This window comes from Rhodamnia argentea, chromosome 8, assembly GCF_020921035.1.
Source record: "Rhodamnia argentea isolate NSW1041297 chromosome 8, ASM2092103v1, whole genome shotgun sequence".
In the NCBI taxonomy this organism is placed as follows: Eukaryota; Viridiplantae; Streptophyta; class Magnoliopsida; order Myrtales; family Myrtaceae; genus Rhodamnia; species Rhodamnia argentea.
Genome location: NC_063157.1, coordinates 9,369,094 through 9,508,907, shown reverse-complemented (window position 1 = coordinate 9,508,907; position 139,814 = coordinate 9,369,094). Strand labels below are relative to the sequence as shown.

Sequence of the window (139,814 nt, the reverse complement as noted above, 5' to 3'; positions counted from 1 at the left end):
AAGCGACTATCGCCGGGGGTTGTGCAACTCGGGTGGCCTAGACCGACGGCTGCCGACGTTAGATCTGGCTCGCCAAAGGCCTAATCCCTTCTTCAAGATTTTGATTTTTTTTTGGAATATATATATATACAGCCAAAAAGCCTCTTGTAATTTTTTTTTTTTCAAACATTACTTAACTCAAAGTTACAAATACTGTTTACCAAACATCATTTACATTTTCCCAAATTCACTAAGTTAAAGATATTTACATTTACTCAAAGCTCATTTTTAAAACTGGACCAAATGCCCCCTAAATCCAAAACCTCAAGATCACGATCGAACCCAATCGAAACGAGCAAGGCCTCACGAATAAAGCTTAATTCGTCTCCGACCTCGGCCTGGCTCGAGATCTCCGGTCGGTGCCGGGCTGCCCAACAATCACCTCTAAGCAAAAATGTTAGGGTCAACAAATCAAATATTACAATGTCAACCGTTGGGGTTTCCTGGGGGCCACAATTTTTGCTCGAGAAAGGAGAGACGGGGTTGAAGGTGAAGACGGGTAAGTTAAGCTGATATTCATCGCCCTTCTTGGCGTCTCCTTTCAGCTGATCACTGAATAATTAACGCAAGAAACTCAGGAAGACACACTTCGTAGTATATCATTATGCTCCCCAAACTGAACTGGAACACAATTTACAGAGACTTAGAAGAACATCAGACCCGAGAAAGCATGGCTAAATACACTCGCGTAACTGGTCTCTCCTCGCTAATTACGCTCATAATACACGAAGGCGATCGGAAATGATACTCCAACTCGACTCATAATCACCTAGACAAGAGAGGGAACCAGCGCTCTTGCAGCGAGGACTGGTACGACACCATGAAGATCAGGAACACCAGCACCGCCGCGATGCCCCACGGCGAACCCCCGGCGCGGTGGAGCGAGTCCCGCTCCGGCATGGCCAGGAAGAAGGGCACCCGGTTCCGGTCCTCCTCGTTGGAGAGGAAGTGGACGAGGAGGAGCAGGACCACGGGGCAGAGCATGAGGAAGAGCTTGACCTGGGTCATCATGTCCTCGACCACCGACTCGTAGTTGATGTACCACGAGAAGCCCAGCACGAGGAAGAGGATGGCGACGAAGAAGCAGAGGTGCAAGGGCGGGAGGGAGAGGTGGTCCGCGTAGAAGCGGTAGCTGCTGCTGCCGTAGTACCGCGCCATTGGAGAGGGGGTCTGAGAAGCTCCGAACTGCAGAGAGAAACAGAGAGAGACAGAGAGGAAGAGATGGTGTTCGAGATTGAGAACTTCTTCTCGGCAATTAGCGAGAAGATTCAAGAAGAAGGCGCGTCTATTTATGGAGAGAGAGAGAGAGAGAGAGAGAGAGAGAGAGAGAGAGATTATTAAAGTTGAAATCTTTACTTAGCAAGTTTGAAAGGTGGGGGTCAAGAGAGCTTTACTTAGCTCATGGGGATTCACTTTCATGGCGATCTGCGATCAGGGACGGTGCGATTTCCTTTCCACGGGCTCAAGATTCGCTGCTGACAGTGAGCCCATGACCACTGTCGCAGCGCCACGTCGCGCCGACCATACCCGTCTCGTTTGAAGCGAAAGCAATATTGTATTAGTCATATCATATTACTTTCTTTAGGAAATACAAATGTAATATGAGAGGCAAATCTAAAATTCAAGGTCTGGTCAAGTCAACACAAATAAACCTGGAATGGATAAGAATTGACTTAGTTTGTGGTTAAAAATATATATTTTTTAGATTTAATTCGCATGGGAGCATTTTAATTGACAAAGATAAGTTGACAAGATCGAATCATTCCGGACACAAAAAGAAAAAAATCGAAAAGGTAAAAAAAACTCACTATCCATGAAAATTGAACTGTGTACATGAAATTTTTACACCGATGCCAAACTAATCAAAACACTTTTATCATTAAAGTAGCGGTCAAATGTTAATGAGGCTGCATTGTATTCTCCGTAATCATGAGTTCGTGCCGTGTCATAAGTGAATAACCGGTCAATTCACATCTTAATGATTTGCTATCCCGTGTAAAATATTTCATGTCGACAAATTGATCGACGACCGAATTTTTCGCTTTTAGATTAATCGTGTCTTTTTGGCTCGGGTGTTACATTTGTAAGGAACATGAGACCTTATGATAACAATCGGAGGTGATGATAAGACTTCGACGTCAATCTCTGCCCTTTTACCCACTCTTGGGAAAATTCCAGCTAATACGACAAAAGCTTGGGGGTCATGGGGAATTTTGGACAAGTTTTTTCTTTTCTTTTTTTTTTTTTTTTTTTTTTTGGGTCGAAGGAATTTTGGGAAAGGTTGAAAAAGGGAGACGTGTGGGTTTTTTATATGAATGCGATGAGAAGGTTGTATTATTGGGGAAGTGGCTCGACTATTGGCGAATCCACAGGACCACAGCACGTGGCCAGGCGTATATCACTTTGCGGGTACGCTTTTATCTTCTTTATCCCAAAGACAACGCCTACATTAACCAGAAAACTTTCCTAGATTAGTAGTTTATAAATAATGTGAGCGAGCATAACCAATCAGGGGATATAAAAAAATCATAAACTCATTGGGTCAGTACCAAATCAGTCATAAGCTTTTCAATAGAACGGATTTAGTCTTAAACGTTTTTACGTTTCACCAATTCAGTCCATTCGACTAATTTAGGTCGAAAATTATTGACATAGACTCCGGCCGGCCGGCACTAACGTTGACATTGTCTTATAAATTAGTAATAATAAGTTTGATTTTTTAAAAAAAATTTCTTTCTTTCTTTTTTTCTTTTTATTGGTGGCCAATTGCCGACCACTAGCGACAGTCCATGGATGGCGAGGGTCGGCCTTACCGAGCCCGGATGAGGATGAGCGTCGATGAGGGCTCCCCTCGCCAAATTTGGCGAGGCTAACCCACGTTCAAGCCAAGGTGGCCTCACCTGTTGTGACCCGGGCGAGGGCTAGGCCTGCCGACCCTCACCATGGCCCGGGCGAGGGTATGGCGAGGGTGGCCTTCGTCGGCTACCGCCATGGCCTAGGCGAGGGCCGACCTCAACAAATCTAGCAAGGAGAGCTCTTGTCAACACAAGCCCTCGCCAACCATGGCCTGTGGCCGGTGACCGACCACCGGCACGAAGAGAAGGGAAAGGAAAACAATACTTAAAAAATATCCAGATCAGTGATGGACGTGCCACGTTAGTAATATCTAGCCTAAATTGGCTAGACACAATAGGCAAAACATGAAAATATTTATGATTAAATTGGTTTAATTGAAATGTTTAGAATTAAATTGGCACTTATGCAATAGGTTAGGTTTATGACTTTTTTTGTACTTTTACCCTTATTCCACTAGAATATTTATAAGATGCAAGCGAAAACAAATAACGATAAACATGAAGTCCTTGTTTATTTTTATTTTTTTCCATCGACTTTTGTTTTGATGCTTCCTAATTACCAAATTAGCCGTGTCTTTGTTAAAAAAAAAATTTCAACATAAATTGAGCATAAAGCTAACTTTGCTTAATCGGCGGAGCATGATTGAGACCCTATTTTCAAATAGTTCTGGTGAGGATTCACGAGGGACGCACTAAGTTTTTGAAAAGGTCTACTGATTAATCATTATTGCTTTGATTGGATGCGTAGTTTAAGGAATGTTAGCTGCCAATGGATTCGACTGTGGGACATGTTCGAACCATATGAGTCGCAATATATTTGGCACCGTCGGTCCGTGACTCATCCTATTCCTCAACGTCATGGGATTGTTGTTACATTACTTGGTCTCAAATGGAGATCAGTGAACAATGTGTGGTTCATCTCAATGACTCTATCTAGAGCAAGATGTATCGGTCATGAATTTCCATTGAATACTGAAGGTCTGCTTGTTTTTAAAAAAATTGTTTCCTAGAAGTTGTTTTCTAACTTTCCGGTGTTTAAATGACCAAAAACTAATCGATCAACAGAAAATGCTTTTCATTGCTAGAACAAAAAAACAAGTTTAAATTAGGAGAAAATGATTTTTCTTTTTTGTGCATTTAATCGTAACCCTTTTGCATTTATGCCAACTTAGTAATTTTGACTAACTTTGGTTGGCCGGAGCTGACATAAACGTCGATCAATTTTTAATATTTTTTTCTTTTTTTTTCTTTCTTCTTTTTTTCCCCTCCCTTCTTCTTCCTCCACCGGTCGCCAAGATCTCGGAGATCGGCCGAGGGGGAGGGCCGACAAGGCTGACCTCGCCGACCTCGAGCGAAGCTCGCCCCCGCCAGCCATTAACGAGGCGAGTCTCGCCGTCTCGGAGTGAGGCTCGACCTCGCCTAGAGTGGAGTACTTGATTAGGAGTAGCTTGCGAGGTTTGGAGGAGAGACAGATTGCCATGGAGTCCATTAACACCCCGTCGAGGTCCTTGTCCTCGATGGAGTAAGGAGCGACTTGCAAGGTCATTACGGAGATGCAACGGAGGCAAAGAAGAAAAAGAAAACGAGATGATGAAGTGAGGTTAGGATTTCGAAAAGAAATTATTGGTGTTTGGCATCGATCGCGTGCGCAAGGCTCGACCTCACCTTTGTTGGGTGAGTTCAGCCTCGCCTGCACATAGCGAGGCCCAACCTCACCCGGCGAGGGCAAGGCTCGCCCTCACAAATGGCGATGAGGTCAACCCTCTAGCCGGTCGCTAAAGTCCAAAAATTGACTGGAACAAGAAGAAGGAAGAGAAATAAAAGGAAAAAAAAGGAAAAAGAAGTTAGAAAATTAGAAAGATATTAAGATATTATTAAAATCGGCCTTATAAGCACGAACGTCCACATCAGCATCAACCGGCTAAAGTTAGCTGAAGGACTAAATTATCACAAATGTAAAAAGTCTACGATTGAATTGGCAAAAAAAAAAATTAGAATTAAATTGACATAATTATAACAGGTTTAAAATTTTTTTTGCTAATTTTTCTATTTTTTTTTCCGGTACAAAGAAAATCACCATCCCTAAACTATCAAATAATTGGAAATCGATCATTTTTATTGAAAATTATTTAGATGGATTTTTTTTTTTTTTTTTGTCATCATGAACGTCGGTAACAACTATGACCCCCAATCAATTCGTGAAACGCACCTGACCCATGAAAGGCAGGTGGAAGCTTTTGATTCGTATCCTACGTCATTGACGTGGGGATTGATGTGGATAACCATTCGCTGAGCTCAGATTTATATGGTGGCCTATTTTCATGGGCAGACATAACTCATCGATTACTATATCTTGTGAATATTATTGACTGACCATGTAGGGCCCACAAGGTGCAAGACCTAGATCGCGTGGCCTCGGTCGGCCAAGCTTGGCCATCAACACCAACCCCCCGGAAGGTTGTTTTTTAGTGTAGATGTTGTGCATCAAAAGTCATAAACCATGCCATGATAGACAGTGCAATTAAATTTTAAAATTTTTAAAAATTATAATTAAATCTTAAAATTTATTAAATTAATTCAATCAAACCCTTTTATTAATTTCGTTCAATTTGATTAACGATAAATATTATGACGGCTTTTTTTTGAATACTTTCTTGACATAGGTGCTGATGTGGAATTTTGCATTTTTTTTTTAAGAGAGAGGGTTGACGTGGCATCATTTTCTTTCTTGCTCCAACTTCTTCTTCTTCTTCCTTCCGGCTCGAGCTCTTCCAAGGCCGCGGGTTGCGAGCGAAGCGATTAAGGAGGAGCTACCGTCCTTCTCTCACTTGAGGTAAGCATGGTTTCAAGATAAAATCTAGAATCTGAAATCGGATCCATTGAGCTTCCATTTTGGACGATATTTATGATTGAGACTTTTACTTTATCGATATTTCATATTTACTCGTGTGACTAAATATAAATTGTAATCAGTAAATTGTAACATCAAATGATAGTCATTAAAGGTAATGACTCACTTCAATCATTCGATTAAAAATACATGTGCGACCTAAATAGAACGTGGCCCTTGAATCCGTGATAAGATAGATTTCAAGTTTAAAAGTATAAAGGGTACGTTTCAGATTTCAAAAAATGATGAATTTTGTTTCGATTGATAAGTTTCAATTTCCTAGTAAAATGTGCACGAAACGTGGAATCGTTCACCCCCATCTCTCAATTCTTTCTTCGCATTCAACTCCACTCCTTCCACCTACCAAAATCAGCACCGAAAATGGAATTATCACTTCATCAAGATCCTCCTGAAAATTCTCGACTTTGGCTTCTATTCTTCACTACAAGATGACCAAGAAGAAGGGATGCGAAGTCGCTCGCTCTTCTTCTTGTTCTTGCGCTTGATTTGGCCAATGTTCGAGCTCGAAGCTTGCAGCAGCCGCGGCCATTGGGTGATGTATCCATCGCTCTCTCTTAATCCTCTTCTACTTCTTCTTCATGTTGAATGTGCTTTCCTTCAATCAAGAATTCTAAAGCGCAAGAGAAAGCCACGAGCGCTCAACTTTTCGACGACGTGATCATCAATTTTGGTGCGGTCGTCGAGAGATAGAAATGAAGAGATGATCCCCATGAAGATTGCGGTCGCCACACGGCTCCGTTTGTTTCGCACAAAATAAACTATTTCAAAATTATTTTTGTAAAAACGATAGCTTGTATTGCTTATAAAATTGAATGGACGAAAAATATTTTCATCGTTCACGAAAATATTTAGACATGAATTATTGTTGATAGTAAAAATATTTTTTATTGGCTAGTTATTTTAAGCGAAATAAGTAATCGTTTTTAGAAAAATATTTTATAAATTATTTATTTTTCGCGAAACAAATAGAGCCTACATTCGATCTCCTAGCAACTCTACACATTAAGAATTCTAGGGGAGAACTTACTCGAGATGCTCATCCTGGTGCAAAAACTCTCTCTCATGCTCATTCTAAGACCTTTATATTGGATCTTGACAAGCTCGCGACCATATGGCCGTTGGCCGTCCAAGCTAGAGCTCGAAGCTTATGGCTGCCGCGGGCACTCAAGCTCGCCTAAGGTTCATGGCTATGGAAGAGCTCGAGTTCAAAGGAAGAAGAAGATGCCACATAGCTTCTCTCTTAAAAAGAAAATAATAATGCATGTCACGTTAATGCCACGTCTTAAGAAAGTGATAAAAAAAAGCCACGTGACCATTTTCATTAGTCAGATTGGACGGAATTTGTGGAGACACTTAATTGCGTCGATTTGACAGGTTTTAGAATTTAAGTATACTTTTTTAGTAAGTTCTGAAATTTCCGGTGCACTTATTCCGATATTAATTCAACTAGAGATGCGAAAAAAATCGAACCATTTAAAACTTTTACCGTACCTAACATTTGCATTGCCACATGAATCTTCAAGAAAGGTCTAACAAACAAAGCATATACGTAACATCATATACCAAACAAACTAAACAAAGGATACACTTAACATCATTACCTAACTTTGGATTTTATGTGGCTCCAATCTAGATTTGAGCTCCCAATATCGAGCCATGTCTATTCTATGGCCGACCGGGAAGCGATGAGCCTCACCCGCCCCTCCACTTTTTTATCTTCTTTTCATTAAATGAAACGACAATCCGTCCCTTGACAACATAGCATCCTATAAAATTGTGGAAGTTCCCCCATAAGCTACATGTTTTTCTGTTCTAGATAACGTTTTTCGATTTTCGTTTTCTTATGCGAAAATTACTAGGGTAGGAAAGTAGAGCACATTGTCAGCGTAAATCTTCTATCTTTCTCGGGAAAATGGCCACATTGATCGTATTTTTAATGAAAGTTATGTTATATTTAAGATAATAGACTTAAAAATCTTTGGTCCGATTAGGTCGTGATTCTCGGGTGAACCTCACCCCGTCGTCAAGTCTCCTTTGGCAATACCGGAATGGAACAATGAGAGCAAAATAATGAAAAGGGGGAAATGCTAATATTCAAATTACAATATGATAACATTTTGGAATTAGAATATAATCTATTTATGATCAAAATATCATGGTTTTACAACATTGTATCTCTAGATTTTTTAGGAAATCTAGTACTTTCGATACTAACACTCTTAATCATGCTGATGTAACTATCGAACCTGTCATTTTTGTATATTTTCTAGAAATAACAAGAAAAATGAAGTGAAAAAAATAAAGAAAGAGTCAAAGAAGAGATTATTTAGGTTTAGAATTGCATAAGGCAAGACTACTGTTTCTGGCCACCCGCCTGTGATTCGTTCTTTGCGCGCCACCACCAAAACCACCACCATACGAGCCAATCATCTTAGCTCCACCGTGCCTCTCCACAATCAACCACCCTCCGCGGCGGTTGCACTAGTCAGCCACTTCCATCGCTATGGTCGCTTCTTTGTGGCTCAGCTACAATCATCGTGACTTGATCTCCATAACCCTCTCCATTACGCGTCACAGCACTCACTTTGGGACATGCGAGAGGCGATGTTAAGGCCACTCCTCGACCAGCCGGTTTACGCAGTCGTCCATTCTTCCAAGGCAAAAACTTCGAGAAAAAAAACTATGAAAATGAATCCGGATCGGGTACGAGTCACAGGATTTTTATTTCATATAGTTGATTTAATTTGGGTAGGATCATTTTCGATCTGACCAAATCCACCCTTTTCTGCCTGGTGTACGCCCCTGACACGCAAGTTAGAATATATGTGTTTGACGGGCTACGATCAAGTGTGGAATCTAAAAATCCTAGCATGTTCACGAGAAGAAAATGTTGAGTATACTGTATCAGATGAATTCGGTCTAGATGGAGATTGATGTAGGGCTGGTTCAGGTGGATGGTTAGTGCCCAAAGAGGGAATTGCTGGCCCAAACTCGCCCCATTTTGCCCTCGAGATCAACTTGGGTTGGTTCGGCGGGCAGTCTGCTTGACGGTCGGTCTAATTCAATAGATTGCACGATTGGCTTTACATGCATTACGACGATGGAACGCCAGTGTGAATATACTTCAATGCTCATTTTAACCGGCATGAGCATGGACGCCATTTCTATGGTTAGAGAGGCCCAACCTCGCTCAACGAGCCCTCAGCCCATTCAAAGAGAGACTTCAATACCAATCGTCGTACATAATTGTGCACTGTACGAGAACACAACTTAATCTCCACATGAAAGGACTGCATTTAGATTCATGTTTAGTTGTATTTCTGTCAAAACATATTCATTTCGCACTTAATTTGACTTCTACCTGACGCGCTTGCACTGTAAATTTCTTCGCATAAAATTAACCGAGTGTGTTATGTGATAATTGTGTCGGCTTAATAATCGTACCAACTACTCCTATTGATGTCGGATCCATTAATCGTATTCAGGGGAAAAGCATGACTCCTGGAGAATTGCCCATTGTTTCGGGTAAAAGATGCCATGGGTGCCAATCCCATCATTCCTACCTAAACCTTCTCCCATGGGCAGCAAGGAGGAATTAATGTTGATCGATTCAAAATTTGACGAACAACTTACAGGCGTCCGGAGTTGGACAACCAAAGGAACAATAGGGACGTTCCCTATCAGACGATTTCAAATAGTTGACATTTCAGCCAAATGTATAGACACAGCCTGTTTAGGCGGCCAGCTCTTTTTGATATGTTAACTATCGTTTGAAGCAAGTGATTTTTTTTTTTTTCAAATATTGCATCTATTTGGAAAACTTTTACTCAATATGCTCAATGTTTACTCACTCATCTTACCGAGGAAGGTAAAAAGTAGGGAATCTTTTACGGTATGTCGTTAAAAAGGGGCCAAACGTTTGCGGACGGAAACGACACAAATATGGAGTCGTTACAAATTTATTATTTTGCCCGTCCCGTATGGTTTATGGAAAAGTTATTCATTTCTTCGTCTAAAAAAGAACCGACTGAAACAATTATATTCATCGCTGTTATGTAACTAGTCTCACAAGAAAAGGAAAAGAAAAGGACGTCACGCCCTTCCTTTCTCCATGGCCCCGTTGGCCCATTGCACCTTCTACATGCTTAACAATTGGAAAAAAAAAAAAAAACCTACAATTATTGATATCAATTTACAAAATCAAATTACCGATTGATGCGACAAATTGCGATCCACACCCAAATACGGTCTTATTCACCACTCACAATCTGTCCGAATGAGCTTAATAAATCACTTTCGCCTACCAATCATAATATTGCATAAGGAAATACTATCTAAACCTAAGACGCATTTATTTCGTGAAAAATGAATAATTTTAAAAAAAAATCTCCTAAAAATAATTGCTTGAATCACTTATAAAAATGAATGGCCAAAATATATTTTCATCGTCTGCTCTAATTAATTATTTCAAGCGATTTGAGTAATTATTTTTGTCGAACCAGTTAAATTTTGCGAAAATAAATGTAGCCTTAAATGGTTGGAATTGTAGGTGGTAAATTTTGCATGTTTTTTATGAATTAATCTTGGGATCACTCGTAGCCCGTGGAGAGGATGTCATGATTTATTTGCATTATTATCAAACCACGAAAGATGGAAATGGAGAAAAGCTGGTAACCACCCAAAAGAGAAAAGCAAAAAGTAAACAATCACATCATGTCAATAGTGCAACACGTAGACGTTGTACTCCACGACGGCGTTGCCGGTCTTCGGGTCGAACGTGTGGGTGGTCACCCGGGCGTACCCGCGGGCAAACCGGAGCACCCCGCAGCCGCCGATCACCGGCATCTCCCGCACCTTGTGGAACACCGGGTTCCGCCCCAGCACGGTGATGCCGCTGCCGTTGTACTTCCCGGACACGAAGGCGAAGTTCATGATCATCAGCAGCGCCACCTCCTCCTGGGACGCCGACGAGTACAGGCCCTGGGCGCGGCCGACGAGCTCGGACCCCGGGTCGGGGAGGAGGGTCAGGGCGTTGTCGATCACGTTGACGAGGCCGAAGCCGGTAGCGGAGGCGTTGGACGGAGAAGGCACGACGCGGACGGAGCTGGGCTTGGGGCCGCTCAGGACGTCGTGCCAGTAGAAGCGAAAGTGGCTGAGCTTCTCCTTCCCGAGGTCGAGGCCCATGAGGCCCGGGTCGAGGGCGGTCGCGAAGCCGGAGGCGGGCGTCGGGACGGCGGAGGAGAGGAGGAGGAGAGAGAAGATGGGGATGAGGGCGGCCATGGAGCGGAGGTGCAGCTAGCCAGTGAAGGGAACGGCGGAATGGGGTCGCCACATATAGAGTCTCTCGGTCTCGGGTTAAGTCGGAGCGGAAAGTTGACTGGCCACCTACTCCCCGTGGATGCAATCATGAAATTTGCGCGTGAAGTTTCCCATGTTTCTCCAACATGACATCGATATCCGACAATATGTTTTAACTTATATTTCGGTATTTTGATTAATAATAATACATGAACCTATTTAGAATTTTTGTTGGATATTGATAAAATAAACTTAATATCGAATATAATTAATTAAGGACATATTCTAACAAAACATGGAGAATGAAGAAATACCTTCGAATCACTAACATTGAGTTGAAACAAATCAACTTTTTGGAACATACTATGAATACTGTAACAAAACCTTGGATTAGCGTCAGCTAAGTGAGCCAGAAAAATGAGTTCGACGGATCCGAGGTGAGGAAGGGCAATGTGTGGTGGCGAGTGTGATGGCTTCAAGCTTCTATTGACAAAGGGACTTCAGTATGTTACTGAAAGATTGATGGGACCACAGCCAACTACTCTAAAAATTTAAATTAATAGAAGAATATGTGGTTTAATATTTGACCACAGCCAACTACTCTAAAAGCTTAAGTTAATAGAAGAATGCGTGATTTAATATTTATATATTTCAACAATCACGTGTCAACTAAACAAGCACGGGCAATATATCTAGTGCGACTTAGGCTTTGCTAAGCGAAAGTTCCTGTGCGAAGATGAGATACCTTCATGAAAAATATAAAAGATCGCATCACCGACGTCGTAATACAAATTGGTATACATTGTCTAGCGACGAGATGAATTTATTTTGTTATGGGGGTTGCCTCAAGAAATGGATTCTTATAGGCTTTATTGGATGACTGTAAAATAATAGGATAAATAATATTAACTATAATCAATTAAGCGTATGTTCTATCAAAGGAGATATATTCATAATTTTGAGAGATGTGCATAATCAAATAAATATCATAATATTGCTAACATAACTAATTTGTATTGATGATGCGATGGTAAAGCAATGAAAATGTTTCTCAACAAATTTACTAGTGCTATAACTTACATTGCATAAGCAACATAAATCAGCTCGAAACTTTAATTATCGCACCTGCTTCCGTCTTCTAAACATATGCATAACTACAATTAAATTCCATTTTTCATCATTACTGGCCATAACGCCTCATAAGATCTCATGAAGACTAGGTTCCGTTTGTTTCGAGAAAAATAACTTCCAGAAAAACATATTTTGGATTTTTTGGCGTTTGATTCGCAAAAAATAAGCTAGTCTAGGAAAACATTTTCCACCCACTGAAAAAAAACCTTTCAAAAGTGAGGAAAATATTTTCCTCTTTTGAGAAGAGGAAAACATTTTCCTCATCTTTCCTTCCTCCTCTCTTCTATATTTTCTTTATTTGTAATAATTTTTTTCTTTTTTCATTTTTATTTATTTGATAAAAATTTGAAAATTATGTATCTTTCTTTTTCTTTTTTAATTTTTATTTTCTCCTTCTTCCTTCTTCCTCCACCCACCACTCTTTCCTTCGCCGACCGCAGACCCCAACGATAGACGTGGCCGGTTCCGGTTCCTAAAAAAGGTAGAACCGCCGGTTCCGGACAGGTTCCGATTCCGGATCGGAATTGCCGGTTCCTAAGCCCAACGGCTCTTTTCCCCGGGACCTCCTTCCTCTTTTTTTTTTTTTTTTAAAAAAAAACGGGTCAGAACTGTGGCCCCGGTCAACGGGCCAGCTCCGGGCCCCGATTCCATTTTGGCCATGTCTACCCAGTGACAACCGGCGGTTCGGCAACGCCCATGACACGAGCCGGCGATCTCGAGCTCGCTAGATCCAGGCGAGGGGTGGCTATTTTCAATGTGTACGTCTCGTGCGTGGGCGTTACCTTCATAGCTCCAATAGATGACAATATTTTCCATGAAGTCATTTTTCAGGAAAATGACGGTATTTTCCGGTGTTTGGCTGAATCTTAAAAATGAACTGGAAGATATTTTTCGCCGTTTAGTAAAAAAAATCAATTTCCACCATACATGTCTTTTGATATTTATTTTCTATATTTTTTATTTTCAAAATTCTTTTGTTTGGTTTTTTTCTTCTTTCTTTTTTCTCTTTTAATTTTTTAATTGTTTTTCTTTCTTCTTCGGCTGGAGATTGGCCATGGCGACCGATTGGCGACGATCGAGCTCAGCAGATTTTGGCAATCAAGCCTTTGCTAGCCTCGAGCGAGGCCGAGGCTCACCTCAAGCTAGCCATCGACAAGGCCGCAAGGCTCACCTCGCTAGATCCAGCGACGACTGGCCTCATTTGAGGCTGGTTGATGATCGACTGAAGAAGAAAGGAACCCAAAAAAGGAAAATAAAAATTTAAAATTTAAAAATAAATTTTCAAATTTTTAAAAAATAAATAAATAAATGAAAAGAAATTAAAAAGAATTAAAAAGAAAGGACATGCAAAAGAGAGGAGAAAGGAAAGATGGGGAAAATGTTTTTCTATTCTCAAAAAGAGGAAAACATTTTCCCCAACTTTTTTTTTTTGGTTGAATGAGTTCTTTTCATAGGTGAAAAATATTTTCCTTGGCTAGCTTATTTTTCGCAAACCAAACACCGAAAAATTGAAAAAAATATTTTCTTAAAAATTATATTCCACAAAAAAAACGTAACATAATTGATAATGACATTTTTTTTCTTTTTCGTCTTGTAATGAATATTAATTTAATTTTAGTAGTTAACAATTTCTAGGAAATTCCTCGCGTTGATTTCCGACACATAGTTTAAGCTTCATAGTATGTGCACACAACAGTCAAGATGGGCCATCTAGAAGGTTCAGCTCCAGCTCATATTGAAATTTAAATGGCGACCTTGCTTGTTAGACTGCCTTCAATATTGAATTGCAGAGCGCCTCTCTATGTCATAAGATGTTGTCATTCTGAAGTCAAAACGCCTACCTACTTCATTGTCCTTCGCTTCCATTTTTCTGGTCGGCGAAAGAGAGAATGGAGATCGAGCTCTTTCGGACTTCTTATAAATTATTGTAGATCTACATGATCGCCACGGATTAAACCATCTGAACCATTGAATCTGGTGAGCCACGCTTACGACAGGCCATTACATTGGGCAATTTATGTCGCTCGGTCCATGGAAGTTTAGGTGAGACTTTGCTGATGCCGGCAATTACTCGATATAACTCGGATTATGACTAGATTACAGTAGAGCTGTCAAAATGGATCACAATCCCATATGCTAACCCACATTTACTTAAATTGCCAAACCTTATACTCAAAATGTGGGTCATAAATAGGATTTTCCAAAGTAAACACAAAAAATAGCGAGTCATTTAGTAGCCCACTTTCAACCAAATCAAATATGGAGCTGCCCATTCTTCTTTTATTTTATAGTCAAAAAATTGCCTATTCTTGAAAAACGACAATTTAAGGAGAAAAATTACTAACTACAGATCTCAAGTCGAGTCATATATGAGTCGGGTATGAATTGCTGAATTTGTTTATATATAAATAGGCCAAAATAGATTAAATGAGTTAATTTAGATAGGATCATTTTCGACCCGAATTTGAGTAAGATCATTGTCGACCAGAACCAAACCCGTCATATCCACCCGTTTAATGGGTCTAGATGTCAACCCTTTTCACAATTAAAGAGGTTACGTGGATAGCAATTCAATTTGAAGAACTTTCACTAAACCCATTTGCTCGGTGATTTCTAAGCAATAGATGAGAAGAGATATAAATGAGTTGCTGAGAGTACGGGTGTGCAAAAGAACCGAAAATCGGCCCAAAATTGGTGATTCCCATGAGAACCGGTCTGATGCTCGATTCCAATTATTGATATGGTGAATACCCTGGTTTCAGGTGTGGAACCGCCCACCTAAACCGGTCCCTAGTCAGGCTTCATAGTTCATACAGCTCTTGCACACCCCTATCCTCCACCTCCTCACGCACGCTCTACCCTAGCCCTCTAAACTCTCTCGTCTCATCTTTTTCTCGGTCCGTCGGTCGTCTGGCATCTCAATTTCGTGTTGGAAGAATTTATGGAGTCACATCCCCCTTCATCTCCAGGTAAATCGATGATTCGATTTCGGTAGTCATTTGACTTAGAAATACAAAGAGCATATATCATTATAGCTATGAACTTGTGTCATGTCTTTGATTTTAATGATTTTCGATACTTCTGGTGTTTAGATTTGTTGACACCTAAATTTTGATTTTTTTAGTCATTTATTCATAAAAAATGAGAATTAAGCTTCAGTTCTCGCCAAAAATAATTAATTTAAATTTTTCATGCATAACATATCTAATATAGTTTAACATGTAAATTTATCGGATCAGCGGCGGAAGGGCTTATTTCGAGATTTCAAACTTGTCGACAAATTAGACCGAAGCCCGTAGTTAGAGGCTAAGCCCATGATTATGATTTGGCCGATATTTGCAAGGTAAATGGCTGATTTAATGAAAACTTGGAAGACAATTCAGTTTTTTTTAATTATCATAATATCTCCTATTTCAAGATAGGAAATAATAGATTACGGAATTGCTGGCAGAAACCCTAAGCCTACTTTATAAATAGATCTTCATGTTCACTAGGGGAGGAAGGGGGGCCACAATTCTGAATACACGGCCAAAACAATTCTCACGACAGAATACTCAGAAAATAAGAGAGGAAGAGTGGAAGGCTCGGCTAAAAGAAGGAGAGGAAGGGCTTCTTGGCTTTTTATGAAAAGAAGAAGAAGAAAGGGTCAAGAACCTTGAAGAACCGTCCACAGAGATCCAGGCCTTTGGGTAATTTCCAGGTGAAGGTTTCTTGGCAAGTTCCTGCAACAAGTCTAGCGATCTCAACGAAAGTACTTCCATGGTGCTCCCGAACACACCGTAATCAGTGGCCAAATTCCAAACAAGATCCTTGCATTCAAATCTTCACCATTGTGATCCCATGAAACACTGCGGATTCATGCCTCTACTTTGAATTCTTTATTGTTTTCTCATGTTTGCTCACTAATCATGAAGAAAACTTGCTGGAAAGAAATGGAGTGCATATAAAAATACATGACAGAAAATCCACAGTGAAAAAAGAGCTAGCAAAAGAGAAGAGAACGGTTTCTTTCTTTTCTTTGCAGGTAAAACCCAAATCCCAGGCGATGTTCAAGATAGCTTCTGAATGGAAGTTTGATCTGAATTGAGGAACGTTCAACACAGACTCGAATAAGATTCCATCGGGAGGTATTCTTTTGGAGAGACAACCTCTTACATAAGTTGAGGTTCTCATTCGATCTCACCTAGTCGTCCTCAAGTAAAACCCATCAGAGACGTTCTAGTCCTTGTCGCATCGATGTTTACTTGCGTTCATTGGGAGCGAGGACAACACCTTCATCATGCCTAAGCGTTTGTCATCCACTTAATTGTTCATTTAATTCTCGGTGGAGTCCTCTGACTTGCGACCACATTCAAGGAGTCTACTAACTCGATTATTGGCTTTGGCTTAAGTCCGGTTTAAGCTATTAAATCTGCAGGTATTGTTGCACTTGCCAAAGTGTCCCATCGAAAGTCCTTCCGCCATGATCATCCGTGTGCATGTGAGCTCCGCCAGTCCAATCCATAAGCGATCTCAAGCAATTCGATCTAATTCGAATTAGTAAGGATATCCATAAGATAGGTAAAATTCTGATTTTAAATATTTTTATTGCCTATCTTGAATATATTTGCATATCTTACGTCTACATATTTGAGCATATCTTGCATAGCTTCAAAGTGGATATTTTTGCAAAATACAAGTTGATTAGGAAAATTTTCTTTCCTAGTCCGCAACTTGTCACACAATCGAGAACATCCATATTTAAGATTATTGATGGAATACTCGATTAGGCAAGGATTTGGGTTCAATAGTTAATCGTAGGATTGCGAATTAAATATTGACTCAAATATTCGCAAAATATTTCAAAACTTGATTGATATATCCACTTTCTTCAATGACATTAATTGTCATATTCATTTTCCTCATTTGATTTGAATTGTTTGATAGTCATATTTTTTAGAATATATATCTGCCGTATGATGTTATCTTGAAAATTCTAAAAAAATTGCATTCATTCACTTTGCATATCTAAAAATTGCATCTTTTAAAAAATAACATCATGTAGATATTGCATATCTAATTTTTTTATTTAGGTCAGATCGCATACTAGAGTAGAAATTGTATGTTTAAATAGAATCTTATGTTTAAAATAATATATCTTCAATATATTAGGGTTTAGGTCAATATAAACTCTAAAATATGCAAAATAAAAATTATTTTGGCATAGTTCTATTTTAGTAAATAAATTCGTCCGAAAATAAAAAATTCATCTTTGCCACGTCATCTTGCCATGTCATCTTGGCCACGTCATCCATGCCACGTCATTCATCTTTGCTATGTCATCTCATATCATGCCGTATAGGTTGCATCTTAGTTTGCATTGCATGTAGAATTGTATGCTTAGGTTAATTTAATTGATTCCAACATCACGTAATCAATTTAATTAAACTATAAGCATATCTTTATACATTAGTTTAAAATTGCATATTTAAAATTTTAATTCATATGTCACGAAGTTAATTTTCATTTGCATGTCATCTTTTGCACGTCATTTAGCTTAGTCTTGCATTTGCATCACGACATTGCATCACATATAGTATAGTCTTTCATGCATTCATATAAAAATCGAAAGTAAAAATAATAATAATTTTGTGTGGCGCATGCTCTCTTGATTATATTGACTTCTGGATGTTCATTAATTGATTGTGCATCCGCATAATAACCTTTGTTAGTGACTTATGTTAAAATCAATTAATGTTGCCTTCTAAAATGATTTTTTATGAAATAAAATGGTACCAAAAGGGCGTTAAAGTAATCCGGCGTAATCAAGTCCCCGAACTCTTAATCTCCGGTTCGTAGGAATAAAATAGTTCTCCCGCTATTTCATTTAGGTTTCTAATCGACCTACCATAAATGATTAGTGGCGGCTCCAAAATTAAAATACATTGTATGTTAATCAATTGAACCTTAAGTTGCGATTTGGTATGGATTTGGGAGAATCCGAGTTAGGTTAGTTAAATAATTAACCTGATAATCCATTAGCATAGAAATTTTCGAATTTTTAAGTCGCAACAAGATTTCTGGCTAAGCTTTATGTATTATGCAAATTTGACTGAAGTTTGTCATATTCTCTGTTCTCAACTATGTCTTAGCAGGTTTTTTGGGAAAAAAAGTGTCAAAAAATCTTAAACCTATTGCGTTGGTGCCAATTCAGTTTTAAATTTTTTTATCGATGCCAATTTAATCATAAGCCTTTTGCATTTGTGCCAATTGAGTATATCCGATCAATTTTGATCAAAAATCGATGACATGGACGCCGACGCTGACGTGGTATTTTAAAATAATTTTTGAACATTTTAAATAATTTTTATAATTTGTTTTTGTTTTCCTTTTTTTTTCCTTTCTTCTTCTTCCTTTGTCCTTTCCCTCTTCTGCAAATTTGCAGGTTGTGAACCACCGCCCAACCACAAGCCATGACCCGGACGGCTAGCCCCGCCTGGGGGAGAGCGAGTGCCGGCGAGGGCTCCCTCACCACGGCCGAGGCCGGGCGGCATTGCCTAGGCGAGGACGAGGCCCGGCGAGGTTATCCTTTCCTAGTCAAAGCCATCCTCGCTTGCCATCGTGCCTCTAGCTATCGTCAAACACTAACCCCCCGCTACTTGAGTCATTGTTGTGTCCCTTCATTCATTCCTCGCGACGGTCGTGGATCCGTATCGATGATGGTAATGAAGGTCCCATGGATCGGCGTCGCCAGATCTGTCCTAGGTGTCGCCTTCGCCCGAGCGACGTCGGCCGAGGCCACCCCGGTCCGAGCAAGGGTCAGCCTCGTCATGGTGAGGCTCGCCCTCTCCGGTGCTCACCTCGTGCAAGCACAACCCGGCGAGGCTAACCCTCCCGACGTGCGGCTTGCGGTATGGCGGTGGCTAGCCACGTGCAAATTTACAGAAGAGGGAAAGAACAAAGGAAGAAGAAGAAAGGAAGCAACGAAAATAATAAAATAAAAATTATTAAAAAAATTTAAAAATGTTCACGTCGGCGCCGGCTGTGCCACGTGGGACGGTCGGCGTCCACATCATCGATTTTCCACAAAAATTACATGGACTCAATTGGCATAAATGCAAAAAACTTATGATTAAATTGTCATTAATAAAAGATTTAAGACTGACTTGGCACCAATGTAATGGGTTTGATAATTTTTTGACACTTTTTTTGAATTTTTTTTCCCAATTCAGTTTTCCGTAGCTCTATCGTTTTCATGGGTGAAATTTCTTGTGGTGTTGAGCCGCTAATGCTCCGCATCCGGCCGCTCGAGTACGGTGTTGTAGGATTTTTATTTTTTTTTTCATCTCTTGCCCAATAGAGAGGATATTCGTGCGGGATTGTGGTGATTGTAGACCGATTCCATAGACACATCGGAGAACCAGCGGGACATTTCTGATTCTTATTTTGAGGAACCAGTAATTAGTTAGAAGTTTCCAATTCTAAAGGAGAAATTCCCTATCTTGAAACTGCGGTGGGAAATGTCCACCTTGAAATCGATCACCCTAGCTAAAAGTAGCGCGGGTCTATATCAGAGGTGGAGTGGTGTTGGTCCGTTGATGGACGATCAATCAATCTCCTTGATTCGACGGTTATTAGCTTGACAACAACTTGATCAAGACAACTATGATCTCATGCCACTGACGTCATTGCATGCTTAGGCCTACGAGTAACATGATACGACTGCGAGCTCATATTGTAGAATCTCTTCATTCTTTTTTATATATTTCAAAAAAAATTATCTTCCGTGACCGACTAGGCGGACGATTATACAGTATTCTTATAAAGTCTAATAATGTATCCATTATGGGATTTATCAGTGCCATCTTTGTAACTTAGCTTTATTTGCATCCCTTTCTTTTCGCTGGGGCTATGTTGGGTAGTCTGGGTTTCTAAACATAATATGACTAAATAGGATATAATATAAAATTTAAAAAAAAAATTATATCATATCCATTGTTTGGTGAATTACAGTAATAATGTCGAATATTTTCACATCTTATCATGTCCATTTTTTTGTATGAGCAGCATATCGGTATAAATAAACCTAAAAATTGCACAAATAGAGATGGTAAGAATTTGTCACGATACTCTTGCCTACTTCATTTTTATTTTCTTATCTTACTTTTTTTCCTTCTCTTTTTTTATTCTTTTATTTTTTATTGCTTTTTTCCCCTTCCATCATTCTCTAGTAAAATTTTGTCAAATAATAAACGATACTAATAAACGAAAATACTAAATACCTACAATATAATAAACCTAAAAAAATATTTATATATTGAATTTATACTATAAGATAGAAAGAAATTTGAATATATACATAAAAATAGGAATAAAAAAATAAATTTCTGTTATTTTTCTTTATTTTGAATTTGTTATATTACAATTCAAATATTATTTCAATATTATTAATCTAAGAAGTTTGTCATTCGAGAAAAATAAATTTTATATTATGGAAAATGGAAATTGTATCCATCTTTATGTCACCTCCTCCGTGAAATAATCTTGTCCGAGCTATATCCATCTTATATCAAACTTTATCTTGTCTTGAACAGATACCAAATATAGGATATGCTAAATGTTATCATGACTACCATATATAACCTTAAAGTTTCATGTGGGATTGGTAGGTCTATAATCTATAAGACTGATTATTGCAAATATTTCTCTTTAGAAGAGTAAATAAATAAATGAAGACATATGGTCGATTTTACGCTGGTGAAAAACAAAATTACAGAGATCCGATATTAGTTATTTTTACACAACTTCTTGGGAAAGCCTTTCATTATAACGATCGACAAGTAAGCATATTCCTACTCTTAAATGTATGTAAATAAATTTCATTGTCACGATATACCTCGATAATGTAATGGCTAATAGGAAAATACTTGACCAAGCTAGATAAGACCGAGCTGGAATTCGCATAAAGGACTCAAACCCGATATCGTTTATACTCGGTAGTATAAAGAATTGAACATGTGCCGGTTCATCTAAAATTGCAAAGAAAGGTCAACTCAATACCATTGTCAGGAGAATTACCAAAAATTCTTAGATCTATTGCAATTATGTCAATTCAATTATGAAGCATTTTCTTTGTCAATTGATTCATAAACCATTTGCTTTTGCCAATTTAGTCATTGGCCAGAACCAGCTAACGTGCATGTCGGGCTTCCAACGTGGTGCGATCGGTGCTGATGTGGATGATTTTTAACAAAATATAATATTTTTTAAATTTTTAAATTTTTATTTTTCCTTTTTCTTTCTTTTTTTCCCCTTCCCTTCTTCCTCTAGCCGGTTTTCATACCTCGATAACCGGTTAGAGGCGAGGGCCGGTGAGGCTCAACCTCGGCTAGCGACGACAAGGTCGACCTCACCGGCCCTTGTTTCCGGCCGGTCGCCAAGGTATAGTGACCAACTAGAGGAAGAAGTGAAGAAAAGGAAAGAAAGAATAATTAACTGAAAAAAAAATGAAAAATGAAAAAAAAAAAAAAAGGAAAATTTATTATAATTTTATTACAATTATGCATGTCACCGTCAAATGCACTACATATGACAATCGGCGTCCACGCTAGTGATTTCCAGCCAAAATTGACTGGAATGATTAAATTGTCATAAATGCAAAAGGCTTATGATTGAATTGGCATAATTACAATAGGTTTACGATTTTTTTTATAATTCTCCCAACTTCAATCGATTAACCGATCGTATGATTAGCGTGAAAGCTCAATTGGCATTGGAACTGAAGATGATGTGTTTTCATCTCTGGTGCAAGCTTTTTCAACATGTAGGAGGAGGACCGATGGGAACCACCGGATCATCGCTTCCCTTTCTGTTCTTCTCACTTTTAGGTCAAAATGATGTCGACTTTTCCTTGGTGGTAGGTAAAGTCCAGAGATGTGAAAAGAATCGTAGCTTCGGATTGCCTTTCTCACGCTGTGTTTGACCGTGTATCTGGAACCACCTCCCGTGATGGGCCACAAGGATTTCGCAGGAGGCCTGAGTGGACCGAGCTGCGTATCGGGCCTAAAAGCATTTACCGAGCCCGTTCGAGATTTTGATTGGGATCTGAGAGGGCCCACGCTGGCCTCTACGGACCGGTATGGGCCCACAAAGAAAATGTTTGCCCGTACCCGCCCGATTTGTGTTAGCAAGTTTATTGGGTCAGGGCAAGTGTGGATGAGCCACCAGACTCATGACCAGATCTAATTATGTCGTGAAAATTGTACCAACTAGATATTACTTTATACGTAGACAAATAACTCGTGTGAATGCCTGACTATGGATGGGCGTAAACTCGCAAGCTATCGAGGGTAGGCTGATAAGGAAACTCGAACAAGCATATCAGCCCCTGCTCATCTTTCTTTCAACTACATCATCCATTTATAGAAAGACGGAATGGTTCCCTAAGGCATGTCAAAAAGGCACTCGTAAATGAGTGACGATCTAGCAAATAAAGCTCGACGAAATCGATCAAGAAGGAGAGAAATAAGTCCTCCTGTCTCAAATTAACACTATACCTTAGGAATGAGACACGCCGTATGCCTTCGCCGAAGATGTATACTCCATGAAATGAAAAATCGAACCTTCGTCTTCGTACATTCCATGAAAATTCCCTTTGAAAGTATTGTTCGGTCATAAGTCATCATTTGCCTTGGTTGTATACCTCGGAGATCACGAAATTCATAGGAAAGTCCTCGAAAGAAACCTAGTGGGTTAGTTAGAAATAGAATGATCGGCAACTTGTGTTCTTACGTAAGAACTCTAATCTCTACGAGTGGCCTGTTTTTAGCGAAGTTCCTTTCTACCGAGAATTCGAAAAGTTCTTTTCCTGCGGCAATTAAATAGTCAAACGCTAGATTAAACGATCTTAATTCGATTGACGCGGATGCGATGCATCCATAAAGCTAAGAGACAAAGATGATGAAATTTGGTCACACACAAAGACCAAAGGCTTGTATTTGAACGCCCATTGGTATTCTAGAAAGCCCAGATGCTATCTCATACAATCCAATGCCTTGGGAGGTCAACGGTCAACCTGGCTGAATCTTATTCCCCAAGTAATAACAGGGCAATTTCAAGCCAGAGAAGCCTCTAGAGCCCCTCACTAACGTTTCCAAATTGACCTTCTATTCATTTTGAACCCTGCTTAAATTCCTTGGGCATCACTCTTGTGTTTCGCAACCAACCAACTCTTTTTCCTCCTAGAGACACAAGGAAAGCCAAAGAAGGGAAAATCACAGCCATTTTTTTTTAGGGGGGACTTTGGACACTCTCAAATGGGTACTTTGGTTGGTCATGTTGCTCCTGGCCTTGGCTTCTTGCTCATTGGCCTATGGCACCTCTTCAACCACATCAAGCTCCATGCCCTTCACCCAAGCTCCTACAAGTCCCCTCCATGGTTCCCCACCTCGAGATTGAGGTACTTGGAGCTCCTCGCGATCATGGCCGGTTGCTCGATGTCCGTGGCGATGGAGCTCTTCATCAGCCCTCGAGGTCACCAGCCCTTCGATCCGGACAGCACCATCCCGTCGAACCATCTCCACAACTTCGAGCATGCGGAGATCTCCCTCACCTTCTTCGTCTACGCGGGCTTCGCGATCCTCCTCGATCGGGCCCGGATCGGTCTCGAAGCTAGGCATGGCCTCACGCAGTTGCTGGCTGCAATGGCTTTTGGCCAGCAGCTTCTCCTTTTCCACCTCCACTCAGCTGACCACATGGGTGTGGAAGGCCAATACCACTTGCTCCTTCAAATTGTGATACTCGTTTCTCTTCTCACCACTCTAATAGGAATTGGTCTCCCGAATAGTTTCTTGGTGAGCTTTGTGAGGTCAACCAGCATTTTCTTCCAAGGTGCTTGGCTCATTGCCATGGGATTCATGCTCTGGACACCGAAGCTTATGCCTAAAGGTTGTTTTATGAACTTGGAAGAAGGTCACCGGGTGGTCCGGTGCCAAACTGAGGAGGCTCTTCACCGGGCTAAATCCCTTGTGAATATCGAGTTTAGCTGGTTCCTGATTTGGATATCGATCTTTGCGGTCTCTCTTTACTTGGTTATGGTGAGAATGTACGCCGGCGGCAGTGTCGATTACCGGTCGCTTATTGAGGCGGATGAACTCGACGAGGACAGTGACGATGTTGAGTCGCAGAGAAGAGGCGGACTTATCGATGAGCAAAATGGTTTCGTTCGTGTGGTGAAGTCCTATGAACCTATCAGCACGGGAAGGTAGAGCAAGGACTGGTAAACCATTGGTGGTTAATTGTTTGTACAAATTAGGTTGATAGGATCCCCCCAAAGACGCCTAAATTTGCCGCTTAGCGTTGCGTTGGCTTAATGAGGGCAATGACTTTGGGAACAAGTGTGTGCTGGTAGGGGGAAATGCTTACTTTAATTTATCCATTTGGCTGGAACCAATCACTTCACATTGAGTGAGGGCGAGCTTGTTTTCTGTGGTTGCACTCATTCCGATCTGCCGTGAGCTGTTATTTTATTCCAATTATAGAGAAATTGAATTGTTTCTAAAATTCCATGGTAAAACAAAGAAAGGGTGATGTTCAATCAAGGAGATGTGGATATTAAAAGAAGAAATCTTTTAACTGAATTGATTTAGAAAGTGATGCGGCAGAATTTCGTCAGAAGTTCCAATGAACCCATCAAATCAAACAGCCGTTCGAAGATTGTCCTATCGCTCCACTATATTAAACAGCTATTTACAATATATCACTTCTATCGATTGTACAGTGTATCAGTTATATTGTACTTAGGGCCCAGGAGTTGCTAGCGATTGACTTATTTCATCACTTGAGACCATCTCATCATTCTCCTTGAGGCTCAAAAACAATCGTTTCCTTAAAAGCTGTGCATGTCTGATCACAATGATCCATTCCAACTAAGCTGTTGCTTCCCTTCCTAACTTTTTCTCCTTTATTGAGAAAAGAAGCCTTTATAATCAAAGACACATCAATCCTCTTTGTTGCTCATACAAGGATCATTCTTGTACGAGCGAATCGCCTACCTGAACCTGCAAGTCCCTCATGAAAAGGTAACGATCCGTCATACCTTGCCTTGAAATCAAGGGCGGTGAATACTTGAAGCAACATCAAGAGTTGGACTAACTAGAGAATGATTTCAGCCTTAGAAAATCATGCGCTGAATCCTAGTTTAGCAAATCATAATGAAGGACTCCCAACAAGAACGTTAAACTGAGAAACAGTTTATGCTGCTTTTGAGTTGGACAATGACATGGGGATGATGCATTCTTCTAAAGTTGCTGCGGAGCGACAATTTGACACCTGTAATGTTGAGGGTAAATTGAACAATTTACAATTGGGGCCAGGCAAGTGCTATAAATCATTTCCTGCCTCAACCTGTCTTCTGTTTGCACTTTTCGTGCCTATCAACACAAAATCTCAAAATCTATTAACATCATGGTGAATGGCCCAGCTTCCGATTGAGGTTGAGCTTTACGGACTGACAAAGCAGTCATACATACTTTGTCTCAGCAAGTCCAAGGAATTGGCATAACCATGGCAATCATCAGATGGTTTGGTCACATCTTCACAAAGTGAACATCATTCTGGCCAAATGCAGTACCACATCCAGGACATTTTCGATGGCGAATTTCTAAATTTCTTTGTATACACTGATTGCAGAACAGGTGAAAGCATTTCACAATTACGACCTGTCAAAGTGAAAAGGCACAACCGGTTTTTACCAGTACCCCAAAAATATCGACAAAAATGAAGTGGAAACATGCCAAGACATTAGTGATCAAAGTTCACGATCTAATTGATAACCAAAGTACAGTGAGCTAATATGCCAACTGACCTCCTTTGGCCGGTCGAGACACACACTGCACTTAAGCATTGCCCTGCAATCCTTTATTTCGTCCTGGAGCCTCTTCACCGCGGCCTCTCCACTCTCAGCAGTCAATTCAGCAACCTTGTTGTTACACTCCACAATCTCTTCCTCCAGCTTCTTCCGCTCCTCTCTGCTTCAATAACATTTGGCTCAGAGGTGGGGATACGATATTTATGTGTAGTTATTTAATAGACACAGCAACCATCCATAATATCTATTAGATGACCTGCCTCAGACCACGAACAGGAAGTGCTTAAGCACACAAATTTGCCTACACTGTGTCTTATTCCTACCAAAGGAGATCATGTGAAAGTGCTTTCTAAACTCCTAAGGAAAACAGGTACCCTTTAGTATAAAGGCTGAGATACGATCATTTTAGGAGAAAGCCTCCCATAGGTTTTGCTGGCTAGGTCATCACCATATGTCTTCATGGACCAGACTCAATTTTGACAATTACCAGTGGACACCAGCATCGGCAGGACAGCAAATGGTAACCAAAGTTGATAGGAGGAAGGCATCCCCAACACCTTATAGACACACTAATTATTTTAGAACCGTATGTTCATTGATTGACCATGATCACCACAAAAATGCAATGTTTCATCACAATGCAATCATAATCCAATCTATGATGGTCATATAAGTGAGCCCTCTTCTGGTTTACAGATATCACCTTTCATTGTCTAGTTTCATCTGAATCTCATTCAGGTCCCATTGTATCTGGTCATATTCCTTCTCAGACGAAGCAAATGCAGATTTAAGCAACTTCAACTCCTTCTCAGCATCACCTAACTCTGACTTTGCACCTTCCAGGCTAATTGCAAAGTGCCTATCTTCTTGACTAGATTTTATAGCCTCCGACAGAAGAACCTTCATCTGCAATATGCATAGAAACATCAGTAAAAGATACTGGCAGCAGTATAGTGTCTAGAAACACTCACCTGCTCTTCACCATGAGAAATCTTCAACTTCAAAGATTCTACTGACGAGTTAACCTGTTCAAGTTCCTTAACTAATGCCTGTTTTTCTGAGAGTAAAGAGTTTTGAGCCTGCTTCGTCTTCACACTATCCGAAACCAGCTGCATTACAGATCATGTGACAGGTTTAAAGCTTGGCAAAATCCAAGCTGAAAAACTCAAAGCACTGTAATAAAACTGGAAAAGTACCCAAGACAAGCTGTCAAGAAGGCCCAAATACAAACCTTAATATTATAGTCATCCCTTTCGGTCACTTGTTGTAATAAATGCTGATTCTGTGTCTGCATATCTTCATATGCTTGACCTATGGTCTGTTGAGCAGATAATCTCATCTCATAATTTAGAAATGATAATAAAACACATGAAAGAAAGGAAGGAGTGAGCAAGCTAGGAGACAGCAAGAGGAGAGGCATCGAGGTATTAGCCAGAAAAGAAAAGACAGCCTCTACAAACGGAGAAAGATTACACTAAAACCACCTCAATCTCAGAGATATATGCCTCTGCCTCTGCATCTTTTATCTTAATCGCTTCAGCGAGCTCAGAAGCATCCCTGCAAGGAATTATATGACCACAAGGTTAAGTAATTCATCCCTCATGCATGCACAGGGATTTATATTTTCCCATTCCAAAAGTTAAAATAGGGAGAAGAGTCCTTGTCCCCCCTTTCCTCTTTTTGGGTGTGAGTTGAAAGGATCTGGGAGTAAAGAAGGAGAGGGAAGGGCGTTGTCCATTCATCAAGGGAAAACACATCCCAGATAACCAGGATGTAACTACAGTCATAACTCGAATGTTTTTGGTCAATCACCAAAGAAAAAATATAAATAATTTACAAGCAAGGTCCAGTCAGAGAAAAGGAGAAAAGACTGGAGAGATTGACAAAATTTGCAGGTAAAAAAGACATAAGAGCTAGCCTTGTCATCTTGCTCGGGTGCGCGCATGCAGAGAAGCAAAAGGCTAGAAAACTGGATACTTTAAGACTAGGGGGTTCTGTCATGTCATAAACACCTTTGTATATACCAAACAAATCTTGTCATCTTGCTCAGGTGCGCGCATGCAGAGAAGCAAAAGGCTAGAAAACTGGACACTTTAAGACTAGGGGGTTCTGTCATGTCATAAATGCCTTTGTATATACCAAACAAATCTAGGCCATCAATTTCCTATGCACATGCCTACAGAGCATCATCTATATTCATGGAAGGGCTCCAAGCAGTGGATTAGACAAATATTACTCCGGTGAGACCTTGTGAGCTGTCAAAGTATACAGGACCACAAAGATAACTTTCAGTTTTTTCTCATTTCAAAAAACGACACACCCATCCCTAGACTAGACAACAAGCTAGTTCTGTATAATTGGTGGATGAAAAACTGTAGACAATTTGCATTCGTTATGCAATACAAAGATGTTTCTTCAGTAAAGAAGCCTTCTCGTTTTGCTGAAATAATTCACCGAAGTTTTTCCCAGCAGAAGCAAACAGACAAAAAGGACTCTAAAGACTTGCTCCGTTCTGAGCATCTAGAAGTTTGGCTCTTGAAAGTTTAACTGCTCCAAATATTGGCCTCTAGGATTCAACAAAAGACGTGGTGGAAGGGCTGTCATATAAAGATCTACTACCCAACTACTAGTGTGTGTTTAATTAGCAGGTCCGAAATTAGATTAGACGGCCTGCCAAAAAAGCGAATTAGCGGTTGTGGAAAGGTCTGAACATACTTTCTATACAAACTCAAGAGATCTCTAGGTACTCGGTATCTAATAACAATTTGAGGATAAACAAGCAACAAAAAACAAAGACAAGTGGTACACACTTAAATAACACTTATAAAATGATCATTGAAAGAGCATAATCAAATTAGACATAAGAAATAAATGGCCATCAACCATCTATCTTTCTAGTCATTTGAGCCTAGTCATTTTGCCATTGTGAAAAATCACTAGAAGACAGTATGTCCAAGCTACACCCACCACTTAGCCCACTACAACAAAACAGAGTCCATCTAAAAATGCAGCAACGTCCAAGGAAAGGAAAAAGGTAAAAACAATTACTGAGCACAAGCATTGCAATGGAGACGGGGATAAGAAGTAACCTCTCAGATGCATCCAGTTTGGCCCTCAACTCTGCTATTTCAGCTTCAGCGGCAGAAAGCCTTTGTTGACAAGCAACTTCTGCTTCATTGGCAGCTTTAACTCTCAGCTCTAGACTATGCTCCTCTAAAGCATTTCTAAGGACTTCAGCTTGTAATAGAGCTCTGCGTTCTGATTCTCTGATATCTGCAACATCTCTGAATCAACAAAAATGTTTATGAGTCATAATTGTATAACACAACAATAACAGAAAAATGAGCTGCCAGAGCACAAAGACTCATTATTCTACTCCCATGTCATACAAATAAAGCAATCTCCAGTTCCTTTGCACAGTCATCAAGAAAAAGGCATGCTAACCAAAATCTTTCTCAACAAAGCTACTTCTTGAGATACTTTGATAAGAGAGCATTCACACAAGGACTCATTTAATCGCAGCGAGGACTCGGAGGAAACATTGGACACTCCAAAAAGTACATATGGCAAAAGATAGCAATTTTATAGGCATGGAATGTCTGTGTCGGGGATTTCTTTTGATGGCGTAAGAACAGATGTCCATTTCTAGTTAAATAACAAGCATGAACAACCATGAGCCCATGATTCCTTTATTCTACTCCCATGTCATGCAAATCAAGCAATTTCCAGTTCCTTTGTGCAGTCATCAAGAAAAAGGCATGCTCACCCAAATCTTTCTCAACAAAGCTACTTCTTGAGATACTTTGATAAGAGAGCATTCACACAAGGACTCATCTAATTGCGCTGAGGACTCTGAGGAAACATTGGACACTCCAAAAAGTACACACGGCAAAAGATAGCAATTTTATAGGCATGGAATGTCTGTCGGGGATTTCTTTCATTGGCGAAAGAATGGATGTCCATTTCTAGTTAAATAACAAGCATGAACAACCATGAGCCCATGATTCCTTTATTTTCAAGAAAAGAAGATTCAAGGTTCATGTAGTGTTAGTGTCGGGGCCGATCTCCACAACAAAATAACAGATTTCTCGTCATTTACTAAAAGAAAAGGAATAAGCAACAATAATCAGCCCACTACAGTTTTGTTATTTCTAGAAAATGAGATTGAATTATGCAAAACGAGGTGGTGCGTTACTATGTTCATTGGATCATTTGACAAACACGAGTCCACTAGTTTTAACAAAAAATTCAAATTTTAGGCTCCGTTTGTTTCGCAAAAAATGAGTTGTTTCTGGAAAATATTTTCCAGGAAGTCAATTTTCAAGAAAATGATATTTTCCGGTGTTTGGTTGAAATATGAAAAAGATCGGGAAAATATTTTTTGTTGTTTGGGATGGGAAATTGGATTTAATTTTCCTTCATGCACTTCATTTAATAATTTATTGTTTTTCCATTTTTTTTTCATTTTTTATTTTTGAAAATTTGAATTTTAATATTTTTAAGTATTTATCTTTTTTTCCTTTTTTCTCCTTCCTCTTTCCTTTTTTCCTTTTTAATGTTTCTCTTTTTTCAATTACATTTTTCTAGCGACCGCCGGCCTAGGCTCGCGCGAGGCCGGCGACGATTCACCTAGCCTCGCCAAACCGGGCGAGGCCCGGCCTTTATCGAGGCCGGTGGCGGCCGGCGAGGTCCGACCTCGATCAAGGCCGACGACAGCTCGCCTGGCCTCGGGCGAGGCCGACAGCGGCCGGCCTAGGCTCGCTCGAGGCCGGCAATGCCGGGCCGGGCCTCACTCGAGGCCGGCAACGCCAAGCCTCACACGGCCGGCCACCGGCCGCAACCGTGGCTAGTGACCGGCGAAAAAGGAATACTAAAAAAAATAAATAAAAAAAGACGAAAAAAGGAAAAAAAAAGTAATTAAAAAATAAATTTCATCCGAAAAATAAAAAATAAAATTTTCGAATTTTGAAAATATAAATAAAAACGAAAAGAAAGCAAAAAAATAATTAAAACGAAAAAATAGTTGAAAGATAGGAGGAATGAAAAGTGTGGAAAATGTTTTCCTCTTCTCAAAATGAGGAAATCATTTTTCTTAATTTTAGAAGGTTTTCTTGTTGATCGAAAAATATTTTCCGTTGACCGCTCATTTTTCGCCCCCCAAACACCAGAAATTGGGGAAAATATTTTCCGTGAAACAAATGGAGCCCGACTCTTTTAATGCTTGAACCAAAAAACAACCATTAGAAAACCATTGGTTTATTTTCACAACAGTTATATAAAGTAGGTTCACTATCTTGTGCACTGACCGACAGTATGAAAGAGATGAGAAAAAGCAAAACCCAAGGTAAGACTCATATGGATCCTATTGAAGTATTACCCCACATCACTTGACAACGGGCCCTAAATGCTCTTTGTATTCATGTGGTCTCCCTCCACCTATTAGTTTAAGTTTTTGGATTGAACTTTCTAATATGGTATCAGAGCCGTTGCTAACCCTTTCGCGAATGTGCGTGGTAAAATTCTACGCAAATGTGCGTAGTCTTCACGTGCTGCTAATAATTCGGCTTGCACGTGAAAGGGGGTGTTGAAGTATTATCCCACATTGCTTAACAACAGGCCCTTATTCATGTGGTCTCCCTCCACCTATTAGCTTAAGCTTTTGTATTAGATTTTCTAACAAATCCTTAACAAAAGATAGACTAATTCTTACAAAAGCTTCAGACGGCAACAATCATCTCAAATATGGTTGAGTGCATCATCTAGAAAACTGTGCATTGCAGCAGTAATAAATGAATTGCAATCTCAAACAAAAATTTACATTTTCCACAAGATTGCAGAAACAATCACATTATAACCATAGGCCAGTTTTCTCTGAGTAAACGCAATGAGTTTGCGAAGAAACTCACAATTTCAAACCTAATATCTCCCTTCAAGACAATAAAGGAAAACAAATCCAAAGAACCAAAATCAAACATGAAGTTATGGGCAAGTCAGTATTCAAGAGAACATGCTTGGTAGATTTTCAAGACAGACCGTTACTAGCAACTGTGCACTAGTTTACAAAGACAGGAACCTTTATGGAGGAATAATGACAATTAAGAAATTATCAAAGAGATTTATTTAAAATGCAAAAATCAATTGCAGTTTCCGAGAGGTTAAGGTTGAATCAAGTGCTTTTGTAATATGGCATCAGAGCACAACCAAATTCTAACACTCCCACTTACTATTAACTTAATATATGTTCTTTTTATAGTGCTTCTGCCTCCTGTTGTTTGTCTAATGTGCTTAAGTCCCCATCTCTCCTCAAACAACAGTCAAATCAGAAGATCTCTTAACCTGACTGCACAAAACGCCTTACAATATCACCTGTTTCAGTAAAATTACAGCGGAAAGTTCAATTTCTTATGGCCTTAATAACTTCTCGTCAAATCATATATAACGCATTAATGAGGACTTAAAAGCAAGGAAAAAGCCAGACTACATACTCCTTGGGGATTTTATCCTGATCAAAGCAATTTTAAAAGTCAAGTTCAATAATAGAAGGTTCAAGAAAGAATCTCAATAACAAGAACTAGAGAAACTATGAGCGCAGAGCCAAAGTTAAAAGAAGAAGCTACATGTGTAGACAAAATGGAGACTCATCAGAGAAATACCTAGCTATTTTATAAATTTAGCATCTGTTGAGGTGAGGCAATCACAGTAGCCAGTGTTCCATAAATGCAAGTAAATTTGACTGAGCAAATACAAGCCAAATGGAAGAAATAATGCATTTGAATATCATAAAGCAACCCGAAAGTATCAGAATACAGCAAGCTGCAACTGTATCTAAGAAAAGGGAACATCCATTCTCTATCAACCCCATGATCAGCTTTAAATCGGCTTACCTGTTGTCGTAACTCTCATTTCCATACAAATCCAGAAAGATCTGAAGTTCAAGTTTTTCCTTCTGTAGCTTCTCGATCTGCAATGGATCATAATGGTTCAAATAACCACTTCAGGCTCGCTAAAATAGCTTCACATTGTATTTATGTTTATTATAATAATGATGTCTTAGTAAAACTTAAAGAAGAAGAGGAAATAGATTACCAATTCTTTAATGGACTTGATTTTCTCCTCCTGTTTAGTACATCGGTCCGCTAACCTCTTTCGCTCATCAGACTACACCAAATGATAAACCAGTCAAAGACCCAATGAAAGCTACTCTAGAGACACAAGATGAAGGATTCTCAAATACTTATTCACTGAGACTCCCCCCCAGAGCCTGGCCCATCCCGTCCCTCCCTCCCTCTGACGTCTGCACATGAAACATGCAAAAATATTCCCATTCCCAGTTCTGTTTCACCAGAAATGGCTCCTTATATGGAATCTGAATGATTCGTAGAAAAAGCTTCTTCACAACCACCAAACATTTACAGTCATCTCCTCCACTTGGATTTAGCTGATACAGCTGATAAAAAATGTCTTCCCACACTCTCTCACATAAGTTACAATCAAGTCAAAAGATTTTTGAATAAAACATTATTAATTTGAGAAACTGAACCAGCAGCACAGAGAGACGTGAGGAGGATTGACAAACCAAAGGTGGTTGAATGTTATAAAAACAGTAAGCTATGAAACAAAAATGTGGCATGTCATTCAAGTTTTCTCACACAAAAACAGCAATCCTTGATTATAATCTGGGGGAAGAGAAAGGAAACGTCCGTTAAGTAGGGGCGTGATAGGACCACAAATGTTTAATCACGAATGACGAACCCATTTTTGTTCGGTCATGGGTTGGTCCAAAGAACGAGAGTCGGTGGGTCATTTGTCTGCCAAAAGGATATAGAAGTAAGATTTTGCAGTATCCTCTTGATGTTCAGAATTGTTCAAAAAAATCTGGCAGTTTAGCTCCGGCAGGGGTTCCAAACTCATAACACACACAAACACTTCCTCTGAAGCACACAAATCAACAGTAATGAAAGCATAATGCATCTCATTTTGAAGAATTTGTATGCATAACATGTACCTATAAATCATCAGCTAGAGATTTACACACATATGCCGATAATGAACTGTGCGACATGTGCACCTATAAATCATCAGCTAGAGATTTGCACACATATGCCGATAATGAACTGTGCGACATGTAAAGAGAGAATGACTACATATTTTATTGATAAAACTCTCTCTCTCTCTCTCTCTCTCTCTCTCTCTCTCTCTCTCTCTCTCTTATATATATATATATATATATATATATATATATATATATAACACGATAAACCCTAGAAAACCCAAAGACCATTCTACCCTTTTTATATCTCTAACACTCCCCCTCAAGCTGGAGCATAAATAGCAATCATGCCCGGCTTGTTACAAATATATCCTATTCTCCCATTACCCAGAGGTTCAATAAAAACATCTGCAAGTTTGTCACCAATCCTAATATAACTGGAAAGAATCATTCCACTATGGAGCTTCTCTCGAATAAAATGACAGTCAACCTTAATGTGTTTTGTTCTCTCATGAAACACAGGATTGGAAGCTATATATATTGCTGCCCTGTTATCACACCAGAGAAACATAGGAACCGAAGCCTTAAAGCTTAATTCAGTCAGCAGCTGCTGAATCCACATTAATTCACATGTCACTTGTGTCATAGCTCTATATTCTGACTCAGCACTAGAATGGGCAACAACACTCTGTTTCTTACTCTTCCATGTAAAGAGAGAATGTCTACATATTTTATTAATAAAACTCAATATATATACACATAACAAACCCTAGATAACCCAAAGACCATTCTACCCCTTTTATATCTCTAACATGGCACATACATGTGATCCTGATAAACTGTTCTAGACGTAAGTGAATATATTATAAGCCAAAACGCACCAGACAAGTTTTCTGTGAATTTCAGATTTGCAGTTCTAGGAAGCAAGTTACTCAAGGTTAGAGAAAAACTTGTTTCAACAAGCATCAACATGATATAAGGATTGAGGAAATTTATACAACTCTCTCCAACTAGTTGATGGGTGCTTGTGTGTGCAGTTTTAATGAATTAGGGGCATTTTGGTGAGGCGACCCTTCCCATCCCCTTCATTGTTTGGAAAATAGGGCAAAGTCTTCTCAGATGACGCTACATCACGAAATAACATGTTTAAATAAATATATAAATGAATAAAATGTCCAAAGCTCATCCTCAGGACAACTAATAAAAATGAATTAAGATCCATAGTGGGTCAAACAAGGATCAAGAGCGCGAAAATCAATGTATAAGTCGATATGGCAAACAACGCCAACATGAAAGCTTGCAATTCCATGTAAGAGTACCACTGTAGTTGGCAACAAGAGAGAAGTTTGTCAATAGAGTTTGGAGTGCGCAGTGTGGCAAGGCTCACATGAGAGAGAGAGAGAGAGAGAGAGAGAGCTGTGTCTTGTAAATGACATCCATCTTTCTGGTGAGCTCCTTCGTTTCATGGAGTCCCTTTTGCATAACACTTGGCAACCCTTTGCATTTGTTCCCACTTAGGAAATTTTTCTACTTGTCTAAAGAACGAGTCCAACAACAAATCATCCAAGAGCAGTATTACACAAACCAATGAAACAATTCATAAACTAAATTGAAGTGATTACTCTCAGTTCTAGAATACCTTCATAGTTATAGAAGCTTTTAGCGACTGGGTTTTTTCACGTAGCAGTAGTGCTTCATGAGCTGTATCTTTCCATCGGCTCAACTGTGCTTCCATCATTCCCATTTCCCTAGACAAAGCAGACACCATTACACGAAACTCTGATTTGATGTCTTTTCTCCCTTCAGAAAATGATAATAACTTAATTAGCCAGATGGCAGGCATAGCACCAAACCAGAAACAAAACCAAATGTCAATTATATGAACCTGAATCTTGAATAGCTTCTTCCGTTTTAATCTCAAGATCATTTTTCTCGCTAATGCACTTCTGCAATTGAAGCTCCAGATCTCCAAGCCTAGACTCAGTATCAATGGCATTTCTAGCAGCATCTGCTGACTCTAATTTAGCATTCAGTTCCTTCTCTCTTCTTATGACAAAGGACCTGTCAGCCTGAAACTACACTTTTCAGAGGCCTTTGAGAAGAAACTTAATAAAAGAAAGTAAAACTGAAAAAACTAAAGCAGTTTAACCTGCAGTGAATCAGTTAATGCATTGTAGCGCTCCACTTCAGCATTGAAATGCTGGAGCTGATCATTTACCAGAGAGAAAAATCGAGATGAAAGCACATATTTTTCATCTTTCAACTCACTCTGCAAGACCATAAAGCCAAGGAACAATTTGTCATTTTAAAATATAAGGAGTTTTGACATGCTACTAGTAGTAAAAGGATATCAACAACCCAGAAACAGTTTTCACTATACACAACTACACACCTGAACATCTTGCAATTGTTTTGCCAAAGTTGCATTGTACTCCCGTGCATCTTGAAGCTCAGAAAGTCGATCAGCTGCCAAAATCTTTGGAACAATGAACAAGTGAGAGAGAATATAAGGTGGTAGATGGAAGAAATCAAAATTTTAAAAATTTATGAGACCTTTTTTTCTTCAATGGAATCCTTTAATTCCCGCAAACAGAGCATCTTATCTCCCGGCTTTTCAGGTGATGAATTTCCATGGACAGAACCTGCAGCAGGGCTATGAGCTCCAGAGGCAACATCCATTTGCATTCTTAGATTGATAAGCTTCCTTCTACTTTCTTCTAGTTCTGCCATGCTTTCTTCCAGCTCACCTTTTCATGAACAAAACATGTAAACAGTAAAGAGTGACATATTGCTATTGCAACTAGCTGCATAACGGCAATGCAAACTCTCTCTTTTCGAGCATTCTTAATGATCAGTAGACAGAAAGTGATACTGATAACATTCACAAAAACAATCACGTTCCCGGCAAAAATCTCAAAAACCTTCAACGCGTTTAATCTCAGACGCATCTTCCGAATGACTTCTAACATAGATTTGAATGTCTTCAGCGTATTCTTTATGCTTGAGGTGGAGAACATCTATGGCTTCATGCAGACTTTTAGCCTCCTCTTTCATCATTTTATCGATCTCTGACAACAGTACTGTAGGACAACACCATGTAATACTGATTGTCAAGCAGGAGATAGACAAATCTGATGGTTTGTCCACAACTCTAAAAGGATATAATACTTGAGACAAAATTTCACGTGAGATTTACTCATAATTTGAAAACATATAGAGAGTTTCTCCAACCTTCTGCAGAAACCCTTGCCTGCAAATTTTGCAACATGGTCATAGTTTTCGATCTCTCAGCTCCAATAGTGTCTTCCAGGAGTTTCATCAATTCAGACGTCAACAACTTACGCAAAGCAAGAGCTTCTTCAACAAATTCAATAATTCCATCACCAGAAGTGCTTGCAATAGAATCTGTCTGTAGCAGTCTACACAAAAAAATGTCCTCAGGCGGAGATGACGGTATGGAACCTAAGAAAATCCCAAGTCAATCTACATCATGCGGTGTCGCAAGGTTTGGTTAACTCAATGCAGTATATGAACATGATTAACTATTAAATGCTGATTAAACATCACATTTTGAAAGTTCCATGCAAGCAAGGAACCTGCTTAGCATACCACGGCAATCCTCCACATCACTCAACATCTTCAAAGCATCTTGAGCTCCTCCTGCTCTCACTCCCAAAAGGACTAAATCATCAACCAACTACATATTGGTAAAAAGGAAAGAAGTCCTCCTTAATTCACCAGAAGAAAACAGATTCCAGGATAACAAATGATGACTTTGCACAATCCCACACATAAATGACATGAACTATTAAAACTGACCTGATTCCATTGTTGGTTCACTTTAATTAATGTGTCATCATAAGAAGTTTGCTTCTCCCTTAGCCCTTTAATTTTAGCTTCAAGATCATGCAACTCATGCTTTTGTATGTCCAATTGCTGCACAAGTTTTTGGTTCTCATAATGGAGAACAGAAGCGTCAACCTGTGGATCAAATTTTGCTCAAAGTATAAGAAAATGAGCCAACATTCTCATCACAGAAGGCGCAAAAAAAAAAAAGAACTCACATAATTGATAGCATTAAAAAGCATCAGAGTCATCCACTAAGATGACAATCAAGCATGTGAACAACCATAACCAATATAGAAGCCTAGATGAGAAGGGGAAGAACAACATGACTTAAAGAATAGAACCTTCTCTTGTTGCGACAATGTATTGTGTCTGTAATCACTGGTTTTACAATCTTATCATGCAGATTGGGATTCTAATCACAATGGCTGAGGACGAGCCGTGGGCTTGGTAAGGTGTATAGGCTTCCAAGGCAAGGAAGAAAGCTGTCTGATAAACTCAAAGTAATTGACGGGGCCCGCACAAGCGGTGGAGCATGTGGTTTAATTCGATGCAAAGCGAAAAACCTTGCCAGGGCTTGACATGCCGCAAATCCTCTTGAAAGAGAGGTGTGCCTTTGTCATCTAAATTCATAATAGAAAACAACAAAGAGGAACTTCTAGTACCCCTGCTACGAGAGATATCTTCATAATCTGGATTCTTTTATCAGAGAGGAATCAGAGTGCATAGACAGTAAGAAACGCACTTGAGTTAGAACTTTTTCTTCCTTTTGGTATAGTTCAAAGTACGACTTTGTTGTACATATTGTACAAGACATTTTGGCTTGTACAAGAGATCCAGGCTTCTTCATTATGAGTATTTCTAAGATATGTATGTACCACCTTGATGCTCTCAACCAGACCTTTCTATCTACGAAAAAAAAGGTAAAAGGCACTGAGAAATAGAGTTACCTAGCTGTAAATTATCCAAAAAATTCAGTTGCGATTGACCATGACTTGATCTACTTCTTGGTTATCATATTTCCAATTCTTTCCAAGTGAAGCAGGAGGCATTAATGCTAAATCAAAGGCCTAGTACCCAAAGAAGAGTTCAATTTTATTCTTGGCCAGGTCTATTCTATCGGGTGACTGTTGTCCATTCACATAAGTCCTGTTGAGTGGCAATGATGCAGGACATGAGAAAGCAACAAAATAGCTGGAATTGGGTTTTGCTGTGGGGGTGGGGTGCGTGTTGGAGGCTTAAATGCTCAAGTTCGATGGGGCAAAATTTCAATTGCTCATAATAATGCAATTCGACATTTTGTAACGATCTACCAAGGAAAGGTTGACCTGGTGTTCCACCAGGCGCCACACAAGCTTGTCCTCGACTAGAAAAATATAGGCCCATGACACTGTGCCTCTAGCTAGTAACTACATATGCTTCTATTAGTAGAAATCTCCAAACAAGGCAGCCTAAAGGCATCACCCTTTACTTTCACTCATTCCTGCATCTTTTAATCTGCAAGGGTCAAAATGGGGCTCTAGAAAGGTGACATTGCAACGATACAGTCATGTTGGAAAGAACTAAGGCTTCAAAATAGGTGTAGTCTACATTGATGCTAGTTTGTGACTCCAACAAAGCCATGTCTCCACATGGAAGGCAGAGAATCTAACAAGTAATTTAACACATGTTTTCCACAATTTCAAATCATATGCCTTGACATGTGTGAGTCATTACTACTTTCACAGTGCTGTTAAGCCTATTCTCTTCAATTTTATGTTCCCTCCACACCTCCCCCCACCCCCCCAACCCCAAACAACAACAAACGCCAAAATCTCTTATCCTGCTATATATGAACCTTCTTCCTTGTCAAGTAGCTAGCCTAAGAAGATTAGAAAGTGGTCACTAGTTGTATTTCATAAGCTCGATATGACCAGGGGTTAGTAATAGATCACGCCAATATTGCCCATTGAGGAGTCGACCTAGAATCATTAAGAGGAAGAATATGTTATTGTCACTCATCTCTCAGGGGCTAGCGGGTGAGTGCACCACTTTCCATATTACAAAACTACCATATTGAATGAGCTTCCAATGAAGAACACACAAAAGCTTCGCCGCTCCTAACAACAAAAAACAAGTACCACCAACCGAACTCGAACTTCACCTGTTAAACTCCTTTTGGTGTATAAGCAACCAGCAACAATGACCGATAAAAAACCGCACCAAGCCAAATGAACGGGGAATCAGAATTTGTTCAATGGAATTTCCTATCATAACTAAACAAAGAAAAAAAATCATATTTCCTCATCAAAGTGAGCTCAACTAGGCCAAAAGAGCTCTTTCTTTCCACCAACAACACCATACGGAGGAAGAAATCACCGATTACCGCCATTTTCTTCGCTCGCAAAATTTTTTAGGAATGAGGGGGAGAGACTTACGGTGCGGTTATCAGCAGGAGAAGTGTTCGACTGAGGATTCTTCCTCTCTGGCTCTTCAGCTTCTGAACTTTCCATTCGACTGAAGTTTCAGTCGAAAGGAACTTAGGGTGGCGAGAGAGCTCTAGTTCAAGCCCTAAATAAGGAGGACGAGGGCGATCCGACTTTGATACGGAAGAGCTCGAAGTCTGGAACCGTTGGAAAGGCGAGTGGCGGCGGTTGTCCGCCGCTGGCAAGTGACGTCCGCCGTCGGCAGTCCCTCGCTGGAGAGCAGCGGTGGAAGAAAGAGCGAGTGGCGGAAGCGCAGAGCACGGCCTTGCCGACGAGGACGAAACTCATTTCTAGGTTTTATTCAGTTATTTTTTTCGGAAAAAGGACTGGAGTGTCGATGTTTGTGTAATACTCCTCTTAGTATTTAATATTTTTTTATCACTTAATTATTAATTTTTTTTAATAATTATTTGAGTGTTAACTCCAACTATAACCGCCGAAAATTTCACGTTACTCGTACGAGGCTTATAATAAAAAAAGCCAAAATATTTTTTAAAAAATCTACATAATATTAAAAAAATTAAAATAAATTAAATAGCTTAAAAAAGATAAAAATAAGAAAAATGAAATCAAAGGTTCCCATCGACAGGGGTCGTCGGCCACCGGCTAGGGCTCGACGACTCCGTATGCCCATCCCCCACCCTCACCGATCATTATCAATAGTGGTGGCGTGGTGGCGGCGAGGGCTATGTAAGCCCTCGCCGTTGCAACCTCCGATGTTTTTTCCCTTAGTTTTTAGCTTAATTTTTAGTCATGAAGCTTATTTTTAATTTTTTTCATATTACGTAGAATTTTTTTAAAATTTTTGGCTTTCTCTTTTGCCACGTGTACAATCTTTCTTATAAAAAAAAATTACGAAATATTAAAAAATAGATAAAATGCCATGTAGATTGTTTGGCCGAAATTAGTACTCAAGTGATCCTTTTTCTCTTAATGGGGACTTAAGTGAACCAACTAAAAATATTGGTATCAAAGTAAGCGTCATATATAAATATTGGCACTCTAAGTATCTTTTTGCCGTTATTTTTCTTATGGAAAATTCCAAACGCGTGAAATGTTCTATTTTCTTTTGCCAAGAGATTAAAATAAATTTTATTTTAAATAAAAGTTTGAAGTGCTTTTATTTTTTAAAAACTTAATCAGAGGTATTTTTGTTATTTATCTTTTTATAATTTTTTCCTTTTTTTCTTTTTTTTTCCCTTCCTTCTCGCCGAAGGAAGGGGTAAAGAAGGAAAAAAATATTTAAAAAAAGAAAAAAAAACTAAATGAAAGGTAAATAACGAAAATATCCTTGGTTAGGCATTTCTTTGAGATAACGAGGGCACATCCGGCACTTATTTAAATAAAATCCACGCCATGCTTTTATTTGAAAAAATTATAGCACTTCGGGCCCTTATCGAAAATTCCCTTTCTCTTATTTACCCTCGAAGTTTTTGGGACATGCGCATTAGAATTCCTTTTGTCAACTAGGTAGATCTTTCTAATATTTTCTTTTTCCTACACAATAAGGACGTGGTTAAAACTGCGACGTTCCGGTCCAAATTTGGTTTTAGGGAAAATTTCTAATAAGGTTTTGAAATGCCGTTATTTTCTTAAATAAGGATTTGAAATAAATCTTATTTCAAATAAAAGCCTCAAGTACCATCGATGTTTCAAAGAAAGGTCTCATCGAGGACATTCTTGTCGTTTACTTATTTCATTTTTCCTTGTTTTCTTTTTTTCAATTTTTTTCTTTATTGCAACCGGTAGGGCCCAGCAACCCTTGTCAATCACTAATAAGGGTCGCAAGGGTCGCGGCTAAGGCTGAGCATAATGAACCAATCTACCAAATCGGTCGATTGGGCTCAATTCCAGAGGGCTTCGGTCTGATCCCCGACTCCTAAAAATGAAATCCATAATCAAGCAGTCAATTTTTCAGTTCTAGGAGAGAATCGGACCGATGGACTATCCAACTGAATTGACATCTTTTCATTTTTTTGTTTAAATCTTCATCGCATGCTAACTCGGTACACTCCCTTGTAATTTAGCGTGACAACGAGCACAAAGTACTGGACTATCAGACTCCTTGAACTTATACAATCTGCTGCGAGCACTAGCCTTTCGCAGCTCTTCAAATGACATGTCCAATACCAATTTGAACTTCGGAGTCAACATGTTCACCAGCATGCCATTGAATGGCTCGGTCGAGCCTCTGTCTTAAGCAAAGAAAGATCAAAAGTTCTTAGGTTCGACTAAGAGTCATTCTTTTCATAAAAATCCTTTCCTTTCTTTTATAGTAGAAGCGGAATCACAACTGTGCAACAACCCCTGCTTCCATTGAGTCCATAGGACGGCTAGCAGCCTCAATAGCTATTACCTCTCTACCACACCTCCCTTCTCTAGGAAAGAGATTCCAACGGATCTTCTATCGTCCGACGGGCAAGAACAAGAATTTATTCGCTATAAAATAAACCCCCGGTAATGGCCCGAGAACAAACGAAAGTGCATGCCTTTTTGCTTAAGCCTTAGTACAACTATGTCATGGCTTTCATTAAGCACCCATACCTAGACATGGCCACGAGCCGTGAATCACCGGTTCCCGTTCGTAGCCATGCTTGAACCGGAACCAGCCCTTGAAGGGGCGGTCCCCGCTCCAGGCCGGTTCAAGGGTCGGTTCCGATTCCGAATTTTAAATTTAATTTTAAATAATAAATAATAAATTATAATCAAATTGTACATTGTAATCAAATTTGAGGGGGAAAAAGGGAAAAGTGAATGGGCTTGAACTTAATGAATTATCATTAAGCGCTTACATATCTTTTTGGGGATAGAAGAATTAAAGCCTATGTAGTTTTTTTACCTTTGATAACCTCAACTTACCTCATCGTCAATCGTCTCTACCCGTTGTGATACTCGTAGCGGTGATATCTCCATTATCACCATTGAAGAATTCATCGTCTCGATCCAACTCTTATTGTCGAAATTCAACCTTTGTCCAATTATCGACACAAGTTTGAGCCTCCATAACATCCAAATTTAATTTTGAACGGCGATCGTCCAAAATTAATCATCCAACGCTAAATACTTGTTCAACTATAACTGTTGAAGAAGGGGTTGCTAACATCTGTCTTGCGATGAGAGCGATGGATGGGAATGAGTTGAATGAGTCTTCCACCACTCCAGAATTTTGAAATCCGTGCTATGTTCGGAATCACGTAACTCAAAAGCAATGGTTAAATAGTTTTCTAATTCAAAAATATTATATGTTGCTCCCTTTTATCTTTTTTGCTTACTAATGAGCAGATTGTACCATCTACTAAGTCCACCACTCGTCTCCCTTTGTGAGGCACTAGGTTGAGAAGATCCACTATCACCTAAATCATATCGACTACAAAATTCATTATATCACGCTACTATAGCATCTTTAACCTATCATTGTATAATTTTAATATCTACTGTTTCATTCGAATTTAAACAATCATAATAATAATCCTTCGGATAATCATACAAACCATCTAATTTAGTACATGGATCGAAAATAATAGCAACCAAATAAACAAGAGGAATACATGCATAATAATGCAACCATTTTGCTTTCATTGCTATAATAGTCGGAGGTAATTGAGCATCTTTTTCATATTCACAAAAAACATCAGCAACGTTAATAGACTCTATTAAAAAAAAGGCATAGTAGGATAATAAATACCAGATATAGTATAAGTTGCATCATTAAAAACTTTCAAAAAATTTAAAAAAAAATTGCAAACAACCCAATCTTGCGGGAATAGACTAATTTCGGAAACATTATTTGACATAAACGCACATAATAAATCTCTATAAGCAAAAGATTGATGAAGCAATTCGTAGGTAGAATTCCAACGAGTCGAAACATCTTTTGGAAATCTTTTTTATTTTTGTGCACATGCTTTACAAAATATGCCATATTCTTTCATAACTTGAAGACGACTCCATAAAAATTTAATTACACTCTTTATTGGGGTGAGAAAAGTCTCAAGAGTTCGTAAACCATCTTGTACACATAAATTTAAAACATGGCAATCACATCTAATATGAAAAATTGTCCGCCAAAAGAGGATTTACAAATATTTTCTAACTTGGGAATGGAAGCGATATTTGATGCGGTATTATCAAAATCAACTGAAAAAACTTTATTAATCAAATTATATTCTTCTAAAAATTGGCTAATTATTCTATAAATATTATCGGCCGTATGCCTTTCATCAAACACTAGAAATGCAAGTACTTTTTTTAATGTTCCAATCGTCACCTATCCAATGACATGTGATACCCATATAATAATGGATTTGTCAAGGATCACTTCAAATATCGCTATCTATATGCACACGTCCATTGAAATTCGCAAAAAAAAAATTTGCAAACCCTTTTTTTTTTGGTAACCTAGGGAACCCCCGCAGAACCGGCAGCCGGGTAAACCCCGGGAACAACACGTGCTAGCCATCACACACGTGCCACCGGTTAAGTCACCCCGCAATGCCCCCGGGATTCGAACACTCGACCTTTTGCGAGAGGAAAAGTGCGCGAACCAGTGTCGCCACCCAGGTGGGTGGTTTGCAAACCTTTTTTTTTTGTTTTTTATAAACCCTAAAAAGTCAACATTTAAGAGTAGTTCTCGGAACAAGTTTTACTTGCGGAGTGCATGCAGCATTTATCAAAAAATTCAAACCAAATTTTTCACCAGTAATAAATGGTAAATGTTCAATGGTAATATATTGAGTTAATGTTTCTTTATAAACTTTATTATCAGAACGAAATAAAAAAGAAGTGTTAGGATTGACATTGGTGGGAATGGTTAACAGGTCAGCGATTCTCACCGACCAGGGGCTAGCTTCCCTCACTAGCCATAGTCAAGGGCCACCACTAGTTCAACTTTTTTTTCAATTTTTCTTTTTTTTTTTTTAATTATTTTTTTTTGTTTAAATAAAATGTACATAAAAATCATATTTGGACCAAAATGATATGGTTTTGGCCTTATGTTTCACCATTTGGCCACACATCACCACGTAGAAGAGAGAAAATATTAAAAAACAAATCACAGCATTTTTCATCACTCAAGTTGGACGTAGCTAAGGACTTGATTATACTTTCTGCATGCTTTATGACTCAAATGTACGTTCGTGATAATTTTACGACTTACCAATGCACATATTTTTTTCCCTTATAATTGATTTTTAAAAAAAAATTGAATAGTTTCTGACAAAATTGTCCATTCAAATTTTCAATTATTTCGACAAAGACACGCATATATAGATGTATCGCCCCTGTCTTAGGCTTTTTTCACTTGCACGTGGTGGAACTCCGGTAGCAAGCTTACTCAATAGACGATCGATGTTTCGCCTAGACATCAGACCAAATAACGCGGCAATTAGTGAGATAGATTTTAACGCGCCCGAGACTTTTTAATCTCATGCGAAAATCGTAATAAATGCGTCATTTTCTTTTTCTAAAACCTCCTTATGGCAGAAAAGATTCGTGTCTTATATTATTTTGGGGAAGTTCGAAAAATCAACTGGCCTTAATCATGTGAATGAATTGTTTTATCCCTAGCGAAGACACCTTCTTGTTTTTAATATTTGTGAGTAAAGTAAGACTCTGAGCATCACAACATGGGAGATGATTTACTCTCCCTTGTAAGCTTTCCCTAGGTTATGACCGTTGATTAATGCCTCAAAATGAAATGTTAATTTACAAGTGGCGTTTAAAAATCACGTGAATAAAAAGAAATAATAATACCTCCAATTCTCATCGTGGGTCTTTTTATTGTTATCAGCATTAATAAACCTTATCCTTAACCCTTAATAATCACACTAAAGGACGGAGATACTTGTACTTTTCAGGATATTGAACTATGGGATTCTCACCGAAATATGAGATACATTAAGAGCATTTCCAACGATAAAAAGGCTTAAACTATGTTCACTTCGCACGATGATGAGTTCTTATTACATCTTAAATACGTGAAGTTATGCAGAACTACACTATTAAATTTTGTATTATTTACATTTCTCAAATTCTTTATTACGTCATGTGCGAAATGGAAACTTAGGAGCAATAACAAAGAATAAGACATCGCCCAGCACGATTAAATTGTCTAATCTTGCTTTAAAAATGTGCACGTACACGTTAAAATAAGCTAAATACTTACATCAAATTCACATAGTCCATACTTATAGATTTTAAGTAAATGCCTGCACTTATTTATAAACATTGTTGTCGGCGGCGCAAAGGAACTCTGTCCCATAGAATACCCCGAAAAACCTATGAAATATTTTTACGTCAAAGAGAGAAAGGAAAATAAACACACACAAAAAAAAAGGCTCAAATGAATACTGTTTTAAGGATATAGAGTATCACATGATCCCACCAAATGACTGCCTCAGAAAAGTGGGGGGAAAAGGGGGAGACCGAGAAAACTAGAAGAACTATATGATGCTCTCTATCAAATCTACCATCAACCTCTATTTTCTCCATTGAAGGGCACACTCCTTACCTATAACTAGTCATTCAAACCTTACTCTTGGCGAGCGATTATTCGGTGATTAGCAACCACCATGTCATTATCCTACGTGGCAGACGTGAGCTTAGTTGGCTCCATTTAAAGGATGACACGTGTCCCGTGACATGGACCATTCGAAAAGGGAAAAAAAAAACAATTTGTTTCTCTCTCCTCTAGTACTGAGCACAATAAATGCGCGCATTTCAAATCCTGCTTAAAATTCTCTCTCCTCTTCTCAACTTTCAAAGGCCTTTTTACCTTCTCACTCGGAGAAGAACAACGGAGTCACATCCTCTCTTTCTTTCTCCATCGCCTCTGCCTCTGCTTGTGACGCCCCAAAACATCACTTGTGACACGTGTTTTTTTTTAACTAATTAATTATTATGAGCATGCAGAAGCAATAGAACCATAATCACAGCATATAATAATATATATATGTGCATCGGTTATTTGTACCACTAGTTTACCAAATGTACATGATACGGTTTTTATATGACAACATAGCCAACAACATCATAGTATCATACCACACACAAAAGAACACAATCCTAAGAAGAGGGTTCGGTGCACCTATCTCCGTTTACTACACCCCCATCGATCCAAAAGTTTGCATGTACATCACTCGACCGTACTTATGGATCAATCACCTCTCCAGTCGAGGGCTCATCGGCAACATAATTTGGAGGACCGTTGAAGCCTCTATGCGGTCCCACCCAAATATAATCCGTAACAGTATACCAAGCTATATACCGATGGGGAGCCCACTCAGCAAGTCTCATGTCGACCCACACCGTAGTAGTACACTTAACATATATAAAAACTACATTGAGCAACACCACAACTTCATATGTATACTCTACATGCGCTGGGGCTCCAAATAACGGTGGCGGCAGAAGGGCCATCCTACATATCCGAAAAATAAATGAATGAGCCAAGGTCTAGTAAATGAAATCCCTAATTCTAAAGCGTAAGATCATCTTACCACTCCACCAACAACAACAACAACAACAACAACAACAACATGAGTTCGGGGACATAACAACTAATGATGAGTGCATGAGTAATATTTCATATCATGACATATCAATGAAAGATCAACAATTCTGCATAAGATCAATCATTCAAGTACAAACGGATAACGTCTTATATATTAAGACTATCACACAATATTGCATCAATCCACACAAATGAATTCATTTTCGTCACTGGCCAGGACCGTCTTGATTTACAAGGCATTGTTACTACCAACTCATGGGAAGCAGAATCACACATACCCATTTGACATGCCACTTTGCCTATTCATCACGGGTGTCCTCTACATTGGCGAGGATGAATGCACCACTATACATCCACGTGATTATGGCCATTTCTTAACATCATACCATGATTACACGACCCATGTCATACCATGACTATATGAGCCATGTCATCATGAAATTTAGAATCATCTCTATCTTGTAAAGAACCATAACATACAGTAGAACATCCGAGAGAATTAAAGTGGTCGAGATCGTGGACGGGGGTGATGCGAGATGACAAGCTCGCCCGAGGGACGCGACCGGACGGAGGCCCAAAAGTTGCCGAGGAGAGAGATGTGCAGCCACAATAGACATCGCTAAGGGTCTCCAAGAGACAAACGCGAGCAAAGACCTTGTGCTCGATCATTCGAGAGAGAGAAAGGGAGAGAGAGACAGAGAGGGAGGAATTGATGAACCGTAGCCGCCAATGAGGGGCTCCGGAGGCGGAGGGGGCTCGAGACCTAGCAGTTGCGACCAGCAGGGCTCTATGGCCCCACTACAGCTGCGTCCGGCGAGGGCTTTGGCAAAGGGGAAGGCAGAGGCAGAGGCAGAGGCAGAGGCGATGGAGAAAAAGAGAGAGAATGTGTCCCCCAAGAAGGTAAAAGGCCATTCAAAGTTGAAAAGAGGAGAGAGAATTTTAAGATGTCCGCATTTATTGTGCTCAATATTTTTTCAGTCGCCAGCTAGCTAGAGAAACAAATTGCTTTTTTTCTTTTTCGGATGGTGGATGTCCTGGGACACGCATCATCCTTTAAATGGAGCCAACTAAGCTCACGCTTGACACGTAGGACAATGACCTAGTGATTGCTAATCACCCCATAATTTCTCACTCTGGGCTGATCAGGGAGTACACTGAGGGAGATTCGAAACACCAGTAAGTACGGAAGTACAATACAAGATACCTGCATTTAAATTGTAAAGCGAAAAGGAGTACACTTAAAACACTTGTAATGATGATGCTACTCTGCTTTCACAATTAATGTCAGCGCTTCACTGAAAGAGCAACTCCTTCATTTTACTCCAACAGAGGCCATCAAGTCTTCATACTCGGGGTCATTCTCCTGTCTCTTTCCAATCGCTGGATTCCCTCCGTGCTGCTGAGGTGCATTAGGAGCCGAGGTCGGTGAGAACGGATCGTAAATTTGCCTCCCACCAGGGCCTAGGGCCGGTCTGCCAGGAAAGGCAGATGGACTGTGAATAAAGTGGTGTCTCGGCTGTTGATTCATTTGACCATGGAAGGTCCTCTGAGCTTCCATCGGATTGCCAGGCCTGGAGGGAAAACTGCCAGCAAGGTCCGGAAGTTGGGCTGCCAGATTCATGTTCCTTGGCCCCATCTGGGATACTGGTGTGGGGCCCAACACTGGAAACGAGGGAAATCTCGACAGGTCTCCTGGAAATGGAATTGGGGATGGGCCGCCTTGAGGTCGAGCTGTCTGCGCTCCCATTGATGGCCTTAGGAGGACAGGCGTTATAGGTTGAGAATCATGTATAGGTGGGCGGAAAGAGGTAGGCTGAGGTAAAGGAGTTTGTACTCCTGGCCCAGAGAAGGTAAGTGCGCCTTGCGGCTGCTGAGGCTGGAAAGTGAAATCCCCGAAATTTGGACGATGTGGACTTGGAGCAGCATTAGCTGGCGATCTAATGGGGGTAAAATTGTGCATATTCCCAGTGAAAGTACTTGGGGCTGACTGAAAAGACAGGGCAGGTGATCCTGACGGCACTGGTGAAGGGGTTGGCAGAGATCCTGGAAAAGGGTTCATTGTCAGACGAGGGACAAGTGCCCCTTGTGTGCTGTTTGCAGATTGAATTGGCATCGGTGGTGGCATAGAAGAGAACACAGGGACACCAGCAGGACGACTCCCTGACACAGCCATCGAGTATGGAGTTGATTGAGCAGATGGGTAGGTAGGACCTGCGATCAAGCTTGTGCTCCCAGCTGAAGCATTTGTAATTGGTGCCGAAGACGCAATGTTTGGTTGTAGGTTGATGGATGTGGGCACAGGGGGTGGACCCACCTGCATCATATTGCTAGGGCCCCCAGCTGGTACTAAGGGACGATCGAACTGTGGTCCTGCTGTAGCATTTGCTGGGAGTTGAGGAAATGAAGGAATTGCTAGCATTCTGGTTTGTGGCGATTGGCTCACAGAAAAGGGCATAGGAGCTGAATGAACTGGTGGAGCCGGTAATGAAGCCTGCGGAAATGAAGGAAAATTTCTTGGTGGAGGACCAACACCAGAAGGATGCATCATTACTGAATTTTGCATATATTGAGAGGATGGATTTTGTCTTGGCGGGAGCAGAGATGGACTCTGAGATAAGGAGTTAAATGCAGCTAGAGGAGCTGGTCGAGGACCAAAGAGAGAAGGCATTTGATGGCCAGGACTATTCAGACTAGGTGCTGAAGCATTTGGTGATGGAATGAAACCAGGAAATTGATTTGCTGGAGCATTGTGGGGGGTGTTGGCAAACCATGGATTTGAATATTGAAACTGAACCTGAGGAGGAGTCTGTGAGGAACCCATAAAATCTTCAAGGTGTCCCCGACTTGTTACTGGAACAGCGTCCACAGAAGATGAGTTTAAATAACTGGGGACATTCTTGCTCTCAGCTGGACTCGAAGCAGATGTTGTAGAAGCAGCAGCAGGATTACCCTACACATAAAGCTACAGAATCACCACAACACAACCAGACAAAAGAATGGCAGAGCACACATGATATGAAAAGGTAAAGCTTCACATACTGAACAACAAGGATTGTAACGAAATATAAAACAAATGAAACTCACAGATACAGATGTTACTAGCAATTCAATGACGGACATTGCTGCATCAACTTTCTCAAATGTATCAGCAGATATATGCACATTTATTTCTTCAAAAGAACCCTGGGAATCATTTCCATCAGCTGAAATCATTTCACCCTGCAGAAAAATGAAATAAGGCCATCAATGCAGCTCTGTCAAAACTAATGTTAAATCTTCAACTTCTAACCGCTGAGATAAATATCACGGTGCATATCTTAATGATGACGACAGATAGTAATTCCAAACAACTTACCTTATCCCTGGTCCCAGACTTGACAGCATACACCTGTATCTTAGCTCCAGTTTCCTACATAAAGATTCACATGCACTTAGTTCCATCGATTTTACAAATCCTGAGAGATCCACAAGTGTTCACATAGTGTAACATCAAATTCTCTTTTACCTTTTCTAGTCTCTTTCGATTATCACCTCCAGGCCCAAAGATCAAGCCAATGAAATTGTATCCAGGATACTCCTTTACCTGTCAAAACAAGATAACACTTGATATAGGAAATTGGCTTGACAAAGGGAACATTTTCTTAAATTTCTGTCAAATATTTGGGATTTGTACTGCTCCAATCAGCTATTTATAGGGGTGAGCACCAGTTCCCATCCAACCCAGAAACTGGACCAAACCGGCCAATTCTGGGTGGTTCTGGCCGGAACCGGTCCGGTTCCAATTTTTTGGAACCAGCGCTGTTCAACACCTTAAATTTGTCTTTTTTTATCTAAGAGCCCTGAGTACATTACAGTAATAAATAAACTATTAGGAACTCCCGCTAGTCGACATGGGATCTCACACTTGGGCTCTATTTTTTTTTTTTTAACTTTTAGTTATCTTATAAAGCAAAAAGGTAGCATGTCTGCTTCCTTATTGACGTGGGATCTCTATTTTGTCTTTTGTACTTTTATTCATCCTAAAAAGGTGTTCCATATCGATCTGAAAGGAAAAAGACACGATGCCGTTTTTACTCTTAAGACCATTTAGAGAACAAAAGGTGGATAAATGTGCTTACTCCCGTTTCCGAAGAACAGGACCGGAACAGTCCTTACTGGTCCAGTACATGGTTCCTAAATATTGGAACCGGGAGCCATACGGTTGGTTCCCAGTTCCAGGCCGAGGACTTAACCACCCAGAACCGATCAACCCTAGCTTTTAAAGCAGCAGTTTCATGTTTAGATGGACAGTCTAAGTAGCATATATTGCACCAGCACTTAATGAAAAATGAGTAATCATTCTTGAGAGGGGCCTTGGAACATCCACTTCTGGCCAATGTCTATATGTTCAAGCGCATGCACGCTCACACATACACTCCATATATAACAGAAGCTTGGTCGAATGTATCGAGAACGGGAATGGCTGGAAAAACGCGCACACCGCACAAACTTACAGGAATGAGCACTCTGTCCTCTTTCAACAGGGGTTTATAATCAGGTGGTGCCTTGAAACTTGCATTTAACTTGAGGATTTCGCCTGTTACAAATGAACAACATGATCAATCTGTATAGAAGCAGAAGATAGCATGCACCAAAAGGGATTCTCTTAACCAGACCTATAGCTTCCCGCTTTTCAAGCTCCAACAATTTTGTCGACTTCATACAAATGAAGAGAAGTGTTAGAGTGCAACTAACAAAGGGATTTTAAATCACCACATAAGCAAGTCGACACATACCTCTCTGTCAAGGACATGATTAAAAGATCTTTCACAAGGCTGTTCAGCTGCTGACAGTGATTCCAGATTCTCATCAATCTCCAAAATTCCCGACCCTAGTTGTTTTGTAATTTGGTCCACCCGAGTCTGCTCAAAATTGTGCCATCATACAGGCAGCAATATCACTTAGTGGCACCTGGAATAGGAAACTTTCATGTGTACTTCTCACGTGGATAATGCCAACACATCACCAACTAGAAAAGGAAATGCTCAATTTCCGCAGGAACAAGTCATCTTCTCTCACTTAGATGTGTTGGCTAGATTCCAACCCACTCTCAGTAATAGAATTAGAATCTTTAATAGCATGATGAGAGTTTTGGGGCTGCGAAGTGTAGAAGTTAAATGTGGACAAATGCACACTTCTGACAAAATATATGCAAGTATGTCAAATAAATCAGTTTAAGGAGATAAAACAAGCATGGCTTTTCTTCTTGTTTACTTTCTGAGATGTGATATGTAACTCCAACCCTACTTCCATAAATGCTATTGAAATCTTCAAAGATATCTCTTCCAAAGTGGGGTTTAGGAGAATGAGAAGCACTGAAGTTAAATGAGTACTCAAATACGCACTTCCTATACAAGTTATGCAAGTACTTCAGATTAATCAATTCGAGAAGATTACAACAATCATCAACACATATGTTCTGCAATACCTGATAGGCCAAGGCTCTTGCTCTCCTGACTGCAGCATCTTGGGTCAAGTCAGGTCCCCATTTTGTTTTCCTCTGCCCCTGTTTGCCACTTTCCTCACTAGCTGTATCACCACCACCCAGCTTCTTATTTCCTCTAAAGATGGGAACCATTGAACCTGATAACTTGTTTTTTGGAATGACAAAACCAGATTTCTTGAACATGGAGACCTTGGGGCTAGATGTTGATGCTGCTGAAGCCCCTCCCATCTTTAATCCAGCAGGTTCAATATCAGATGACTGGTCAACCTTCATGTTCATTCTGTCTCCTAAGGAAGAACTGGAGTCTATTGAAAAAAAAAAAAAAAAGCCATAAGATGGTAGCACTCAAAAGACTTCAACTTAATTCACCTTGCAAATTTTTTCATACAGTACCAAGATAGACAAATCACTTATACAGTCAAAGAAAAAGAACTGTAAAGCCAGTATTCCTACAGGTTCAAGACATTGGAAACGGAATTCCTCTATTCAGGACCCTTTCAAGGAAATGGATGGCTCATTCTCTCAAGCTAAAAAGAAATGCGAGTTGAGAAACTCTTGTTTTACATCTCAAAGAAGGTGCTAAAACTACCAAAATGAGCACTCATTTGATAGGACACTATTTTTTTTTCTTTTGTAGATATAATGTACAACTGACACATCTTAATCCAAATGAGGCTTGCAATCATGTGATGGGGGTGTTGTTTGTATTTGTACAGGCACCCACTTTTCCCCCCTTCAGGTGTACTGCTCACACAAATACATACGCATGTATACAAATATAAATATATCAGATTCAGAAAAACTTGCAACAACTTTTAAGTTTTCCTATCACCAAACCCGAACACTATTACTATACTATTATTCCTAGTTGGGCTCTGGACATACATCAGCGTTCCAATTACTAATCATGTGGTTACTTAGTAACAAGTGCTATTAGCGGAAGAGTCCTAGGTCAATCTGTGATTTCAGAAAATCCATAGTGTCCCAAAAATGATATTCTTGCCCTTAACCTACAGCAATGCTGTATTTCTTCCATCCACTTGTGATTGCCTCCCCCCCCCCCCCCCCCGAAAAAAAAAAACCCTCTTTTTTTTCCCTCTCTCCCCCCCCCCCATATTACAAACTGAAAAAGTAAAAGCACAACCAAATCCATCCAGACAAGCAAGGGGATTGGAAGGAATCTTTAGCTTATCGATGATTAACAATTGAAAAGAGTTGTGGACCAGGAGTTCTTTCCTAGGCCAGCAATTGTTTAAGAAACATCTAATTCTAGCTCAAGCATTTTTCATGTTGGAGGACACGTAGTAATCAATTGAAAGAGTGCCCCAGAAACATCCCTACTACTTCTCATCCGTTGGCCATAGGCAAAATCTACATATAGAAGTGGTGATTGCAAAAGTGACAATAATCGAGTCATACGTGAAGGTCAGCTACTCAAGTGTGCTTATTCTACCCTACGAACAATGAAGTCCTGCGAAAAAAGGAATAAAAGGTGGAGTTGCAAATTCACAATATATCACAAACACGCAAGACCCTAGCAAAGTTTTTTTTAAATTCATTCAAGCCAATCACAAAATATGTGCAAACAAGCAAAGCAAGCAATAATATCCACAGCTACTTTTTCTCAAATCATTCTCTACATCGAGTCATGCTCCCAGGTCCCAATCCACATCAGTACCTCTGACAACGCGTTGCCTCATAAAAAGATACAAACAGCTTAACCCACTAAGACTAGCCCATCGAAATTGATAACACAAATCAACAGAAAGTGCACCGCTCGGCCAGTTAAAACACGTTCATCAAGCCATGACTAATACCGCCACTCAAATTTCGACAAAGGGACTCCTAACCGATAAACAAGCCCCGAAATTTCACATTCCCAGTTCAGGGTAATTCCGAACACAGCCGGAGGGAACTAATTCAATGTCCTTACAGCCACTGCTCAAACCTGAAGACTGTCGGAACACTCCCGCACCACGTAAGACATCGGAGAAGCCTTCAGTGACAGAGGGTACAAAAAAAATCACTGGGAATCAATCGCGCGGCTGGAACTACAATGAAACGTACCTGACGAGATGCTCCTGATGGAGGAAGGGAGAGATGCCGATCCACGCCGAGCCCAGCATTCACAGCTTCGCAGAAGAGTCGCTGACGATTGAGGGAGTTTGGGTGCGTTGAAGTGGAGATGCTTCTCTCTACGAATAGAGGAAGAGGGTTTCTGGGTTATTCCTATCAATCCCGATATTCTTTCGTTTAGGGCATCATTCAGAGCGGGCCCTCCCAACTTTCTTGACTTTGGGCTTCTTCATAGCCCAAGACACCCTCTCTCTCTCTCTCTCTCTCTCTCTCTCTTCCCCACCCACGAGTCAAATGTGTCCGGCCAGCGAACGCGGCAGCTCGCCGAGCCGCGCAGTATTTCATCATGGGTTCGAACGCCTCGGTCGGTCCTCCACAGTTCATCCGCGGCGTAGGCTCCCGTATCTCAATATAGGATTATCCTAGCTCTGCTCGCACTAGCACATTGATGGAGCTCCGGCAGCAGGCTCGTTCAAAATGATCAGTAGTTATGGCTCAAATTGAACACTCCTTTTTGCGTGTAGTACTGATAATGATGTCCAAGGGGGGGGGTCGGTCAGCATCGATCATCCCTTCTTATCCTTTTTGATATATACTGATTGAGTGTGTCTTGCTCGATAAATTCGGGTGACGTGGAATCGACATGTTACACCCACATGACGGACCTTTAATAACATCATTTGACCGAACGTTAACAAGACACGTTATTTTTCTACAACATTACGGGCCTTTGACGGTATTAATGGACCGAACGTTAATGAGTGCCGGATTTTACAAAAAGTTTGCGCTTTTCTTACGATACTAAAAAAAAAAAAAATGATCTGACCAAAATTGAGACCCTATTTAAAGTTGGCACTTTTTAAGGAAATTAAGCCGAGAATTACTCCATATAGCTATAACGTTACCAAATCAGCTCAACACGATCTCCGTGTCTTAAAATAAATCCGTTTAGATCTTTGTCTAAAACACTAAAGAGTCGTAGAAAGAAGTGAAAGCTTAACATGAAAACCAACAAGATAGAGGAAGAGGAGGGGGGGATGGGAGACAAATTGATATGAATGATCAAAGAAAGCATTGAAAATGGGAGGTGTGAGGTATTTGGCATCTCTAAACCCTTTTAACATATAATTAGATAGGATATTATATCGCTATGAATAAAATATGTATTTAAATGTACATATGTTATCGTATTTTAATTAGTCGATTATCACTCGTACATGGAAAATATCTATTGTAAGATGCCAACTTCGCAGAGATAAATATAAAGGATAAGTACATTAAAAGTCATAAAACTCGCCGTAAAAGTGCAATTAAGTTTTAGAACTTAAAAAAAAAATGCAATTAAGTCTAGACAACCTCATAAATAATTAAATAGAGAACTCATTTGTACTTTCGCAATAAATTTTAGGAATTTCAATACGCTTATCTCAATATAAAATAATGATTTGTTTTCTCCTTAAAAAAATTGAATTGGTAATAAAACTTGAACCATTAGATGCGTAATGTCATGGGCCAGTGGTCAGAATCAAGACCATCCGGCAACTTAGGCTCTTTGGGATCGATGGATCGTTTAAGTCAACCCTTGCCCAAGGATCGATCGATTGATTGCTCATGCTCACTAACCCACTTGAATCGCGGGGAAAAATAGTAGGGAGAGCAATTCGTGGGAGAGAAATATTACTATTGCTCGCCTCCTTTCTTGTACAAGAATGGAGACGCCTGAGTTCCGTAGCCCTCGTCCTTTTCCCCTTATCTCATATGTCTTATCTTAGGCGTTTAGATTTGTAGGCTTTGTTTTTACATGGATTGTCTCTCGTTGGACTCTCCATCTCCCCCTATGGCTGAATCATTGCATGCCCCGCCCCGCCCCGCCGGGCGATTCTAGATTGTCCAGGAATATCGAGAGCGGCGCCTGGCCGTCTTCGATCATGTGTCCGGCCGTATCGGATCGCTCGTGGGCTGTTGTGCCTGGTCCATGGCCTGGGGGTCACGGTCCATGGCCGGCGTGGAATATTCGTGGACGGTGACACGTGCCGTCTGGTTTGTCTTCTTCGTCATCACACCACTTTGACTCGTCCCCATTAAAAACCTCACACGACAGCATCTCCTCGCCCCATAAATCCAGCGGACATGGTCAATTCATCGATCATTCCCACCAATCTCTCTCTCTCAATCCGTCCACCAAACAGTCCTCCAATGGCCGGTTCCTCTCTCTTTCTCTCTCTAACCCTCGTCTACCTCCTCGCCTTCCTCCCTGCCCCTTCCCTCTCGGACCCTAACCCTAATCCTAACCCTAGCCCTAGCCCCAGCCCCCCCACCGTCCACGAGCTCCTCCCCAAGTTCGGCCTCCCCAGCGGGTTGCTCCCCGACTCCGTCCGATCGTACAACCTCTCCAACGACGGCCAGTTCTCCGTCGTCCTTGACAAGCCCTGCTACGTCCAGTTCGACTACCTGGTCTACTACGACCGGCTGGTCACCGGGAAGCTCAGCTACGGCTCCATCACCGACCTGAAGGGGATCCAGGTGCAGAGGTTCCTCTTCTGGCTTGACGTCGACGAGATCAGGGTCGACCTCCCCCCCTCCGATTCCATCTACTTCCAGGTGGGGATCATCAACAAGAAGCTGGACGTGGATCAGTTCAAGACCGTCCGCTCCTGCCGGGACAAGGTCTCCGGTTCGTGCGGCGGGTCGTGGAAGCGAGGTTTCGAGGTAAATTTAGTTTGGCTTACCCGCTTGGATACATAAATGCGTGTGTCGCCGTTTGGAATTTTTTGCGGACTTGTTGCGATTGATCTGCTGTCATTTCTTTGGGGCTGATTTAGTGGTTCCTTCGTGGGTTTTGATTGATGTCTTCTCGAGTTCAGATGGGTCTTATGGCATTTGGAAGCTACATTGATTGTGTCGCTTTTGAGACTGGTAGTTGCTGTTGCTAGTTGTTTGCTTAGGAAAAAAAAACATCATCTTTTGGATATATTCGCTTTTGTTTACTTTTCCTCCTTGAAATTACCCGATAAAGGATGAATCTCTTTTCAAAGAATTGCTTCTGGTTTGAGGGAATACAAGAACTAATGATAGGAAGATGATAGTATTGTGCAGTTGCTTGTACTCCTGCGGACAGTGAACAGTACTTAGAGAATTGGTTGCTCGTTAAGTACAGAATTGTTGCTTGTCCCATGATCAATTTTTGATGTCTTGCAGCATGGTATTGAAGTGATTGAATTCCACCTATTTGCATGAGCCATCTGATGGGTTGTTCATGGCACAACGCGAGTTCAATCCTGAGGGAGATAGGGAAAATCACGTTTACCAGTTTCTATTTATTGCTTTTAGATAAGTTGGAAGTGGCGATACAGATTTTAGCACTGGGAAGGACCCCAATGATGCATCTCATTCATGCAGCTGCTCTTCTCTTATCAGCAGTTTGTACAACCAGTTAGTTGACTTGATTATGTCAATGGTCATGCAATAAGTAACTACACGACTAAGAGTTTGTCCAATTTCCCCTCCAGTGTTTCATTTAACTGACCAAGCAAGAGGAGGCCTACTTAAAGTTGGCCTCTTTGTTGCTTATAGATTTGACTTGTGCAAGTATCATTCCATTTCTTTTGGGAAATAAAGTTGCGTGAGGGTAACACTCAGCTTTCTCTCGACTCTTTAAGTTAGTGATTAGCAGGCGAGTCTTCCAGCTCCTCACGTAATATATCTTTTCAGAAGGATGGTTGAAAATAAATGCTCTGTATAAGTTAATACTAACCTCTCAATCTTGATGTTCTTGATATCCCGCCAATTTTCTATGATCATAAGTTGTGGTATTAATGCTGACAGTGCTATCACATTTTCCTTGGCAGCTTTCCACCCTGGTGGATGATGATGTTCAGATGCTAATCACAGAGTAGGCATCCCCAGATATTTTTGGGATACCTATGGTGGATCATGAATTCGAACTTTCCGGCTGTGAACCGCATCATTTTCAGGCCTCTACGACCAAGGGGCTTATACAGATAGAATATCAACAAAGTTGATTAGGTGTGTGTTACCGTGAGGATGGACTATGTATTAAGTAAAGTGTTCCCGTATCTCAATTTCGACTTCTCTAGCCGGGGATGAAGTGTTCTCCCGCGAGTGTCGAGATGAACAATGCAAAACATGCTGGTGGCAAAGGCCTACAAAGGCCTTTGGCCATGACAAGGATGATGTCTTTGTATCTGGTCAATTGTTCAGTCAGATAAATGGATGGAATTTAAATGCCAATTAGCGATGTTTAGTTTGCTATGTAATTGCTAGATGCCAGAAACATAGGTGAAATGTAGTTACCGAATTTTGATGTCGGTTACTCGGTGTTCTTAATTTTTTATGTTTGCAATTTATTCACGTCGATCGGAATTTGACTAGGGCTTTTTTTGAGAAAATTTCAAATAAAGATTTGGAGTGCTTTTATTTTTTCAAATAAGAATATGAAGTGTCTCTTTTTATTTCAAAAAAAGGACTTGGTCAAAGGATATTTTCATCTTTTACAGTTTTTAATTTTTTTTTCGTTTTCTACTTCTTTTTTTTCTTTCCCCCCAGCCATTGCCGGCCCCTCAGGCGAAGGCAACGCCGGCCCTGTTTGGAAGATGTCCGCCGCCTATCTGTTATGCATTTTCCGTACTTGGGAGTCGCCGAAGGATGTAGTGGAAGTGAAATTGCTTTTACCATCATTGAAGGGCTTTGGCTGAGGTCCTCTTCCATAGTCCCACTCTAGTTACTATCCAAGCCACGGAGGCCGGTCACCGGCAGACCTTACTAATGAAATCCATTTAGAGTGGTCCACCATTCAGTTCAGGACCATTTTTCGAAAGTCCTTCTGGTTACTTGTTCAGATACTGGCCAGTTTGGATCTTGGAACGGCGAGCCTCGTGAGCCGATGTCGGAGCTTCATAGGGGTCTGTGAAGAAATAGCAATTCTAGTTCCCCGTCGTCCCAACATGTAGGGATGGTTTATTCAGATTCCACTTGGGTTAAGCCTTCTTAAACTCCTGTGCACGTCTTCGGATTCAGTTCTTGAGCAAAGGTCTGCTTCGGCTGGCGGAGAGAGGGCCGTTCTTGCCAACGCTCCTGTGCTGGTATCCCTCGAAAGATTTCGAACAAGTTTTATCTGGTTCAAAGTCATTCAATGCCCTAATCGCCTTTTGTCTTTCTTTGCCTGGCAATCAGCAAATTATACGCCGCTCAGTACTTGATCAGTATTGACCAAGGATGCAACGGGTCTAGATCCTCGGCGTCTAGCGATCCAGCTGGGCAACCCTTGCCTGATGCTGGTCCAGGCGAGGGCAACGCAGACCCGAGCGAGGGTCGCCCAACGGCGGTGTGGGCTCCCCTCGCCTATGGCGGGGATGGCTGGGAGAGAGAAGGGGAGGGAAAGAAAAAAGGAAAAGAAAAAGAAAATTTAATTAGAAAAAAATGAAAAGAATTTAAAACGGTAAAAGATAAAAATACCTTTTGGCTAGACCATTTTTTTTCGAATCAAAGAGGGCATTTCGGGCTCTTCATTGAAATAAAGTCCACTTCATGTTTTTTTTTTAGAAAATAAAAGCACTTCAAATTCTTATTTAGAATTTTCCTGCATTTTTTTTTATTCTTTTTTAGGACGAAATGAGGTGCCCGTTGGGGCTATGAGATGGCAGTAGAAAATTGATAATAGAGTTCACCGTGTAAACAGTTCATTGAAAAGTTGACTACGTTTTGGTCAAAGATCGCCAAAAAATCGAAAGTTCAATGCATTGCGAGATTGTAATCGAAATTCCATGGGGTTTTTCTTTTATCGGAGAAATATACGAGTTAAACAAGAGCTATTTTACAGACCGATAATGATGGCAAAACACATGGTAACCTCATCTTTGTGACCTCCAAGCGTGTTTGTTTCTCGTAAAACGAGCGATTCGAAAATTATTTTCTAAAGAATATTACCTGTGCCGCCCTCAAAATGAATGAAAAAATATATATATGCACCGTTCACGAAAATATTTTAATATAAATAATTATTAATAATAAAATAATTTTTTTATTAACTAATCATTTCAAGTAATAAGCTGTCGCTTATAAGAAAATACCTTTTAACTCCGATTATTGTCAGATGAATTTCGCCCATTAGCGACCCCGTCCTAATTATGGATTACGAAAGTTGAAGCTCGGAATCAACCGCTTAGACATGAACGTACGCTGAAAAGCTGGCTTTTTGAATCCGATTAAATCTAATCCAGCATATTAATTTAAATAATCATTTATAAAATATCACAATTTTTTTTTTATATATTATTTGAAAACTCGATTTAATAAACACATATATTTTCGGGCGAAGGTAGTCAGCACTCAGCAGTATCTTCATTTTTAAGGCTTGTGCGGGGTCCGTCCCGCAAGTCGAAACTTGCACGGCTCAACCACTCTTGCTTCCTCAGCTCTCACCGTCAATGGCGTCCATCTCCAAGCTCCCTCCGTCGTCATCTCCCCTCTTCTTCGTCCTCCTCCTCGCCGTCTCCGCCTCCGCCGCCCTCTCCCTCCACCTCAGAACCCTCGGGGTCAACCCCGGCGGCGGCGGCAACGGGGGTGGCGGCCGCAGCGGCGACGACGTGCACGACCTCCTCCCCCGGTACGGGTTCCCCAAGGGCATCCTGCCCGACAACGTCGCGTCCTACTCCCTCTCCGACGACGGCGCCATCGAGATCCGACTCCGCGGCCCCTGCTACGTGCAGTTCGACCAGCTTGTCTACTACGACCGGAAGATCACCGGGAAGCTGAGCTACGGGTCGGTGTCCAGCGTGTCCGGGATCCAGGCGAAGAAGCTCTTCGTCTGGCTCCCCGTGACGGGTATGAAGTCGGACTCGGGCTCGGGCATGATCGAGTTCTACGTCGGGGCTCTGTCGGAGAAGCTGCCGGCCGAGGAGTTCGAAGCTGTCCCGGCTTGCAGGAGCAACGCCTGCGATGAAAACCCTAAGGCAGCTTCCATGTGAGGTAGTGGGCATTAGTAATGATGCTAGTTGTCAATTTTTGGCGATTGTATGCAGTTGCACCTTTGGATTGTGTGACGTGATTGGGTAATTGCAATGGACATGACATGGGAATTTCCCTTTCTGTGGGTTTTGGCTTTGCTTAGGTGGAATTCTTCCGATTAGAAGGACGAATCTTCATTTTCTTTTGGGATGGGACCAATCTGCACGCTCATTTGCGCTTCTTCTCCAAAGATTCACTGATTCTTAGTGCACAAGATTATTCATTTCTTTCCTCACATCTCTCGGAATTGGGCCTGTTGTCCGGTTGATATCTGCACATGAATGTTGGATTTGCAATAAGATGATCTGCGAGTGTGTTTCCAATGCAATTTGCTGCTGCCCTTCACTTTATTTCGTCCATGTGCAATGCCAAAGTTTGCCGATTTGAGCCAATGTGTCTCCTTCCCATCCTCCTGGTGTTTCGTCAGCTGATTATACTCCAATTAGACACTCTCGCTCAATGAAGCAGCTAATTCGCTCAAGAGATTTGTCATTTTCGAACTAGTAAATTTGATTAGCTTGAAAAAACCTGCTAGACCCCGTACCTATGTGCGAGAAAATTTGTACAGAGAACATAGGCAAAGAGGAATATTTTGCACTCAACTACCGATTGATGAGGACAGCATGGTAATTAACACCAGTCTTGTGTGACCCTTTGGCCTTGGTGCGCTGGTTTATGATCTAGTTTGAGTCGACAGTATAACCTTACTAGTGGTCTCAGTAGCTTGTCTTTGTTCTTCTATTTCAGTATGTATTTGCTGTTGGCTCCTCCTGTCAAATTGAAGCGACAGTTCTAAGCTTCTAAATAGACTTTGAATTTTGGTTTCTTGCATGTGCTTCCCCATTTCTCTGTGTCCTTGTTTTGTTGGCGAAGGCTTTAACTTCACCTGCATTGGTGCTTATAGCATCGGATATTGTATACCACTGAGGATATAGATCAAACAGTACCAGCTTCAAATATAGACCGAGGCTGGTGCTCGTCGTGCTATTCTCTATATTTGGCTGGTTGTTACTGGTCCTTGCACTTCTTAGATAATGAAAACTGGTAACCGATTGCTGAATTATTTCTGAGAATCTTGGATGAACTTACATCATGCATGATTGCATTGATTGTGTCTTGGAAACCCGTGGTTCTCGGTCATTGTATGACTTTCATTTCGACCTTTTTCTTGTTAGTTGGCAATAAAAAAATCTTCATAGATTGATAAATAGAGTTGCTGGTCCAGTGTGAGGATGAACTAGTGTTAAAATTATGCTAAATGACTTGCTTATCGAAGTGCATTACATGGATAATCTGGGTTGAGCACATGGTGGGCGATTTGCTTTCTCATTCAGTCATAGGACAGTAATTTGGGTCTGTCATTCGACCTTTTCTTTTAAGCCATATTCAGGTCGGACGAACTTTAACACCTGATTCACTTTCTGCATTTTCTTTTAGTTACAGGTGAAAGAGAACTGGGGAGACTGGAGTTTTCCGCCATCAGTTCGATGCGTTGGTGTCTCATCGTGACAGGACAAGCACTCTTATACATAGTATTTAGTCGACTCGCGATGAACTTTGTTATTGTTTCGCGGTGTGACTACCTCCTAGCCACTCGTGTGTGTAGATCTGTTCCGTTAATTTAACGTCAACCTATGATACATCGTACATGCTGTAATTTCTTTTATGTCCTGCCCCCTGTCGCGGGAACATTCTTTTCATCCCATTCTTCTTTCTTATGGAGGAGATCATGATTGTAAATTGACACAATTGGGGAACATATTGTTTGCTTTCATTTACTTGTCAAACTTCTAATGCTGGAGAGGTCGCCTCAAATGTTCGCGAGATCAATGAATACGATGAAATGAGACTCCGAAGAGGAAGAAACCGTAGTGACGAGTTATTCAAACTGTACAGGCGAGCGGTGAATATGTACTTGCGACATGTGCATGATATTGCGAAAGCTTCTCTGCATTGTACTCCTGAGGATGGAGGTTCAAGTAAGAGGATAACTTCAATGCAAAGTTAGAGGTAGTCCGCATTGTGCAATTCATCACTGCCAACACAAATTCAGTATTTACATTCAAAATGTGAAAATATGTATATTCACAAACATTACGAAAATCATACTACTGAAATAATCCAACAACAAAAGGTGCCTGGCCCTGTGGCCGCATGACCTGAACTACAATTACCTCATCTCTCATGATGAATATGAATCAATGACATCAAGCTCTGTTGCTAAAATTGACAATGTACCTTGTCATTACAATTATACCGCATGAAAGGCAGAGTACATTTCAGAATATGATGCCTCCAGTGAATCGATCTACCGATTTCAGTCTTCCAAACCACCAATTCTTCATTGTCAACTCTCGGCTCATCATTTTATCCAACAACCGGTTGCTGCAGATTCTCTCCATAAACTGCAATTATGGCGTATTCACGGCCTGCTCAAATTCGTGAGGGAAACACAGGCATAATGATCCGAACAAAATTCTAGAGAGTTTAACGAACAAGAACACTGGTCTTAGGCTTCAAGAACCTGGCAATGCACAATATGACTCTTTAAACCGCTCCGGCCAGCAATACTTGACCATAGATTAGTGACAAGTGTCCGGAAATGACCTTTGGTGGCAATATTTTCCCAGAGCTGGGGGTTCGTCTCCACGTGCTTATCGGGACTTGAAACATCGACCAGACTGATGCTCATGTTGTTGCGTATGATGCACAGCTTCCCATTCAGGGGAACAAGAGCCGCAGCCTCCAGAGCTCGGGAGTTTCCTAGATGGAGCTTGCTATCAATAAATCTGTTCCACGAATCGGTGTCTCTATCATAAACCCTAAGCTTGCAACCGTCACGACAATCTAAAGCATAGAGCTGTCCATTTAAAGAGATGCTAGGATTGCGCCAACCTGCAATCATCCCGTCACTAATTGCGGTCCATGTATTAGATTCAGGGACATAGGCTTCACTCATCACTTCCTGATGAGACCCGAGTCCTTTCAAGAGCCACTTCCCGTCGTAGACAACCCCAATAAAAGGCACCATAGCTGTACTCATGTCTGTGATAGGGCTCCACCGGTGTTTATTGGGGTCATACACTTCAGCAGAACGGAGAGTCCTTTGTATTCCCTCACACTCGCCACCAGCCACATAAAGACAGTTGTTTATAACACAAAAGCCGAAGAAGTGGCGTTTCCTGAGCATCTCCGGTGCCTTTTGCCATCTGTTTGTCCAAGCATTGTAAAAGACAACCCGTCTCATAGATCCCCTAAGTGGATCTTTTCCTCCAAATAAGTAGAGGCGGGAACCACTCAGCACCGCACAGCCAAAGCCAAGAGCTTCAGAATACTCACTTGGAACAGGAGGAAGTGGTTGCCAGAGCTGATAGGTAGGGTCAAAAGCATGCCATGAGATCCTTCCATCACGATCTCGTTTCATTACATATACCCATTCCTCTGCCAGTCCAAGACTCTTCCTCATGGAGTAAAAATAACTGCTAGAGACAAGGCGCCACCATTTCTTGCAAACAAGGCGGAGCTTTCTATGTTCGATGCGAGGGACACGAGCCAGACAAATAATTGCAAGATCATCAGGCAAGCCCGGTAAGAGTGGGGACTGTACTCGGGTCCTCTCCCTGCGCGAGTTCTTGGTTTTGTGTGCATTAGGGTTGATGTCGGGCTGTATGCAAAGCTTGGAGCCTGGGACAAACTTCCTTGCGCCAACAACCGTCTTTAAGCTGGAATCGACTTTGCAATAGCATGACACGGAATCAACCTGCAAAGCGGCCAGCACCAGGATTACAAGCATTAAAACGGAAAATTCATCGGTGTAAGTGGCAAAATCGAATATTTTACAAAAGAAAATCTAGATCCTTGATTTTAAAAGAACTCCATGGACAGATGCCCCGCCCAAGAAATTTCAGGAACTAAATGGAGCAGCAGGGGAGCGGTAACTTGACGCTTGCTAAAGGCTAATACAGGATGAGCTGGGAATCTGAGAGGCAAGACATGAGACAATGAGGGCAAAACACAAGAAAGGGAAGGAAACAGACGAGTCAAGAAAGGCAAGCTCATTAGCAAACACATTCCTACACCGCAATTCTCATCTGGGTATCCTCACAAATCCACAATTAAATGCACAGACCAAACGATCACTACCACAATTATCAAGATCACGTTGAAATCACCAATTTCCAACCACCCAAGTACAGATAATCTGATCTTTGCTCCCCAATTTTTTTTTTTTTTTTTGTTAAAGGTCTTTGCTCCCCAATTTCCTCTACACTAGAGCCAAAAATCAAGAATCGAGCGAACCCACTCCCACCCCCCCAAAAAAAAAAAAAAAGGAATGCTCAAAGAAATTCCCGACATAAATCCCATGAAGACAAAACTAAAAAATAGCAGAAACCCAAGAGGTGTGAAGAGCAATTGAGCTTTTTACCAGTGGAGCCTGGACGCGAAAGCGCCTTTCAGCATTCGGGGCTTGGCGCTCAGCGACTGCGTCCATTCAGATAACCAGACTCATAGAACGAATTGACACTGAGAGTTCCGCAGTCGAGCAACACAAAGAACTTCAGATCGAGAAGCGTCGGGACTTCAATGGCCCGAATCTGATCGAAACCCAAACAAAGAAACAGAAAAAAGAAAAACGGGTCGAAGCCTCGAAGGGGTAAGAAGATAAAAAAGGGAGCGATTGTTGTCTTCCCAACCCTGCAAAATGCGAACAACAAACAAGACAGCGCACCCAAAAGGCGCTCTCTTTACCCAAGTCGTCGACTAAAGAAAAGAGAAACCCCTCTCTCTCTCTCTCTCTCTCTCTCTCTGAGCATTAGCAGTGAAAATGGCGACAGTGCGGTTTAATTAAAAGGAAGAAAGAGAGGAAAGAGAAGAGAAATACAGACATTATTATTGGGTTTAATTTATTGATGCCATGGTTGGTCAATAATCTGTTGTCGTCGTCTCGACAAAGTCCAATGTTTAGCAGAGAGAGAGAGAGAGAGAGAGAGAGAGAGAGGCTGGCATGAAGACAAGAAGGCGCTTGTCGGAGTCTACTTGTCGTAACGCGTTGGCAGTCTTTTAGGTCAATGCCATTTAGAGAGGGGGCTCCCATTAAATGACGGGAGGATTTCCATGACTTACCATTTTTTTCTAATACTAAATATCTTCATTCATACATACATACATACATACATACATACATATGTGTGTTAGGATCTAAATACTTTTTGTGGACTGGCTGAAATTCATTTTCCGTCATCCGGAAAAATAAATGGTTCTAAAAAAAACAAATTAGAAACACCCCGAAAGGCTTTTTTTTTTTTTTCGATTCTGATACAGTCATTTTTGCCAACTTTCAAAAAAAAATTATCAGAAAAATCATAAACATTTGCAATTGTGTCAATTCAGTTATAACCTTTTTTTGTTGTCAATTTAGTCGTAAAGCTTTTCAAGTTTTGTCAATTGAGTTCATTCGGACAATTTTGGTTAGAAATCGTGAGAAAATTGCCAAAAAAGGCATAAACCTTTTGCCATTTTACCAATTCAATTTTAAACCTTTTAAATTTGTTGCTTCAGTCTTGAACCGTTTTACCTTTTCCCGATTTAGTCATGTTAGCTTGAAATCGCCGACGTGGACGCCGGTTGTCCTACGTGGCAACGATAGCGCTGACATGGATAGTTTATAAAAATTTTCAATTATGTTTTTATTTTTTCATTTTTAAAATTTTTTCTATATTTCTTCTTTTTTTTCCTCTGTCGGCCTTAGGCAAGGGTAGCCCTCGCCGACCTCCAACGGCCGTCTCCCTCGCTTAGGCCGACGTGGGCGGCCGTCGCCCGCCCGGGTGAGTGCAACCCTCGCCACAAGTGGGAAAAAAATAAAAAGAAAAAAGGAAAACGGAAAATAGAAAAATAAAAAATAAAAATACTTGAAAAATATTAAAATATTAGTAAAAATTATCCACTTCAGCGCCGGCGGTGCCATATAAGAAAGTCGACGTCCAAGTTAGCGATTTCCGGCCAATAGGACTGAATCGGTGAAATGTAAAAAGGTTTATAACTGAATTGGTAAAATTGTAAAAAGTTTAGGACTTTTTTTACAATACATGGACGCTTGTCGTCCTAACCGACATGAGCAACTAACGTGGAAAAAAAAATTAAATAATAATATATCAAAAGATTTAAATACTATTAAAAATGTCCACATCACATCGACGATTGCCGGTCAAAATTGGTCGAATGGATTGAATTAGTATAAATGCAAAAAATTTAGGATTGAATTAACATAACCACAATAGATCTGTGATTTCTTTGACAATTTTTTCCTTCGAGGTAAAGGGCGGCATGAAGCCGAAGAAGGGCCGAGCAACGTGGGGGAGGTCAATTAGCCTCCTAGTCAAATCGAATGTTCTATTTTATCTTTTGTCAAGTGATAGACAATGGAATATGTTGTACCATATGAGACTCGCTCTTCCAATCTCTCTCTAATAAATCCCGGAGATCTACTGACCTCAACCATAGTGTTTATTGCTACCAAAGCCTTCTTCCTTAGTAAACGAGAGCATTTTCTTGCGTTCTCATTTGGAGTCAAAGGAGTGAGGTGTCACTCATTATTGATCAAATCATAATTTCACTACATTGGCAATTGGTTTGACCCCCTTTGGACATTCACTGTTTGATACAATCAAAAGTCGCATCTTAACTTTTGGGAAGAGTATAAGCTTCTCATAAATCGTATAAGTAAGCAGTTTTCGGATAAATTGTTCAACCAGTCATAAACTTATTATTCGGATGCCTAGTCAAGTTCCGAACTTTTCAATTTTGCCAATTCAATAATAACCCTTTATCCGAAATTATAATGTAGTCATTCTAGTCAATTTTAGTCGAAAATCGCCGACGTGGCGGTTCAATCTTCGTCGACCGTCTTACGCGGCACCCCATCACATTGTCGATTTCCGGCAAAAATTGGCTAGAATGATTATATTGAAATTTTACATAAATGTTTTAGGACTAAATTGACAAAAAATGAAAAAAATTTAGACTGAATTGGCATCCGTTCGATAAGTTTATGACGGAATAAACAATTTCCCCAGGATTTTCTAGAGCATGATTTCAATAACAACAAAAATGGCCGTCCGCCGAAATAAGAGAAAAGATCGACCCATCTCTCCCCCTTGGACCATTTCAAGGTTCCTAAACTTATTTCGACAAAAAAAAAAAAAGATTAGAAAAAAATAGTATACTGTCACAATTAATGTCCAATTAATTAAGGGAAGACAGCAGATCAATGTGGAGTAATTTAATTCAACCGGCCTTAAAGAGAAGAAAAGAAGTCGGAGGTCTCCATCATTAATGTACTTGCTTCTTTGGCTCATGTGGGTGTTTCAAAGGGATTAGCTAAGACATCTGCAAAGGTTATTGCTCCTCTTCTTCCTTGAGGTCTTTGCTTCTTGTCTCTTATTGCCTCTATTTTCCACACAGCTATGCTGGCAATTGAATTCTTAAACCCTTCCGACCCAAAAAAAAAAAAAATCTCAAACCTTCATTTTTTTTTTTTTTTTGTATTAATTTGTTTCGAGACAGATTGGCACCGGAAAAGTCAAATACTACAAAAGCAAAAGCAGACAAGTCAATGCTCATGTTGAGGAGGAGTTTGACAAAATGTCTGACTCGACTTGAGTTGGAAATAAATAGCCAAAAAAAAAAAAAAAAAAAACCTCGACACAATCAATTTTCGTGGTTCGATTTCACAGGAAGAGATGGACGAGATGATTCCATCGCAACGGACTGCAATTACTCGAACACTTACACTCAAGGGCCGCGCAATCCTAGATATTACTTAAATCCACGAGAGTCAATCACGTGAAATGGTTTTTCTCACGCTCTCAACTCTCTTGGATGACGGATCTCAAAGTTTTCCCGGTATTCGGCAAATTACGGACTCTCTCATTAATTCCGTGATATCACGATACGTCGCAGTTGAGAATAATCGGTTAGTAAAATGATTTGGCTAACTTCATAGGCATAAACCAAATAGAAATCAGCAGACAAGATGGTACACGAGGTTAGCGGTGACAAACGTGTCGACATACTACTATTGGGCGGGATTGGCACGCCCCGAAAACTATATAGGGTAATTACCAAGAAAATTCACTGAGTTAAAATTACCCTATCATTTTACGGGCCTCACTAATCATCAAAATCTCAAATATCTTTTTGAAGAATTACCTTGTTGCCCTTATATCTCACTTTGACCAACCATTTGTCACTAATATAATGTCCCACATTCCTTAGTCTTTACCTAGTTTCTTACTTTCACATTACATCATACTTTTTGTTACTTCTTTTGACCCTCGAATTTTACCGTCAAATTATTGAGTTAAATGATATGTGGCGGTTAGCGAGCGTATTAGTTTGGAGTTTTCAAACCCCTAGCTTGTCACGGGTGTACCTATTTTGGATTTTTTGTTGTATTAATCCAATATAATGAAAACTAATGGATGGTAAATTTATCACGGATGTACCAACTTGAGGTTTTTGATGGTCAAAAAATTAATTTAGGGTAAATTTATCTCATATGTATCAATTTTGAGTTTTTTGCGATAAAAAAATTGGTTTGCAATACATTTATCACAGATATATCGGTTTGAGATTTTCGAAACTATGCAAGCAAAGAGTAAGGAGTTCAAGTTAGTTTGCTCCGCTAAACCAAAAGATGTTCTCCGAGATAAGATTTTCCCTCAAAGTTACGATCCCCTCAATATTGTTCGTTTAAGTGTTTGATTTGCTTAACTAGTGTCAATTTGAGGTTGTAACACTTGATTTTAAGGGGTAAATGATACCTTGAGTGTCAATATTTGTGTACGACGTTCAATTTAGTGTCAATATTTTTTTGATCATTTAAGTGCCAATGTTTTTGAAAAATAATTATTTAAATACCAATTCTAGTGAGGTCATTGAAATTTCTTCCCGTTGGCCCTAAATCGATCGTTTTTCTCCAATTTGGTACTAAAGTGATATTTTTTGGATCACTTGAGTGTCATTTTTTTTGAAAAAAAATTATTTAAGTGTCAACTCCGGTAAGGTTGACGGAATTTCTTATTGTTGACACTAAAATGATCATTTTTTCTCCTATTTGGCACTCAAGTGATCAAATATATATATTGACACTAGAATGAGCGCCGTACACAAATATCAATACTTAAGATGTCCTTATGCCATTTTAAGGTGGACGAAGCTCTTTGTTCAATCAAAGCTTCCCATCAAAATGAATTTCTCGGGGCTAAAGTGGGTTGATCCCCTCGGTACTACTGATTGTCGTTTGACTTTAGCTTACACAATGAACAATAACGCAGATCCACGCTGTTAAAAGAAATAAACGATTGATTATGGGATGAGATACATAGATGCAAGACTATATGCATGATTTGCACCATGGTTATTGCTTTGTTTACATGAGATTAGAACAATGTTTCTTGATGCCATGTAAAGTTGCTACTGGGCAAGACTCTATATACGACTCACTGTGAGTGTATTTCATGAATAAAAAGCACGTGGAATGATTTAAAGGGTATTTTGCATAATTTTGATGAGCAAGACGATTAGAGAGTTGAGGACTATATATGCTCGTTAAAAGTTAAAATAGTAGTTTTGCGTAACACAAGGGCAAAAACATAATCACTGCTTATAAATGCTCCTGTCAACATCGGACTATGTCAATAAAGACGATTATTCATTAGTGATTGAGCTAGATAAATTATGGGAAATAAAATCGGGTGAAAAATCTAAGCATAGTGGAGCATGGGCTGTTTTGTAATTTGAAAAGGGCAGAGGTCTCTTTTTCTAAAATTTGAAAACTTTGTGAGCTGTTTTACATCTTAACGATGCTCATGATGGAAAGTTCATAGTCAGTTTCACAATTAATGGCCTAATCTAGACATTTGTCTCACTAGTCAAAATTTGGACCGAATTGCTAAGGTCTTTTGAAAAGTGAGCTGTTCTGGTAATTTTACGAAATTTAGGACACGTATATAATGTCATACGATATTTATATCGATCAAATAACAAATGAATGGCCTTAGCCAATCAATTTGATTAGTAGAACTAGATTAAGAGAAAAATATTAAGAGAAAATTTTGAGATACGAGTCACATTGAAATGAATGTCATGTGATACGTTTTGATGAAATTATGTAGCAAGTAACGTGGAGATATTACGGCACATATGAGTTTTAAAAGCGCACTTTATTATATGGAAAGCATTGAGAGATTAATATATTACGCATTTAACGGATTTTCGTGATTCAAGGATCATGATTGAAAATAGGAGTTCAAAAATCATATCGAATGATGCGAAAAAGTCCTGAAGTTTGATGTGCAATTCCTCCTTCAACATATCAAACTTTAAAACTTTTAATGACAATGCAGCTTGATTCAAAAAAAGGAAAGGGAAAAATCCAAAAAAGAACTTAAAGTCTTCTATTTTTTCAAATAAGGACCCCAAATGGTCTCTGTCTCAAATAAGGGCATGAAGTGCCCTCATTTTCTAAAAAAAAAAAGCATGAAGTGAATATTGTTTCAAATAAGGGCGTGAAGTGACCATAAAATCTCAAAAAAGGCATGATTTCAAGGGCATTTTCGTCTTTTTATTTATTTGATTTATTTTCTTTATTTTTAAATTTTTTAATCTATTTTACACTTTTTTTTCCCTTCACTCACTCTCTCTCTTTCCCGATGCGACCAGACCCTCCCCCACTCTTTCTTTTCTTTCTTCTCCTTCGTCTTCGTCTTCGTCTTTGTCTTCGCCCTCGCCTTCTTTTTCCTTCTATTGCTCACGACCACCCCTCCATCTATAGATGCCAGCCAGCCGTCCACCTCAACCCACTTGCAGCTGCGCCGCTCGACCGTCGATCCGAGCCTCTCGCCGCCACCGCCATCGTTTCGAGCCCCCGCACCCGACGTCGAGAGACCCACGAACCTACGAGCTCGGTGAGGTCCAACCCCTATCTCCTTCTCTGCTCACCGCCACCAACCACCCACTCAACCACCCACTCCACCTCGCGCTACCATCCATCCGTTCAATCGCCGACCCGCCCTCCCGTCGCCACCGGATCCGAGCCCGAGAAGCTCGGATCTGCACCCGACCCAAGACCTTGAGCCATCGCGCCACCGTAGGACCCCGTAGCTGCCCTCTACGAGACTCGACACCACCCTCAACCTTCTTAGTCGCGACTCACCGCTGCCCCGAGGCCATGCCGCCGCTTAGGTGACCCCCGCCCGGTCCCGGGCGACGACTCGCGGCCCCTAATCCGGGTGGGGGTCGCCGATCCCACACAAATGCGGGAGAGGGTCCGACCCTCGCTTTTAACTAGTGACGCCGGCCTTCGCCGCCCTCGCCGACCCCCATTAGCGATGGGTCGGCGGCCACAAACGGGAGGGCCGGCCCTCCCGCCTGTGTGTCCTTTTTTCCTTTTTAAAAAAATTACAAATAAAAAAGGAAAATGAACAAAAAAATTAAAATGTGAAATGACGAAAATGTCCTTCAGCCGGACCCTTTTTTGAAATACCGTGGCCACTTTAGGCTCTTAATTGAAACATACCATATCATTTTGGAGAATTACCTTGTTGCCCTTATATCTCACTTTGACCAACCATTTGTCACTAATATAATGTCCCACATTCCTTAGTCTTTACCTAGTTTCTTACTTTCACGTTACATCATACTTTTTGTTACTTCTTTTGACCCTCGAATTTTACTGTCAAATTATTGAGTTAAATGATATGTGGCAGTTAGCGAGCGTATTAGTTTGGAGTTTTCAAACCCCTAGCTTGTCACGGGTGTACCTATTTTGGATTTTTTGTTGTATTAATCCAATATAATGAAAACTAATGGATGGTAAATTTATCACGGATGTACCAGCTTGGGGTTTTTGATGGTCAAAAAATTAATTTAGGGTAAATTTATCTCATATGTATCAATTTTGAGTTTTTTGTGATAAAAAAATTGGTTTGCAATACATTTATCACAGATATATCAGTTTGAGATTTTCGAAATTATGCAAGCAAAGAGTAAGGAGTTCAAGTTAGTTTGCTCCGCTAAACCAAAAGATGTTCTCCGAGATAAGATTTTCCCTCGAAGTTACGATCCCCTCAATATTGTCGTTTAAGTGTTTGATTTGCTTAAATAGTGTCGATTTAAGGTTGTAACACTTGATTTTAAGGGATAAAGGACACCTTGAGTGTCAATATTTGTGTACGACGCTCACTTTAGTGCTAATATTTTTTTGACCATTTATGTGCCAATGTTTTTGAAAAATAATTATTTAAATGCCAATTCTAGTGAGGTCATTGAAATTTCTTCCCGTTGGCACTAAATCGATCGTTTTTCTCCAATTTGGTACTAAAGTGATATTTTTTGGATCACTTGAGTGTCATTTTTAAAAAAAAAAAATTATTTAAGTGTCAACTCCGGTAAGGTTGACAGAATTCCTTATTGTTGACACTAAAATGATCGTTTTTTCTCCTATTTGGCACTCAAGTGATCAAATATATATATTGACACTAGAATGAGCGCCGTACACAAATATCGATACTTAAGATGTCCTTATGCCATTTTAAGGTGGACGAAGCTCTTTGTTCAATCAAAGCTTCCCATCAAAATGAATTTCTCGGGGCTAAAGTGGGTTGATCCCCTTGGTACTACTGATTGTCGTTTGACTTTAGCTTACACAACGAACAATAACGCAGATCCACGTTGTTAAAAGAAATAAACGATTGATTATGTGATGAGATACATAGATGCAAGACTATATGCATGATTTGCACCATGGTTATTGCTTTGTTTACATGAGATTAGAAAAATGTTTCTTGATGCCATGTAAAGTTGCTACTGGGCAAGACTCTATATACGACTCACTGTGAGTGTATTTCATGAATAAAAAGCACGTGGAATGATTTAAAGGGGATTTTGCATAATTTTGATGAGCAAAACGATAAGAGAGTTGAGGACTGTCTATGCACGTTAAAAGTTAAAATAGTAGTTTTGCGTAACACAAGGGCAAAAACATAATCACTGCTTATAAATGCTCCTGTCAACATCGGACTATGTCAATAAAGACGATTATTCATTAGTGATTGAGCTAGATAAATTATAGGAAATAAAATCGGGTGAAAAATCTAAGCATAGTAGAGCATGGGCTATTTTGTAATTTCAAAAGAGCAGAGGTCCCTTTTTCTAAAACTTGAAAACTTTGTGAGCTGTTTTACATCTTAACGACGCTCGTGATGGAAAGTTCTTAGTCAGTTTCACAATTAATGGCCTAATCTAGACATTTGTCTCACTAGTCAAAATTTGGACCGAATTGCTAAGGTCTTTTGAAAAGTGAGCTGTTCTGGTAATTTTACGAAATTTAGGACACGTATATAATGTCATACGATATTTATATCGATCAAATAACAAATGAATGGCCTTAGCCAAACAATTTGATTGGTAGAACTAGATTAAGAGAAAAATTTGAGATATGAGTCACATTAGAATGAATGCTATGTGATACGTATTCATGAAATTATGTAGCCAGTAACGTAGAGATATTACAACACATATGAGTTTTAAAAGCTCGCTTTATTATATGGAAAGCATTAAGAGAATAATATATTACATACTTAACCGATTTTCGTGATTCGAGGATTGCGATTGAAAATAGGAGTTCAAAAATCATATCGAATGATGCGAAAAAGTCCTGAAGTTTGGCGTGCAATTCCTCCTTCAACATATCAAACTTTAAAACTTTTAATGACAATGCAGCTTGATTCAAAAAAAGGAAAGGGAAAAATCCAAAAAAGAACTCGAAGTCCTCTATTTTTTCAAATAAGGGCCCCAAATGATCTCTGTCTCAAATAAAGGCATGAAGTGCCCTCATTTTCTAAAAAAAAAAAAAAAGCATGAAGTGAATATTGTTTTAAACAAGAGCGTGAAGTGACCATAAAATCTCAAAAAAGGCCTGATTTCAAGGGCATTTTCGTCTTTTTATTTATTTGATTTATTTTTGATTTTTTTAAATCTATTTTACACTTTTTTTTCCCTTCACTCACTTTCTCTCTTTCGTGATGCGACTAGTCCCTCCCCCACTCTTTCTTTTCTTTCTTCTCCTTCGTCTTCATCTTCATCTTCGCCTTCTTTTTCCTTTTGTTGCTCACGACCACCCCTCCATCTATAGATGCCAACCAGCCGTCCACCTCAACCCACCTGCAGTTGCGCCGCTCGATTGTCGGTCCGAGCACATCGCCGCCGCCGCCACCGTTTCGAGCCCCCGCACCCCACGTCGAGAGACCCACGAACCTACGAGCTCGGTGAGGTCCAACCCCTATCTCCTTCTCCGCTTACCGCCACCAACCACCCACTCAACCACCGACTCCACCTCGCGCTACCATCCATCCGTTCAATCGCCGACCCGCCCTGCCGTCACCACCAGATCCGAGCCCGAGAAGCTCGGATCCGCACCCGACCCAAGACCTCGAGCCATCGCGCCACCAGAGGACCCCGTGGCTACCCTCTACAAGACTCGACACCACCCTCGGCCTTCTTAGTCGCGACTCACTGCCGCCCTGAGGCCATGCCGCCGCTTAGGGGACCCTTGCCTAGTCCCGGGCGACGACTCGCGGCCCTTGATCCGGGCGAGGATCGCCGATCCCACACAAATTTGGGAGAGGGCCCGACCCTCTCTTAGTGACCCTTGCTTTTAACTAGTGACGCCGGCCTTTGCCGCCTCGCCGACCCCCCCATTAGCGATGGGCCGGCGGCCACATAGGAGGGAGGGGCGGCCCTCCCACCTGTGTGTCTTTTTTTCCTTTTTTTTTTAAATTACAAAAAAAGGAAAAAAAAGGAAAATGATCAAAAAAATTAAAATGTGAAATGACGAAAATGCCCTTCAAGCCAGACCGTTTTTTGAAATATCGTGGCCACTTTAGGCCCTTAATTGAAACACACCATATCATTTTAGACCCTTATTTGCAACAAAGTTCACTTGAGACCCTAATTTGAAAAAACAAGAGGACTTCAGACCCTTTTTTGGATTTTTCCCAAAAGGAAATAGTCAAAATTCGTGGAAATTGCAAAAATCTTCGGTTCATATTTTATTTGGTATTTTTGATTTGCTTTATCATCTTTACAGAAAGGAAAATAATGAGTGAAATGCGTTTAAGTTCACATCTTTATAAGAGGTAGTAACATATTGTATAAACAAACAGAAATACTAGTTTATACTATCGGAGAAAAGGGTAGCTTATGTTTAGGTCCATCGCCAATTAAAATATTTATACATTCGGATCACAGTTCGATGGTGAATTTTTCCTATAATAATTTTTCAGCTTTTGTTTTTGGCCAAAAATATTTAATCTTTCTAGCTTAAAGAAAGAAGGGATAAGTGAACTAGAAGCCCCAAAATTTGTCGCCAAAGTGCAATTAAATCCCAAAATTTTCAAAAAATGCAAGCAAATTATAAAATTTTTGTACAAATGCAATTAAATTCTAAAATTTTCAAAAAATACAATGAAGCTTTAAAATTTATTAAGTTGGTGCAATCAAGCCATTTCATTAATACTGTCCAACTTGACAAATGAAAATGATAATAAATTTTAGGATTTGATTGTATTAATTCGATAAATTTTGGGATTTAATTATATTTTAAAAAAAATATAGAATTCAATTGCAGCCATGAATATGAGGGCTTAATTGCAAATTTTTTTTTTAAAAGTTTTTGGTTTGCCGTGGAATCGAGCGCCGAGGCAGAAGTATTTGGAAGATAGATCCGAGGTGCGAGGGTTGGAAGCTCCAGAGGACGGAGAAATGAGCTCGGATTCACTCTCTTCCAGCTCGCATGGCGGCGTCGACGACCACATTTGTCAGCTTATGCAGTGCAGGCCGTTGTCCGAACAACAGGTACGCCTTCTCGAAGCGCCGCCGATTGATCCCCGCTCCGTTGTTTATGTGGTGCGCGGGAGTCGGATTCCAATCGAGGAATGTAGGGTTCAGCATTGCGAGGAGTGTAATGGATCGGGGGTCGACAGTCGAATCGAAGTTCTCACGTCGCTGTGATAAGAAGATGCTTTTTTTTTTTTTAAATATTTGTGTTGTTGTTGTGTGGAGGAACTGGTTCTAGTGGAGTTGCTCGCTTAGATTTTCTGCAATGCAGCTCCTTATTTCCTGTTGGCCGGTCTGCAGTTAGGTTATGTTAGCAAATATATGGTTTTTGGGTGGCATGAGCGAGGTGGTGTCTCGGCTTTGCGCTTTAATAATGTCTTTATGATTTGCCGGGGCAATGTGTTGGTGCTGGGGCAATGTGGTAAGACTAGACTTCTGGTGGTTTTTTGATGTGGATGTTCCTGGGGAGATGAAATCTGGGTAATGCCGTGTGATGTGAAGAATAGTTGCTGTTAATGTCCAATGGTTTTGATCTGTGTTTGGGAAACCTTTATTAATTGAAAGATATTTTGACAGAGCAACATCCCATCAGCGATGTTATTGCGACAAAGTCGCATTCTATCATAAGAATGAGGACTTTTGGCTGTTGTAGCCTCTTATGAGTCTCCCATGCCTATCTTGGTTGTCACATAGTGTTATCACAGTGAGCAACATCTCGCCACTAGTGATTTTAGCGGTTCTTCAATGGACTAAATTTCTGAAGTAGAGGGGCAGCCGTTGTAGAGAGTATAGACTGCAAACAGCTTTTGCAGTTCTCAAGTGTATAATAATTCACGAGTATACTGCTAGGGGAGCACTTTATCTTCAAACCCTATACTGTCTCATTTTGCTGGCTTGCTCTCTTTCTGGTGTGTGCATAATGATGACCCCAAAAAAATTGTCAAATGGTTGCCTTTGACTTTCGACTGAGAATAACATTATTGACTGCGAAACAGGTTAGAGTGCTATGTGAGAAGGCTAAGGAGATCCTAATGGAAGAAGATAATGTCCAGGCGAGTGTTGATATCATCGCAAAACTTCCCACGCAGTGTCACCCTGAGTTGACTTTCTAATTATTTTTATGAGGTGCAACATATCTTAATTGTTTTTTCCCTCTAACTCTTGCATACAGCCTGTAAAAAGCCCTGTTACAATATGTGGTGATATTCACGGACAATTCCATGATCTGGCTGAGCTTTTCCGCGTTGGAGGGAAGGTACAATTATTATCTTTAGGGTGTCTTGTTCTCCTTTCTAACAAAGTGAACAGTTCACACCCCCTTGGTGCCTCATGGTGAATTTATCTTTAAAAAGGGTGGAGTTGACAGTTAATGGTGCTGCCACTGTGGTTTATTTGTTTTTCATAGGGAAGATTGTAGATGCTTGTTTTTGTGAAGATGCTGTTAGCAACTGATCTAAGAAAGGATAGTCGTAATGTTATTGATGCATGAAGGATAATCACATGTAGTTAAATGCTGACAATCTGTTGAAATGAAGACAACTCGCTCTTCGAACTCGCGCTGTGTTATGCATAGTTTAGATCTCTATATCATCCTTCTTATCATGATGAGCTCTCGCATTGGTTATATGGTGCCTTGATGAATCTTCTTTTTCCTTTCCCCAGTCACACCAGATTGCAGAATGGTCATTGGACCTTGTTTTGACATTTTCAAGCTCTGGATAGATATTTGCATGAGAATTGTCAAACCTTTGGTCTTGAATGCTTTATATTGCTGTTGAATCACTGGGCTTTTCACTTATTGACCAGCATAACTTTTTTGTTGTTAACCTTCTTTTGTTGCATAAAGCCATTTGCTTCTTTGGTTCCTTGTTTATACTTTTTTATATCTATTTATGCAAATATGGTCATAATTGGAGTTTATTGCTGTGGATACAGTGCCCAGATACCAATTACTTGTTCATGGGAGATTATGTTGATCGTGGATATTATTCAGTTGAAACTGTTACAGTAAGTACTTGTATTTCTTTCTTAAACTATCTAAGCAATCGGCTTTAATTTTTATCTCACTATTGAATTCTATTCGGAGCATTTCTTTAGATAATCACAGCATACTCTTAATGGTGTTAGTGGGTAATGTATATTCGCTAGTTTATAATTGTATTTGATCCGAGGAATATTTTCAGCTCTTGGTGGCACTGAAAGTGCGTTATCCTCAGCGGATTACAATTCTTAGAGGAAACCATGAAAGCCGCCAGGTAGTCATCCTTAAAATTTTAGATCTTTCGGATTCTTTCATATAAAGAGGTCATCATTTTGGCCTCCTTGTTTACCTTCTTTGTGACATACGTTTTCTTATGTTCTTCAAACAATCTTTGGTTGAGCCATTAATTCTGATTAGATCTCTCTGCATTTGGATCGCAGATAACTCAAGTTTATGGGTTTTATGATGAATGCCTGCGAAAGTGAGTTTCTTTCCATTTTTTTAGGAAATTTGTGCAGTACATTGTTGTACGTCTTTATTCTGCTCATTTCTGTAAGACAGTTTCATTATTCATATTCCATGTTTCTGTGCTATAAACTCACTCTGACAGACAGTCACGGGTTTGTCACTGGCATTTGGTAGATTGCCAATATTCCATATTATTTGACAGTAGGCCCTTGGCATTTGGTAGATTGGTAATGTCTTTCGTGACATAATTGGTCTTATTTCAGGCCATAAAACAAAGAGACTGTGTGAAGTTCTTTGGAAGTTCCTTAATGAATGTTTCATGTGTCCACCACATACATGAAAAGATGTTGTGAATGAGTACCGTTTTAAGGGTTTGTACTCATTACTCAGTTATCTAGTGGGAGGTTCGGTGGCCCACATAAAATTTTTGCTTATTTGTTTGGCTGATTTCAGGTTTTATTTGGATGGGTGAATTTAATATAGACACTTGGAGACTTTATCTTTTGGGTTCTCAGGAGGGTATATGCTTTAATGCTTTTGTGTCAGATGTCGAGTTTTTTTTTGGAACATGTCAGTTGTCATCTTTCCTTAGCATACTTGGAGAATGTACTCCTTTTCCTCTATTTGCAGGTATGGTAATGCTAACGTTTGGAAGATATTCACTGATCTTTTTGACTATTTGCCACTGACGGCCCTGGTTAGTCTGAATATATCTTTTAGCAGATGTCATATTTTCACTATTTTCACTTCGTTCGTATTTGAAATACATGTAAATATTGAGATTTGTAAACTTTAATCTATTTTTCTGGGCTGAGGGAGTTGAATTGAAGACTTTTCCTGTGGGGACAGGGATGCTGCTCCTTTTGTCACACCCCAAGTGTTTTCCTGATTGTTAGGCTGACGCACTTACTATGATGGAACTGCATATGATATGCATCGCCAATCTAATGGAGTGGCCTTTCGCATCTTTAGCACCCTTATTGAAGTCTTCTTTTCTGTCACTTTGGATTGAAGTATTGCTGCTTCGACCCTGCTCTCTCATCAAAAGCAGCGCATGTTTGCAAGATTATCTCAAACCGCAAGAGCCACCATACTTTCCTGCTGTCATATCAGTCCTAGAGTTTAAGGATACCCAATAACAAAGGTGGTACAGAACCTTCTAATAGTTTTCCTAGCTTTTGTTGTTGTGCAACCCGGTGTCCATAACGGGTAACGATCCTAGCGGAAAGTACTACAAGGATAAACGGAAAAGAGGTGTATTCTGTTCTAGAGCTACCTAGCAAAAGTACTCACTACTCAAATATAGGTTTTGATAAAGCTGTTTGCCATCATATTTGATTCTTAGGGTGTGCTTGTATTCATGAAAAAGGTTATATGGAATGATTTTCCAAATTTTCATGTGTTTGGTTCGCTAAAAATGGATAATCAAGGAAGAAGACTTTACGGTCTAGAAAAACAACTATAAAGAATAAATTGTTTTCCTAAGTTTCTTTTCCCAAGCTTCTTCACTGTCGAGGGACCGAAATTATAATGCAGAGAATAATTTTTGGAAGTAAGATGAAGTTTGAAAAGTATTTTTCATCTCACATCGTGTATACCACTGAACAATTGCAACCAGCCATGTTCCTTATGAATGCTTTTCAAACAATATTTTCCTCCATCAAGAATTTTTTCAAGACATAAACGCACCCTGGAAACCCGATACATTATTGTCTAATGTGCTGGGAGAAGTGAACTTTGTCCTTCTTCCTCTGAAATAGCTGATACATCTGTCTTGTCCTAGAAGTTTTCTGTAGACTTTAGCAGTTCACATGCTGAGTATTGTTGATTTACTTGCCTTCCGCCTTTTTTTTTACTTGAAAAGATGGTTGAATAATCGCTGATATGAAATTTTCTTGGGCGGCCTTACTGTCCCAAAATTTAGTTCTCATGTATCTAGGTTATAATTGTTTTTTTTCTCGTTTTGAAGGTTGAATCAGAAATATTTTGTCTGCATGGCGGGTTGTCCCCATCCATTGAAACCCTTGACAATATACGTAATTTTGACCGTGTTCAAGAAGTTCCTCATGAGGGCCCTATGTGTGATCTCCTATGGTCTGACCCTGATGATCGCTGTGGTTGGGGTATCTCACCCAGAGGTGCTGGTTATACCTTCGGTCAGGTGTGTAGTATTTCATTTTTGCTATTTCTTCATTTCCCCTACTTGTCATCTTCCACAACCAAAGTATTCAATTGTGAGCCATGACATCGCTTTTGCAGGACGTATCTGAGCAGTTTAACCATACAAATAATTTGAAGCTGATTGCTAGAGCTCATCAGTTGGTTATGGAAGGATATAACTGGGGTCATGTAATTGCTTCCCTTCAAGCTGCAGATTTTTTTCATTTGAATTTGTGATTATGATGCTTATGAAAAATAAAAGGTGTGATCTTGACAGGATCAAAAAGTCGTTACAATATTCAGTGCACCTAACTACTGTTATCGCTGTGGTAACATGGCATCCATCCTGGAAGTCGATGATTCCAAAGGCCACACATTCATTCAGGTCTCTCTCTCTCTCCCTCCCTCCATATGTACACGCAAGCCCTTAAATGCAGGCATGCAGAAGCAAGGCGCAATGGGTATAAAGAGAATTTGACATGCAATGCTTGAACTAATACAATGGACTTTTGAACTTCGCAGTTTGAGCCAGCTCCAAAGAGGGGAGAGCCAGATATAACTCGCAGAATGCCGGATTATTTCCTTTGATGTAGCGGGCTTCAGGTAAGCATATCTTGTCGCTGCTGCATACTTCCTTTCAAATGAGCTTGGGCTGGCCATTGAATTTTTCAAGAGCTGGAGCCTCTTAAAGATGGTGCCCACTGGGGTAGAGGCATCTAAAATGTCACTGGCGAGGCTTTGGATTGAAAAGAAAAGGGCAACCCGGCAACTTGTAATTGTTTTCTTTTTCTGGTCCATTTTCTTAATTTTTGACACATTTTTTCTTCCGGTACGACTGGCAGGGAGATCGGGCTTGTACTTGTAGAGGGGGATGGGTTTACTTATCTTCAATGGGTGATTTTCTTTGCCTCCCCTGTCAGTCCTTTTGGCTTAAGTTTTGATGTATGAATGTTCTGGGCTTAATTACATGTGCAATTCAATTTAGAGGAAACAGACTCCTAGAAAGAAACTTAATATGATCTGTCAGCCAATGCTGGATTTTATGGAGGACGGCATTCCGATTTCGATTTTACAACAATCAATATATGCCGGTCTTTGCTGTGACCAGGATTAACAATCGTAGGTCGTTCCCCATTATTATGTACTCTCGACTGTTTTTGCCAAGTGATGTAATTTATGTCTAGATGCTGAAACAGCTGAAAGCGTATGTTGCTCGGTTCTTCTTTACGCTTAAAGCTTTGTATAATCATTTTCTGAACCATTCGACTATCAAAATTCCTTGAACCTGTGCACGCATTGACATCATACTCAAGCAACAGATGCAGGTCAGACTCCTTCAAAGGCATGAACTTTATCGTAGTTGCATCCATTACTGGTTTACTAGATTCTACACGAGTCGGTTAGTGTAAATATAACGCTGGCCAAAACCAAAAGAAAAGAAGAGGGAAAACGCTGTTTATTTAAGTTATTTTACAGGATAAGTGAAGTTAAAGTCTTAAGACTTGCCAAAATTTATCGCGAAAGTGTAATTAAATTTTAAATTTTTTTAGTTAATTTCTCCCTCCTATGTGATTTTTTTTTCTTCTCCAAATCAGTAATATAATACAATCGAAAGTGTAACCCCTAGTGAACTGTCTCATCATATCGTATCACTTCAAATTTCCAATGGTAGTATGGTATACAGTAAAACTTTCAATCCCACCACATGATGCATATGCTGAACGGAGTCTGCTTTCAGTTCGACCGTGGTGGAAAATCCTTCGGAGAGCGTTTTACATTATTCGAACGTTCCTTTGAGTTTGAGGCTTTACATGAAATGTAAAACAATAGAAAAATACAAGAAGTTAATTTGTGTCATTCAGTCGTTCCGCTTCAAAATGAATGTCATGGGCTTAAATGCAGCCAACACCACTGCGACTTTACACGCGATAAATCCAATCATCCCTGCAATGAGCTCTTCGGACGTTAATGCCACAGGAACCTGACCTGCGCTGTACTTGAGTACTCCAAATACAACAGCTGCTGCCAATGCCAGAGTTGTTATTGGACCCTTCAACTGACGAAACACTTGATCAACAGAGTTCCTGGAGATTGTTGCCGGAGTGGGCAATTCATCTACAGATCTTTGCAATATCAGCAGATAGACAAATCCTCCAAGCCCACCAGTTAAGAATGCCAGAGCAGCTTTCTCACTCGCTGAAACAGACGCAACTGCTGTGCCGACAGAGACCAGTATAGCATCGTAGAGTAACAAGGAAAGCTTTAGATCTGCATATTCCTGCATGCTTTCCTCATTGGACATTTTAGGACTAGGAAAAGTTGATTCCCGCGTTCTATTGCTCAACAAGGTGAAGGGTTCTCCAGACAATTCCTTGACAAGGGAAGGTCTAAGTTCGATCATGGAACTATCACTTCCCTCCCCAATTAAAATATCCTCAGCTTGAAAATCATACTGGTAACCCCCATACTGTGTTTCTTCTGCAGTGTGCTCCTCCAATGATGGTTGACGTGCATGAATAATAGACAGAGTGACACCACCTAATCTCCATTGGCCTGATCTTCATAATGAAAAAGGAAGAGAAAGTTGAAATTGATAACAGGATCATAAGAAGGAAAAAAAGCTGATGCTGTTAGGAAAGTTAAGTAGCATGACTTGTTGCATTTTTGACTGACGGGAAGACATTCCTTGCAAAATCATTAAAAAGACATGCTAGTGGAGTTCAACAATCATAGCAACAGAGCGCATCAAATGACTAGATGGTGATGTTTACAAATGGAAAGTTGACATGCTGAGTGACCACTCAAAACTAAACTGTCCAGATTTACTTGCATATATAACCATAGACCTATGGAATGTCTATGAATATATATACATGTATGAATGTATTATCCTTTCATCAATGTACAACAATTCCAGGTTAGGCAAACCTGATTCAAGACTAATCCAGAGAGCTTGAAGTCCTCCAAGCTTGGGTCCTTTAAAAGTGAATTCATCAACAGAAGCTCTTTGAAAATGAAGAATGTCATGATCAACTTTCTCTTGCCGTTCCACTGAAAGATCAGTCATTGGAGTTGCAGATAGCCTTTGTAATAACGAATGTCCATGTTCATCGATCAAGCAGAGCAGAATTCCAGCATTGACATCAGTTAAACCTGAACCATACATCCTGCTCGTATGTAGCTTAATCTTGTACAAGGATTGAGAATTGCCAACATCGCCGAAAATCATTTTCTCTTCTTCTGGGTGTCCTGAGCAGAACTTAATCTCTGTGGTTGGAAAAAGACGCGAAGGTTTTGCATAGTCCTGAAAATCTAAATGCAGAATACATTCCAAAAGAAAGGGTAAACACACGTCCGAGAAAAACAGAAGAGAAGCAATTAGATTATCTCAATTTTTTGAATATCTGTTACTCCAAACTGCAAATAAGTTAGGACCTTGCCAAGAGAAAAGCAGTGGTTGCAATTGACAAGGGGAAAGTTAAACACGTGACACCCTTATGATTTAGGACACGTGATCCTTTTGGGGTTTCGGCTTCAAAAATTGCAAAGCATTAAGCAACAACGTCCTACGTTCCATGAAGGACTGCCGCTGGCTTAGGGAACAATAATAGAAATGTGAAAGTAGGAGCTAGTCAGCCCTCTTCTCAGTACCACTTGTTAACCAGTAGATTAATTAAGTTCAACCCTGCCAACAAAGTGAGATGTCATGCCTAATAACTTTACAAGCAATATATCCTTTTTTGTTCCTCAAGACTACACCATGAAGACTATTGATTAAAAGTTTGAAGGGCGGCTTGATATAGAGGTCTCCTATGGAGTTCTTGACTGCAACTTTAGTCAGACAAGGCTGCAACTATAAAGAAATATGCACAGTGCTTCAAGGCTTCTATAGGCTCTCCCTTCTCTTACATGATTTTTTCCAGACAACACTGAGGGGAGATATTAAAGAAAGACACACTTTACACGGATGAAGGCTGCTCACTTCCTATTTTTTACTGAAGAGGGTATGCCAGTCATTTGAAACAATTTTTTATTGTCAAGGGTGAAGAAAGAGCCGCTAAAGGTGCTGAAGTAGAGGCTCCCAGGGACAAAAACCAGCCGGCCCACCTCATCCAGCATTGCAACAGTACACGTCATTGAAACCCCTACACTATTTCGAAGATAATTGAAGCACAGTTCATGCCGCATATGAAAACATAACTACCAGAAGAAGGCAACTGAAGCAATCCCTGTGTAGCTTTGAAAATTCTAAAGTACTAAAAACGTGGACAAACCCAAGGAAAGTTGTCACTGACTACCACATCAGAGCCAGCAGAAAAAGCTACCACAAATTCTTCACACTGTAAAAGCAGGACATTTTGTAGGATTTACAAAAGAGCAGCTCTAAGCTTATTAACACCGGTTTATAAGATTGGTCTACTAAGTAAGAGATGCATTAGATAGAGAGTAGCCCTTCAAACAAATGGGCCATATCCAAGAGCAATAACAGTATGAGACATCGCAATTTTTGTAAACCAGTCTTAATTAGTGTAGCATTTCCCTTTACCAAACTAAGTTACGCCGAGTCTTCGGATTTCCCAGAATGGAAAATGGCTCTATTCAATTAACGCAACAGAAGATCACAGTAATCTGTAGTTTCTAGTCAAGCCAAGCTGAAATCTCCAGAATTTTCAGTATCGGCAATCTTTTTCACTTCCATTCCAGAGAAGTCGAGGAAAGAGGAATACCCACGGCCAGTAATGTCCCCTCCCCCCCCAAAAAAAAAAAAAATCGACCACAAAGAACATGAATCGTGGAAGCTCCAAAATCCAAGATTCATGTTAGAAACCGAACACTCTTCCCACAACATGGTGGAAACAGGCACGAACAAGGGATGATAATCGGTGAGGAAAAAATACCTTGAAATTTGGATAGCTTGCAGCGTACAGCACCATAACCGCCGCAGCAACCGCTTCGGCAACGAAGCGGCACGGTGGTCGGGCTAATTCTGATGCCAGCACGGCCACTGCAACCATGTACTGCACCAAAAGCGTTTCTTGGCGAAACCATCTCCATTGCTGCCATCTTTCTGGGAGAGAGAGAGAGAGAGAGAGAGAGTGGGGTGGAAAGAGACGGGAGATTTTCCATAGAGGAAATGCTGGACTACGTCGTTTCGCATATGCGCGCAGGTAAAGCCCATAAGGCCCAATCACCATCGATATCTTAGGACTTGAAATATATAGTAAAGCCCATAAGGCCCAATCACCATCGATATCTTAGGACTTGGAATATATATACACACGTGTATATTTATTTTATATTTTAATTATATTTGACGAGGGAGGTTTTGTTAATTAGTGTTTATCATTAAATTATTTTCTTATGTATATTATAAGTATAACTATTGGCTTATCCTAACTATATTCTAAACTTATTTATATGAATTTTCTTTAAAACAGGGGTTTTGAGCATTAATGATGTGCACTAAATTTGAACTACGGGTATCGAGTGGAGCCGTTTTCTCAAAAGAGAATCTAGAGCGGGCTTTATCTTAAATGAGGGCATGATGTGCACTTAATTTAAAAAATAATTATCCATTTTATTTGATGATGTGGATTAATATATCGTGATTTGAACTGAATATCTTAGGCGGACCATCCGCGTGTGCTTTTCTTTAGTCCGCCATTCAAACTTACTGGATTGAAAGCAAAATAAACAAATTCAAGTTAACTTGAACTAATAGAACGATAATATTAAGTACTTTCTATGGTTTAAGAACTAAATTGAATATGTAAGTGGAATCGCATTGAACAAATTAAAAGTTCGCGGGCGATATTTTATATTGTACTAAAGTTCATGGACCACGTTGAGCTAATTAAAAATTCAGAGTCGATAATGCATATGAGGTCAAAGGCCGTAGATCATTTGTATACTAATTGGGTCCATACACGTGTAAGTGGGGCAACATTGTTTTAACAATTGACACCTGATGTGATCCGCCGAAGTTAGCTGCTCACATTTGATTTCTATTACGTCTTTAGTCAAAGCTTTGTCCCACGTGCTTGTCCCCCGTTGTCGTCTTCCTAATTATTTAGCTTTCGTAGAAATTGGACTTCTAACTTCTAAGATATTTTCCCACGTTTTCTTGTCATAATAATTCCACGATTTTCATGTTCCAGCATCATCGACATCGTCTGTCGGACCCCTTTTGCTAGCTAGCGGCGTGCTTGAAAGGAAGCGAACGTGTTGATCAATTTGTGCAATTTTGTATTAAGTCAATGCGAAAACGGAGGTCAGAATATACCCAGAGAGATTCCCGTGAGAATCTTCAATTCTCCGTTGGCGGAATCGAAATAGCGAATCTTGTTGACAAGTCTTTGCCCACTTGCTTAGATTCTACGCAGCAACCATCGCTTCCAAATTTGAATTTGATTCCTCAATAGGGGAATCTATACCACGAATATATTTTGTACAATGAATGTGGCAATTTGTAAATCTCTGCTTAGAAAGAGAAAAAAAAAATACTAGAAGTAATTATTGTCGAGCAAATGATTGCATCAAATTCTCCGAATTACTCTTTTAATTTTCAATTTATCCTCCTTCAAATGGATAGATATTATAAAAGCACTCCTTCTTGGATTTATCACCCACATCGATACATACTGTATAACTATTTCTTACACTTTCATCGTTTGAAAAATTTTGCCTGGATTTCACGATCCACCTGTTATTCTCTTGATTTGTTTTCCTCCCGTCTTGAAATCCCAATAAAAATCCAATGAACATCGATACGAGAATCTCAATTATCTCCAACGCGATATAACACCCCTCTCTCCTTGTTTTCAGTTATGTTCATTTGTTTTGAATGTTATTGTTATGATGGCAACTCCCTCATGATGATAAAATGTAATAAATTAATGGAAAATATTTATCAAAAAATGGACAAAAAGGGAAACTTTTCTTCAACCAAGGGAGTGAAGAATCGGGCGCTGTCTCATGATGGGTTTGACTTTTCAGTCCGATTGGGATTATGATGTTACAGCTGCTTCGATGTGAGCTGGAGCTGAGGAGATGACTGATTCTCGTGGTTTTGAATATCGTTGTTCAATTTCGATTCCCACAAGCGGATTTCTCTGCTTTCGATTCGGTTCACACTTGTCGTTGTCGTTCACATATGATCTCGTCTCGGCGTTTCTTTGGAAGAAGATCTTTTGCCCAGGTTCCAAAATTCGACTCATCATCTCTGTATTTCCTCCGCCGTCGTCGAGGGAGAGGATGGGGAAAGAGAGCAACCTCCTCCATCCCCACTTTCTCTGACTAACAAGCAACAACCATCTCTCTCTCTCTCTCTCTCTCTCTCTCCCCGCCCGCCCCCATGGAACCCGAGATCCAGCGGCAGACCCCTGTAACGTCGCCGGAGAAGTCCCCTCCCGGGCCGGACGCCGCCGCGGTTCTCCCCGTCGACGCCAGACCAGCGCCGGCGGCGGGCACCCGGAAGACGCTGACCCTCATCCCCCTCATCTTCCTCATCTACTTCGAGGTCGCCGGCGGCCCGTACGGGGAGGAGCCGGCGGTCCAGGCGGCCGGGCCGCTGCTGGCCCTGGTCGGGTTCCTGGTCTTCCCGTTCATCTGGAGCATCCCGGAGGCCCTCGTGACGGCCGAGCTCTCCACGGCGCTCCCCGGCAACGGGGGGTTCGTGCTGTGGGCGGAGCGGGCGTTCGGGCCCCTCTTCGGCTCCCTGATGGGGACGTGGAAGTTCCTGAGCGGCGTGATCAACGTGGCCGCCTTCCCGGTCCTCTGCATAGACTACGTCAAGAAGCTGTTCCCGGTCTTCGAGTCCGGGTGGCCGCGGAACGTCGCAATCGCGGTATCCACACTGATGCTGTCCTTCCTGAATTACACCGGCCTGACGATCGTGGGCTACACCGCCGTCGTGTTGGGCATTGTTTCTCTGATGCCCTTCCTCGTCATGTCTTCAATCGCGATCCCAAAGATTCGGCCTCACAGGTGAGTTCGTGGTAATTACTGTAACATATCGTCGTTGTACTGAATTGTAACTTAGTTAGGTCAGATTCTCAAATGCCAGTGATGTAATGATGCATTAAATTCTTGCTCGTCGCAGATGGCTTAGCTTGGGACAGAAGGGAGTGAAGAAAGATTGGAACTTGTACTTCAACACCCTCTTCTGGAACCTCAACTTCTGGGACAATGTCAGCACCATGGCAGGGGAAGTCGACAGGCCGCAGAAGACCTTCCCTGTGGCCCTCCTAGTGGCCGTGGTCTTCACCTGCGTGGCCTACCTGATCCCGCTCTTCGCCGTGACCGGCTCCGTCTTGGTGGACCAGAGCCAGTGGGAGACCGGGTTCATGGCTGACGCGGCAGAGATCATTGCCGGGAAGTGGCTCAAGGTATGGCTCGAGATCGGGGCGGTCCTGTCGGCGATCGGGCTCTTCGAGGCCCAGCTCAGCAGCAGCGCGTTCCAGCTCCTGGGCATGGCGGATTTGGGGATGCTGCCAAGGGTCTTCGCGGCCCGGTCCAAATGGTTCGACACCCCCTGGTTGGGGATCCTGTTGTCCACGGCCATCTGCCTTGGGTTCTCCTACATGAACTTCACCTCGATCATATCTTCGGCCAACTTCCTGTACAGCCTGGGGATGCTGCTGGAGTTTGCGTCCTTCCTATGGCTGCGGAGGAAGATGCCGGCGCTGAAGAGGCCGTACCGGGTCCCTCTAAGCCTGCCGTGGCTGGCGGTGCTGAGCCTGGTGCCGTGCGGGTTCTTGGTGGTGATCATGGTGTATGCCACAAAGGTTGTGTACTTGGTGAGCGGGCTCATGACTGTGGGCGGGATCGGGTGGTTCTTCCTGATGAGGTTCTGCAAGTCCAGGAAGATACTCAAGTTCAGCAATGGTGACATTGGTGAGGTTCATGAAGAGGATTGAATAGTTCAGACAAATGCCATTTAGAATCATAGAAGAAATCTGGGTAAATAGAAAAAGATTTGTCTTATTTAGCTGTATCTCTCCTTCCTAGACATGTTTCAAGATCTCCATGTTGTAAATTCCACGGATTCATCCGGAAGCAAATGAGGCTTGCCCTTTCAGGGACGGGATTTTCCGGTTCGGAACCAGATCCAGTTCACGATTGTACCTCCACCATTTCAAGGAGCCGGTTGCTTATCGCGATTTGGGTCCACTGTTGGTTCGGTTTTAGCGGCGCCGGCGATGCTTAATATTCATTCTCAGTACATTGACGGGGTGAAAAAAATTATTCGAGTTCATAGGATTTAGTCTGAGCATCTTTCTGATGCAAAGGTTGAATGATCGTAATTTGTCAACCCATTGGATGCAACGGGGCATTGTCTATAATGTAATTGAGCTCCAAGGGCCTAAGCAAACGACCCAATACGATTCTATTGTACCGATATGTGCCTCCCACAACAACCTCAGAGAAAAAAACATAGAGTGAATTCGTAACATAGCCAACTCCAACCAAACCGGCCCGAAATGAGTTCAGGTCAAAACATGCGCACCTCCCAAATGGCTTGGTTCGACTCGGGTATCATGAAAGTCTGACCCGATCGGAATCGCCATTGACACCTGTATCGTCAACCCCTACATGAACAACGGGTGACGGCGACTATGAGTGTTGGACGATGGACACAGTAGCAACGGGGCGTTCATGGGCCAGGCTTTTGGTACGAATGGATGACAATTGGATGGACCGGAACAATTCGATCCGATCCAAGTCGGTGGAGGGTTAGGCTTGGAATTGCAAGATAAGAAGTGTTTTCGTCAATTCTTGTATCGCACTTAAAGGAAAAATTATCAAAAAAGGCCTAAAATCTATTATAATTATGCTAATTCAGTCCTAAACTTTTTTTTTTTTGCTAATTCAGTCCAAATATTGTGCAATTGTGCCAATTTAGTCTATTTGGCCGGTCGTTGTTGACGTGTTAAAAATTTAAAATTATTCTCTTATTTTTGAATAATTTTTTATGCCTTTTTTTTGTTGGCCCAAAGACCCTTCTGCCGGTCACTGGCCCTTGGGTGAGGGATCATGACCATTGCCAAGCCGTAGCTAGATTCACAAGCCCTCCACCAGGGCCTGACAGCCTCCTGCCGACGCAAACCAAAAGAAAATGAAAAGAAAAAACAGATAGAAAAAAACTATTATAACAAAATATAAAATTAAAAAAATATTAAAAATTTGTCACGTCGATACCCGTCGGTTAAATGGACCGAATTTGTACAATTGGAAAAGATTTAAGACTAAATTGATAAAAAAAATTTAAAATTAAATTGGTATAATTATAACAGGTTTATGGTTTTTTTTTTTAAAGTAATAGTCCAACTTAATGAGTCAAGCATGTCGTTATCGAACAATTGACATGATGACATTACTTAAGATTCCACAGATTCCGTTCAGACATGTACAACTTTTACTGTTCATAACTTTTTGATCTAACACCCCACATTTCAGCACGTTTATTATTGCTTTGCCCAATGTGGCCCCTCATCAGCACCCGTCTATTCTTGATTTGGACTGAGCTATTTCCAATGTACTTTTTTGGGAAATATTCAAAAAAGGGCCTGAACTTCTCTTGATTTTTCAAATAAGGGCCCAAAGTGAATTATGTTTCAAATAAGGGCTCGAAGTAATATAAGACGTTTCAATTGAGGGCCCGAAGTGGTTATAATGTTTCAAAAAAGGGTCCGGCTTAAAGGGTATTTTGGTTATTTCACATTTTAATTTTTTTATTATTTTTTTTTTTTTCTTGATTAAAAAAAAAATATGCACAAAGGAGGGTCGCCCCTCCCGCCAGGTGGCCGCCCCGCCCGCCGGTGGGGGGTCGGCGGGCGCGGCGGCCGGCGGGGTCGCCGGGGACCCCGGCGGCCCCAGCCGGCCGAGGCGAGGGCCTCTCTGCCCTCTCCCCGGATCTCGGGTGAGGCCGGCGGTCCCCGCCCGGATCGGGGGTCGCCAGCCGTCGCCCATCGGCTGGTGGGGGGTCGCCCGGTCACAAAGCGGGAGGGGCAAAGGGAGGGGCACCCTCAAGAGCTTCGAGACGGACGGCGAGTCCCCGGGCGGCTTTGGTGCGAGCTCGCCTCGAAATGCCCGAGCGAGCCCTCAAGAGCTTCGGAGAGGCCATGGAGGTCGATCGGGATCTGCATGCGGTGGTCAGAGGCTGCACAACCTCCTCCTCCTCCTCCGCTACCGCCGCCGCCGCCGCCGCGTTATCGGCGAGGGAGCATCGCCTCGAACCCGCTTCCTGCGCTCCCTTCTCTGCAGTGGAAGGATCAGATTCGGTGCCCTTCGAGACCAGGAAAGGCATCTTTCTGGAGGAGCTCCACGAGCTTTACAAGCCCTTCTTGCCCCCATATGAACCTCTGCTCTCGCATCGCAACAACCCCGTCTCATCTCCTCTTGCGGTTGAAGGCGCGAAGAGCTCCTCGAGTGCTAATCCGATGCAAAAGAGGCCATTTCAGAGTGCTTCTGCAATTGCTCCTCCGCCTCCGTTCAAAGCAAGCTCTCACGCTCCCGGATCCAAGAAAAGGTACCATCTTTTTTTTTTTTTTTGAAACAGATAACAAAAATTATAATAAAAAAAACTAAATAAGTAAAAAGACTAAAATACCCTTGAATCAGGCCCTTTTTTGAGATTTTAAGGCCATTTCAAGCCCTTATTTGAAATAGTATTCACTTGAGGCCCCTATTTGAGAAAATATGAGGACTTCGGGCCCTTTTTTGAAACAATGTTCACTTGGGGCCCTTATTTGAGAAAACATGAGGACTTCGGGCCCTTTTTTGAATTTTTCCCTACTTTTTTTTTGTTTTATCGTTTGCTTTTTAGAGTACATCTTTCTTTTTCTTTTCGTTTTTTTCAATCTTTGTAATTAATGCCAAAGGTGGCAAAATGGGTCGCAACAAATATATTTACTCGTATTTGCTGAGTTGGGTGAAATATGAAATGCTAAAATTTAAAATATGCATTGCAATGAGTCTAATAACGCGAAGCCCAATTAATGATGGATTCTAATGGGTTTGTAAAGAACCCAATATCAAACCCATTTAATTAGAGAGTGATGCCCTCCATGGTGTTCGTCCTCTTCCACTTCCGATTATCCACGGGATCGGAGCAACTCTCCTCCCCCTCCCTTGGCTCTAGGGCCGCCTACCTCGCCACACGGGTCGGTGGTCTCGAAGTGGTAGATTTTAGCATTAAGTGTCTTTGTCACAATGATGCTCGAGCTCTTGATGCGATTGTGGACCAACATGACCATGGAGGCTGGCCCATGTCTCTTGAAGTTGTGTCGGAGACCTCGTTGCGTGTGCCATGTCCACAAGGTCCGGCCGGAGTCCCTCATGGCTTGACTCCGGACCTCGGTGCATGTGCATGAGTCCCCAAGTGTCTGATGCCCAAGTCAATGGTACTCGATTGAGGTCTATTGAAGCGGGCTTGGTTCTATCGAGGTCAGCCCCAGTTACCCCGCGGACGGGTCCACAAAGGCTAATCAAGTCCCTCGAGGCCAGGTTAAGTGCACATGCCTAGGTCCCCGGCAGCCATACCCAGGTACTTGGCTCCCTCACCCAAGTTAGTGGTGCCAGACCCAAGTCCGTCGAGGCTATTTGAGGCTAGGGTAGGACCTTGGGGCCCATGCTCGAGTCCCTAGTGGCCAGTTTCTAAAGTCCCTTAAAAACAAACTTTTGCACGCATAAAAAATCGAACCATGATCTCCAACATGAACAAATAACAACATGACCCATTGGCCAATACATTCTTTTTTGTGAAATGGGGTAAATTTTATATTTTATAATAAGTCAAATAAAATGGGCCTTGGAATCAACTAATTCCCAATTGTAAAGTATCTTTGTTTCTGTCCGTCAATGCGACGCTCACCCAAGTCTCCATGTCGTTCATGTGCTGCGTGAGGGCTAAGCACCCGAGCTCCCCTATCAATTCGGCGAATCCGTTCATGAGGCGACCATATTCTTCAGAGGCAAGTATTTAAGGAGAAGATTTGCTAAAAGTTGAAGTCTGGGTCGGGTGGGGCTCGCTAAAATCATATCACGTAAAGAACGAATCAATTTGGCCCCGAACCATTTTCAAACTCGACTCGACCCACTTGTTTGGCGGATCTAAATACAACTTCTCCAAATGGCTCGGGCTTAACCAAGGCTCTTTCTCATGTATCCGGGGTTGCGAATACGTTCTTTATTCATCAAGCGACTATAATTTGGTCGAGTCCGAACCGTTTACCGCAAGTCATGTGCCGACTCAGACCAAATGATACAACCCCTCACGCATGGAATTTTACACAACTTGCACGATGATTTCATCAGCAGATTACTACCAATTTCTATTGGCGGGTGCGCGACCGCGAAGTTTCGTCACATGTCCTCCTCCACAAGGATTCGCAGACGCATTTTCTAATTATTAAAAAAAAACAATTTTTTTTTTCCAGCGAATGAGAAAATAACAAATAAAATAGATAAAGATAAAACAAATAAGGGGGGGATTGCGTCACCCATGACGGGAACCCCCGCAATTTCAGGTACACATCGCCATCTTTGATCGCACCAGCGTGTGGGAGAAGCTCCTGTGCTCAAAGCAAAATCGAAAGAGACCCTTTTTCGAAGAGCACGCGTTTTGAGCCGAAGAGTACGAAATCACGAGGGAGTTTGAGGATGACAATAAAAAAAAATGCCTTTTTTTTTTTAATCCGCATAGCCATTGAAAATACGGCATTTCGTCCCTCTTACACATCGATTTGTTGGTAAATTGAGCTTTTCTACCGGTGTTTGGTGATTTTGGGCCTTTTTCATCCTAAAAGCTAGCTAAAAAAATGAAATTTTTCCTCAAATTTGTAACTTGATCACCAATTCCTTCCACAACCGATGCGAGATAACTCCAACAATCAGAATTGTGATAAGGACTTTGCAAGACTATCCGTATACACAATTGAGAAAATGACCAAAAAAGTCTTAGACATGTTATACTTGTGTTGAAGTTTGTTTATAAAGCAAACAAAAAGTTATCTTTTCCAATCTCACATGGGATGGAAAGAACAATGCAAGTCTCTTTTTTAATTAGAAGGCTACTATAATATTTCAAAATAAAGAAATGGGCAAGTGGGCTAGACCTCACTATATCCGCGAGCGGATGCGAGATTGTTAGGCACACTTAGGATTTGCGAAATTTGATTATAATATCTTGGCAAAACAGTGTGACTCCTCACTTAGGAGTTGCAATTGTTTTTTAATATTAGTTTTGAACTTTAATTGATTAATTATGTCCAATAGTTACAACTCTTCAGACTTGATAGCTTAGACATGAATAATTACATCCGTATGAGTTAGCAGTTTCAAACCTTCGAAAAGTTGCAATCTTGCATATAAAAACTGTTTTCGGAAATTAAAAGGTGTGATCGAATAAACTGTTTTGGACACGAAGAGTTGCATGAGAATTAACTATTTTTTGGACAAGAAATAAGTGTTCGTTTCTCGTTGTATATTCAAGTGTTATGTTCATTTTCATTATTATTCTTCTTCAATTTTTATTCTTTTCAAACAAGAGAAGTACAACCTTCGTTTCCAATTGTTTTTTAGAGAGTTCTTGGAGAATTATTAGAATTGATATTTAGTATTCTCGCTTGAGACTCTATTGTATTCTGGACGATTTTTGCCGGTAACCATTAATGACGTTTTGGGGCAAATAATTCCTTAAAGAGAATGCTATCACGCCTCAGAGTCCGATTCTTTTGTTCATCCCATTCGATCATATTTTACCAATAACTTGTACCGATTTAATTCTAAATTTATTGCATTTGGGACATCACCCGGTGGACTTCTCGGATCAAACAAGATTTGGATTTTGTAGAGGCATGAACGCTCATGTCACGTGAAGATTTCCTTATTACAAGCCATCGGGCCCATTTTGGGGAAACGCTTTCGTAGTGACGACCTTATAATTTTTTTTTTTTTTTTTTTGTGGTCGAAACGACCTTATAATTAAATTATCTATTTTGTCATGTATTTCATCATTTGTCAAATCTGAACAGCTTTTGTCCATCTCTTATCCTTTTTCCTCTAGACATAATTCACGTGGACTTTGATACCGAAATTTATGGAAGAGAACTAGAGAAGTTCAAAAAGACAGTGCTAACAAAGAAAAAATAAGAGTAGAGTTGCTAGGTCGAAATTTAATTTGATTTTTTCCTCGTATACAACTATAAAATTGACTAATTTAAGTGTGTGTGTATATATATATTGCGATATGAAAGGCTTAATCTCACGTCGTTTGAGCATGCGCAAGTGATAATGTGTACATGTCTGGTTATGCAAATAGGTGAGGCCGTCTATGCAAGTGACTTTGATCTCACAGATGACTTGTGTCATTTGCGCCTAATTTATTACTTTTTGAGGTATCCGTCAAAAGTGCTCGAGGAATAAAACCTGAAAATTCTAATAATTACCTATCTCAGTAGTTACATTTGATAAATTAATTCGGGAATGTGGATTATCCAGTTTCATGAGATAATAAATGCTATGGAGAAGAAAACCAAGCAGAAGGGAAATATAAAACGATGACCCAATGTCTAAATTGAGGTGGTAGAATAGTCATGGATCTATCTTTAGCACGAATTAAGGTGGCATCTAATGAACTCTTTACAGAATAGGCTGGCGTGGGTATAGAAAATGAAGCCCAAAAAAGATGTGCACTGTCATTTTCGACTCCTCTTTAATCAAGGATTGAGATTCTCTCTCTACAGTTAAGAATGAACATTCAAGATTTATAGCCCAAAAAGCATAAACCCTAGGCCCTAATTTCTTACCATTTTCTCGCTTTCCTAAACATTGTCCAAACCCGGTATCTACTAGCCCTTGATCTATGACCCCATTTGCTTTCTGATCCTAAGCGGATCGAGTGGGGTTGTCTTCCCGTGGATCACTTTTACTTTCAACTACTCTCGAGTCCCTAAAGTCCAGTAGAGCTCAAATATTCGGAGTTAGCTTGGAGAAAATTGAAATTTTAGTTATTGGTAAGTTCGACCGTAGGATCAGAATTTTGTGGGTATATGTCTAGATATATTCAAATGTTGGTAATAGTAGTATGTTTAGGGCGCCCATGACGACATTTCTATTTTTTGATTTTTCGATTTTTCTGTTGTGGATAACATGTTTGGAACAGAAATTCATTTGGTAACGCAATTTTATTTTTCTTTTTTCAAGATAAATTTTTGGTCCAAAGGAACAGAAATAAAAAGTAGAAATTTTCTACATTTCTATTTCCGGAACATAAACAGAAATAAGAATTTTTCTTATTGTTCATTCATTCTCTCTCGCGTGCGGTCTTCCTCTCTCTCGAGTCCCTACCACCTATCACCATCCACCAGCCGCCCGTCGCTCGCCATTGGTCGCATGTCTCGTGTATTTTCCATCGGCCGCCTCTCTCGCGTCCCCGCCGAATTCCTCTATCCGTCATCTCTCAGCCGCCGTTGGTCGTTCGTCGATCGTTGGTCGCCCGCCACTTGTCTCGAGTCCTCGGGCGCCGGTTGCTGGCTTCCAATCACGGTTCTCATGTCCCAATCGCCGGCTGTTGCTTGCCGGTTTTCGGTCTCCATTCGCCATAGCATCGATCACCAGCCGCCTCTCACACGTCCTTGCTGCCGGTGCCGCGCTGTTGTTCGTTGTTCTACGGTCTTCGTTCGGCGTTCGCCTGTCGTCGCCCGCCGGTATCCGTCTGCTCGTCGTCGTCCACCTATCGCCGGTCCCCGGTTTGATCCGTCGATTGCTCAATCATATAAATTTTATGTTGCTATCAAATGAATTTTTATTTTGGAAATAGAAATTTTATGTCGTTATCAAATGCTTGTCTATACTTAAAAACTTGTCCAAAGACTAAAAATAGAAAAATCTATTTATTGCCAGAAATAGAGAAAGAAAATGGTTTTCATTTGCGCTCATAACATTTTTGTTTGTGTTTTGCGAAAGTAGAAATATCTTTTCGACATTATGGGTGTAACTTGCTTAAGTGTCTATATATATATATAGGCTCCGAAGAATTACTCATCACCTGCCCCATAAACACTTAAAATTTCTAAAGCAAACACCTCTTGGGAATGGAAGCTCGTCATTTCTGTGAGTTGATCCCGGGTTTGCCGGACGAACTCAGCCTTGAATGCCTCTCACGGCTGCCGCACACCGCCCAGCCAGCTGCTTCCGCCGTCTGCCGCCGGTGGCGCCACCTCCTCCAGAGCCGAGATTTCTATCATCTCCGGCGGAAGCTTGGGCACACCCGCAAGCTCGCCTGTCTGGTCCAGGCCCTCCCCAGTGAGCTCCCGCCGGGCGGGCACAAACCGGTCGGACCGCCCGGCTACGCCATCACCGTCTTTGACCCGGAGACCGGGACATGGGATCTGCTCCACCCGCTTCCGGACTACCCGCACGGGCTGCCGGTGTTCTGCCATCTCGCGAGCTGCGACGGCGAGCTGGTTGCCCTCGGCGGGTGGGACCCGGCGAGCTACGAGCCGGTGGCCGACGTCTTCGTGTACGACTTCGCGGCGCGGCGGTGGCGGCGGGGCGCGGCGATGCCCCGGCGGACGTCGTTCTTCGCCGTCGGCGCGCACGGCGGGCGCGTCTACGTCGCAGGAGGGCACGACGAGGGAAAGAACGCCCTGAGGTACGCGTGGGCGTACGACGTGGGGTGGGACGAGTGGGCGGAGCTGGCCCCGATGAGCCGTGGCCGGGACGAGTGCGAGGGGGTCGTGGCGGGGGGGTCCTTCTGGGTGGTCAGCGGGTACGGGACGGAGGACCAGGGCGGGTTCGAGGGGAGCGCCGAGGTGTACGAGCTCGGGACGGGGGAGTGGAGGCGGGTGGAGGGGGTGTGGGAGCCGGGGCGGTGCCCGAGCTCGCGCGTCGGAGTGGGAAGAGACGGGAGGGTGTTCAATTGGGCCGAGTGGGACACGGCGGTCCGGACGGGGACGTGCCGGGTCGAACTAGGAGGAGGGCGGACCCTGGTCATGGGTTCGGCGTTCGAGGGGGCACCGCAGGGATTCTACATGGTGGAGGGGCAAAATGGGAAATTGGAGAAGATCGACGTTCCCGAAAAGTTCTCTGGGTTCGCCCGAACCGGGTGTTGCGTTGAAGTTTAGGTCATTATAAAAATTTAAAAAACGTGCGTTTTATGTTCAAGTGTGCACTTTTTTTTTTTGGGTCGGTGATTTTTTTGGCCTTTTTCCAGTAAAGTCAGCCAGTTTTTGTTTTCAATCCGACCCTGCTCTTGGCGTCATCCATCCAGGACTTAGGGTCTGTATGGTAATACTCTAGAAAAAGTATTTCTATTCTCAAAGTATTCATAGAACACTTTGGGAACATAAACGCTTATGGTAAAAAATTGTTCTAAAAGTGTTCTCGGAATACTTTTGAGAAACAAAACACATTTGGAGTAAAAATGAGAAACAAAAAAAACTTGTTTCTGGATTTTGGAACACTTTTTAGAAACAATTCGAGGGAAAGCTTGTGCAAGCCACCATCGTCCACCATCGTCGGCGAGGAGTTGAAGCGGCCGCCGTCGCCCGTCGCAGGTTGCCGGTCGCTGCCGCCGTCGCTTGTTCGCAGCCGCCACCGGCCGCTACTCGTAGCCGCTCGCCGCCGATTGTAGATCCTTCCTTTTAGTGAAAAAAGTGTTTTTTTTTTGTACTTGCCATACGCGTTTCTGCTCTAAAAAATCGTAATTGGGAACAGAAACACAAAAAAATATTTTTATTCCAAATATGTTCTCGGGAACAAAAACGTTACCATACGTACCATTAACGTCGGACGAAAATTTATTGTCAAAACTCGGCCATCATAAAAAAAAATAAAAATAAAAAAGAAATTGTTTAAATCTTTGGGCCGAGCTTTTTCTCTAAAATGCCCTCATCCCATCTGCTCAAAAAGTTTTCGATCCCTCGTGGCCTTGTCACGCACCCAAGAACTGCAAAGACGCATGATCGTGATCAGGTTTAATGTTGACTTTATCGAGAAAAGATGTTATTTTAATTGTGAAACAATAAGAACATCGGTATGATTTCATAAATGTTAGGTGTTCAATACAATATTAGATTCAAAGTAAACTATTGGAAAAATTCCGAACAATAGCTTGAAGTGCCAACATTTTTTTAAATAAGAACTCGAAGTGGCCATGTTGTCTCAAATAAAGCTTGACCTCGCTTTGTCCTTTCACATTTTCTGATTTTTTTCATTTTTTTTTATTGTTTTGTCCCTTCAGTATTGCCGGTGGCCAGTCACGGGCAAGGGGTAGGCGAGGGTCGCCCTTGCCTACATCTAATGAGGGTTGCGACTATTGAGGGCTCCTGGGCAAGGGTCGGTGAGGGACCCTCGCCGGCCACAACAAAGAAAAAAAAATATGGAAAAAAAGGAAAAATAATAAAAGGATGAAAATGCTATTGATTAGTCAATGAGGTCCGGCCCTTTTTTGAGACCGATATGGCCACTTTAGGCTCTTATTTGATACAAGATCAAGTTCAGGCCCTTATTTGAGAAAATGATGGCACTTCAGAACTTTATTTGAAATTTTCCTCAAACTATAAAAAGCAAAAGATAAGCAAAAAAACCTAAAACTGTAAGTCGTTACAAAATTATACTAACTACTATCTTGAATTTAAGGTTTATTTGGGACGTTTAATGTCCCAAATCATATTCCATTAATCCAAAAACATGTCCCAAAACTACACCTAGTATCGAGTAGTATAGAGAAATCTGTATGGTTTTTGTTTGTTGAGAAGAAGAAAACCCCATAGCCTTCTGTTAGCCCTCATTAATCAATGAGTTAGATGTGTTGGAGTGTAGATCATACTCCTCAATAATAAAAAAGCACGCGAGTCCAGCTCCACTCTGAGCGGGCGGGGGTCCAGGAGAACGGCCTTAGTGCGGGTCTCAAGGGGGCAATGCCTCTGGATACTAGAGAGTTTTTATGAGTTAAACCCATATTTTTCCATTGGTAGTTTGAGTTTGAGTCCATAAATAACTATTGTTATATATACTCCTTTTCATTTTTAATTGAATGATGTCACAAAATATACAAGGTGCTAATTATAGTGAAATCCTCTAGACGTAACTCTAATTTAAGGGTGAACCAAGATAAAATCCCGTATCTCGATTTTTCGAAAATGACAGTTTGAATGCGGGAAAATGTCGAAAATGGCGGTCTGCGGGCGTAATTGGTTATTGCAAAAACTGACTCGGTGTCCAATGTTAACAAAGACAATTTATCATTCGAATCATGGTGAGGGACACTGGACATCTCGTACACACAAAAAAAAAAACCTTATATATGTGCTTGTACTTCATTTGTGTTTAATGGAATGAGTGCTTTTTCTTTAATTATGTTTTGTTTCAATTATCCTAAGCGGCCCGCGTGGTTCACCGGCTCCACCGAAAACTCTTATTTGTTGAAGCGGAGCATAGCGCGCTTTAGGCGCCGAGCGAGAAAGGTCTCTCTTCTTTCCGTTATCTTTATTCACTGATCTAAAAGCCAACACTTGTTTTCTTATCGATTCCAAGGGCGGCGGTGTTCTTGAATGGTCTCTATCCGAACCGAATTCCCACTTAAATCGGGCTACGCCTATCTAGCTGAGCTGGGTGTCGGGCCTTGTATGAGCTGGCGATCGGCACAAATTCCGCATTTTTCTTCGGCCCTACAAGGAACCCGATCGGCCGGGCCCGGCACGTGGATCGGCGCGGTCCGATGGCCAGCTCCTTTCACTGCTCACTGGCGTTGTCTAGTCACCGCCGATCACTTTCGTCCGCACTCCCGCTCCAATAATGCCACGATCAAAACGTTAAAAGGAACGTGCAAAGCGACCATGCCTTTCTGCAAATTGTTACGAAGAGAAAATGCGATACCGATGGTCCCCGATGGTCACATGGAGCACGCATGAACAGTTGGATACCACCCAAATTGATGACTGATCCAAAACGCGAGTCGTCGAATGTCCAAATCCAAATCGGGACCGCGCCAGCGGGTCAATCATGTCGTGTCGTTTTACCAAGAGGTTTCCTCGATCTTTCACTTTGTCTTCGACCTTTTACTGAGGTGTGGATGATATTTTGTGGTGGTTGAATCCGATTGTAGTACTCCGTTCGTTTCGCGAAAGATGAATAATTTAAAAGGCATTTTTCTGAAAATGATCCATCGTATGACTTGAAATAATTAATCAATGACAAATGATTACGTTATCAACGATAATTAATGTTTAAACATTTTCACAGATAACGAAAATATTTTTTGGATCATCCATTTTTGTAAACGATACAAGCAATCATTTCTACATAAAAAATATTTTCTAAATTGTTCATTTCCTGAGTATAAAAGTGAAGTGATACAAAACAATCATTTTTAAAAAAATATTTTCTAAATTACTCATTTTCTGAGCATAAAAAAAAGCTTGGTAATTCCAAAATTATCTCTACGTACACTGTCCAAAGCCATTTTAAAGATATATAACTGGTCTTCACAGAACCTTGTGAGGAAAGACAAAGACTACATCGCCACCCAGCACAGCAATAGCTTTTGTAATTTCAGTTTGAACAACATGGTTTTATTACAATTGGCAAAGAAAAGTGTTCCGATTTTCGATCGGATGGTGCTTCTTATTCCAACTTTTGTATCTCCTGAATCTTCCTTCCAACCAATTTATTATCTTTTAAGCAGAAATTGATAGTTGGAATTCCGAATCAGAACCTGCACATCAACAACGGCGGCGGGAATACGGGACAACACTTCCCGTTCGCCTCTACAACTTACTCTGCGCAAAGAGCTGTTGACGCATCTGATCCCTCAACACTCTCCTCAGTAGCTTGTTAGAGGCCGTTCGAGGGAACTCGGCAGCAATCTTGACATAGCTTACCTGTCGATCAATGGAGACATTCCAGTTAGTGATCCTCGCGTATGTAAAGATGAAGCGAATGCGTTGGACCAAAGGTAAGAGATGAGGTCTCGCTTCTTGAATTCTTCTTTTTTCATGTTTGACGTTTAACAATGACGTTGCGACTGTTCGATGAGTTTGATCTTAATTTACTTCACACAAAGCAAAGCAGGAGCAGCTTCAAAATGCACTGATGGATTAGCATTAACATGTCAAGGATCAAACCTTAAACAAAGGGTTGAGGTTTCCCTGGATGGCTCTCGAGAATTTCACCTTCAGATCGTTCGGTTCGGCCTCATACCCCTTCTTGAGCACCACGAGAACGACCAACTGTTCTGGACCGCCAGTGGGTGGTGCTACACTTAACGCGGCAGTCTCTAGTATAGATTCATCTGCTCTATCACAGACGCGCTCAATCTCAACAGAACTCGTCTGCAATGCGAAACGGTCCACGTTAGAAGAGGAAAACAACATTGTAAACCATAAAACAGCATGGGTTTTAGGTGGAAGTTGTGAGCTCGACAAAGTAATCCATTTTTGTTTTGACCCAGGAGAGCCATAGTAGAGCTTGAAGCTAACTTTCCTTTTACCACTAGGACATATATATCACCGACATATCAAATTAGCAAACCAAAAATTTTTTAAAGTACTTTCCATATATTTACATACAGACTAAAATTTGAAAACGTCGAACCTTAATGCCACCAAGATTCATTGTGTCATCGGCCCTCCCTTGCACGATGTAGTGCCCTCCAACAGTTCTCTTAATGATGTCTCCATGTCTCCTCAGATGCTGCAAGTTTTTATGAACTATTTATGCCATATTCCTTCTATTGATGTACTATACTTACTAAGCATAAATCTACATCACCGACAAAACACCCGTGCTCAGAGAGGATAAAAGGCATAATTAAGCGGCGACTATTCTGGAAATCAAATGGCGTACCACCCCTTTGTATGTTGGCATTCCCTTGAAGTAAACTTTCTCGTGATCAGCATTGAGCAGCCTATCTGTTGCACCCATATAAACAGGGAACAATCCCACTTCGCCGACACAAGGTTGATCATCTGGCTGTACACAGTGAGGCAGGAAATTAATTTTGAACCATTAAAGGGATTAATCAGTTCATAAAATATGTACTCCAAAAAATATAATTCACTCGACCAAAAAAAAAAAGATATAATTCGAAGCAATTCCCTGCCCTGCGAAACCTGCAATTAAGACTACTTGGTCAAGGACCTACTTGCCACACAGATGATTAAATTTCAAAACGACAGGCAGAGATTGTTTGAGCAAGATCAGGAGAGGCTATTAAGTCAACAACATAAACCATTTGCCTTCACTTTGAACTGCTGCAAGGTCTGCCACTCTGACTTTCTGGTGAGGGGACACGTTGCACTACATGAAACATGCTATATCTATTTCTAAACTGAAAACTTTATAATCCAGGAAACTAGAATCTGGAAGAATACCCATATTTGACGTACAATGGTTGAATGTCTTAGAGAGTCGGTGGAAATTGCATTCAAGAGTGATCCCATTTGTCATATCTTTTGTGTTCCCAAGTTATTAGGTTCCTTGGTTGATTTATCCAACAAGTCCGGTACTACATATCGAAATTACAGACAAGTCCGCCACGTGTGATTGGTGAAGTACTCTCATGTCCAACGCCCTGAGAAATAGGTTTAAGTACTACCATAACAGGTTAAATGAGATCAAGTTCTTAGACTAAATTCAATTAGCTTCTTTTAGACTAGACATTGTTGGTGCGTGTCCCTTCAACAGAGAACCTCTTTCATTTGAGAAGTTCTTACATGAGGAACTCCATGGTCATCCAGGATGACAAATCCGGTCGTCATGGAAGCATTGCTAAATGCACCAAAAGCTTGAGGCTGCAGATGATTTCCTTGAATGTAAGACGATGCGAGTTCCGTGCCGCCACAACACTCGATAATGGGGCTATAGAAGGATTTCGAAGAAAGCCAGAGGTCATCATCGACATTGGATGTTTCCCCTGTGGAGCCAAATGACCTGAACCACGTGATCTTGTTACTTCTTTACAAACATAATCAATGATCATGTGACCAATTCGATAAAAGAAAATACCTAATCTTGGTCCAATCAAGTCCTTCCATACATTGTGTACTCTTCCATGCTTTTACTAAACTTGGTACAGTGCCTAAAATGGTCACTCCTGCATCCTGAAACAATTGCAGAAACAGGAGAGAAAGTCCGGTTACTAACTTTTCAAGTGACATCTGTTAGTGCTCAATGACAAGTTTTAATTTGAAGTAGCTAATATTGCCTACAAAAACTAGAAAGTTTGCCCGCGCATTGTGTGGACTGTCATACAAAAATATAGTTGAAATGGAGCATGAAATATTTTAGCGTCAATACAACTTATTACAACATATCATTAGTTACAAAGGGTATACATACAACAAAATTATCAGAGCGCTAAGCAACTGATTAGTATAAAAATAAATTTACAAGCATAATGTGCAATCTTATATATTGTGCCTATTATACTATCTCTGAAATGTTTATAAAGGATAGAATCTTTTTGTACTAACTAACATGGAAAGAACTTAATTATTTTGTTATTCTAAGAAAAAAAAAATTTAAAATACAGCAAGTTACAATTTAATACCAAAATAATGAAGATAGAGGAGAAGGATGAGGGGCACACCCGCCATTGCTTTGTCAAGACCATAATTACAAGCAATGCAAGTACGTGTTCTTTTATTTTGGTGGAGAAAGCACCAAAACCTTGCAAGGAGAGTCAAATTCTAACAATCTACGATCTTAAATGGCACACTTAGAGGTAATCCTTAGAGAAAGTTATAATAAAGTAATATGGATGTCTAAGGAATTAATCAGATAATTTTACTGTTTCACACTTTCCCTCTAAGTACAGAAGCACCAATTAATCTAGTCTGCAACAATTTAGTATGGCCTTGTATGTGTTTCTTCATGACAAGAGAAAACAAAGAACAAGAGATGATCTATCCAGAATAAAAAATTAATTGCATGTACTGCAGGTGTCACCTGAACAAATTTTCCGAAATCCCGTCCGAGTGGAGATCCATTGTAAAGAGCAAGAGTTGCACCGACTAGAAAGCAGGAGTAGATTGCAATCGGTCCCATGACCCACCCTAAGTTTGTAGGCCAGCAGAAAACATCTCCAGCCCGAACATCTATATGAGCCCATGAATCAGCGGCACATCGGATAGGTGAAAGTTGAGTCCAGGGTATTGCTTTTGGTTCTCCTAATTATTCACAGGAAGGGTATACATCAACAAATTCTCACAGTTAGGTGTCAACAAGGCACTGTCTTGAACTTACACTACCTGTAGTCCCAGAAGAAAAGAGAATATTTGTCACAGAGTCAACGCTTTGGTAAAAGGATGGGTAATAATGCCTTCTGCAGAAAGTTAGAAACAGGAATCACAATTCTGTGCATATCACATCTTGTTGCCGGATGATCACAAGTTCACCGCCACTCAAAAGACTTCAAACTAAGGACAACGTTGTTTAAAACTTCAAGGATAGCTATGGTAGCTTTTCTTGTTGCACTCAATATTCTTTTTGTGAAAATATTAGGCAATATAGATGCTAGTGATACCTTGGAATATGATCCGCTTGACAAAGAAAAGCTTTCCACGACATGTCTTTCTCTCTCAACTTAACGCCCACGCCATCTCCAACCACAGGGAGCACGATTGCTTTTGCTGGATTAGCTTCTACGACTCGACTGCAAGGGATGAAGAAGAATACAAAGTTATTAGTTCGGTAACAGAATATTCACCTTCCAGTCCTCTCTCTAGGGGACTTGAACAGTAAAGTATTAAGGAAATGTACACAAGATAAACAATCAACGTCAGAGAAAAGCCAAATATGATAAGCAAGATAATATCGCAACTAAAACTCGAAAGGAAAAGGTGGAATCAGACTGTCAGATGATCGATCCATTTCTTCTCCATTTTCATCTTCTTTTTCAAATGGGTTCCTTATCAAGAGAAAAATCACTACAAAGAAGATGAAGTTTTACCTATACAATGGAAACTTCCGGCCTCCTCTTTGTATAAAATCCTGAAACAGATGAAGGATAATTTATAGTTCATGTAGTATTGTGATTAACTCATAGAAGAAGTATGAATTTCGTGTGAGCAGTAAATTTTATCTAAAGAATGCTCAAACAATACAGAAAAAACTTGAACCAGAAAGTAAAGTTTAATTGAGGTGATACATTGACAAGTGAAAGCAAGCTTTTGGCTTAAAGACTAATAAACCAATAGGGTCACAAAGAGATTCCCACGGTTATATCATGCATTTAAACTGTAATGAAATCTCCTATATAAATATCAATGGGTGTATCATCATCACAAGCTATGACTACTTTCCTCTGCTTCAGCTATTGTTAAAGTTAACCCGTCAGAACTCAAAAGTTCCAAGCAAAGTTTCATAGCATTTACAGATGGCTTGAAAACTCGCAAGAATGAGAGGTCACCTGAGTAAAGATTCCTTTTGCCTTAGAAATGTGCAAACGGCTTGCAATTTCCTTGGGTGCGAAACTGTCAGCTATTGATACAACTACAAATCCTCCGAGTATTATTGCCAAATATATGATAACAGCATGGACCGTCATTGGCATGTCGATTGCAATTGCGTCTCCCTTTGAGAATGTCACATCTAGCGCATTCGCCACCAACCTGCTTGTATTTCTATTTCTGTTAGGAACATCGAAGTGAAAATGGACCAGCACTAGTTTATAAAGAGCCATAGTTCAAACAACGCAAGGATAGTGGAGGCAATCTACTTAATTGGAAAAGGCTTTGAACCTATTAATGTGGTTGCTGTGGTCGTCATTGTCAAGCATGATGCTAAAAAAAGAACCAGAAAATGATTTGAAAAGCAAGGTGAAACCAATGGAGCCGGCATTTCTTGGAGAGAAATTATGTCACATTCCACGTTGATTATGAATACATCTCCGAGTAGGCACACAGCATTTGAAGATGTACTTCGAAGTGCAGAGCAAATTCATTTATCATTAGCAAACTGCTAAAATTTTGGTTGAACATTTATGGTCCTTAATTAAAAATTTTATATGACCTGTAGCATCCCAAAAATGAACTCTTACAAAGTAAAATTGGTTCACTTGCTCTGTTCCCTTACATCACGGAGGCTGTGTGAGTGCTCACATAAGTTTGAATGTTTGGTTAGCAGTGCGATATGCTTCAACAATTAGCAATTTGGGGCAGGCATTGACTCCACAACCATGAACTAATTTTATTGTCTGAGAATTCGGTAAAAGGTAAGCATAACTTTTGCGATCATTGACCTCTCACAGGAGCAAAATGGACAAGTATCAGAGGAAGAGCATACATTACTTGTTCTCGAAGCTCTTTTAGTGTCATACGGTTAACACTCGTATGATCATAGCCTTCATCTCTCCATACTAAGGCTATACTGTCATCCCCTTTCCTCTGTTGTTGACAAGGCAATAGACAGCATTCAGCTATGTTTAATACCGCCCCGGGAAGCCATGAACCATGGGGCTTTGATTTATCACTTGTGTTGAGAATGCAGCTCGGTGGGCGATGAAATGAAATTGAGAATTCGTTAAGAATTATTGACCAATAGACCTGGAATCAGGTAAAAGAATCCCATAAACTATGAGTGTAGAAAGTAGTTAGGAACCATGGCAATATCTAAGTGGAGAACAGATTAAGTGGCCTCTTTCCAGTACACGAAACCGACTTACATCAGGATGCTCCACGGAGAATTTATGGAAATGGCTAAAGCTCGTTATGGGATCCTTGTATGATGACCCCAGAAGCCTTCCACCATGCAATTCCATGAGGCGTCCCAAGTTTGTTTCTTTTGATTGGGATCTGTCAATAAAGGAATACTTCATTGGTTTAGAGTTGAATACAGAACGATTAAATTCAAAGACAATTCTGAGAGCAGCACATGAAAGTTTTGCAGCAAATCTCCGCCACAACCTCAATCCAATCATACATATTTTAAATCCGCAAATGGCACAACTAGCAACATCCATTTATCTCCCCTAGATAGAAATGCCATAAATTAGGTCATCCGCATCAACTGCGCTCTCAGCTTGCAAAATATCAACCAAGCATTCTTCATTGGCAGTTTGGCCAATTTGCAATTACGGACCAGACTGACCACCCGCTCCACGGAAACTCAGTGTCCCTTTTCCTTCATAGACATTCTCACTAACTTCCTTTGAGTGTGTCCAGGCTCATTCTACTTCTATAAACCAACTAACCGCCATTTCAAGAAAAAAGCGCCAAGCACGGGCAAAAGCACATTTTCAGACACTTCCTTTAAACATTTGGCCCTACATCGTCCATGCGAAGAACCCGACAAAGACTAAAACGAACAAGGATCCGCAAAAATGGCCGGTACAGAACGGTGGCAAAGAAGTAAAAGAGAAGAGTCATTACAGGGAAGGGAACCAATAGAGAGGAGGGCCCCGAGCGGAGGCGTCCCAATCGGAGTACACCGAGTAGTACACCAACTGATGCACCCTGTGGGGGTGCGACGGCTTCAACGTCCTCGCGCTCGTCAACTCTCTCCACACCTCTCTCGGGTAGAGCCCGGACTGCCGCCGGGCTCGGGCCAGCGACACTCGGAGCGTCCGCTCGAGCTCAGCGGCGGCTTCCCTGGACAGACCCGCCTCCACCAGATCATCCACGCCCACCTCGCCAATGCTCTTGGGCTTGCCCATCTCTCTCTCTCTCTCTCTCTCTGTGCAACGAGGATCGGTCGCTCACCACTTCATTTAGGAGGGGCGCCATTCGAGTAGGTGAGGGATGTGCGGGTGGGTGGACGAGGGACCACGTGACTTGTCTGGTTAGTCAAATCCACTTCTTCCAGCGTCACTTTCATATGAAAAGTGTTTTGGGTCCACAAGGCAGGGAAGGGGGTAGTTGGCAAGGACATGTTTTTGTCAAAGCAAAGAAGATCGGGGATTGCATGGCATGCTGTCACTGACCATTAACAGTTAGCACCAACCTCCCGCCCGCCTTCAACAAAAGGAAGCAGCTTTCTTATGATTCGGAAGTTCTTTCTCCGATTTGGCACACGTCAGACATTTTGCACTCGCATCCACTCTACTTTTTTCACTTGTACTACCTTGGGACATGGCTATATCGAGTTTGAAAACAGTTTTTCCGCCCTTTACCGGCCGCAGCCATCTGGGGATGGTGGCATCTTCCTCATTCGTTCGACGGAGAGAGTTTTATTATGTATAATTACATCGATTTATATTTTGGAGTAAAAGTGCGACGATAATGTAGGTTTTTTCCCGACATAGGTAAGTGAAATGCTACTCATTTCTAGCTGAAAAAGCCCAAGAGGGGAGGGCGACCATTTCAAAATGGCGGCTTTAGCTAAACCCTAAACTTAAATGTTTTGATCTCCTGATGTCCGTAGATAGGACACGCGACAAAAAGAACGAAATCAAAACATAAAGAGCACACTATTCCAAGTTTCCTGTTATCGCCATCCGAACAAGTTAATTCTCCTGTCGGACGTACCTCCTTCTCGGAAGAGGTAAAAAAATGTCGTTGAACACTAAAAGTCAATGGGCAAAATCACACTTCGGATGGGGAGATCTTCATTGCAAAAATGTTCGGCGTATATAGCTTTGGCTCGGGACCTCAGTGCCCGTGCACGAGTCTCCAAGTCTCCGGTGCCCAAGTCATTGGCACTCGACTCAGGTCTATCGAGGCGGGGTTGGGTCCATGAGGGGCTGGTTACTCCATGGATGGGTCCACAAAGGCTGATCGAGTCCCCCAAGGCCATGCTAGGTGCTTGTGCCCAGGTCTCCGACGGCCATGTCTGGGTACTTGGCTCCCTCACCCAAGTCAATGGTGGCAGACTCGAGTCCTTTGAGGTCATTTGATGCTAGGCCAGGACCTCGGGGCTCGTGCCCAAGTCCCTTGTGGCTGGTTCTAATGTCTTTTAAAAAAAAAATTTGCACAAATAAAAAATCGAACCATGATTTTCAATATGAACAAATAACAACATGACCAATTGGCTAATACATATATATATTTTTCGTGACATGGTGTAAATCTTATATTTTATAATAAGCCGAATAAAATGGGCCTTGGAATAAACTAATTCTCGATTCTAAAGTATCTTTGTTTCCATTTGTCAGCGGGACGCTCACCCAAATCTCCATGTTGTTCATGCTCTGCATGAGGGCTAAGCACTTGAGCTCCCCTATCGATCCGATGAATCGATTCATGAAGGGGCCATATTCTTCAGAGACAAGTATTTTAGGAGAAAAATTGCTAAAAGATTGAAGATTGGGTTGGGTTTGGCTCGCGAAAATTGTATTACATAAGAACATATCAATTTAGCCCAAATCATTTTCAAACCCAACTCGACCTACTTGATAGGCGGGTTTAAATACAGCTTCTCCAAACGATTTGGGCTACATCTAGACTCTTTCTCATGTACCTGGGATTGCAAATATATTCTTTAGTCATGTGCCGAATTATGAAGCCGACTCAGACCAAATGATACAACTCCTATGTTGCGACCTAAAATTAAGCTAACGGATTATCGGGTTAATTAAATCAACTAACCTTATTCGAACCCTCTCAAGTCCTACCGAATCACAACTTAGATTCAATTCATGAAAAATTGTTCAATTGGAGCCGCCACTAATTATTTACGGAAGGTTGATTAGAAACCTTAATAAAATAGTGGGAGAACTATTTTATTTCTGCGAATTAGAAAAAATGAGTTAGGAGACTTGGTTATATTAATTTGAAAAATTAATGTCATTTCAAGATCAATTTCATGAAAAATCCATTTCGATTGATTGATGTGAATTTGATGGTTTTTTATTTAGGAAAAATGTTACATGAATAACCATATATTATGCGCCAAAAAAAAAGGAGGCAATTTTCTTGTATTTTCCGATAAAAATAAACAAACCAAAGCAATCAAAAATTTGAACAAAAATAAACAAAAATGCCTAAAATATACCTTTTAATTTCAAATTTTTTGATGAATTCACTCATTTCCAAAGATTTGGGCTAGAGTAGAATTTTAGTCGCTACATCCTCGAAAATCCGAGCTAGTATGCGGTAATTGTATAAAATAACATCATCCCTTTTCCCAAAGGGCATAACACGAAAATTCTATACTAAATTACAGTCAAGGCATGTAATTTATTTTCCACGGGACAAGGCACATGGGAGCATATATTATGAGCATGTTTGTTTATAAATGTGCAAACTTTATAACAAAATGATAAGATAAACATAACAAAATAAATGAACAGATAAGATGGAAATTTAAAAATGGATAAAATACCTAACGGATAATGTGCCTAATTTAAACATAGGATAATATTGCGTTATCTCTAACGTAATATAATCCTATCAATGAGGATTTACATCCTTTCAAAAATGGGTAAAATTTCTCAGCAAGGTAAAGATATTGGAGATAGGCCAAATAATTCGAAATAGGTAACAATATATTCGAGATATATTCAGGTTTGCGATTGTTACATAATTCGCGGATATTTTCCAAATTCAGACGGATATCCGATGGATCGCAGATCACGACTCGGATTGCGAGCTTGCGGATCGCGTGGCATGCAACTCTCGGATTCACGAATTGCCCATGGTGTCTGGACTTCGGGACGGCTGGACCTTCGCAAATCGTATCAGCTGGGGTCATGGAAGAGGCTTCCTCCATTTTTTTCGGATGTGCAGTTGTTGAAGTCTCCAAAAGGACGTATGGCAATATTGGGGGAAAGTCAAGCACAAGAATGATCACCATAGGGACATGGACGCGAAAGTTCAACGAAGTGCTCGGACTACGGGCAGACCTGAAATTCATCTGAAAAATACGCAATTCCTTTAAAGGGAAAACATCATAAGAACATGTCAGAGTAAAAAGAAGTTGAAGAATCAAGAACTCCCTTTTAATAGTGTTCGGTGTTGGACAGCCGCTAGAGATCGTTGTTCATCATGAGCGCAGGACCTCCGTGGAAGATGCTGGATTGATTTATTAAACTGATGGTGGCTCGTGGATGTATGCTATGAACTCCACGTCCTCTCTATCTCACTTCTCTACTTATGCTAGACGTTCATTGAGAAGGAAAAAGGGAGACTCCTCCATCTCTCTCGTGCTTTTGTGCTCCCTCCCTCAGTAGCCTTACATTGAAATTGTGAGTGGCCTTCTTGTCAACCTGCGGGTCCAACAAAAACATCCAGAGAAACTTCTTCGTTCATGTTTTCGAGCTTCGTGGAATCTGGCTCCTCATGAAGAGCTCGAGAGTTGAGCTTTTTTTTTTTTTTTGGTGCTTCCTCCTATGTGGCCCTCTAAAGTTGGAGAAGAAAAATCAGAGCTTTTGCTCTTGTTTCCAATGCCAATTCTCGTACACCCTTCCTTATGGCCGTGCATCAATCCATGGATGGCATCCGATCCTGCAAGGAAGAAGAAGTAGAAGACGACTCTCCCTCTCTCACGTGAATTACTCTCCACAATTCTGCCATGTATTCAATATAGTGGCCCCCCAATTGTGAACCCTAGACATGCTTATTTATAGGGATAGATTTAGGGTTACAAATTTCCGAATTACTGTCCAAGTTTTCATTTAATAAATCAATTTTCCAACTGGGCACTTTTATTACAAATTTTCGGTCCCTCTCTTGATAGTCATGGACTTTGGCCGAATTTGGTGCTCTTGTGAGCTCAATCCAAATAATTTAAATGACTCAATTATGCCTAAAGCCTCGAAATAAGTCCATCCACTGCCGATCCAATCAACTGCAAAAAATATAATGCAATGGACGCTAAAAATAAACATGAAAGATGATTTTGTTATTTTTGTTTAGAACTAAAATTAGTTCTAATTTTTATGCATGAATGATTGAAAAAGATTAGTCAAAATTTAGGTGTCAACATACTCACGTCTGGAATTTATTCAACTTGCACAATGATTTCATCAATAGCTTACTACCAATTTCTATTGGCGGGTGTACGACCGCGAACTTTCGTCACATCACATGTCCTCCTCCATAAGGATTCGCGAAAGGTGTTGAGAAAACCTTCTTTCTCAATATTTTGATTCTGATAAAACTATCATTCTCTTTAAAAGAATTTGTTTAATGCCTTTAATATTTTATTGCAATATGAACATGTGAACGAAAGCTTATTTTGATCCAAACCTGGCGATCGGACTCAAGTGGTAGTTGTCACATATTTACTTATGAAGTTATTCGGATGGAGGGTGTTACTGCCTCCGAAGACTTGTTCTTCTAAAGGTCTATGTGACGCATCGGCAAGTACTTTATTGGAGCTCGTAGTCATTGTTCAAATCTCTTCAGATTCAACGAGTCACTACTTCTGAAGGCTGCTTCTAAACAATGTTCAGATCTTGCAATATCTTTCAAACAGATTCTGAAGACCCACGTTTGATAGATTTCCAATATTGGCGGTATTACTTATGGAAGTCTATAATCTTTGATTGACAAGATTATTTTCCAATCGATCGAGAAAAATATCTACAATTGGATTTTACCTTCCATGAATAAGGTTTGATGTATATTTGAATTAACTCTACTTATGGAAACCGAAGATTTAGTTGTATGAGCGACCGAATCTGAAGAGTTCAAGCACAACTTCAACAGCTATCATATCTTCCCATATACTGCCTCGTTCAATCATGATTAATGGCATCTAATCGGTGATTGAAGAGTGATCCTTTGAAGACCTATCCAACGACTAGTTTGAGAGTAAAGGTATATAAAAGGAAGATCCATGGTGACCAAATGAGAAAGATCAGAACATATAATTTCAAAGTGCTAGAGTTGTTCAAATTCACATACTTATTTTCGAGAGCTATAAGTCGTGTCTTTGAGAGGTTCCTAAAAGAATGATTGAGAGTAATATCTCTTGTAACCTCCATTGATTCATACAATGGAATATAGCCAATCGGCTGCCAGCGTGGGAGAATGAACGTAGGTTTGCTAAAGGCGAACCACTATAAACTTTGCGTGCACTTTTCTCTACTATAAATCTCCTTTACTGTATTTAGCTTTCTACACGTGATATTCTGAATTATTTTGCAAGCTATATCTATTTGTGTCTTGAACTTGTTTAGATTTCACAATAAAGTTCAAAATAGTGAAGAATCGCCTATTCACTCCCTCTAGGTGATATTGCTAGATATAACAATTGGTGTCAAAGCGGGTTGCTCATTGTTTTGAAGTGTTTTACCTAAGAGTTAACGATCTGCTATGTCTAGAAATAATTTCTCAAGAATAGGAGACTCACACTACGGCAACAAACCACCATATTTTGACGGAAAGGATTACAACATGTGGTATAATAAAATGAAGTGGTTCTTCAAGGCATCGTACAATCTGATGTGGGATGTCGTTGTCAACGGAGTAGTTCCCGCTGTTACAACAACTTCCTCCATCGGAAATGAGAATAATAACAATATCAATGTTGCAGCAACATTGTTCGACACTGAAACGGCTAAAAGATAAGGACTCGATTCCAAGGCTATTAACGCGCCTTTCTGCACGCTATCTACTCCCTTATATAATTGAGTTGCGTAAGAAGAATTACCAAAAGTTATATGGGACAGACTTCATGTCACGTTTCGAGGAATTGACAGAGTGAAGGAGACTAATCTTAACATTTTGCTGAGTGATTATGAAGCTTTCAAGATAAAGCCCGATGAGTCAATTGTCGACATGATTGACAGATTCCAAATACTAGCAACTAGTCTTGCAAGGCAAGGTGCTCCAGTTGCTGAACCAATGCAAGTCAAAGAGATCCTTTGATGACTTATAGATGACTGGAACTACATCAAGCCTTCAATATAGGAATGTCAAACAATCAAACCTTTGTCTTTTGATGAGCTTGTTGGAGCTGTACAGTCATATGAGACAAAACGAGCAAACAAGACAAGAGATCCCAAAGGTAAGAAATCAATTGCATTAAAATCTGAAATTAACCATGAATTATCTTATTCGGATAATGAAGATGAAGATGATGAGGAACTCGCACTCATGGTGAAGAAATTCAGAAAAATATCTCAAAGAGGTAGAAACTTTAGAGGGAAGAAATCATTCAAACAGAATGATCAGAGACGCTTAAGCAATGATAAACAAGAGAACAAAGATGTAATATGTTTTCATTGTAAAAAGGCAGGATACATCAAACACAATTGTCCACTTCTGTAGAGAGACAAGATCAAGTACGAGAAATACAAGAAGGCGTTAAAGGCAGAAACTCTGAGTGATTCTCAAGATAGTGAGGATGACTATGCAAATATATGTCTCATGGCTAAGTTAGATTCAGAATCAGACTTAGACTCAGATTCGGATATTGAGGTATGTACTTCTGAAATACTTGATGAAGTTACGGAGTACATTGATGAATTATGCAAAAATTATAAAGAAGCCCTTAAAAAGGTTTTTGTTTTGAAAAAGGAAATTTTCTCTTTAAAACAGTAAGATGCATCTCAAAAGACAAGATTGAATTTTTGCAAAGAGAATTTCATCGGATCAAAGAAAGTCATGATTTGATTTCAAAAGAAAATGATTATTTGAAGATCGAATTTGAAAGCACTTCAAAAAGAATTTCACAGAGTTCCAAAACTTTGGAAAACATTATTTCCAAGCAAGTTCCTTTCCATGAAAAATTTTGTTTAGGTTTCAAAAAGGAAAGTAATTTTAAAAATAGATTTCCTGAAACAAATGATAGAATTTTGCAAAGACCTTCCAGATCTGCGTATGCGAAAAGTTTACATAAACCGTGGCAGCTTTAATTGTTGTATGAAAGTTTGGAGACCAGTTAACGGAAAGTTATCAATTGCGACTAACTTAGATGGACCCAAGAAAGTCTGGGTACCAAAGAAATAGTGAGTTACTTTTTATTTGCTGGTATTGAAGAAGAAAAAGGACAAATGATTTCCGGATAGTGGATGCTCAAGTCATATGACTGGTGATCCAAAAAAGTTTATTCAACTATCAGAATACAACGATAGAAGTGTGTCCTTTAGAGGAAATAACAAAAGAAAGGTCATTAGCAAAGGAACTGTGAGGATTGAAAATTTAACGATAAATGGTGTTTCCTTAGTCATATGACTAAATTACAATCTTATATCCGTAAGTCAACTCTGCGATTCCGGTTATTAACTTTGTTTTCAAGATACAAAATACTCGGGTGTTAGCAAAGACAAGAAGTAGAGTTTTACTAGCCGACGTCATGGAAACATTTATCTCCTTAATGTTGATTCCGAAGAAATGAAGTGTCTTATATCCATTAAGGATGAATCTGAACTATGGCATAGAAAGTTAAGCTATATCGTTATCAAGCACTTATCAAAGTTATCCGCCAATAAGTTGGTATAAGGTTTGCCGCAAACGAAATTTGAAAAATCATTACTTTGTTCAGCATGCACTCTCGGTAAACAGGTAAGAAGTTCTTTCAAATCCATTAATCAAGTTACAACTAAACGAGCATTGCAGCTACTTCATATGGATATCTTCGGATCTAATAGAACTTTAAGCCTTTGAGGTAAGAAATACTATCTTGTGGTTGTTGATGATCTCTCAAGATTTACATGGGTTCTATTTCTTACACACAAAAACGATGTTTTCTCTTTTTTTTCAAAATTTACTAAGAAAATTCAGAATGAGAAAAGATATGCTATTTTCTGCATAAAAACCGATCATGGGAGAGAATTTGAAAATCAAAATTTTTGAGATTTCTGTGATGAGTTTGAAATTCAGCATAATTTTTCTACTCCTTACACACCTCAACAAAATGGGGTGGTAGAAAGGAAAATTTGTTCTTTGCAAGAAATGGCAAGGACTCTTCTGATAGAAAGCAAAATTGCTTCACATTTTTGGGCGTAAGCAGTCTCTACAGCTTGCTACATTCTAAATCATATTTCCTTAAGACCAATTCTTGAGAAAATCCCCTATGAGCTCTTCAAAGAAAGAAAACCTAATATTGCATACTTTCGGGTGTTTGGGTGCAAATGTTTCATTCTAAAAAATGCTAACGATCGTATTGGCAAGTTTGATGAGAAATCAGATGAAAGGATATTCTTAGAATGTTCAACGACGAGCAAAGCCTATCGGGTCTACAACAAAAACTCTCATGTGGTTGAAGAATCAATGAATATTAAATTTGATGGGAATATTTAGAATCATAACAATCAATTTGAACATACTTAAGTTTTCGCACTGCCTCGTAGTTCAGAACCATTGAGAGAATCTAAAGGCAATGAAACTCCCAAAGAGAACACTGTTTTTGAAGAAGTTCAGAATCAAAAGACAGATTATCATACGACAGAAATATCGGAGGAGATGTAGCATGAATCTGAATATCCGAGTTCCACTCAAGATGAAAGATTCAACAAAAATTGAAAACACAAATCTAGTCATCCAAAGGAGCTGATAATGGGAAGCTTGAATAATCGAATCAAAACCAGTTCGAAATTCAAGCAAGTAATGAGTAACATAACACTTGTTTCTGAAGTTGAACCAAAAGGGATTGAAAAAGCACTTGCTGATGAAAACTGAATCAATGCAATGCAAGAAGAACTTCATCAATTCAAAATCAATGATGTCTGGGAACTGGTATCAAGACCCAAGAATCGTCCAGTAATAGGAACAAAATGTGTATTCTTGAGCAAACTGGATGACAAAGGGAAGGTTGTCAGAAACAAAGCAAGACTAGTGGCTAAAGGCTATTCCCAAGAAGAAGGAATAGATAAATGAAAAATGATTACGTTATCGACGATAGTTAGTGTCTAAATATTTTCGTAGACAATGAAAATATTTTTGAATCATCCATTTCTTTAAGCGATACAAGCAATCATTTCTAGGAAAAACATTTTCTAAATTATTCAATTCCTGAGTATATTGAAGCGATACAAAACAATCATTTTTTAGGAAAATATTTTCTGAATTACACATTTTCTGAGCATGAAAAAAAAGCTCAGTAATTCCAAAGTTATCTCTACGTCCACTGTCTAAATCCATTTTAAAGATATATACAGGTTTTCAATAAACTGCTTTTCTCATGTAATGTGTCATCAACATTTTGAATGGAAGTTCGAAATATTCCATATTAAGGACGCTTAATAAGTATTCCGGGCATTCCTTAACAAAACCTTGTGAGGAAAGACTACATCGCCAATGAACGTCAACCCGATTCCCAGCATAGCAATAGCTTTTGTAATTTCAGTTTGAACAATATGGTTTTATTATAATTGGCAAAGACAAGTGTTCCGAATTTCGATCAGATGGTGCTTCTCGTTCCAACTTTTATATCTCCAAAATCTTCCTTCCACCCAATTTATATCTTTCAAGCAGAAATTGACAGTTGGAATCCAGAATCAGAACCTGCACATCAACAATGGCGGCGGGAATACGGGACGACACTCCCCATTCGCCTCTACAACTTACTCTGCGCAAAGAGCTGTTGACGCGTCTGATCCCTCACCTCTCTTCTCAGTAGCTTGTTAGAAGCCGTTCGAGGGAACTCGGCAACAATCTTGACATAGCTTACCTATCGATCAATTCAGACAATCCAGTTAGTGATCCTCATGTATGTTAAGATGAAGCGAATGTGTTGGACCAAAGAAAAGAGAGGATATTTCGCTTCTTGAATTCTTCTTCTTCATATTTGATGTTTAACAATAACATTGCGACCATTCAATGAGTTTGATCTTAATTTACTTCACAGAAAGCAAAGCATGAGCAGCTTCAAAATGCACTGATGTATTAGCATTAACATCTCAAGGATCAAACCTTAAACAAAGGGTTGAGGTTTCCCTGGATGGCTTTCGAGAATTTCATCTTCAGATCATTCGGTTCAGCCTCATACCCCTTCTTGAGCACCACGAGAACGACCAACTGTTCTGGACCGCCGGTCGGTGGTGCTACACTTATCGCGGCAGTCTCTTGTATAGATTCATCTGCTCTATCACAGACGCGCTCAATCTCAACAGAACTAGTCTGCAATACTAAACGGTCCACGTTAGAAGAGGAAAACAAAATTGTAAGTCCATCAAACAGCGTGGGTTTTAGATGGAAGTTGCAAGCTTGACAAAGTAGTCTGTTTATATTTTGACCCAGGACAGTCATAGTAAAGCTTGTCGCTAATTTTCTTTTTACCACAATGACATATATAACACCAGCATATCAAATTAGAATGACAGAAATATTTTTAAGTACTTTGCAGATATTTACATACAGAATGAAATTTGAAAACGTCGTACCTTAATGCCACCAAGATTCATTGTGTCATCGGCCCTCCCTAGCACGATATAGTGCCCTCCAACAGTTCTCTTAATGATGTCTCCATGTCTCCTCAGATGCTGCAAGTTGGTACGGACATTTATGCCATATTTCTCCTATTGATGTACTATACTTACTAAGCATAAAGCTATATTACCAACGAAACACCCGTGTTCAGAGAGGATAAAAGGCATAATTAAGTCGCAACTATTCTATGAAATCAAATGGCGTACCACCCCTTTGTATGTTGGCATTCCCTTGAAGTAAACTTCCTCATGATCAGCATTGAGCAGCCTATTGGTTGCACCCATATGAACAGGGAACAATCCCACTTCGCCGACACAAGGTTGATCATCTGGCTTTACACAGTGAGACAGGAAATTAATTTTGAACCATAAAAGGGATTAAAGCTGAAGATTTTTATTCATCACTCCTGAAGATATAATTCATTCAACCAAAAAAAAAAAAGAAAAAAAGAAATAATTCGAAGCAATTCCCGCCCTGTAAAACCTGCAATTAAGACTACTTGTGAGGGACCTACTTACTACACAGATGATTAAATTTCAAAACAACAGGCAGAGATAGATTGAGCAAGATCAGGAGAGGCTATTAAGTCAACAACATAAACCATTTGCCTTCACTTTGAACAGCTGCAAGGTCAGCCACTCTCTGGTGAGGGGATACGTCGCACTACATGAAGCATGCTAGATCTACTTTCTAAACTGAAAACTTTATAAGCCAGGAAACTAGAATCTGGAAGAATACCCATATTTGACGTACAATGGTTGAATGTCTTAAGAGAGTCAGTGGAAATTGCATTCAAGAGTGATCTCATTTGTCATATATTTTGGGTTCCCAAGTTATTAGATTCCTTGGTTGATTTATTCGCCAAGTCCGGTACTACATATCGAAATTATAGACAAGTCAGCCACCTGTGATTTGTGAAGTACTCTCATGTCCAACGCCCTGATAAATAGGTTTAAGTACTACCATAACAGGCTAAATGAGATCAAGGTCATAGACTAAATTCAATTAGCTTCTTTTAGACTAGACATTGTTGGTCCATGTCCCTTTAACAGAGAACCTCTTTCATTTGAGAAGTTCTTACATAAGGAACTCCATGGTCATCCAAGATGACAAATCTGGTCGTCATGGAAGCATTGCTAAATGCACCAAAAGCTTGAGGCTGCAGATGATTTCCATGAATGTAAGTCGATGCGAGTTCCGTGCCGCCACAACACTCGATAATGGGGCTATAGAAGGATTTCGAAGAAAGCCAGAGGTCATCATCGACATTGGATGTTTCCCCTGCGGAGCCAAATGACCTGAACCACGTGATCTTGTTACTTCTTTACAACACATAACCAATGATCATGTGACCGATTCGATAAAAGAAAATACCTGATCTTGGTCCAATCAAGTCCTTCCATACATTGTGTACTCTTCCATGCTTTTACTAAACTTGGTACAGAGCCTAAAATGGTCACTCCTGCATCCTGAGCAGAAATAGGAGAGAAAGTTCAGTTACTAATATTGCCTAACTTTTCAAGGGACATCTGTTAGTGCCCAACGACAAGTTTTAATCTGAAGTAGCTAATATTGCCTACAAAAACTAGAAAGTTTGCCCGCGCATTGTGTGGATTGTCATACAAAAATATAGTTGAAATGGAGCACAAAATATTTTAGCGTCAATACAACTCATTACGACATATCATTAGTTATAAAGGGTGTACATACAACAAAATTCTCAGAGCGCAAAGCAACTGATTAGTATAAAAATAGATTTACAAGCATAATGTGAAGTCTTATATATTGTGCCGCTTATTCTATCTCTGAAATGTTTATAAAGGATAAAATCTTTTGTCTACTAACTAATATGGAAATAACTCAATTATTTTGTTATTCTAAGATAAACAAATTAAAATACAGCGAGTTACAATTTAATAGCAAATAATGAAGAGAGAGAAGGATGAGGGGCACACCCGCCATTGCTTTGTCAAGACCATAATTACGAGCAATGCAAGTATGTGTTCTTTTATTTTGGTGGAGAAAGCACCAAAACCGTGTAAGGAGAGTCCAATACTAGCAATCTACGATCTTAAATGGCACACTTAAGAGGCAATCTTTAGAGAAAGTTATAATAAAGTAATATAGATGTCTAAGGATTTAATGAGATAATTTTACTGTTTCACGCTTTCCCTCTAAGTACAGAAGCACCCATTAATCTAGTCTGCAACTATTTAGTTGTTGTATGTGTTTCTTCTTGATGAGAGAAAACAAAGAACAAGAGATGATCTATCCAGAATAAAAAGTTAATTGCATGGACAGCAGGTGTCACCTGAACAAATTTTCCGAAATCCCATCCGAGTGGAGATCCATGGTAAAGAGCAAGAGTTGCACCGGCTAGAAAGCAGGAGTAGAGCACAATCGGTCCCATGACCCACCCTAAGTTTGTAGGCCAGCAGAAAACATCTCCAGCCTGAACATCAATGTGAGCCCATGACTCAGCAGCACAACGGATAGGTGAAAGTTGAGTCCACGGTATTGCTTTTGGTTCTCCTAATTATTCACAAGAAGGAAATACATCACAAAATTCTCACGGTTAGGTGTAAACAAGGCACTGTCTTCAACTTACACTACCTGTAGTCCCAGAAGAAAAGATAATATTTGTCACGGAGTCAACGCTTTGGTAAAAGGATGGGTAATAATGCCTTCTGCAGAAAGTTAGAAACAGGAATCACACTTCTGTGCATATCACATCTTGTTGCCGGATGATCACAAGTTCACGGCCACTCAAAAGACTTCGAACTAGGGACAATGTCTTTTAAAACTTCAAGGATAGCTATGGTAGGTTTTCTTGTTGCAGTCAATATTCTTTTCATGAAAATATTGGGCACTATAGATGTTAGTGATACCTGGGAATATGATCCGCTTGACAAAGAAAAGCTTTCCAGGACATGTCTTTCTCTCTCAACTTAACGCCCATGCCGTCTCCAACCACAGGAAGCACAATTGCTTTTGCTGGATTAGCTTCTACAACTCGACTGCAAGGGATGAAGAAGAACACAAAGCTATTAGTTCAGTAACAGAATATTCACCTTCCAGTCCTCTCTCTAGGGGACTTGAACAGTAAAGTATTAAGGAAAGGTACACAAGAAAAAACAATCAATCTCAGAGAAAAGCCAAATATGACAAGCAAGATAATATCGCAACTAAAAGTCGTAAGGAAAAGATGGAATGAGACTGTCAGATGCTCGATCCATTTCTTCTCCATTTTCATCTTCTTTATCAAATGGGTTCCTTATTGAGAGAAAGTCACTACAAAGAAGATGAGGTTTTACCTATACAAGGGAAACTTCCGGCCTCCTTTTTGTATAAAATCCTGAAACAGATGAAGGTTAATTTATAGTTCATGTAGTATTGTGATTAACTCATAGAAGAAGTGTGAATTTCATGTGAGCAGTAAATTTTATCTAAAGAATGCTTAAACAATACAGAAAAAGTTGAACCAGAAAGTAAAAGTTAATTGAGGTGATATATTGACAAGTGAAAGCAAGCTTTTGGCTTAAAGACTAATAAACCAATAGGGTCACCAAGAGATTCCCACAGTGAAATCATGCATTTAAACTGTAATGAAATATCATATATAAATATCAATAGGTGTAACTTCATCATAAGCTATGACTACTTTCCTCTGCTTCAGCTCTTGTTAAAGTTAACACATCATAAACTCAAAAGTTCCAAGCAAAGCTCCATAGCATTTACAGATGATTTGAAAACTCGCAAGAATGAGAGGTCACCTGAGTAAATATTCCTTTTGCCTTAGAAATGTGCAAACGGCTTGCAATTTCCTTGGGTGCGAAACTGTCAGCTATTGATACGACTATAAATCCTCCAAGTATTATTGCCAAATATATGATAACAGCATGGACTGTCATTGGCATGTCGATTGCAATTGCGTCTCCCTTTGAGAATGTCATATCCAGCGCATTCGCCACCAACCTGCTTGTATTTCTATTTCTGTTAGGAACGTCGAAGTGAAAATGGACCAGCACTAGTTTAAAAAGAGCAATATTTCAATCAAGGCCAATGGCGCATGGACAGTGGAGGCAATCTACTTAATTGGAAAAGGCTTTGAACCTATTAATGTGGTTGCTGTGGTCATCATTGCCAAGAATGATGCTAAAAAAAGAACAGGAAGATGATTTGAAAAACAAGGTGAAACCAAGGGAGCCGGCATTTCTTGGAGAGAAATTATGTCACATTCCACATTGATTATGAATACATCTCCGAGTAGGCACACAGCATTTGAAGATGCACCTCCAAGTGCAGAGCAAATTTGTTTATCATTAACGAACTACTAAAATTTTGGTTGAACATTTATGGTCCTTAATAAAAAAAAAAAAATTTGATATGACCTGTAGCATCCCGAAAATAAACTCTAAAAAGTAAAATTGGTTAACTTGCTCTGTTCCCTTACATTGCGGAGGCTGTGTGAGTGCTCACATAAGTTTGAATGTTTGGGTAGAAGTGCGATATGCTTTGACAATTAGCAATTTGGGGCAGGCATTGATTCCACAACCATGATCTAATTTTATTGTCTGAGAATTCAGCAGTAAAAGGTAAGCATAGCTTTTGCAATCATTGACCTCTCACAGGAGCAAAATGCACCAGTATCAGAGGAAGAGCGTACATTACTTGTTCTCGAAGCTCTTTTACTGTCATACGGTGAACACTCATATGATCATTGCCTTCATCTCTCCATACTAAGGCTATACTGTCATCCCCTTTTCTCTGTCGTTGTGAGGGCAATAGACAGCATTCAGCTATGTTTAGTACCGCCCCGGGAAGCCACGTACCACTGGGCTTTGATTTATCACTCGTGTAAAGAATGCAGCTCGGTGGACGATGAAATGAAATTGAGAGTTCATTAAGAATTATTGACCAGTAGACCTGGAATCAGTTAATAGAATCCGATTAACTGTGAGTGTCAGTTACTATAGCAACATCTAAGTGGAGAGCAAATTAAGTGGGCTATTTCCAGCACATGAAACATACTTTCAGGATGCTCCACAGAGAATTTATGGAAAAGGCTAAAGCTCGTTATGGGATCCTTGTACGATGACCCCAGAAGCTTTCCGCCATGCAATTCCATGAGGCGTCCCAAGTTTGTTTCTTTTGATTGGGATCTGTCAATAAAGGAATACTTCATCGGTTTAGAGTCGAATACAGAACGATTAAATTCAAAGACCATTCTGAGAGCAGCACATGAAAGCTTTGCAGCAAATATCCGCCACGACCTCAATCCAATCATACATATTTTGAATCCGCAAAATGGCACAACTAGCAACATCCATTTATCTCCCCTAGATAGAAATGCCATAAATTAGGCCATCCGCGTCGACTGTGCTCGCAGCTTGCGAAATACCAACCATAGCATCCTTCACCAGTAGTTTGGCCAATTCGCAGTTACGGACCAGACCGACCACCCACTCCACGGAAACTCAGTGTCCCTTTTCCTTCATAGACATTCTCACTTACTTCCTTAGAGTGTGTCCAGGCTCATTCTACTTCTATAAACCAACTAACCGCCATTTCAAGAAAAAAGCGCCAAGCACCACCAAAAGCACATTTTCAGACACTTCCTTTAAACATTTGACCCTACATCGTCCATGCGAAGAACCCGACAAAGACTAAAACGAACAAGGATCCGCAAAAATGGCCAGCACAGAACGGTGGCAAAGAAGTAAAAGAGAAGAGTCATTACAGGGAAGGGAACCAATAGAGAGGAGGGCCTCGAGCGGAGTCGTCCCAATCGGAGTACACCGAGTAGTACACCAACTGATGCACCCTGTGGGGGTGCGACGGCTTCAACACCCTCGCGCTCGTCAACTCTCTCCACACCTCTCTCGGGTAGAGCCCGGACTGCCGCCGGGCTCGGGCCAGCGACACTCGGAGCGTCCGCTCGAGCTCAGCGGCGGCTTCCCTGGACAGACCCGCCTCCACCAGATCATCCACGCCCACCTCGCCGATGCTCTTGGGCTGGCCCATCTCTCTCTCTCTCTCTCTGCAACGAGGATCGGTCGCTCACCACTTCATTTAGGAGGGGCGCCATTCGAGTGGCTGAGGGATGTGTGGGCGGGTGGACGAGGGACCACGTGACTTGACTGGTTAGTCAAATTACTTCTTCCAGCGTCTCCTTCATGGGTCCACAAGGCAGGGAAGGGGGCAGTTGGCAAGGACATGTTTGTGTCAAAGCAAAGAAGATCGGGGATTGCATGGCATGGTGTCACTGACCATTAATAGTTAACACCAACCTCCCGCCCGCCTTCAACAAAAGGAAGCAGCTTTCTTATGATTCGAAAGTTCTTTCTCCGATTTGGCACCGACAGAACGTCAGACATGTTCACTCGTATCCACTGCTACTTTTTTCGCTTGTACTACCTTGGGACATGGCTATACTGAGTTTAGAGAGTTTCATCTTTGTGCTTGGAAACAGTTTTTCCGTGCTTCTACCGGCCCCAGCCATCTAGGTAAGGTGGCATCTTCCTCATTCGTTCGGCGGAGAGATTTTTATTATGTATAATTACATCGATTTATATTTTGGAGTAAAAATGCGACTACAATGTAGGTTTTTTTTCCCCGACATAAGTAAGTGGAATACTCCTTGCTTTCTAGCTGGAAAAACCCAAGTGGGGAGGGGGACCATTTCAAAATGGCAGCTTTAGGGGCTTTTTTCCAAAATATGGTAAAAACCAAAATTACCAATTTAAGGATTTTTGTAAAAATTTTACCGATTTAGGAAATGTGCGCCTCTATTACAAGCGCACAGTGCTTTGTGCGCCTCCCAGAGGCGCACAAGCTGAGGCGCGTGTAATAGAGGCGCACATCTTAATTTTTTTTTTTTTACTTTCTTTTTTTTTGCCGCACATTTTGTTTTTTTTTTTACTTTTTTTTTTTGTTATATTTATAATAACGTTTATTTATAACGTATATATTTATACAACTCGGACGACGACGACACGGCGACAACTCGCAAGCACAACGACAGCAAGGGCTTCGCGGGCTTGCGGCACACAGGAGTCTTCGGGCGGTGGTTAGCTCGAGCGGTCAAACAGAGGGCAATATAGCGACACGGCACCATAGTGGAGCGGCGGCAAGAGCTTTGTGCAACTACAAAAAGAAAAAGAAAGTTAAAAAAGAAATTAAGGTGTTGTGCGCCTGGAGGCTTGTGCGCCTCCCATAAAGGCATGGCACCGCAGTGGAGCCGCCCCACCCAAGCTCTTGCCGCCGCTCCACTACGGTGCCATGTTGCCGTGCCGCCCGTCCATTCGATCGCTCGAGCCAATCGCCGACCCGCCATCCATCCTCATCGTCGCCGCCCGGCCGCGAATCACTCACGGTCCTTCCGCCCATGGGCCATGCCGACCCAAGATCCACGGACTTGCAACCCCTAGCCGCGCCGCCGTGCCACGCCGCCCGAGGACTCCCGTGCACCGCAAGCCCGTGAGCCCCGTGCCGACGCCACGCCGCCGAGTTACCGCCATTTCATCATTGTCGTCCGAGTTGTATAAATATATACGTGATAAATAAACGTTATTATAAATATATAAAAAAATAAAAAGCAAAAAAAACATAAAATGTGTGGGAAAAAAAAAGAAAGTAAAAAACAAATTAAGGTTATGTGCCTCCCAAAGAGGCGCACAGTGACATAAAATGTGCAGCAAAAAAATAAAGAAAAAAAATAAAGGTTGTGCGCCTCCCAAAGAGGCGCACTTGCCCTAAATCGATAAATTTTTTACAAAAACTCTTAAATTGATAATAAAAAAATACCATATTTTGGAAAAAAGCCCCTGCTTTAGCTAAACCCTAAACTTAAATGTTTTGATCTCCTGATGTCTGTATATAGGACACGTGACAAAAAGAACGAAATCAAAACATAAGGAGCACACTATTCCAAGTTTCCCGTTATCGCCAACCAAACACGTTTATTCTCCTGTCGGACATACCTCCTTGTCGGAAGAGGTCAAATGTCGTTGAACACTAAAGTCAATGGGCAAAATTAGACATCGTAGGTGGAGAACTTCATTGCAAAAATGTTCTGCGGCTATAGCTTTAGAACGTCAAGTAGTTTGATTGAGGACTCCTATTGGACAACGATAAACTTTCGCAGCTCATATGCTAGCCGGTTCACTTGGAACGCCCACATGGTTCATCAACCGATGTGCGCGCTCGAGATCACATCCGACAACATACAATATTCCCACCTCCAACATGTTAATTAGTATTACCTATCCAAATTCCTAGGTCCCAAATAGTCACTTATCTCATCAAGAACCGCCCTGATAGAACCCCATGCACTTCAATTAGGTTCACTATTTCCACAAAAACAGAGACAACCGAGGGCTAAATCCACCAAAAATCAACAGAATTAAGTTCGTCACTCAATCTCCATCAGATTACGACATGAAAAGGATGTCCTAAAACATTTAATACCAACAGGAGAGGAGTCTACATACTGACTACAAACCACAAATGTGCAACAGAGAGATGCTCAAACTCAGACAGGAAATATGAAAGAAAGTTTGTGATCCTTCACATTGGTTGGCTACTGACTAGGAGACCCGTCTCCATTTGGCCCTCTGGTATAGTCTTCAGGAGGAGGACTTCGGCTTCGGCTTCTGCTTTTGCCTCCGGCCAGACTTCCACTACGGCTTCGGGAACCATTGATAGGCGGGGATCGTGAGTATGACCTCTCCCGACTGGGACGTGGGGAATATGACTTCTCTCGGCTGTGCCTTTTCTCTTGAGGTGAAGCAGATCTGACAATAAATGCCTCACATCATACAAAATATGCAAGGGTTTTGGAACTCGAAAATATCACCACAATACCAAAGTTTCATAATTAATCACAGAGATAATTCAACTAAAATCTGGACGCAACTGGACAGACCACAACATTCGCATAAAAACAATGATTACCACAACTTCAAAACCTAACCAGATGTCAATGTAATGCATATCTCACATATATGGGCTCAAATTCATCATGAATTATATCACAGCACATAACTTGAATGCTATTATAACGCATACAGTCACATACTGACCCAAAGTCATCAGGAATTATGTTTATGCGAAAAAAGTTCGCACGCATGTGGAATGATCCCACATAGCCTAAGTGCCAGAAAAAAATTTAAATTGCCGTAAACTGCATCTTAATGAGATCAAAACCATATCCGGCTCAAGTCCACTGTGATGATGTTTATAGGGGAGGGTCCCGGAGCAAAACAGTTCAACAACAGGACGAAACAATTGCAGACAAGCACAGAAAGCATCAGCCATCGCCGCAATAATGCCTACTTTTTTTCTTGCCCTATTTAACAAGTATTATGGTTTTGTTCATTTTTCTCCCTAAACCAACAGAGGCAGGAAAGAGAACCTACAGCAAGAAACAAGAAATCAAAGCAGAAAGTCACGTACCTTGAGTACCTTCTTTTCGCGGGAGGGGAGTAATAATCACGACTATGGGACCGAGACCTTGCATGACGCGGAGGTGGAGACCGGGAATATCCTGCCGAAGACCGTCTTCGATCATTTCTACCTCTACTACTGCTGCAGAGAACCAGGAGAATCAAATCCAAATTTTTCTCTAAAAAAAAAAAAAAAAAACTAACGTGCACTCTTAGTTAAAAAGAAATGAAAAAATTCAATCAACACCAGACTCCAGTAGGTTTCTGTATTTAATTAATCAAATATTAACTCCAAGCAGATGCAGGCAGTGTTCCACCCAACCTGATTCCCTTCCACCTCATCCTATAACTTATTAACATGAGGATACAACCATTTCATCATGACGATGCCCTCCACGGTACATTTCAGGATTTCTTTGCAACCTCCTCCAAAGAATAATAAACCCTTTCCAAATGTTTCGACCGATGTAATGTGGACCAGATGATCACCTAAGCACATGCATCTGTAGGATAATTCACACCACTATCAATGCCCATCTATGCCAAAATAACTCACAAATTATTAAAAATTTCAGAACACTATATCCAATAGTCATGCTACTATTTTTTTTGGGGGGGGTTGGAATCGTGCTACTATTCACCATGCATAAACTATAGAGATGCAAATATGGAGACAGAAAGTACCTTACGTGCTCCCTCTGCCTCATTTCAGTTGGTTTCTTTCTATTCTCTTCAGCAAATACAACAGTCAATTCCCGACCAAGAAGCACATATCCATCCATATGGTATTTTGCCTCTGCAGCATCAGCAGGATCTACATATTGGACGAAACCAAAACCACGTGGCTCTCTGCAAATAGCGAGAGAGAGATACAGGAAAAAGTCATGACAGGGTTCATTTGAAAAGCTAAAAAATAAACAAAATACACAGGGAAAACTACAGCATGTAACTTGCCAGAATATCCCCAACAAGTCAGAAAGTCAGGATAAGCAAGTAAAAGCAAGCACTCAGGCTGCTAACCTTGCAAGTGTCAGTTTTAAGATGACTTGATATTCTTCAAGACTTGGAACATCTTCTCAATGTATTCAAACCCAACTTCCTTCCAATCTTCACTACCATTAACATCATCTTCAAATGAACTCTAATTACTTGATTGATCTCTTCAAAACTTTATTTTCGCTGGTAAATATCTCAACAACTTCAATAAAACACCCAACTTGTGATGACAAAGGAGAGCATGGAAAGTCTGCCCTCTGAACCAAATTAAAGTTTGCAAAAAGGAACTCTTTAGCATGCTGAGTCAATTTCCGAAAATGATTTTACCAAAATGTAAACAGTGAAAAAAGACAAACTGAGTAAAACAATGACCAGGCAAAAACCTTTGGATGCACAAGCTCTTGAATGTTTCTACTACCATACCGTGAATAAGAATCATGAGTAAGAAACATGGCCGAAAAATTCAAATTCTTTGCAGGTAAAATCCAAGGAGAACATTTATTTGAATTACTAAGAGGCAGAAGTTTCTGCATGCATGGATAAAAGACTCGTTAAGTTGTAGTAAATAAGCATCAAACATGACTCTTGTGAACTCAAAATGGGGGATAAGAAGAAAATTGCATGAGATAGAAGCTTCCAAAGGATTCTGAAACCAAAGTCTACATGATAGCATTAATGTAACTGGCTTCCATTGCTCACCCAGTGTAGTAGTCCCTGGGCAAATAAATGTCCTTAAGAGCACCAAACTGCCCAAATGGCCTGCGAAGATCTTCTGGCCTGCAATACAAAGTCACAGGATATAGGTATACAACGTGCCCACAAGAAACCAATAGTATTAGCCTTCAAAGAAAAGAGGGAGAAGAAAAAATGCAAGATATTATTTTTCTCAAGAAAGAAGTCTTCAGTTCAATTCCCTTCTTTTTTTACTTAAAAAAAAAAAGAAAAATGCTAAAGAGAAAGAATTGTGCGTGACAATTAAATCGAACGAAGCCCTATATGTGCCTGAGAGAATTAACCACTGACTCATCTTAGTTCAACTTTACATTCCAGTATTGCAGACAAAGAGTTAAATTTCATTTAGAACATAGATAATAATCTACGAGCTCTAAATTTTTGCAAAACAGGATGGAATCAATGCAGAAACAAAAGAAAAAAAGAACTAACCTGCAATCATGACGAAGATTGCGAACAAGAAGGCTAGTCGGCATATCTCTGCCACGACCAACATATCGACCCCGTGGACTAGGGCTCCTTCCTCTCCTGCCATACCCCCTCGGGGGAGATGGGGTGTAGCTTCTTCCCCTCATTAGAAAGGCTGATGAACCCCTACACAGTAAAAAATGTTTCAGTAAGTGCACAAAAAGGTTGAAGAAATTCAAGGGCAACCAGCATAGCATGGTACCAAGGAGCTCATCCATAGGTTGCTTCAACAAGAAATGAAAAAATTAAAGAAATAATTAAGACAACTAAATAACAGATTGACCAAACCATAATATGCTACAAGCACCGAAGAGGAAGTAAAGAATGTCATCCAGGGAAAACAAGCTAATTTCCATGGTCATAATAACACCAGACGGGAATACAGAAATGAGAACAAGGTAATCAGTTTGACTCGCAACAGAAGCCACTACACAAGATCCCAAGAACCCATACACAGGTGCCCATCACAATATGCCAGAGCTAAAGGTACTCAATAAGAAACCTTTACAAGAGACCCACGTAAATGTCATGACCTCAGGGTCTAATTGAATGAGTCAACGAGCTTAAGTGATTACGTACGAATGGGATGACAAATACCCTTGGTGTCAACACCTGTGTTAACTCAGATATTCTCCATTTGCATAGGAATATGCCCTACAGAGAATGCAAGGCACTCAATGGCTCTTACATCCCAAAACTCTAACCCTATCATAGCAACATGCAGAGAGGGATCAAGAGGTGGCTGAGCGGAGAATCAAGTTTGTGCCTCAACCCTAATATACAGACACAAGTCCGCTCCAAGTCAGTAAAGTTAAACTTAATTTAGCCAAACATGATGCCGCTATGACGTCCAAAGAATAGAAAAAATGCTAAAGAGTTGAACAATCTTATTTCACATCATTTAAGGCCGTCGATTTGGTGCCTCAGGTTCTCTTCTATGTCATCGAGACAAATTCCACAGGCGCAAAATTTACAAATCATCATCACAACAGTGGAATAACCATCAAGCTGCACACCTGTATATAGTTTCAGATTTTGAATCCCCAGGTGAAGAGACTACACATTAAAGCCAATAGGCAATTAACCTAAGACGTCGCAATTACATAACTTTCTCATGCGTATGGAAGCATCTAATTCAACGGACTAATTCCACACCGATCATTGACTCCGAGAGTACTCATCACCCGATTTCGCTTCATGGCCACTGAAGCTCGACCGCTCCAAAGCCCTTGGGTCAGGACATTCAAAAGGAACAGCGCTTACTGACCTGCTTATGACCTGCACCTAGGAAGGGCGCCCGCGATCGCAAGCGACGGTGAAAACGAAAAACAAACGCGGACGGAAGACGAGCAGATCAAGAACGCTAGGGCAAGCAGAAAGCCACAACAACCTCGACGAAACCAAGACGCGAGAGAGAGAGAGAGAGCGCGACCTCGAGTGATGACGATGATTGGAGGATGCGGAGAGACGATTGATGGGGAGAGGAGATTCGAGAGCGTCGACGGCGATGGCAATTGGGTGGCCTAGGGCTCGAAAGGCCAGAGCGCCTTTTATATAGTGGCGGTGCATCGATGGAGGGGCGCTAGTTAAAAAAGTCAAAAAAGATTAGTACCTCTCTAATACTACAAAAAAAAAATCCGCAATATAATGACGTTCCGTAAACTTTAATTTAATATATAATATGATCCTTAAACTTTAAATTTATCCAATGTGATCTTTAAATTTTTAATTTATTCAATATGACCCATGAACTACACCACAATATATAATGTAGTTCCTAAACTTTTAATTTATTCAATATAATTTTTAGAATTTTGGTACCATCACCCAAAGTCCCGCCAATTAAACCTCACTACAAACTCATCCTCAAATTGGTTAAGAAAATGCATGTTTAACGTAATTCCTAAACTATATGAAAATATTCAATGCAATTTTTTTATTAACTTAAGATCGGGGCATTTCATATAATGTATTAATTAAATTGAACATGTACAAAAAATTTAGGAACTGTATTGAATAAATTAAAAGTTCAAGTGCTACATTACACATTGGACTAAATTTCATAAATCACATCGAAAAAGTTAAAAATTCGAGAATCGCTTTACAGGTTAGGTCAAAGTTCGGAGATTATTTATATAATTTACCTTTTTTTTTTTTTGGCTTTCGTAAAAAGCTTCCCGTAACTTTTCTAAATTACTTGACGTAGTCCAAAGTGCGCAAATTACCCAGTAGACGCGTGGCCAAATGATAAAGGAATTGGATAGAGTGAGGACGGTTAGTTTCATACGTAGGGTTCTCGTCATATGGTCTGCAAACCAAGAGCAGCCGGGTGTCACCCGCCTCACACTTGTTTAGTTCAGAAGAGTGTGCGATATTTAAAAGTTAAGGGAGAAAGGTGTGCTACTTCTAAAGTATACGAGGTGTCCGGGTAATTACATCTTTGTGGCACGAACGAGAAGACATCCTTAAAGTTGCAGAGGAAGTTGATATCTCAGAAGGACGAATGCCATCACTTACCTTGTCAAAACTACAATGATGCTCTACTGATCGGTGGTCAACAGCTCGTGGGCAACGCATCATTTTTTTTATCAAGTCGATCAGACATAAGCTGAATTTACGAGATATTTTTCCAACCGACCTTATTTCTGAAACACGGGCCAGTCCCTTCTGATCTATCTCGGGTCTGCTCTCTTGAAAAAGTTATAATCACAACCACTCACTCTCGAAATGCAATTAAGTGAACCGTACGGTGAAAATTTGAAACGTAAGATGGAGTAAAGTTTGTCTTCGATTCTATCAAGCCACTCGGCGGACTATAGGATCCGAGTCAATTTACTCTTATCTGACAACGTGTCCTAGCGAAACAAATTTTATCGTCGGAGATAGACTTGCCTGGAATCGAGGTCCATTGACGAGGTTCATACGAGCTGTTGATCACAGGGGGCGAGATTTTTCCCTTGTCTTTGCACATTCCTATTTGCTATCGCCTATTTGGAATAGCTCATGGGCCGCCAAACCCAGCCCATGGTTTGTTATTTGGACTGCTGAAGATTTCCTTTTTCCTGGGCCGAAGTTTCGGGTCAGTCAATGGGTTATTCAGTTTTTGTAGATTGCTCCAGAGGGCTTGTTAGTCCAATCAGATCGGACCTGAAATTTCGACGGCTGCGGCCTCCTCCACCGTCGCTCGGCGGCGACCTTCTGTGGTGGCTAGTGAGCTATAGGAACTACATTGTTGGGTCACTCATTGGGCCTACACACTAGAGAGATCTCAACGAGCCCATTCCAAAGGATTTAGATTTGTTACTTGCCCGAGTTACACGTGGGACTCTAACGAGCGGTCGGCTTTGATCGTGGGCCTGGTTGCTCACGAGCGCACGGAGCTAAGGGGACTCTACGATCAATTCGGGCACACACGGATAGGAAGTTGTTCGGTAAATAAATGGCAAGTCCAATCCGATGATTGCGCCTAACCCAAGCTCGACCAGCTCGAAAAGGAAGGCTCGGGAGATGGATTTGGCCCGGTCCATGTCCGCCTGTCAATCGCCTATACATACTTTGTCGATTTACGAATAAATATGCAAATGAATTACATGCGAGCGACTTTTAGGCGCGCATGCACCCGGGGACGCGTTTGGTGGCCCGAATAAGAGGCGTTCTCTCCGGCGATTCGAATGGGATGAATCCGAACACCCGGATGACGTATCCCGGTTTTGGGGTTAAGTAAGATTGGATAAAACCAACCACACAATCGTCCGTCCGCCGTTCTCAGTTGTAAAGACTTTTGGCAAAGAGGGTAACTGAAGGTAAAAACGGTGGAGGAGCGACGGCGTCGGTGCCACTGCCAGCACGAAACGCGTCGGTTTGGGTTTCGTGCGTGTGCGTTGGGATTTTTGGAGAAGTGAAAAAATGAAATTTTAAAAGGCCAAAAAATTAAAAAAAAAAAACTCAAAAATCGCACAAAACAGCAGCCAGTTGTCGCGAGTCGGGTGGACCACCGCTTCGTTGCGCTCCAGCTGCTCTCCCTCCCCCGGCGGTTACTCGACAAAGTCAAACCTCGTGCGCCCCCGAAAACGTTGTCGTCTGCCCGGTCTCCTCCCATCCCCCACGGTCAAAGCTGCCCAAAACGTGGCTTTGTATTTTCGAAAGCACGAAAACGTTTAGGATCTATATGGTAACACTCCAGAAACATGTATGATAAAAAATTGTTCTAAAAGTATTTTCGGAAGATTTTTTAGAAAAAAAAAACTTTTGGAACAAAAATGAGAAAAAAAAAACTTTTTCCCGAATTTCGAAACACTTTTTAAAAACAACTTACGGGCAAGCTTGTGTAAACCACCAACGCTCACCATCGTCGGCGAGGAGTTGAAGCGGCCACCGCAGCCCGCCATCGGTTGCCGCTACCGCCACCCATCGCCGGCCGCCACTACCGCCCCCCATCGCCGGCCGCCACTACCGCCCCCCATCGCCGGCCGCCGCTACCGCCCGCCATCGATCGCCGGCCATCGCTACCGCCCGCCGCCGGTTGTAGATCCTTCCTTTTGGTGAAATTTTTTTTATTTTGTACTTGTCAAACGCATTTCTGTTCTTGAAAATCATAGCCAGGAACAGAAATACAAAAAAATGTTTATGTTCCAAATATGTTCTCGGGAACGTAAACGTTACCATACAGACTCTTACTCTCTTGCACGCCCCATGAAACCAAGTGTATTACACTCTTGCTTATTTTGCAAAAAATAAATAAATAAATTAAAATGATTACTTACATTGCTTATAAAAATGAATGAACGAAAAATATTTTCATGATTTATGAAAATATTTGGACATAGACTGTTGTCGATATTGAAAATATATTTATTGGATGATTATTTTAAAACGATACAAACAATCATTTTTAGGATAATATTTTTCGAGCCATTCCTTTTTCGAGAAACTAACGGAGTCTTAATCTCAGTACTTCGTTGAAAAACAGAGGGTTGTATCCTCAAATAACTAAATTAGAAAAATTAATATTCCAGGATCGCTCCACTTTATTTCATTTAAAGTGCGCTTTTAAAAGCATTTGTTGATTATCGTCAGGGCTGTGGGCACTCATAAAAGAAAGGGCTCTTGAATAATAATTTCAATTACTAGGTTGGACATCTTAACACTGCTTGTCGATTATCGTTGATTGCTATTATTACCTTCCAAGCACTCATCAACAAAGGCGTAAACTAAAGCAATGCGAGACAGCCCATAAGCTCGGGGACTAAAACCCAACTGAAAGCCTCGTTTCAACTTCGTTATGGAAATCATAGATAGCATGGATTTTACATTTAATTTCTAGGGTGAAATCGACTGATGCTAGTAAAGTAATGCTTTTTTTTTTGTGTGTGTGTGTAAAGAGTTTAAGTCCTGATCCGACGAGGGCCGCTATCGTCCGGGTAGAGCAAGGTGAGCCCTCGTAGGCGTAGACGAGGATAGGCCTCGCCCGGGCAGGGCGGGGTGAGTCCTCGCGGTTGCGGGCGAGGCCGCCCGACCCACGACCATCGGTGAGGAGGAAGAGAAAAAAAGGGAAAAAAAGAGAAATGGAAAAAAATCAGAAAATGTAGAAGGATGAAAATATCTTTGGTTATACACCTCTTTAAAAAAAATTAGGGGATTTTACGAATTTATTTGAAATAATATTCATTTCAGGTTTTTATTTGAAAAAATAAAAATATTTCCTGCCTTTATTCGGAATTTTAAAAATAAAAATAAAAACTTGAATACAATAGGTGAAGGCGGTGCAAAAGCAAGTTCGTGGAAGCATCGAGCAAGACGAATTCCGGAAAAATTAAGAATATATATATATATATATATATATATATATTTGTTTTTTGGTCTAGAAAAATTAAAAATATTAATTGGGCTTACTTAAGTAGTGCAAAAGAAAAGGAAAAAAAAAAAGGT

At 40.7% G+C, this 139,814-nt stretch overlaps 15 protein-coding genes across 28 annotated transcripts; 6 read left to right on the top strand and 9 right to left on the bottom strand.

Annotated features, from left to right (window-relative positions):
• Nucleotides 1-613: 613 nt before the first annotated feature.
• On the bottom strand, nt 614-1,341 carry LOC115736668. Its single transcript, XM_030668487.2, has one exon. The coding sequence runs from the start codon at nt 1,195-1,197 to the stop codon at nt 805-807; it is 393 nt and encodes a 130-aa protein (XP_030524347.1). The 5' UTR covers nt 1,198-1,341; the 3' UTR covers nt 614-804.
• Nucleotides 1,342-10,401: 9,060 nt separating this feature from the next.
• On the bottom strand, nt 10,402-11,118 carry LOC115736803 (dirigent protein 22). The gene has a single exon (XM_030668670.2). It carries the CDS (start codon nt 11,083-11,085, stop codon nt 10,522-10,524), a length of 564 nt encoding a protein of 187 aa, XP_030524530.2. The 5' UTR covers nt 11,086-11,118; the 3' UTR covers nt 10,402-10,521.
• Nucleotides 11,119-23,408: 12,290 nt separating this feature from the next.
• On the top strand, nt 23,409-24,673 carry LOC115736690 (transmembrane protein 45A-like). The gene has a single exon (XM_030668519.2). It carries the CDS (start codon nt 23,529-23,531, stop codon nt 24,477-24,479), a length of 951 nt encoding a protein of 316 aa, XP_030524379.1. The 5' UTR covers nt 23,409-23,528; the 3' UTR covers nt 24,480-24,673.
• Nucleotides 24,674-25,444: 771 nt separating this feature from the next.
• On the bottom strand, nt 25,445-40,671 carry LOC115736587 (E3 ubiquitin-protein ligase BRE1-like 2). Of its 6 annotated transcripts, none has more exons than XM_030668349.2 (19): nt 40,334-40,671; nt 37,890-38,051; nt 37,667-37,767; nt 37,302-37,489; nt 36,992-37,150; nt 36,624-36,817; nt 36,463-36,546; nt 36,220-36,339; nt 35,956-36,139; nt 35,710-35,870; nt 33,167-33,238; nt 32,965-33,041; nt 29,170-29,364; nt 27,565-27,637; nt 27,312-27,398; nt 27,052-27,189; nt 26,784-26,986; nt 26,078-26,240; nt 25,445-25,931 (listed from the first exon to the last, which is right to left on the bottom strand). In XM_030668349.2, exons 1-19 carry the CDS (start codon nt 40,406-40,408, stop codon nt 25,800-25,802), a joined length of 2,568 nt encoding a protein of 855 aa, XP_030524209.1. In that variant the 5' UTR covers nt 40,409-40,671; the 3' UTR covers nt 25,445-25,799. The 6 variants fall into 6 exon arrangements, with proteins under 6 accessions (XP_030524209.1, XP_030524208.1, XP_048140136.1 ...); XM_030668348.2 differs by having other exon boundaries at nt 37,302-37,532; nt 37,680-37,767; XM_048284179.1 differs by lacking the exon at nt 40,334-40,671 and adding an exon at nt 40,060-40,090 and having other exon boundaries at nt 37,302-37,532; nt 37,680-37,767.
• LOC115736593 lies at nt 34,251-59,748 on the top strand. 3 transcript variants are annotated; one of them, XM_048284182.1, is made up of 4 exons: nt 34,251-34,287; nt 55,489-55,493; nt 57,626-58,161; nt 59,301-59,748. In XM_048284182.1, the coding sequence occupies exons 3-4, from the start codon at nt 57,649-57,651 to the stop codon at nt 59,346-59,348; spliced, it is 561 nt and encodes a 186-aa protein (XP_048140139.1). In that variant the 5' UTR covers nt 34,251-34,287; nt 55,489-55,493; nt 57,626-57,648; the 3' UTR covers nt 59,349-59,748. The 3 variants fall into 3 exon arrangements, with proteins under 3 accessions (XP_048140139.1, XP_048140138.1, XP_030524222.2); XM_048284181.1 differs by lacking the exons at nt 34,251-34,287; nt 55,489-55,493 and adding an exon at nt 55,678-55,730 and having other exon boundaries at nt 57,623-58,161; XM_030668362.2 differs by lacking the exons at nt 34,251-34,287; nt 55,489-55,493 and having other exon boundaries at nt 57,596-58,161.
• LOC115736588 (splicing factor 1) lies at nt 49,073-55,590 on the bottom strand. Its single transcript, XM_030668355.2, has 9 exons — nt 55,444-55,590; nt 53,359-53,682; nt 52,667-52,792; nt 52,547-52,586; nt 52,385-52,467; nt 51,397-51,474; nt 51,247-51,300; nt 50,976-51,110; nt 49,073-50,841 (listed from the first exon to the last, which is right to left on the bottom strand). Exons 2-9 carry the CDS (start codon nt 53,653-53,655, stop codon nt 49,204-49,206), a joined length of 2,451 nt encoding a protein of 816 aa, XP_030524215.2. The 5' UTR covers nt 53,656-53,682; nt 55,444-55,590; the 3' UTR covers nt 49,073-49,203.
• Nucleotides 59,749-61,826: 2,078 nt separating the features above from the next.
• LOC115736594 lies at nt 61,827-64,252 on the top strand. 3 transcript variants are annotated; one of them, XR_007199559.1, is made up of 3 exons: nt 61,827-62,439; nt 63,352-63,459; nt 63,916-64,252. XR_007199559.1 is itself a non-coding variant. In XM_030668364.2 (2 exons), exon 1 carries the CDS (start codon nt 61,899-61,901, stop codon nt 62,436-62,438), a length of 540 nt encoding a protein of 179 aa, XP_030524224.1. In that variant the 5' UTR covers nt 61,828-61,898; the 3' UTR covers nt 62,439; nt 63,922-64,252. The 3 variants fall into 3 exon arrangements, 2 of the variants coding, with proteins under 2 accessions (XP_030524224.1, XP_030524223.1); XM_030668364.2 differs by lacking the exon at nt 63,352-63,459 and having other exon boundaries at nt 61,828-62,439; nt 63,922-64,252; XM_030668363.2 differs by lacking the exon at nt 63,352-63,459 and having other exon boundaries at nt 61,828-62,439.
• A 239-nt stretch (nt 64,253-64,491) lies between these two features.
• Nucleotides 64,492-67,447, bottom strand: LOC115736590 (F-box/kelch-repeat protein At1g55270). The gene is made up of 2 exons (XM_030668358.2): nt 66,905-67,447; nt 64,492-66,238 (listed from the first exon to the last, which is right to left on the bottom strand). Exons 1-2 carry the CDS (start codon nt 66,968-66,970, stop codon nt 64,988-64,990), a joined length of 1,317 nt encoding a protein of 438 aa, XP_030524218.2. The 5' UTR covers nt 66,971-67,447; the 3' UTR covers nt 64,492-64,987.
• A 10,763-nt stretch (nt 67,448-78,210) lies between these two features.
• LOC115736592 (serine/threonine-protein phosphatase PP2A-2 catalytic subunit-like) lies at nt 78,211-83,971 on the top strand. Its single transcript, XM_030668360.1, has 11 exons — nt 78,211-78,393; nt 79,371-79,427; nt 79,547-79,630; nt 80,311-80,382; nt 80,559-80,630; nt 80,797-80,837; nt 81,455-81,521; nt 82,794-82,985; nt 83,084-83,173; nt 83,262-83,369; nt 83,507-83,971. Exons 1-11 carry the CDS (start codon nt 78,301-78,303, stop codon nt 83,570-83,572), a joined length of 942 nt encoding a protein of 313 aa, XP_030524220.1. The 5' UTR covers nt 78,211-78,300; the 3' UTR covers nt 83,573-83,971.
• Nucleotides 83,972-84,618: 647 nt separating this feature from the next.
• Nucleotides 84,619-88,134, bottom strand: LOC115736591. Its single transcript, XM_030668359.2, has 3 exons — nt 87,883-88,134; nt 85,913-86,296; nt 84,619-85,537 (listed from the first exon to the last, which is right to left on the bottom strand). The coding sequence occupies exons 1-3, from the start codon at nt 88,109-88,111 to the stop codon at nt 84,843-84,845; spliced, it is 1,308 nt and encodes a 435-aa protein (XP_030524219.2). The 5' UTR covers nt 88,112-88,134; the 3' UTR covers nt 84,619-84,842.
• A 2,183-nt stretch (nt 88,135-90,317) lies between these two features.
• LOC115736589 (probable polyamine transporter At3g13620) lies at nt 90,318-92,152 on the top strand. 3 transcript variants are annotated; one of them, XM_048284404.1, is made up of 4 exons: nt 90,318-90,397; nt 90,434-90,970; nt 91,086-91,901; nt 91,941-92,152. In XM_048284404.1, the coding sequence occupies exons 1-4, from the start codon at nt 90,339-90,341 to the stop codon at nt 91,951-91,953; spliced, it is 1,425 nt and encodes a 474-aa protein (XP_048140361.1). In that variant the 5' UTR covers nt 90,318-90,338; the 3' UTR covers nt 91,954-92,152. The 3 variants fall into 3 exon arrangements, with proteins under 3 accessions (XP_048140361.1, XP_048140360.1, XP_030524216.1); XM_048284403.1 differs by having other exon boundaries at nt 90,318-90,970; XM_030668356.2 differs by having other exon boundaries at nt 90,318-90,970; nt 91,086-92,152.
• A 7,865-nt stretch (nt 92,153-100,017) lies between these two features.
• LOC115736739 (F-box/kelch-repeat protein At2g44130-like) lies at nt 100,018-101,171 on the top strand. Its single transcript, XM_030668563.2, has one exon. The coding sequence runs from the start codon at nt 100,081-100,083 to the stop codon at nt 101,110-101,112; it is 1,032 nt and encodes a 343-aa protein (XP_030524423.1). The 5' UTR covers nt 100,018-100,080; the 3' UTR covers nt 101,113-101,171.
• Nucleotides 101,172-104,670: 3,499 nt separating this feature from the next.
• Nucleotides 104,671-111,757, bottom strand: LOC115736659 (probable CoA ligase CCL12). The gene is made up of 14 exons (XM_030668464.2): nt 111,361-111,757; nt 110,655-110,784; nt 110,276-110,535; nt 109,401-109,602; nt 108,942-108,982; nt 108,516-108,644; nt 108,241-108,314; nt 107,939-108,159; nt 106,997-107,091; nt 106,705-106,921; nt 105,836-105,961; nt 105,584-105,682; nt 105,115-105,321; nt 104,671-104,871 (listed from the first exon to the last, which is right to left on the bottom strand). The coding sequence occupies exons 1-14, from the start codon at nt 111,642-111,644 to the stop codon at nt 104,758-104,760; spliced, it is 2,199 nt and encodes a 732-aa protein (XP_030524324.1). The 5' UTR covers nt 111,645-111,757; the 3' UTR covers nt 104,671-104,757.
• A 9,353-nt stretch (nt 111,758-121,110) lies between these two features.
• On the bottom strand, nt 121,111-128,327 carry LOC115736660 (probable CoA ligase CCL12). The gene is made up of 14 exons (XM_030668465.2): nt 127,985-128,327; nt 127,265-127,406; nt 126,911-127,170; nt 126,018-126,219; nt 125,559-125,599; nt 125,133-125,261; nt 124,858-124,931; nt 124,556-124,776; nt 123,619-123,713; nt 123,326-123,542; nt 122,451-122,576; nt 122,199-122,297; nt 121,729-121,935; nt 121,111-121,486 (listed from the first exon to the last, which is right to left on the bottom strand). The coding sequence occupies exons 1-14, from the start codon at nt 128,266-128,268 to the stop codon at nt 121,373-121,375; spliced, it is 2,211 nt and encodes a 736-aa protein (XP_030524325.1). The 5' UTR covers nt 128,269-128,327; the 3' UTR covers nt 121,111-121,372.
• A 2,246-nt stretch (nt 128,328-130,573) lies between these two features.
• Nucleotides 130,574-135,443, bottom strand: LOC115736688 (serine/arginine-rich SC35-like splicing factor SCL30A). Of its 3 annotated transcripts, none has more exons than XM_048284097.1 (6): nt 135,319-135,443; nt 133,851-134,012; nt 133,386-133,463; nt 132,375-132,539; nt 131,701-131,832; nt 130,574-131,039 (listed from the first exon to the last, which is right to left on the bottom strand). In XM_048284097.1, the coding sequence occupies exons 2-6, from the start codon at nt 133,991-133,993 to the stop codon at nt 130,826-130,828; spliced, it is 732 nt and encodes a 243-aa protein (XP_048140054.1). In that variant the 5' UTR covers nt 133,994-134,012; nt 135,319-135,443; the 3' UTR covers nt 130,574-130,825. The 3 variants fall into 3 exon arrangements, with proteins under 3 accessions (XP_048140054.1, XP_048140056.1, XP_048140055.1); XM_048284099.1 differs by having other exon boundaries at nt 131,701-131,829; nt 133,851-134,013; nt 135,318-135,435; XM_048284098.1 differs by having other exon boundaries at nt 133,851-134,001; nt 135,319-135,435.
• Between the last annotated feature and the right edge of the window lie 4,371 nt (nt 135,444-139,814).

Excerpts from the sequence above, each read along its gene's own strand:
- LOC115736589 (XM_048284403.1), top strand. The coding sequence starts at position 90,339 with ATGGAACCCGAGATCCAGCGGCAGACCCCTGTAACGTCGCCGGAGAAG. Across the intron at positions 90,971-91,085 it reads CCAAAGATTCGGCCTCACAG|ATGGCTTAGCTTGGGACAGA; the intron begins GTGAGTTCGTGG and ends TGCTCGTCGCAG.
- LOC115736688 (XM_048284097.1), bottom strand. The coding sequence starts at position 133,993 with ATGAGGGGAAGAAGCTACACCCCATCTCCCCCGAGGGGGTATGGCAGG. Across the intron at positions 133,464-133,850 it reads AATCTTCGTCATGATTGCAG|GCCAGAAGATCTTCGCAGGC; the intron begins GTTAGTTCTTTT and ends TTTGTATTGCAG. Across the intron at positions 132,540-133,385 it reads CCCAGGGACTACTACACTGG|AGAGCCACGTGGTTTTGGTT; the intron begins GTGAGCAATGGA and ends CGCTATTTGCAG.
- LOC115736593 (XM_048284182.1), top strand. The coding sequence starts at position 57,649 with ATGGCCGGTTCCTCTCTCTTTCTCTCTCTAACCCTCGTCTACCTCCTC. Across the intron at positions 58,162-59,300 it reads CGTGGAAGCGAGGTTTCGAG|CTTTCCACCCTGGTGGATGA; the intron begins GTAAATTTAGTT and ends TTTCCTTGGCAG.
- LOC115736587 (XM_030668348.2), bottom strand. The coding sequence starts at position 40,408 with ATGGAAAGTTCAGAAGCTGAAGAGCCAGAGAGGAAGAATCCTCAGTCG. Across the intron at positions 37,768-37,889 it reads TGAACCAACAATGGAATCAG|TTGGTTGATGATTTAGTCCT; the intron begins GTCAGTTTTAAT and ends ACCAATATGTAG. Across the intron at positions 26,987-27,051 it reads TTTCTCATGGTGAAGAGCAG|ATGAAGGTTCTTCTGTCGGA; the intron begins GTGAGTGTTTCT and ends TGCATATTGCAG.
- LOC115736668 (XM_030668487.2), bottom strand. The coding sequence starts at position 1,197 with ATGGCGCGGTACTACGGCAGCAGCAGCTACCGCTTCTACGCGGACCAC.
- LOC115736660 (XM_030668465.2), bottom strand. The coding sequence starts at position 128,268 with ATGGGCCAGCCCAAGAGCATCGGCGAGGTGGGCGTGGATGATCTGGTG. Across the intron at positions 126,220-126,910 it reads GAGCTTCGAGAACAAGTAAT|GTTGGTGGCGAATGCGCTGG; the intron begins GTACGCTCTTCC and ends AAATACAAGCAG. Across the intron at positions 125,600-126,017 it reads CAAAAGGAATATTTACTCAG|GATTTTATACAAAAAGGAGG; the intron begins GTGACCTCTCAT and ends CATCTGTTTCAG.
- LOC115736588 (XM_030668355.2), bottom strand. The coding sequence starts at position 53,655 with ATGAACATGAAGGTTGACCAGTCATCTGATATTGAACCTGCTGGATTA. Across the intron at positions 52,793-53,358 it reads CAAGAGCCTTGGCCTATCAG|ACTCGGGTGGACCAAATTAC; the intron begins GTATTGCAGAAC and ends AATTTTGAGCAG. Across the intron at positions 52,468-52,546 it reads TGAAAAGCGGGAAGCTATAG|GCGAAATCCTCAAGTTAAAT; the intron begins GTCTGGTTAAGA and ends CATTTGTAACAG.
- LOC115736592 (XM_030668360.1), top strand. The coding sequence starts at position 78,301 with ATGAGCTCGGATTCACTCTCTTCCAGCTCGCATGGCGGCGTCGACGAC. Across the intron at positions 81,522-82,793 it reads ATTTGCCACTGACGGCCCTG|GTTGAATCAGAAATATTTTG; the intron begins GTTAGTCTGAAT and ends CTCGTTTTGAAG. Across the intron at positions 83,174-83,261 it reads AAGGATATAACTGGGGTCAT|GATCAAAAAGTCGTTACAAT; the intron begins GTAATTGCTTCC and ends TGATCTTGACAG.
- LOC115736690 (XM_030668519.2), top strand. The coding sequence starts at position 23,529 with ATGGGTACTTTGGTTGGTCATGTTGCTCCTGGCCTTGGCTTCTTGCTC.
- LOC115736594 (XM_030668364.2), top strand. The coding sequence starts at position 61,899 with ATGGCGTCCATCTCCAAGCTCCCTCCGTCGTCATCTCCCCTCTTCTTC.
- LOC115736803 (XM_030668670.2), bottom strand. The coding sequence starts at position 11,085 with ATGGCCGCCCTCATCCCCATCTTCTCTCTCCTCCTCCTCTCCTCCGCC.
- LOC115736590 (XM_030668358.2), bottom strand. The coding sequence starts at position 66,970 with ATGGACGCAGTCGCTGAGCGCCAAGCCCCGAATGCTGAAAGGCGCTTT. Across the intron at positions 66,239-66,904 it reads TTCGCGTCCAGGCTCCACTG|GTTGATTCCGTGTCATGCTA; the intron begins GTAAAAAGCTCA and ends GCCGCTTTGCAG.
- LOC115736591 (XM_030668359.2), bottom strand. The coding sequence starts at position 88,111 with ATGGAAAATCTCCCGTCTCTTTCCACCCCACTCTCTCTCTCTCTCTCT. Across the intron at positions 86,297-87,882 it reads CAAGCTATCCAAATTTCAAG|ATTTTCAGGACTATGCAAAA; the intron begins GTATTTTTTCCT and ends TTCTGCATTTAG. Across the intron at positions 85,538-85,912 it reads CTGGATTAGTCTTGAATCAG|GCCAATGGAGATTAGGTGGT; the intron begins GTTTGCCTAACC and ends TATGAAGATCAG.
- LOC115736659 (XM_030668464.2), bottom strand. The coding sequence starts at position 111,644 with ATGGGCAAGCCCAAGAGCATTGGCGAGGTGGGCGTGGATGATCTGGTG. Across the intron at positions 110,785-111,360 it reads CTCTATTGGTTCCCTTCCCT|ATCCCAATCAAAAGAAACAA; the intron begins GTAATGACTCTT and ends CTTTATTGACAG. Across the intron at positions 105,322-105,583 it reads TGAATCTTGGTGGCATTAAG|ACGAGTTCTGTTGAGATTGA; the intron begins GTTCGACGTTTT and ends TTCGCATTGCAG.
- LOC115736739 (XM_030668563.2), top strand. The coding sequence starts at position 100,081 with ATGGAAGCTCGTCATTTCTGTGAGTTGATCCCGGGTTTGCCGGACGAA.